This window comes from Salmo trutta, chromosome 14 (assembly GCF_901001165.1).
Source record: "Salmo trutta chromosome 14, fSalTru1.1, whole genome shotgun sequence".
Lineage (NCBI taxonomy): Eukaryota > Metazoa > Chordata > Actinopteri > Salmoniformes > Salmonidae > Salmo > Salmo trutta.
In genome coordinates, this window is record NC_042970.1 from 71,215,729 (window position 1) to 71,337,302 (window position 121,574).

A 121,574-nucleotide genomic window follows, 5' to 3' on the forward strand; every position below is an offset into this window, starting at 1 on the left:
GTTATCAAGAAATATGTGGAGTGGTTGAAAAACGAGTTTTAATGACTCCATCCTTAGTGTATGTAAACTTCCGACTTCAACTGTACATATAGGTAGGGGTAAAGTGACTAGGCAACATAATAGATAATAGACAGCAGCATATGTTGTGAGTGTAAAAGTGTGTGTGTGTGTGTGTGTGCGTGCGTGCGTATGTGTGTGTGTGTGAATGTGTGTGTAGCGTCAGTATGCATGTGTGTACGTGTTTTGTGTTGGGTCCGATTAGCCATTTGATTAGCTATTTAGCAGTCTTGATTAGCAGTTTTATGGCTTGGGGGTAGAAGCTGTTCAGGGTCCTGTTGGTTCCAGACTTGGCACCCTGGTACCGCTTGTCGTGCGGTAGCAGAGAGAACATTCTATGGCTTTGGCAGGAGTCTATGGCTTTGCAAGCGGTGATGGAGGAGTGAAGTTGGCGGAGGTGCATCTGCAACATTTCCTGAAGTTCAGTTACACCCCCTTTGCCCTCAGAACAGCCTTAATTCATCGGGGCATGGACTCTACGAGGTGTCAAAAGCGTTTCACAGGGATGTTGGCCCATGTTGACTCCAGTGCTTCCCATAGTTGTGTCAAGTTAGCTGGATGTCTTCGTGACCTGATTTGTATTGCAATGGTGATCAATGGCACAGCTAAAGTGGAGGGAAAGTCCAGGAAGATGGACATTATTGTGGATGCTGGGACTAAAACATTTCTCAGGGAAGGCCGGAGCAGGGCCGGATTAATGCAGGGGTTTACTGGGGCTGAATTACCAACATTTAACATTTTTCACATTTTAGTCATTTAGCAGATGCTCTTTTCCAGAGCGACTTACAGTTAGTGCATTCATCTTAACATACAGTGACAAGAAAAAGTATGTGAACCCTTTGGAATTACCTGGATTTCTGCATAAATTGGTCATCAAATTTGATCTGAGCTTCATCTAAGTCACAACAATAGACAAACATAGTGTGCTTAAACTAATAACACATCTATATTGAATACATAATTGAAACATTTACAGTGTAGGTTGGAAAAAGTATGTATGTGAACCCCTAGGCTAATGACTTCCCCAAAGCTATTTCGAGTCAGGAGTCAGCTAACCTGGAGTCCAATCAATGAGACGAGATTAGAGATGTTGGTTAGAGCTGCCTTGCCCTAGAAAAAAAACTCATAAAATGTGAGTTTGCTATTCACAAGAAGCATTGCCTGATGTGAACCATGCCTCGAACAAAAGAGATCTCAGAAGACCTAAGATTAAGAATTGTTGACTTGCATAAAGCTGGAAAGGGTTAGCCTTGATGTTCATCAGTACGCTGTAAGACAAATTGTCTATAAATGGAGAAAGTTCAGCACTGTTGCTACTCTCCCTAGGAATGGCCGTCCTGCAAAGATGACTGCAAGAGCACAGTGCAGAATGCTCAATGAGGTAAAGAAGAATCGTAGAGTGTCAGCTAAAGACTTAAAGAAATCTCTGGAGCATACTAACATCAGTCTAAATCTTTGCGCATACACTGCTGCCATCTAGTGGCCAAAATCTAAATTGCACCTGAACTGGAATAATACATTAAGGCCTTTCTCTTGCATTTCAAAGATGATGGTACAAAAAAATACAAAAGAATGGTTGGTTTTTTCTTTGTATTATCTTTTACCAGATCTATTGTGTTATATTCTCCTACATTCCTTTTACATTTCCACAAACTTCAAAGTGTTTCCTTTGCCTGAGCTACAGGCAGTTAGATTTGGGTATGTCATTTTAGGTGAAAATTGAAAAAAAAGGGTGGATCCTTTTAAGATACTGTTTGAAGAGGTAGGGTTTCAGATGTTTTCGGGAGATGGTAGGGACTCTGCTGTCCTAGCTTCAGTTGGTTCCACTATTAGGGGGTCAGGAAAGTATTCAGACCCCTTCAATTTTTCCACGTTTTGTTACGTTACAACTTAATCCATTTTAGAATAAGGCTGTATTTTTTTCCTCATCAATCTACACACAATACCCCATAATAACAATTTTTGCAAATTTATGAAAATGTTTAAAACTGAAATATCACATTTACAGTAGCATTCAGACTCTTTATTCAGTACTTTGTTGAAGCACCTTTGGCAGTGATTACAGTCTTGAGTCTTCTTGGGTATGACGCAACAAGTTGGCACACCTGTATTTGGGGAGTTTCTCCCATTCTTCTCTGCAGATCCTATCAAGTTCTGTCAGGTTGGATGGGGAGCGTTGCTGCACAGCTATTTTCAGGTCTCTCCAGAGAGTTTCGATCGGGTTCAAGTCCGGGCTCTGGCTGGGCCACTCAAGGACATTCAGAGACTTGTCCCGAAGCCACTCCTGCATTGCCTTGGCTGTGTGCTTAGGGACATTGTCCTGTTGGAAGCTAAACCTTTGTCCCAGTCTGAGGTCCTGAGCGCTCTGGAGCAGGTTTTCATCAAGGTTCTCTCTGTATTTTGCTCTGTTCATCTTTCCCTCTATCCTGACTAGTTTCCCAGTCCCTGCCGCTGAAAAACATCCCCACAGCATGATGCTGCCACCACCATGCTTCACCGTAAGTATGGTCCAGACGTGACGCTTGGCATTCATGCCAAATAGTTCAATCTTGATTTCATCTGACCAGAGAATCTTGTTTCTCGGCGAACTCCAAGCGGGTTGTTATGTGCCTTTTACTGAGGAGTGGCTTCCGTCTGGCTACTCTACCATAAAGTGCTGCAGAGATGGGAGAACCTTCCAGAAGGACAACCATCTCCACAGAGGAACTCTGGAGTTATGTCCTTCCCCAGATCTGTGCCTTGACACAATCCTGTCTCGGAGCTCTACGGACAACTCCTTCGACCTCATGGCTTAGTTTTTGCTCTGACATGCACTGTCAACTATGGGACCTTATATCGACAGGTGTGTGCCTTTCCAAATCATGTCCAATCAATTGAGTTTACCACAGGTGGACTCCAATCAAGTTGTAGAAACATCTCAAGGATGATCAATGGAAACAGGATGCACTTGAGCTCAATTTCGAGTCTCATAGCAAAGGGTCTGAAGACTTATGTAAATAAGGTATTTGTTTTTTATTTTTTATAAATTGGCAAAAAATATGTTTTTGCTTTATTATTATGGGGTATTGTGTGTAGATTGATGAGGGGGGAAAATAATTTGATCAATTTTAGAATAAGACTAACGTAACAAAATGTGGAAAAAGTCAAGGGGTCTGAAAACTTTCAGAATGCACCGTATACGGCTTGTTGCATCGGGGCTATATATATATATATATATATATATATATATATATATATATATATATGTAATTAATTGCAAAGTCCTATTTGCCATGCAAATGAACTGAATCCCCAAAAAACATTTCCACTGCATTTCAGCCCTGCCACAAAAGGACCAGCTGACATGTCAGTGATTCTGTCGTTAACACAGGTGTGAGTGTTGACGAGGACAAGGCTGGAGATCACTCTGTCATGCTGATTGAGTTCGAATAACAGACTGGACGCTTCAAAAGGAGGGTGGTGCTTGGAATCATTGTTCTTCCTCTGTCAGCCATGGTTACCTGCAAGGAAACACATGCCGTCATCATTGCGTTGCACAAAAAGGGCTTCACAGGCAAGGATATTGCTGCCAGTAAGATTGCACCTAAATCAACCATTTATCGGATCATCAAGAACTTCAAGGAGAGAGGTTCAATTGTTGTGAAGAAGGCTTCACAACAAGCGCCAGGACCTTCTCCTAAAGTTAATTCAGCTGCGGGATCGGGGCACCACCAGTACAGAGCTTGCTCAGGAATGGCAGGAGGCAGGTGTGAGTGCATCTGCACGCACAGTGAGGCGAAGACTTTTGGAGGATGGCCTGGTGTCAAGAAGGGCAGCAAAGAAGCCACTTCTCTCCAGGGAAAACATCAGGGACAGACTGATATTCTGCAAAAGGAACAGGGATTGGACTGCTGAGGACTGGGGTAAAGTCATTTTCTCTGACGAGTCCCCTTTCCGATTGTTTGGGGCATCCGGAAAAAAGCTTGTCCGGAGAAGACAAGGTGAGCGCTACCATCAGTCCTGTGTCATGCCAACAGTAAAGCATCCTGAGCATTCATGTGTGGGGTTGCTTCTCAGCCAAGGGAGTGGGCTCGCGCACACTTTTGCCTAAGAACACACCCATGAGTAAAGAATGGTACCAACACAGCCTCCGAGAGTAACTTCTCCCAACCATCCAGGAACAGTTTGGTGACGAACAATGCCTTTTCCAGCATGATGGAGCACCTTGCCAAAAAGCAAAAGTGATAACTAAGTGGCTCAGGGAACAAAACATCGATATTTTGGGTCCATGGTCAGGAAACTCCCCAGACCTTAATCCCATTGAGAACTTGTGGTCAATCCTCAAGAGGCGGGTGGACAAACAAAAACCCACAAATTCTGACAAACTCCAAGCATTGATTATGCAAGAATGGGCTGCCATCAGTCAGGATGTGGCCCAGAAGTTAATTGACAGCATGCCAGGGCGGATTGCAGAGGTCTTGAAAAAGAAGGGTCAACACTGCAAATATTGACTCTTTGCATCAACTTCATGTAATTGTCAACAAAAGCCTTTGACACTTATGAAATGCTTGTAATTATACTTCAGTATTCCATAGTAACATCTGACAAAAATATCTAAAGACACTGAAGCTGCAAACATTGTGGAAATTAATATTTGTGTCATTCTCAAAACTTTTGGCCACGACTGTACAGTACGAGAAGAAGTCTTGGCCAAAGCATGCATGGAATTGTTGTTTGAATCTGAAAGTGCGGCAAGTGAAGTGTGTGACAATGCGTGGAACATGGTGAAATCAAAGAATGGAAACTAGCTAATCAAATACAATTGTATCTGTCGCATACACATATTTAGCAGCTGCTATTGTGGGTGTAGCGAAATGATTGTGTTCCTAGCTCCAACAGTGCAGTAATGTCTTACAACAATACACACAAATCTAAAAAGTTAAAGAATGGAATTAAGATAAATAAATATTAGGACTAGCAATAAATATATGATAGGATGTATAAATATTATGGACAGTATACGAGTAGAATATGTAGTATATTTTTAGCAATAGTTGAATAGGATAGAAAAGCAGGGTGATTTTGCTTAGTTTAAAAAATTGATAGTTTGTATGGTTTTTTCACCCCACTTTGTTTCCTTTTTGAGATCCTTATTATCAACCCGCAAAGTAGGTAGCTTAATGCAAATCAAATTGTTGTGAACGCCATTATAGCAGAGAAGAAGAAGAAAAAGAGAACCAACAAACTGGATGTAAGGATATATAAGTTATCCTGTATGAGCTTTTGTGCCGAATACATTACGTTGTTACAGGTGTCAAGCATATGGGCATGTGACAGCAATGTGTAGGTTCCTATGTGTGAGAAGTGACCAGAAGGGCATGAGACAAAGGAATGTGTAGCATTGGGGAAAGTAGTGGTACACTTGAAGTCAGAAGTTTACATACACTTAGGTTGGAGTCATTAAAACTTGTTTTTCAACCACTCCACAAATTTCTTCTCAACAAACTATAGTTTTAGCAAGTCGGTTAGGACGTCTACTTTGTGCATGACATAAGTAATTTTTCCAACAATTGTTTACAGACAGATTATTTCACAACTCACTGTATCACAATTCCAGTGTGTCAGAGTTTACATATACTAAGTTGACTGTGCCTTTAAACAGCTTGGAAAATTCCAGAAAACGATGTCATGGCTTTAGAAGCTTCTGATAGGCTAATTGACATCATTTGAGCCAATTGGAGGGGTACCTGTGGAAGTATTTCAAGGCCTACCTTCAAACTCAGTGCCTCTTTGCTTGACATCATGGGAAAATCAAAGGAAATCAGCCAAGACCTCAGGAAAAAAATTGTAGACCTCCACAAGTCTGGTTCATCCTTGGGAGAAATTTCCAAACGCTTGAAGGTACCACGTTCATCTGTACAAACAATAGTACGCAAGTATAAACACCATGCGAAAAGTGCAAATCAATCCCAGAATAACAGCAAAGGACCTTGTGAAGATGCAGGAGGAAACAGGTAAAAAAGTATCTATATACACAGTAAATCAAGTCCTATAACCTGAAAGGCCGCTCAGCAAGGAAGAAGCCACTGCTCCAAATCCACCATAAAAAAGCCAAACTAGGGTTTGCAACTGCACATGGGGACAAAGATCATACTTTCTGGAGAAATGTCCTCTGGTCTGATGAAACAAAAATAGAACTGTTTGTCCATAATGACCATTGTTACGTTTGGAGGAAAAAGGGGGAGGCTTGCAAGCCGAAGAACACCATCCCAACCGTGAAGCACAGGGGTGGCAGCATCATGTTGTGGGGGTGCTTTGATGCAGGAGGGACTGGTGCACTTCACAAAATAGATGGCATCACGAGGTAGGAAAATTATGTGGATATATTGAAGCAACATCTCAAGACATCAGTCAGGAAGTTAAAGCTTGGTCGCAAATGGGTCTTCCAAATGGACAATGACCCCAAGCATACTTCCAATGTTGTGGAAAAATGGCTTAAGGACAACATAGTCAAGGAATTGGAGTGGCCATCACAAAACACTGACCTCAACCCTATAGAAAATTTGTGGGCAGAACTGAAAAAGCGTGTGCAAGCAAGGAGGCCTACAAACCTGACTCAGTTCCACCAGCTCTGTCAGGAGGAATGGGCCAAAATTCACCCAACTTATTGTGGGAAGCTTGTGGAAGGCTACCCAAAACTTTTGACCCAAGTTAAACAATTTAAAGTCAATGCTACCAAATCATTCTCTACTATTATTCTGACATTTCACATTCTTAAAATAAAGTGGTGATCCTAACAGACCTAAGAAAGGGAATTTGTTACTAGGATTAAAAGGTCAGGAATTGTGAGAAACTGAGTTTAAATATTTGGCTAAGGTGTATGTAAACTCCCGACTTCAATTGTATGTGTTAATTGTAGGGGTGCCCATGGGGCTGGGGATCAGAAATGTCCCATGCGAGGCAGGTTGAGGTTTCCAGGGTTAGAGTAATGCAAAAGTTGTCAAATGCTGAGGCAGTGAAGAAAGTAGAGGAAGATGGGTCAAGGGGGAGGGATCCTGAGAGGAGTGGTGTGAGTAGTAGATCTGTACCAGAACAGAGGGACAGGCCAACAAGTGATACGTTTCAGTAAGATTGGATCTTTATCATTTATAGCAATGTTTATCAACTGTTCTGCAGGGATGGAATGTAAGTCGCAGAAAATTGAGTTTGTTGTGGCATCTACAAAGTAGTATTTGGGTGTGCGAGACTTGACATCCGAAGAGTTACAGGGTGTGTTAACTGGTGGTGTCCCATCCTTTCAGGTTGTTGGCCTGAGGTAGGACTAAATATATTTAAATAGTGGAGTAGGGTGGTGTTATTTGTTATTTTTTGTGAGTGTAGTGTTAGATGGGGCGGCAGGTAGCCTAGTGGTTAGAGCGTTGGGCCAATAACCAAAAGGTTGCTTGATTGAATCCCCGAGCTGACAAGGTAAAAATCTGTTATTCTGCCCGTGAACAAGGCAGTTAACCCACTGACATACTTTTTCCCCTTCTACTTGCCTCTTCCATTTGTGGTAATGCTGTAATTAAGTGGTTGTAATTTTGGGTAGAGCAGACATTTCCATATGTCTGTGTTAACTGCATGTGTGACATCACTCCACCAGTCCTATTTATAATATCATTCACTAAAATTATACCTTTTTAAACATTTCTTCAAATAGTTTATTACTATATTTGAATTGAACCACAATATGTGTCTTTTCAGGGGGATTAAACTGAAATTGCAAGCAACTTTCTAAGGCTTGTTTTAAAAAATAAAGATATTGGAGATTATTTCCTTTTCAAACAACTGAAAGTGGGCAGGTGTAATCCGAATAAAGCCCTTCTTGAACATTGGTACGAATGTCTCATCCTATTTACTAGAAAACCAGTTTGGATTTAAGTATAACTTTGGTATGACTGCCTTTAGTGAGAAGTCTAATGCTTTAATGACTTCTGCCCTCCGAGTTCATATTTGTTATATAAATAGGCCCTTTTAATATTACCTGGCTTGCCGTTACAAATAAGTGAATATTTTTGGTTCATATAATTTAAAAGGTCACTAGGTGTAGGCAAAACCAAAAGCAAATAGGTAAACTTATATGACTACAGAGTTAAATCAGGGTGATTTTTCCACAAATAGACAAGTATTTTTGAATTAACTCAATACACATGATTGTTTAAAGGTCAGTTTTAAAAAGTTTATTTTAGCAACATAGTTGTCAAATGCTCATCAAACCCTCCCAACAGCACCTAAAACCACAAGGGAAAAAAGCTATTATTTGCAGAAATTTGTGCTCATACATTAACATAAGAATTAAACATTCTTAAGAATTAAGCAGAGGGACTGAATACCTTTAGTAGCCCCCATCCTTGAAGGTTTCCATGAGCCATGTTTTATTTTTAGCACGTTCGTCATGGGCCATCGTCATAAAATGACTGGTCACAGTTTGTGCGTGAGCTATGAGAGCGTTATCAGATAAGTATTGCGTTTTCCACAGAGATTAGTCAAACAAACCATAATGTAAAATATGAAATGGTGGCATGAATGCATGCCCGCGTTAAGTCCTCAAAACAGCTTCCCATTCCCTTCTAATGCGCTCAGATGAAAGGGTTGGTGACAATGAGACAACCCTTGACTGGTCATGAACCAGGCCTATATGCTCACCGGAGGGTTGTAGAGAAGGAGAAGGACAAGAACCGACACAGCATGAGCAAACCGCAGCATCGCCAAACAGTTCCACCCACCTAGGACAATCACAATAAATATTAGTTAACCCTCATAGCAAGGAGTCCCTCAGAACTCAAGTGAACCTACTTTTTAGTCTTTGTGTCATAGTTGCAGGACTTGGAACTTGGAGTTGGAGTGACATTCCCTGTAGTTATTTCACAGTGCAAGTGGAGTTTCTGGAAGAAAATAAATGTACGTTCTCTTTAAGGTGTATTACTTTAGGCCTAAAGTATTAAAGAAGCAAACCATTAGTTGTTAGGAGATGCACACATGAGTCAGACCTGATTGTCCAGGCCCTGGAAGATGAAAGCTCCGACAGTGAACCTCAAAGCATTGTTGGTGGTGTGTGACAGGAACTTTGACTGGACAGTATTCTTGCCATCCACCATGCATCTAGTGAAGAGAAGATCGTGTACTTAACACTAATCCCTCCAATTTGGGACAAGGTTCACCCGCTGGTGCTTATTCCCACCTTGTAAACCAGGGACTGAGTTACAAAAGACACTAGGGCTGTTTACACAGGCAGAAAGTTCTGATCTCTTGGTTGAGGTTTAACAGCAGTTGGCATCCAATATATTGCATTACAGGTCCATTACACTAATACAAAATGGGAACCAAAAGTAGACTGAATATTACCCTACACACTACTTTAACCTCATCTGATCCTTCCCCAGGCCAACAGGCTGAGAGGACAGGACACTACCATGCTACACACGCTGTGCGTGTCTCCGCCACCTTACTGAAGCATATATGTCACTCATTGGCCTATCCCTCTGTGCTGTCAGACATCCCATTCACAGGAATCCTCAGAATTGCTCACCCTTCACCTATTCTCTACTTCACTCCCTCAGCATGCGACATCTGCACTACTCTGACTAGCCACCGAACACTTCTGATCCCCAGCAACATGTGCACCCTACAGTTGACCACTTTATCCAACCCCTGTGTCCCATGCCCTTCTGCACACGTCCACATCTTGGAATCTCCCTCCTACACACTGCAACATGACCATAAATGTTGCAGCTGAAACAGTGGATTCGCCACAAAAGCTCCAACAGGATAACTGATACATCCTAACATGAGCTTGTCAGGTAAAGACTGACTCAACTCAGGACTGACAGTGACTCACAGTTTCTGCGTCGCACCAAACTTCACACAAGAATCGTCAACTTCCATTGCGCCACCTCTACACTACCCCAGAAATCACTCCCTTTATGGTGCGCAAAGCAAGACTATCCCAAGCGCAAAGCAAGACTATACTAGTAACGTCACAGAGCACCTGCTCCCTCTGATCTAAAGAAACAAGTCCACTTCACCAACTCAAAAGCACACCCTCTTTTCCACCCATGGATCAACCAAAAGACCTGTTTCCATCCTCTTCAAAAAGCTCAGTCCCAATGGACCAAGAGGCATCTTTATCATAACCATGTCCATCAACACAAGGCTCATGCGCCTCAGAAACCTTTACCCCTTCAATTTCACCTTCATAACGCCAACTGGCGTCTGGCCCACTTTCAACTTGACAGTCTTCCTCGACATACCCCTTTCCCTGTTATTGCTAGAGTCAAATTCAAACCCATCCTCTGCCACCATCTGTCTTTACAACCCCTTAAAATACAACATTTTCCCAAACCTGCATTTCTTTAGCCTTTGGGAGACATGCTAAACTCTGTACTCCCACGGCAAACTTCGATTTGACCAATCAGATATGTTCTGAAAGACTTGATGTGATTGGTCTTTCAACCTATTAATGGACAAAATAGAGTTAGGCTGCCTGTGTAAACTGCCCAGTTGTGGAATCTAGCCAATTAACAAGCAAGAAATTAACTACCAGGAACAAGACAAAACCAGGCCAAGATAAATTGTAGTTCTATAACAAATAAGTTTTACCCATAGTTGTCGACCACAGTGTATTTGAGAGTGGAGTTGGGGCTAGCAGTCACGTAACAGTTGTTAATATACACCCGCCGATGCAAAGAAATAGTGGGAACTTTGGCCTCAAAGTACATTGGTTGTCCAAGGATATAGGTTTTATTTCCAGTGAGCTTGTTCCATGATTCTGGAGAGAAAGAGTAAGGTTAAGTATCGTTAACAGAACAACACTGCAAGTGCATTCTGATTTAGGTGACACATCTGTCAAGTCAACTCACCATCATAAGATGTGAGGGTGACTCCAACCTTGGATTTAAGGGCCTTGAAGACTTTCCCCGTCAAACGAGGATGAAAGCCAAACTTGTAAGAGTGGTGAATCCTGCAGAAAATGGCCATTAGTGCAGTCAGACACCCAAATAATATCTAGTATGGAGCCATGTATAGGATATGCTAGTGTGGACTTTGGAACGTAGCCACCAAATGTGAAATCATGATGAAGTGGTAGTTCACCGATTGTAGCGGCATTCGATGTGAACAGAGAATGACAACTCCCTCACAATACCGCCTATGGCCTCTGGCTCATACTTCAGCACGTTGGAGTAGGAAATATAGTCAGCGGTACACTGGAATAGGAGAAACAACTCTAAAAACCACCAATACATCTGAACATAATCATTACAGCCATGGAAATACAATCCCTTCAGACAATTGCAATTTGACTGGATCACTCATGGCATACATTCGATGTCTGAGTGACAGGGGATTGTATTTCTGATGGCATGGGTAGCCAACCTTTCTATGGAAGCCACAGCTTTTGATGTTGTAGAGCATGTAGAAGTGTTCCGCTGTGGATTTGTTGACTTTGCAGTTGTGGAGTTTGAGGTACTTGCAGGCGTTGGGGTTGGTGAAGGCGTCCTTTCTGATTCTCACATAAATCCTGTCGAGGTGGCACAGGACCTCAACCTTCTTAGAGTGAACTGGAGGAGTGGTGGGTGGAGAGGCGGTGGGCAGCAGGATGTGCTTGACTGAGAGGGGCAGCGGCCTGAACTTCCCTTCAGGCTTGAAGACATACGCTTGGTCCTCAGAAGCACGAATAGGGATGTATTCTGGTAGCTTCAGATAGTCTGACTTACGAGAATGCTCCAACACGGGAGTGGCCATGATTTGGGAACGAGATCTGACCTTGGGTTCAGATTCATCATCAAACCTCAATCGCTCCGTCTCATCCCACAGAACTTCAGTGTCATTCCCGTCATCAACAGCTAAAGGGAAGCCCTTACCTGACAAACCATAAGCAGAGGAGTAACTCAGGAGCAAAAGCACCAATTTCACCACCATCTTGCCATTCACCACCAAATCTCACTCTCAACTAATCCAGAACAGTAACAAGGTGTATGAGGGAACCACCCTTCGCTTGTGTGTTTTATATACAAGCTACAGCACCCAAGTAATTGCAACACCTGGTGCTGACTTTAATCAGTAGCAGAATCAACCAATCAGCAGTCACCAGGGCCCAGTTTTTCAAAAGTTATATGATCATAATTTCATTTTAAAGCAGCCATAAATCGCCTTGTGACGGGGAATGGAAGCTTATTATGTTCAACAGGGAGGGGCAATTGAAAGTAAGATTCACAATAAAAGGTTTTATTGTTGAAACCTTTCTAGCCTGTCTATCTATGGGTGACAGGGTTGACATTATGTTTGACCCATTGACTTTTCCACCACAAAATGGGCCAAAAAAGTAGAACCAGCCCACCTGCTTTTATACTATAGTTTGACTATTATATGTTAAATGTTTCTAATGAAATAAATATTTGTAAAAAAATAGTTTCACTACATTAAAACGAGAGTTCAGTTCAGAGTTGACCATAAAATGAGGGACAGATGCATATTAATCACATTAAATTAATAATAATCTTCAGAAATTAATTTGTCAAAGCAACAAAATAACAAAGCAACAAAATAACTAGGGCTTTACGATGATGGTGGACTCTTGGAGAAATGTTGGTATTAAGTGGGAACCAACTGAAGCTAGGACAGCAGAGTCCCGACACATCTTCGGAAAACATCTGAAACCCTACCTCTTCAAACAGTATCTTAAACTCTTTCATAGAAGTCAGAGCGTGCACAGTCAAAATTAGGAATTTTGGCACTTTAGCAAGTCATTATTCATCTAAAAAAATCTCCTTATTAAATGATCCATTTGGTCTATTAATATAACAGGCTTTTAAAATTCAATATTGGTGCACAATTTTCACCCTACTTAAAATATCAAAGGGAAGCAAAAGGCAGTCATTTCGTGGAACGACCCAACTGCTGGTAGAAGTAAATCGTCAACCTTGGCTTTATACCTGTTCAAACAATACAATCCAGGTGGCAGTATGCACCCTTTCAGTTTGTTTACCAACTCAAAGAAGTAGTAGAATAAGAAAATTGGCTACTTCAAAATGGAGATGAGATGGCCTCAATGGTGCCACAATGTTGCATCACAGAGAGAACAAGGAGCCAGATGTTTCACCATAAAATCTTAAGCATCTGGTTGGAATTTCCGCTCCCCACCAAATATGGAGGGGAGAGGAAGCCCAGTGGCCGGCAGTGGGAAAGTATGGAGTGAGATGGAACTGGGCCGACATTTGGCTGATTTTCTCATCGAAGAAAAGCCCGATCTCAATACAGTTTTCTGTTGCCAAAACTATGATCTGTTATGAACAGAGTACACTAAGTTTTGTAGATGTGACCCTTTGCCAAAGTTTTTAAAAATTACATTGTTTACATCGAATTTAGTTATCGCACACTTCACAGTGAAGGCGTTCTCTTCTTCGTCTTCATCTTCTTCTTTGGTGGGGTTTAATGGCGGTTGTCATCCAATATGTTGCATTACCGCCTCCAACTGGACTCTAGTAGAAGAATAACAATTAAATAAATAGTGGCGTGAGGTATAAATGCACAGTGAATAACGAATAACAATAAAGAGTAAAAATAACATGACTATATAGAGGGAGTACCAGTACCTAGTCGATGTGCAGGGGTACGAGGTAACTGAGGTAGCTATGTACAGTTGAAGTCAGAAGTTTACATACACCTTAGCCAAATACATTTAAACCCAGTTTCACACAATTCCTGACATGTAATCCTTGTAAAAATGCCCTGTCTTAGGTCAGTTAGGATCCCCACTTAATTTTAGTAATTTGAAATGTCCGAATAATAGCAGAGAGAATGATTTATTTCAGCTTTTATTTCTTTCATCATGTTCCCAGTGGGTCAGAAGTTTACATACACTCAATTAGTATATGGTAGCATTGCCTTTAAATTGTTTAATTTGGTCAAACATTTTGGGTAGCCTTCCACAAGCTTCCACAAGCTTCCCACAATAAGTTGGGTGAATTCTGGACCATTCCCCCTGACAGAGCTGGTGTAACTGAGTCAGGTTTGTAGGCCTCCTTGCTGACCGGTATGATGGCTGTGTGGTCCCATGGTGTTTATACTTGTGTACTATTGTTTGTACAGATGAACGTGGTACCTTCAGGCGTTTGGAAATTGCTCCCAATGATGACTCAGACTTGTGGAAGTCTACAATTTCTTTCCTGGGGTCTTGGCTGACTTATTTTGATTTTCCCATGATGTCAAGCCAAGAGGCACTAAGTTTGAAGGTAGGCCTTGAAATACATCTACAGGTACACCTCCAATTGGCTCAAATGATGTCAATTAGCCTATCAGAAGCTTCTAAAGCCATGACATCATTTTCTGGAATTTTCCAAGCTGTTTAAAGGCACAGTCAACTTAGTGTATGTCAACCTCTGACCCACTGGAATTGTGATACAATGAATTATAAGTGAAATAATCTGTCTGTAAACAATTGTTGGAAAAATTACTTGTGTCAAGAACAAAGTAGATATCCTAACCGACTTTCCAAAACTATAGTTTGTTATCAAGAAATATGTGGAGTGGTTGAAAAACGAGTTTTAATGACTCCATCCTTAGTGTATGTAAACTTCCGACTTCAACTGTACATATAGGTAGGGGTAAAGTGACTAGGCAACATAATAGATAATAGACAGCAGCATATGTTGTGAGTGTAAAAGTGTGTGTGTGTGTGTGTGTGCGTGCGTGCGTATGTGTGTGTGTGTGAATGTGTGTGTAGCGTCAGTATGCATGTGTGTACGTGTTTTGTGTTGGGTCCGATTAGCCATTTGATTAGCTATTTAGCAGTCTTGATTAGCAGTTTTATGGCTTGGGGGTAGAAGCTGTTCAGGGTCCTGTTGGTTCCAGACTTGGCACCCTGGTACCGCTTGTCGTGCGGTAGCAGAGAGAACATTCTATGGCTTTGGCAGGAGTCTATGGCTTTGCAAGCGGTGATGGAGGAGTGAAGTTGGCGGAGGTGCATCTGCAACATTTCCTGAAGTTCAGTTACACCCCCTTTGCCCTCAGAACAGCCTTAATTCATCGGGGCATGGACTCTACGAGGTGTCAAAAGCGTTTCACAGGGATGTTGGCCCATGTTGACTCCAATGCTTCCCATAGTTGTGTCAAGTTAGCTGGATGTCTTCGTGACCTGATTTGTATTGCAATGGTGATCAATGGCACAGCTAAAGTGGAGGGAAAGTCCAGGAAGATGGACATTATTGTGGATGCTGGGACTAAAACATTTCTCAGGGAAGGCCGGAGCAGGGCCGGATTAATGCAGGGGTTTACTGGGGCTGAATTACCAACATTTAACATTTTTCACATTTTAGTCATTTAGCAGATGCTCTTTTCCAGAGCGACTTACAGTTAGTGCATTCATCTTAACATACAGTGACAAGAAAAAGTATGTGAACCCTTTGGAATTACCTGGATTTCTGCATAAATTGGTCATCAAATTTGATCTGAGCTTCATCTAAGTCACAACAATAGACAAACATAGTGTGCTTAAACTAATAACACATCTATATTGAATACATAATTGAAACATTTACAGTGTAGGTTGGAAAAAGTATGTATGTGAACCCCTAGGCTAATGACTTCCCCAAAGCTATTTCGAGTCAGGAGTCAGCTAACCTGGAGTCCAATCAATGAGACGAGATTAGAGATGTTGGTTAGAGCTGCCTTGCCCTAGAAAAAAAACTCATAAAATGTGAGTTTGCTATTCACAAGAAGCATTGCCTGATGTGAACCATGCCTCGAACAAAAGAGATCTCAGAAGACCTAAGATTAAGAATTGTTGACTTGCATAAAGCTGGAAAGGGTTAGCCTTGATGTTCATCAGTACGCTGTAAGACAAATTGTCTATAAATGGAGAAAGTTCAGCACTGTTGCTACTCTCCCTAGGAATGGCCGTCCTGCAAAGATGACTGCAAGAGCACAGTGCAGAATGCTCAATGAGGTAAAGAAGAATCGTAGAGTGTCAGCTAAAGACTTAAAGAAATCTCTGGAGCATACTAACATCAGTCTAAATCTTTGCGCATACACTGCTGCCATCTAGTGGCCAAAATCTAAATTGCACCTGAACTGGAATAATACATTATGATCTTTCTCTTGCATTTCAAAGATGATGGTACAAAAAAATACAAAAGAATGGTTGGTTTTTTCTTTGTATTATCTTTTACCAGATCTATTGTGTTATATTCTCCTACATTCCTTTTACATTTCCACAAACTTCAAAGTGTTTCCTTTGCCTGAGCTACAGGCAGTTAGATTTGGGTATGTCATTTTAGGTGAAAATTGAAAAAAAAGGGTGGATCCTTTTAAGATACTGTTTGAAGAGGTAGGGTTTCAGATGTTTTCGGGAGATGGTAGGGACTCTGCTGTCCTAGCTTCAGTTGGTTCCACTATTAGGGGGTCAGGAAAGTATTCAGACCCCTTCAATTTTTCCACGTTTTGTTACGTTACAACTTAATCCATTTTAGAATAAGGCTGTATTTTTTTCCTCATCAATCTACACACAATACCCCATAATAACAATTTTTGCAAATTTATGAAAATGTTTAAAACTGAAATATCACATTTACAGTAGCATTCAGACTCTTTATTCAGTACTTTGTTGAAGCACCTTTGGCAGTGATTACAGTCTTGAGTCTTCTTGGGTATGACGCAACAAGTTGGCACACCTGTATTTGGGGAGTTTCTCCCATTCTTCTCTGCAGATCCTATCAAGTTCTGTCAGGTTGGATGGGGAGCGTTGCTGCACAGCTATTTTCAGGTCTCTCCAGAGAGTTTCGATCGGGTTCAAGTCCGGGCTCTGGCTGGGCCACTCAAGGACATTCAGAGACTTGTCCCGAAGCCACTCCTGCATTGCCTTGGCTGTGTGCTTAGGGACATTGTCCTGTTGGAAGCTAAACCTTTGTCCCAGTCTGAGGTCCTGAGCGCTCTGGAGCAGGTTTTCATCAAGGTTCTCTCTGTATTTTGCTCTGTTCATCTTTCCCTCTATCCTGACTAGTTTCCCAGTCCCTGCCGCTGAAAAACATCCCCACAGCATGATGCTGCCACCACCATGCTTCACCGTAAGTATGGTCCAGACGTGACGCTTGGCATTCATGCCAAATAGTTCAATCTTGATTTCATCTGACCAGAGAATCTTGTTTCTCGGCGAACTCCAAGCGGGTTGTTATGTGCCTTTTACTGAGGAGTGGCTTCCGTCTGGCTACTCTACCATAAAGTGCTGCAGAGATGGGAGAACCTTCCAGAAGGACAACCATCTCCACAGAGGAACTCTGGAGTTATGTCCTTCCCCAGATCTGTGCCTTGACACAATCCTGTCTCGGAGCTCTACGGACAACTCCTTCGACCTCATGGCTTAGTTTTTGCTCTGACATGCACTGTCAACTATGGGACCTTATATCGACAGGTGTGTGCCTTTCCAAATCATGTCCAATCAATTGAGTTTACCACAGGTGGACTCCAATCAAGTTGTAGAAACATCTCAAGGATGATCAATGGAAACAGGATGCACTTGAGCTCAATTTCGAGTCTCATAGCAAAGGGTCTGAAGACTTATGTAAATAAGGTATTTGTTTTTTATTTTTTATAAATTGGCAAAAAATATGTTTTTGCTTTATTATTATGGGGTATTGTGTGTAGATTGATGAGGGGGGAAAATAATTTGATCAATTTTAGAATAAGACTAACGTAACAAAATGTGGAAAAAGTCAAGGGGTCTGAAAACTTTCAGAATGCACCGTATACGGCTTGTTGCATCGGGGCTATATATATATATGTAATTAATTGCAAAGTCCTATTTGCCATGCAAATGAACTGAATCCCCAAAAAACATTTCCACTGCATTTCAGCCCTGCCACAAAAGGACCAGCTGACATGTCAGTGATTCTGTCGTTAACACAGGTGTGAGTGTTGACGAGGACAAGGCTGGAGATCACTCTGTCATGCTGATTGAGTTCGAATAACAGACTGGACGCTTCAAAAGGAGGGTGGTGCTTGGAATCATTGTTCTTCCTCTGTCAGCCATGGTTACCTGCAAGGAAACACATGCCGTCATCATTGCGTTGCACAAAAAGGGCTTCACAGGCAAGGATATTGCTGCCAGTAAGATTGCACCTAAATCAACCATTTATCGGATCATCAAGAACTTCAAGGAGAGAGGTTCAATTGTTGTGAAGAAGGCTTCACAACAAGCGCCAGGACCTTCTCCTAAAGTTAATTCAGCTGCGGGATCGGGGCACCACCAGTACAGAGCTTGCTCAGGAATGGCAGGAGGCAGGTGTGAGTGCATCTGCACGCACAGTGAGGCGAAGACTTTTGGAGGATGGCCTGGTGTCAAGAAGGGCAGCAAAGAAGCCACTTCTCTCCAGGGAAAACATCAGGGACAGACTGATATTCTGCAAAAGGAACAGGGATTGGACTGCTGAGGACTGGGGTAAAGTCATTTTCTCTGACGAGTCCCCTTTCCGATTGTTTGGGGCATCCGGAAAAAAGCTTGTCCGGAGAAGACAAGGTGAGCGCTACCATCAGTCCTGTGTCATGCCAACAGTAAAGCATCCTGAGCATTCATGTGTGGGGTTGCTTCTCAGCCAAGGGAGTGGGCTCGCGCACACTTTTGCCTAAGAACACACCCATGAGTAAAGAATGGTACCAACACAGCCTCCGAGAGTAACTTCTCCCAACCATCCAGGAACAGTTTGGTGACGAACAATGCCTTTTCCAGCATGATGGAGCACCTTGCCAAAAAGCAAAAGTGATAACTAAGTGGCTCAGGGAACAAAACATCGATATTTTGGGTCCATGGTCAGGAAACTCCCCAGACCTTAATCCCATTGAGAACTTGTGGTCAATCCTCAAGAGGCGGGTGGACAAACAAAAACCCACAAATTCTGACAAACTCCAAGCATTGATTATGCAAGAATGGGCTGCCATCAGTCAGGATGTGGCCCAGAAGTTAATTGACAGCATGCCAGGGCGGATTGCAGAGGTCTTGAAAAAGAAGGGTCAACACTGCAAATATTGACTCTTTGCATCAACTTCATGTAATTGTCAACAAAAGCCTTTGACACTTATGAAATGCTTGTAATTATACTTCAGTATTCCATAGTAACATCTGACAAAAATATCTAAAGACACTGAAGCTGCAAACATTGTGGAAATTAATATTTGTGTCATTCTCAAAACTTTTGGCCACGACTGTACAGTACGAGAAGAAGTCTTGGCCAAAGCATGCATGGAATTGTTGTTTGAATCTGAAAGTGCGGCAAGTGAAGTGTGTGACAATGCGTGGAACATGGTGAAATCAAAGAATGGAAACTAGCTAATCAAATACAATTGTATCTGTCGCATACACATATTTAGCAGCTGCTATTGTGGGTGTAGCGAAATGATTGTGTTCCTAGCTCCAACAGTGCAGTAATGTCTTACAACAATACACACAAATCTAAAAAGTTAAAGAATGGAATTAAGATAAATAAATATTAGGACTAGCAATAAATATATGATAGGATGTATAAATATTATGGACAGTATACGAGTAGAATATGTAGTATATTTTTAGCAATAGTTGAATAGGATAGAAAAGCAGGGTGATTTTGCTTAGTTTAAAAAATTGATAGTTTGTATGGTTTTTTCACCCCACTTTGTTTCCTTTTTGAGATCCTTATTATCAACCCGCAAAGTAGGTAGCTTAATGCAAATCAAATTGTTGTGAACGCCATTATAGCAGAGAAGAAGAAGAAAAAGAGAACCAACAAACTGGATGTAAGGATATATAAGTTATCCTGTATGAGCTTTTGTGCCGAATACATTACGTTGTTACAGGTGTCAAGCATATGGGCATGTGACAGCAATGTGTAGGTTCCTATGTGTGAGAAGTGACCAGAAGGGCATGAGACAAAGGAATGTGTAGCATTGGGGAAAGTAGTGGTACACTTGAAGTCAGAAGTTTACATACACTTAGGTTGGAGTCATTAAAACTTGTTTTTCAACCACTCCACAAATTTCTTCTCAACAAACTATAGTTTTAGCAAGTCGGTTAGGACGTCTACTTTGTGCATGACATAAGTAATTTTTCCAACAATTGTTTACAGACAGATTATTTCACAACTCACTGTATCACAATTCCAGTGTGTCAGAGTTTACATATACTAAGTTGACTGTGCCTTTAAACAGCTTGGAAAATTCCAGAAAACGATGTCATGGCTTTAGAAGCTTCTGATAGGCTAATTGACATCATTTGAGCCAATTGGAGGGGTACCTGTGGAAGTATTTCAAGGCCTACCTTCAAACTCAGTGCCTCTTTGCTTGACATCATGGGAAAATCAAAGGAAATCAGCCAAGACCTCAGAAAAAAAAATTGTAGACCTCCACAAGTCTGGTTCATCCTTGGGAGCAATTTCCAAACGCTTGAAGGTACCACGTTCATCTGTACAAACAATAGTACGCAAGTATAAACACCATGCGAAAAGTGCAAATCAATCCCAGAATAACAGCAAAGGACCTTGTGAAGATGCAGGAGGAAACAGGTAAAAAAGTATCTATATACACAGTAAATCAAGTCCTATAACCTGAAAGGCCGCTCAGCAAGGAAGAAGCCACTGCTCCAAATCCACCATAAAAAAGCCAAACTAGGGTTTGCAACTGCACATGGGGACAAAGATCATACTTTCTGGAGAAATGTCCTCTGGTCTGATGAAACAAAAATAGAACTGTTTGTCCATAATGACCATTGTTACGTTTGGAGGAAAAAGGGGGAGGCTTGCAAGCCGAAGAACACCATCCCAACCGTGAAGCACAGGGGTGGCAGCATCATGTTGTGGGGGTGCTTTGATGCAGGAGGGACTGGTGCACTTCACAAAATAGATGGCATCACGAGGTAGGAAAATTATGTGGATATATTGAAGCAACATCTCAAGACATCAGTCAGGAAGTTAAAGCTTGGTCGCAAATGGGTCTTCCAAATGGACAATGACCCCAAGCATACTTCCAATGTTGTGGAAAAATGGCTTAAGGACAACATAGTCAAGGAATTGGAGTGGCCATCACAAAACACTGACCTCAACCCTATAGAAAATTTGTGGGCAGAACTGAAAAAGCGTGTGCAAGCAAGGAGGCCTACAAACCTGACTCAGTTCCACCAGCTCTGTCAGGAGGAATGGGCCAAAATTCACCCAACTTATTGTGGGAAGCTTGTGGAAGGCTACCCAAAACTTTTGACCCAAGTTAAACAATTTAAAGTCAATGCTACCAAATCATTCTCTACTATTATTCTGACATTTCACATTCTTAAAATAAAGTGGTGATCCTAACAGACCTAAGAAAGGGAATTTGTTACTAGGATTAAAAGGTCAGGAATTGTGAGAAACTGAGTTTAAATATTTGGCTAAGGTGTATGTAAACTCCCGACTTCAATTGTATGTGTTAATTGTAGGGGTGCCCATGGGGCTGGGGATCAGAAATGTCCCATGCGAGGCAGGTTGAGGTTTCCAGGGTTAGAGTAATGCAAAAGTTGTCAAATGCTGAGGCAGTGAAGAAAGTAGAGGAAGATGGGTCAAGGGGGAGGGATCCTGAGAGGAGTGGTGTGAGTAGTAGATCTGTACCAGAACAGAGGGACAGGCCAACAAGTGATACGTTTCAGTAAGATTGGATCTTTATCATTTATAGCAATGTTTATCAACTGTTCTGCAGGGATGGAATGTAAGTCGCAGAAAATTGAGTTTGTTGTGGCATCTACAAAGTAGTATTTGGGTGTGCGAGACTTGACATCCGAAGAGTTACAGGGTGTGTTAACTGGTGGTGTCCCATCCTTTCAGGTTGTTGGCCTGAGGTAGGACTAAATATATTTAAATAGTGGAGTAGGGTGGTGTTATTTGTTATTTTTTGTGAGTGTAGTGTTAGATGGGGCGGCAGGTAGCCTAGTGGTTAGAGCGTTGGGCCAATAACCAAAAGGTTGCTTGATTGAATCCCCGAGCTGACAAGGTAAAAATCTGTTATTCTGCCCGTGAACAAGGCAGTTAACCCACTGACATACTTTTTCCCCTTCTACTTGCCTCTTCCATTTGTGGTAATGCTGTAATTAAGTGGTTGTAATTTTGGGTAGAGCAGACATTTCCATATGTCTGTGTTAACTGCATGTGTGACATCACTCCACCAGTCCTATTTATAATATCATTCACTATCATTATACCTTTTTAAACATTTCTTCAAATAGTTTATTACTATATTTGAATTGAACCACAATATGTGTCTTTTCAGGGGGATTAAACTGAAATTGCAAGCAACTTTCTAAGGCTTGTTTTAAAAAATAAAGATATTGGAGATTATTTCCTTTTCAAACAACTGAAAGTGGGCAGGTGTAATCCGAATAAAGCCCTTCTTGAACATTGGTACGAATGTCTCATCCTATTTACTAGAAAACCAGTTTGGATTTAAGTATAACTTTGGTATGACTGCCTTTAGTGAGAAGTCTAATGCTTTAATGACTTCTGCCCTCCGAGTTCATATTTGTTATATAAATAGGCCCTTTTAATATTACCTGGCTTGCCGTTACAAATAAGTGAATATTTTTGGTTCATATCATTTAAAAGGTCACTAGGTGTAGGCAAAACCAAAAGCAAATAGGTAAACTTATATGACTACAGAGTTAAATCAGGGTGATTTTTCCACAAATAGACAAGTATTTTTGAATTAACTCAATACACATGATTGTTTAAAGGTCAGTTTTAAAAAGTTTATTTTAGCAACATAGTTGTCAAATGCTCATCAAACCCTCCCAACAGCACCTAAAACCACAAGGGAAAAAAGCTATTATTTGCAGAAATTTGTGCTCATACATTAACATAAGAATTAAACATTCTTAAGAATTAAGCAGAGGGACTGAATACCTTTAGTAGCCCCCATCCTTGAAGGTTTCCATGAGCCATGTTTTATTTTTAGCACGTTCGTCATGGGCCATCGTCATAAAATGACTGGTCACAGTTTGTGCGTGAGCTATGAGAGCGTTATCAGATAAGTATTGCGTTTTCCACAGAGATTAGTCAAACAAACCATAATGTAAAATATGAAATGGTGGCATGAATGCATGCCCGCGTTAAGTCCTCAAAACAGCTTCCCATTCCCTTCTAATGCGCTCAGATGAAAGGGTTGGTGACAATGAGACAACCCTTGACTGGTCATGAACCAGGCCTATATGCTCACCGGAGGGTTGTAGAGAAGGAGAAGGACAAGAACCGACACAGCATGAGCAAACCGCAGCATCGCCAAACAGTTCCACCCACCTAGGACAATCACAATAAATATTAGTTAACCCTCATAGCAAGGAGTCCCTCAGAACTCAAGTGAACCTACTTTTTAGTCTTTGTGTCATAGTTGCAGGACTTGGAACTTGGAGTTGGAGTGACATTCCCTGTAGTTATTTCACAGTGCAAGTGGAGTTTCTGGAAGAAAATAAATGTACGTTCTCTTTAAGGTGTATTACTTTAGGCCTAAAGTATTAAAGAAGCAAACCATTAGTTGTTAGGAGATGCACACATGAGTCAGACCTGATTGTCCAGGCCCTGGAAGATGAAAGCTCCGACAGTGAACCTCAAAGCATTGTTGGTGGTGTGTGACAGGAACTTTGACTGGACAGTATTCTTGCCATCCACCATGCATCTAGTGAAGAGAAGATCGTGTACTTAACACTAATCCCTCCAATTTGGGACAAGGTTCACCCGCTGGTGCTTATTCCCACCTTGTAAACCAGGGACTGAGTTACAAAAGACACTAGGGCTGTTTACACAGGCAGAAAGTTCTGATCTCTTGGTTGAGGTTTAACAGCAGTTGGCATCCAATATATTGCATTACAGGTCCATTACACTAATACAAAATGGGAACCAAAAGTAGACTGAATATTACCCTACACACTACTTTAACCTCATCTGATCCTTCCCCAGGCCAACAGGCTGAGAGGACAGGACACTACCATGCTACACACGCTGTGCGTGTCTCCGCCACCTTACTGAAGCATATATGTCACTCATTGGCCTATCCCTCTGTGCTGTCAGACATCCCATTCACAGGAATCCTCAGAATTGCTCACCCTTCACCTATTCTCTACTTCACTCCCTCAGCATGCGACATCTGCACTACTCTGACTAGCCACCGAACACTTCTGATCCCCAGCAACATGTGCACCCTACAGTTGACCACTTTATCCAACCCCTGTGTCCCATGCCCTTCTGCACACGTCCACATCTTGGAATCTCCCTCCTACACACTGCAACATGACCATAAATGTTGCAGCTGAAACAGTGGATTCGCCACAAAAGCTCCAACAGGATAACTGATACATCCTAACATGAGCTTGTCAGGTAAAGACTGACTCAACTCAGGACTGACAGTGACACAGTTTCTGCGTCGCACCAAACTTCACACAAGAATCGTCAACTTCCATTGCGCCACCTCTACACTACCCCAGAAATCACTCCCTTTATGGTGCGCAAAGCAAGACTATCCCAAGCGCAAAGCAAGACTATACTAGTAACGTCACAGAGCACCTGCTCCCTCTGATCTAAAGAAACAAGTCCACTTCACCAACTCAAAAGCACACCCTCTTTTCCACCCATGGATCAACCAAAAGACCTGTTTCCATCCTCTTCAAAAAGCTCAGTCCCAATGGACCAAGAGGCATCTTTATCATAACCATGTCCATCAACACAAGGCTCATGCGCCTCAGAAACCTTTACCCCTTCAATTTCACCTTCATAACGCCAACTGGCGTCTGGCCCACTTTCAACTTGACAGTCTTCCTCGACATACCCCTTTCCCTGTTATTGCTAGAGTCAAATTCAAACCCATCCTCTGCCACCATCTGTCTTTACAACCCCTTAAAATACAACATTTTCCCAAACCTGCATTTCTTTAGCCTTTGGGAGACATGCTAAACTCTGTACTCCCACGGCAAACTTCGATTTGACCAATCAGATATGTTCTGAAAGACTTGATGTGATTGGTCTTTCAACCTATTAATGGACAAAATAGAGTTAGGCTGCCTGTGTAAACTGCCCAGTTGTGGAATCTAGCCAATTAACAAGCAAGAAATTAACTACCAGGAACAAGACAAAACCAGGCCAAGATAAATTGTAGTTCTATAACAAATAAGTTTTACCCATAGTTGTCGACCACAGTGTATTTGAGAGTGGAGTTGGGGCTAGCAGTCACGTAACAGTTGTTAATATACACCCGCCGATGCAAAGAAATAGTGGGAACTTTGGCCTCAAAGTACATTGGTTGTCCAAGGATATAGGTTTTATTTCCAGTGAGCTTGTTCCATGATTCTGGAGAGAAAGAGTAAGGTTAAGTATCGTTAACAGAACAACACTGCAAGTGCATTCTGATTTAGGTGACACATCTGTCAAGTCAACTCACCATCATAAGATGTGAGGGTGACTCCAACCTTGGATTTAAGGGCCTTGAAGACTTTCCCCGTCAAACGAGGATGAAAGCCAAACTTGTAAGAGTGGTGAATCCTGCAGAAAATGGCCATTAGTGCAGTCAGACACCCAAATAATATCTAGTATGGAGCCATGTATAGGATATGCTAGTGTGGACTTTGGAACGTAGCCACCAAATGTGAAATCATGATGAAGTGGTAGTTCACCGATTGTAGCGGCATTCGATGTGAACAGAGAATGACAACTCCCTCACAATACCGCCTATGGCCTCTGGCTCATACTTCAGCACGTTGGAGTAGGAAATATAGTCAGCGGTACACTGGAATAGGAGAAACAACTCTAAAAACCACCAATACATCTGAACATAATCATTACAGCCATGGAAATACAATCCCTTCAGACAATTGCAATTTGACTGGATCACTCATGGCATACATTCGATGTCTGAGTGACAGGGGATTGTATTTCTGATGGCATGGGTAGCCAACCTTTCTATGGAAGCCACAGCTTTTGATGTTGTAGAGCATGTAGAAGTGTTCCGCTGTGGATTTGTTGACTTTGCAGTTGTGGAGTTTGAGGTACTTGCAGGCGTTGGGGTTGGTGAAGGCGTCCTTTCTGATTCTCACATAAATCCTGTCGAGGTGGCACAGGACCTCAACCTTCTTAGAGTGAACTGGAGGAGTGGTGGGTGGAGAGGCGGTGGGCAGCAGGATGTGCTTGACTGAGAGGGGCAGCGGCCTGAACTTCCCTTCAGGCTTGAAGACATACGCTTGGTCCTCAGAAGCACGAATAGGGATGTATTCTGGTAGCTTCAGATAGTCTGACTTACGAGAATGCTCCAACACGGGAGTGGCCATGATTTGGGAACGAGATCTGACCTTGGGTTCAGATTCATCATCAAACCTCAATCGCTCCGTCTCATCCCACAGAACTTCAGTGTCATTCCCTTCATCAACAGCTAAAGGGAAGCCCTTACCTGACAAACCATAAGCAGAGGAGTAACTCAGGAGCAAAAGCACCAATTTCACCACCATCTTGCCATTCACCACCAAATCTCACTCTCAACTAATCCAGAACAGTAACAAGGTGTATGAGGGAACCACCCTTCGCTTGTGTGTTTTATATACAAGCTACAGCACCCAAGTAATTGCAACACCTGGTGCTGACTTTAATCAGTAGCAGAATCAACCAATCAGCAGTCACCAGGGCCCAGTTTTTCAAAAGTTATATGATCATAATTTCATTTTAAAGCAGCCATAAATCGCCTTGTGACAGGGAATGGAAGCTTATTATGTTCAACAGGGAGGGGCAATTGAAAGTAAGATTCACAATGAAAGGTTTTATTGTTGAAACCTTTCTAGCCTGTCTATCTATGGGTGACAGGGTTGACATTATGTTTGACCCATTGACTTTTCCACCACAAAATGGGCCAAAAAAGTAGAACCAGCCCACCTGCTTTTATACTATAGTTTGACTATTATATGTTAAATGTTTCTAATGAAATAAATATTTGTAAAAAAATAGTTTCACTACATTAAAACGAGAGTTCAGTTCAGAGTTGACCATAAAATGAGGGACAGATGCATATTAATCACATTAAATTAATAATAATCTTCAGAAATTAATTTGTCAAAGCAAGAAAATAACAAAGCAACAAAATAACTAGGGCTTTACAATGATGGTGGACTCTTGGAGAAATGTTGGTATTAAGTGGGAACCAACTGAAGCTAGGACAGCAGAGTCCCGACACATCTTCGGAAAACATCTGAAACCCTACCTCTTCAAACAGTATCTTAAAATCTTTCATAGAAGTCAGAGGGTGCACAGTCAAAATTAGGAATTTTGGCACTTTAGCAAGTCATTATTCATATAAAAAATCTCCTTATTAAATGATCCATGTGGTCTATATTAAAGGGCACTTCAATTAATATAACAGGCTTTTAAAATTCAATATTGGTGCACAATTTTCACCCTACTTAAAATATCAAAGGGAAGCAAAAGGCAGTCATTTCGTGGAACGACCCAACTGCTGGTAGAAGTAAATCGTCAACCTTGGCTTTATACATGTTCAAACAATACACTCCAGGTGGCAGTATGCACCCTTTCAGTTTGTTTACCAACTCAAAGAAGTAGTAGAATAAGAAAATGGGCTACTTCAAAATGGAGATGAGATGGCCTCAATGGTGCCACAATGTTGCGTCACAGAGAGAAAAAGGAGCCAGATGTTTCACCATAAAATCTTAAGCATCTGGTTGGAATTTCCGCTCCCCACCAAATATGGAGGGGAGAGGAAGCCCATTGGCCGGCAGTGAGAAAGTTTGGAGTGAGATGGAACTGGGCCGACATTTGGCTGATTTTCTCATCGAAGAAAAGCCCGATCTCAATACAGTTTTCTCTTCCCAAAACTACGATCTGTTATGAACAGAGTACACTAAGTTTTGTAGATGTGACCCTTTGCCAAAGTTTTAAAAAATTACATTGTTTACATCGAATTTAGTTATCGCACACTTCACAGAGAAGGCGTTCTCTTCTTCTTCGTCTTCTTCATCTTCTTCTTTGGTGGGGTTTAAAGGTGGTTGTCATCCAATATGTTGCATTACCACCCCCAACTGGACTCTAGTAGAAGAAAAACAACTACAGAAATAGTGGCATGAGGCATAAATGCACAGTGAATAACGAATAACAACAACGAGTAAAAATAACATGACTATATACAGGGAGTACCAGTACCTAGTCGATGTGCAGGGGTACGAGGTAACTGAGGTAGCTATGAACAGTTGAAGTCAGAAGTTTACATACACCTTAGCCAAATACATTTAAACTCAGTTTCTCACAATTCCTGACATTTAATCCTTGTAAAAATGCCCTGTCTTAGGTCAGATAGGATCCCCACTTAATTTTAATAATGTGAATTATCAGAATAATAGCAGAGAGAATGATTTATTTCAGCTTTTATTTCTTTCATCACATTCCCAGTGGGTCAGAAGTTTACATACACTCAATTAGTATATGGTAGCATTGCCTTTAAATTGTTTAATTGGGTCAAACGTTTTGGGTAGCCTTCCACAAGCTTCCCACAATAAGTTGGGTGAATTCTGGACCATTCCTCCTGACAGAGCTGGTGTAACTGAGTCAGGTTTGTAGGCCTCCTTGCTCGCACACACTTTCAGTTCTGCTCATAAATATTCTATGGGATTGAGGTCAGGGCTTTGTGATGGCCACTCCAATACCTTGACTATGTTGTCCTTAAGCCATTTTTCCACAACATTGGAAGTATGCTTGGGGTCATTGTTCATTTGGAAGACCCATTTGCGACCAAGCTTTAACTTCCTTACTGATGTCTAGAGATGTTGCTTCAATATATCCACATAATTTTCCTACCTCATGATGCCATCTATTTTGTGAAGTGCACCAGTCCCTCCTGCAGCAAAGCACCCCCACAACATGATGCTGCCACCCCCGTGCTTCACGGTTGGGATGGTGTTCTTCGGCTTGCAAGCCTCCCCCTTTTTCCTCCAAACGTAACGATGGTCATTATGGACAAACAGTTCTATTTTTGTTTCATCAGACCAGAGGACATTTCTCCAAAAAGTAAGATCTTTGTCCCCATGTGCAGTTGCAAACTGTAGTCTGGCTTTTTTTATGGCGGTTTTGGAGCAGTGGCTTCTTCCTTGCTGTCGATATAGGACTCGTTTTACTGTGGATATAGATACTTGTGTACCTGTTTCCTCCAGCATCTTCACAAGGTCCTTTGCTGTTGTTCTGGGATTGATTTGCACTTTTTGCACCAAAGTACGTTCATCTCTAGGAGACAGAACACGTCTCCTTCCTGAACGGTATGACGGCTGTGTGGTCCCATGGTGTTTATACTTGCGTACTATTGTTTGTACAGATGAACGTGGTACCTTCAGGCATTTGGAAATTGCTCCCAAGGATGAACCAGACTTGTGGAGGTCTACAATTTTTTTCTTGAGATCTTGGCTGATTTCCTTTGATTTTCCCATGATGTCAAGCAAAGAGGCACTGAGTTTGAAGGTAGGCCTTGAAATACATCCACAGGTACACCTCCAGTTGACTCAAATGATGACAATTAGCCTATCAGAAGCTTAAGGATAACATAGTCAAGGTATTGGAGTGGCCCTCACAAAGCACTGACCTCAACCCTATAGAAAATTTGTGGGCAGAACTGAAAAAGCGTGTGCGAGCAAGGAGGCCTACAAACCTGACTCAGTTACACCAGCTCTGTCAGGAGGAATGGGCCAAAATTCACCCAACTTATTGTGGGCAGCTTGTGGAAGGTTATCAAAAACATTTGACCCAAGTTAAACAATTTAAAGTCAATGCTACCAAATACTAATTGAGTGTATGTAAACTTCTGACCCACTAGAAATGTGATGAAGGAAATAAAATCGGGAAATAAATCATCCTCTCTACTATTATTCTGACATTTCACATTCTTAAAATAAACTGGTGATCCTAACAGACCTAAGAAAGGGAATTTGTTACTTGGATTAAAGGTCAGGAATTGTGAGAAACTGAGTTTAAATGTATTTGGCTAAGGTGTATGTAAACTTCCGACTTCAACTGTATGTGTTAATTGTAGGGGTGCCCATGGGGCTGGGGATCAGAAATGTCCCATGCGAGGCAGGTTGAGGTTTCCAGGGTTAGAGTAATGAAAAAGTTGTCATATGCTGAGGCAGTGAAGAAAGTAGAGGAAGATGGGTCAAGGGGGAGGGATCCTGAGAGGAGTGGTGTGAGTAGTAGATCTGTACCAGAACAGAAGGACAGGCCAACAAGTGATATGTTTCAGTAAGATTGGATCTTTATCATTTATAGCAATGTTTATCAACTGTTCTGCAGGGATGGAATGTAAGTCGCAGAAAATTGAGTTTGTTGTGGCAGCTACAAAGTAGTATTTGGGTGTGCGAGACTTGACATCCGAAGAGTTACAGGGTGTGTTAACTGGTGGTGTCCCATCCTTTCAGGTTGTTGGCCTGAGGTAGGACTAAATATATTTAAATAGTGGAGTAAGGTGGTGTTATATTTGTTGTGAGTGTAGTGTTAGATGGGGCGGCAGGTAGCCTAGTGGTTAGAGCGTTGGGCCAATAACCAAAAGGTTGCTTGATTGAATCCCTGAGCTGACAAGTTAAAAATCTGTTATTCTCCCCGTGAACAAGGCAGTCATTGTAAATAAAAATGTGTTTGTTGAACTTGCCTAGTTAAATGAAAATGAATTGTAAACTAAGCAAAAAAAGAAACTTCCCTTTTTCAGGACCCTGTTTTTCAAAGATAATTCATAAAAACCCAAATAACTTCACAGATCTTCATTGTAAACGGTTTAAACACTGTTTCCCATGCTTGTTCAATTAACCATAAACAAATAATGAACATGCACCTGTGGAACGGTCGTTAAGACACTAAAAGCTCACAGATGGTAGGCAGTTAAGGTCACAGTTATGAAAACTTAGGACACTAAAGAGGCCTTTCTACTGACTCTGAAAAACACCAAAAGAAAGATGCCCATGGTCCCTGCTCATCTGCGTGAACGTGCCTTAGGCATGCTGCAAGGAGGCATGAGGACTGCAGATGTGGCCAGGGCAATAAATTGCAATGTCCGTACTGTGAGACGCCTAAGACAGCGCTACAGGGAGACAGGACGGACAGCTGATCGTCCTCGCAGTGGCAGACCACGTGTAACAACACCTGTACAGGATCGGTACATCCGAACATCACACCTGCGGGACAGGTACAGGAAGGCAACAACAACTGCAGAGTTACACCAGTCCCTCCATCAGGGCTCAGACTGTCCGCAATAGGCTGAAAGAGGCTGGACTGAGGGCTTGTAGGCCTGTTGTAAGGCAGGTCCTCACCAGACATCACCGGAAAAAACGTTGCCAAGGGACACAAACCCACCATCGCTGGACCAGACAGGACTTGCAAAAAGTGCTCTTCACTGACGAGTCGCGGTTTTGTCTCACCAGGGGTGATGGTCGGATTCGCGTTTATTGTCGAAGGAATGAGCGTTACACCGAGGCCTGTACTCTGGAGCGGGATGGATTTGGAGGTGGAGGGTCCGTCATGGTCTGGAGCGGTGTGTCACAGTATCATCAGACTGAGCTTGTTGTCATTGCAGGCAATCTCAATGCTGTGCTTTACTGTGAAGACATCCTCTTCCCTCATGTGGTATCCTTCCTGCAGGCTCATCCTGACATGACCCTCCAGCATGACAATGCCACCAGCCATACTGCTCGTTCTGTGCATGATTTCCTGCAAGACAGGAATGTCAGTGTTATGCCATGGCCAGCGAAGAGCCCGGATCTCAATCCCATTGAGCACGTCTGGGACCTGTTGGATCAGAGTGTGAGGGCTAGGGCCATTCCCCCCAGAAATGTCCGGGAACTTGCAGGTGCCTTGGTAACATCTCACAGCAAGAACTGGGAAATCTGGTGCAGTCCATGACGAGGAGATGCACTGCAGTACTTGATGAAGCTGGTGGCCACACCAGACACTGACTGTTACTTTTGATTTCGACCCCCCTTTGTTCAGGGACACATTATTCCATTAAAGTTAGTCACATGTATGTGGAACTTGTTCAGTTTATGTCTCAGTTGTTGAATCTTGTTATGTTCATACAAAGATTTATTAGGTTTGCTGAAAATAAACACAGTTGACGGTGAGAGGACGTTTTTTTTTTGCTGAGTTTATAAGGAAGTTGAACTCCAGTCTAGTAGGTGGCGGTAATGCAACATATATTGGATGCCAACCGCTATTAAACTTCCTCGAAGAAGAAGAGGAACCGGTAAACCGGATGTTGATGCTGGCAAAAGCAAAATCTAGGTTGATGTTATTTGCATTACTTAGCTACTGACGCGTTCTCGAAGGAAACTAATTGTTATTTATGGACTCTTAAATGAAGTACCATTTTCATTTTGAATTAACATTTCAAAAACAATGTTTTACCTTGTAGAGGACATTTGGTTTTGGAGGCAGAATGGCCCAGATTAATTAACGTTGTTTTCCTAAATTAATTTAGGTAGCTAACGTTAGCAGGGGGTCTTTTTCTTTCACAGAAAAATGTAACACTGCACGTCTAACGACGTGACTCAAGTCTTCATTCTACTAGATAGCTAACTAGCTAGGTAATGGATTTTCAAAGAAAACTTGATGGAATTGGAGATAATTCGTGCTCAACGCTCATTGTATTTTTTGTAGCTAGTGGTGCGCGACACAGCTAGCTAGTAACCTTAATTTCTCAGTGGCTAACGTTAGCTACAGTATCGTTAGCTAGTAAACAACGTCGTTCGCCCTTAGTGTTTGACAAGGCATTCCACACATAAATTCTCCCACCCGCAGTCGTGGATCTCCAAACTCGGTCTTAACTTGATACCAATGCTTGGGATGATGGCTACACAGGGCAGCCCTGTCAAGAGTTACGACTACCTCCTGAAGTTCTTGCTGGTTGGAGACAGTGATGTGGGGAAAGGAGAGATCCTAGACAGTCTGCAGGACGGATCAGCTGAGTCTCCCTATCCCTACAGCAGTGGTGAGTGTATGTAACTAGTTAGAATATATCACGTGTATACATTATATGAAGTATAAACATACTAGTCAGTGTTTTTTTTACTCTGGAATCAAACTGGCCATTTGCCATTATACTCTCCATCGTAGGCTATCAACCTTGTTGATGAAAAATCAATCCCTTGTGGTTTGAGGTTAAGGTTGGGCTGGCTGTCTGTTATAATCATGTTTGTTTTCTCAGGGATTGACTACAAGACTACCACAATCCTGTTGGATGGGAGAAGAGTCAAGTTAGAGTTGTGGTACATGTAGAAAATACTTATCTAATACTTGTAGAAAACTAATTGACAGAAAGCTAAATGGAATCTAACAGGGTCATTCTTTGTTCAACAGGGATACGTCTGGACAGGGTCGATTCTGCACAATCTTCAGGTCATATTCACGTGGGGCACAAGTGAGTTAGACCCCTTAATTCAAAATGCTTCAGGTTCTAGGCTATATCATCTGTGTATTCAGGGACAAGTGGACTGTTTACTGATTTAAAGATGTATTGTTTGTTCATGTCCCCCCAACCCACAGGGAATCCTGCTAGTTTATGATATCACCAATGGCTGGTCGTTTGATGGCATTGACCGCTGGATCCGGGAGATCGATGAGGTAAGCTAGTTTGCTGACTGATCGTTTAACACTGCACGTCTGACGATGTGACTCAAGTCTTCATTCTAAACAGCATATCTGCCTCATCATGCTGCAGTAATAGCTCAAATGAAATCCCCCATACCGGTTTGTAGATAGTAGAATCACTAGCCATGTAGAGCCATTGCCAGGCAGGCAGGCTGTAGTCTGATGATCTGCTGTTGTTATCAAAAGACTCCCCTCTGGCAAACGGTTTAGGTCAGTCACGACCAAAACCTCCCACAACCTGAATAGCTTTTTCATCTGTGCTGTGGCCTTCACCAACTGGCCACTGGTACACCATTTATCTTCCCGCTCATAGACTTTACGCTCTGCACTATTGGGGCGGCAGGTAGCCTAGTGGTTAGAGCGTTAGGCCAGTAACTGAAAGGTTGCCAGATCGAATCCCTGAGCTGACAAGGTAGAAATCTGTCGTTCTGCCCCTGAACAAGGCAGTTAACCCACTGTTCCTAGGCCGTCATTGTAAATAAGAATTTGTTCTTAAGTGACTTGCCTGGTTAAATACAAACAAACAAAAAAATCCACAAGGATGCAAACTCAACACTTTTTGGAGATTTACGCCGTTTTCATTTCAAAATAGGTTGTCGACGTGTATCGTGTAGATCTGCAAAAAAAATGGAAGACAGGCTGAAAATATCTTCTATCTGTGTGCGTTTCTCATTTAGAAATGAATGACTGAGCACAGAATGCTTCCCTACGCGTCCAACAAATAAAATATTAAACAGAGTTAAGTGTGACGTCATATCAGAATGAGTACTTCAACCAATGTCATGTGCGACAGCTGTGAGCAGCCAGCCACATCCCCTAACCAGCCATTAGCCTACCTCAGCTGCTCCTCTCCAGCCATTCTCCATCAGTTTATAAATGTTATTAAGCCGTGATGGCGAGCTGGGGTGTGCAGACAGTGATAAGGTTTGTTGTTACATTTGTTTAGTTATTGGAGCGGTATGGTTTCATTTCTCCAGTAAGTACAAGCAGGGCCAGTCTGACTAGGCATCTCTGTCACGCAGCCTCTTGAGTGCCACTGCCAGAGAGGAAAAACAGAGCAAAGTGACAGTCATGCTTGTGCCTTTACAACACTGAAAGCCACTCAAAGTTATGCCCCATGTTACCGGAGCTACCTTCTCCCCTCTCTCCCGTGAATTGGTGCACATTTTTATACAATATTTTCAACCATTGTCGCCGGCCGTTTTAAACTACTCGCGGCCGCAAGTTTTTGGTTTGATAACAAACAACCTTGTTTAGCCATGCTACCTGGCTGGCTAGCTAACATCATGTTACCTTGTCTGTGCACAAATTTGGATGGCACCGGAAAAAGGTATAGATAGCCTTCTCAAAGAGATGCTTCAAAGTTAGGATGCATATGCCAAATAAATGTATTCTAAGCTAAATCGGAATCAAAAATCGATTTTTTTTCTTCTGTTTTTTTTCTGTTCCTTAAATTCTGTTTGGTGCCTAACTTTTGGTGTGTGTGAGGTGAAGAGTAGTCTAAAAATGGTTTCATATAGGCCTAGTGTGTTTTCCCCTTACTGCCACAATGAAAATGCAGATCATTATGCATTTCTATTCCTTACTACATTCCTCCTGCCCAACCACAGGTAGGCCTTTGGATATGAGCAAATCAGCTATTTTCTGCAGTAGCCTTTTCTATTATACAGTAAAAAGTGTGAAGTTAAATTCAATGTGTTTTAAGCAGAGGTGTGAATATCAGGGACAGGTTTTTGTGCAGAACGTATATAGAAAGGAAACAGTGGATTTAACAACTGACATCAATAAGGGATCATAGCTTTCACCTGGGTCCACCTGGTCAGTCTGTGTCTTGGAAAGAGCAGGTGTTCCTAATGTTTTGTTTTGTTTTAATGTAGTTTAAACTGTTAATTGTATAGTATGTAGTTTTTAGCTTCAGTGTACTACTTGCTGTGTGTGGATTCTGTGTCTCTATATTTAGTATTTTCTGTCTATTGTCTGTCTGACTCAGTAGCAGCACCATTTCACAAAGAGAAATTCCTGGACATGCAAATGTATTTACAGAATAAAGGTGATTCTGCTCTTCCTGTTTCCTTTCCTGCTTTGAGAAGGCCGGTGTGTTTCCTGTTCGAACAGGGTTTGTGTGTGATTTGATTAAAGGAATCGTAAACAAGATAGGAGTTGTTAACAAAACAACCACTACTCTCAATATCATCCTCCTATTGCTTTCTTATCCTAACCTTAACTTTCTCTCCTTTCCCCCAGCATGCCCCGGGGGTGCCCCGCATCCTAGTAGGCAACCGGCTCCACCTGGCCTTTAAGAGGCAGGTGCCCACGGAGCAGGCCCGTGCCTACGCCGAGAAGAATGGCATGACCTTCTTTGAGGTCAGCCCGCTGTGCAACTTCAACGTCGTCGAGTCGTTCACGGAGCTGTCGCGCATCGTGCTGATGAGGCACGGCATGGAGAAGTTCTGGAGACCAAACCGAGGTGAGGAGACCAGGGAAGACTAAAGTTACAGCCACTGTAGGGTCTTGGGTTGGGAAGCCTTAGGGTGCAGTAAAACAATGGGAAGGTCAAAGGCTATTGTTGGTGTGAGGAAACTTGGGCTTGTTTGTTATTTTATGTTGCTACCCTTCAATTCTTTGATTTGATTGATATATGGAATATATCTAAACTCAGCAAAAAAAGAAACGTCCCTTTTTCAGGACCCTGTCTTTAAAAGATAATTTGTAAAAATCCAAATAACTTCACAGATCTTCATTGTAAAAGGTTTAAACACTGTTTCCCATGCTTGTTCAATGAACCATAAACAATTAATGGACATGCACCTGTGGAACGGACATTAAGACACTAACAGCTTACAGGCGGTAGGCAATTAAGGTCACAGTTATGAAAACTTAGGACACTAAAGAGGCCTTTCTACTGACTCTGGAAAAACAGCAAAAGAAAGATGCCCAGGGTCCCTGCTCATCTGCGTGAATGTGCCTTGGGCATGCTGCAAGGTGGCATGAGGACTACAGAGGTGGCCAGGACAATAAATTGCAATGTCTGTACTGTGAGATGCCTAAGACAGCGCTACAGGGAGACAGGACGGACAGCTGATTATCCTCGCAGTGGCAGACCACATGTAACAACACCTGCACAGGATCGGTACATCCGACCATCACATCTGCGGGACAGGTACAGGATGGCAACAACAACTGCCCGAGTTACACCAGGAACACAATCCCTCCATCAGTGCTCAGACTGTCCGTAGTAGCCTGAGAGAGGCTGGACTGAGGGCTTGCAGGCCTGTTGTAAGGCAGGTCCTCACCAGACATCACCGGCAACAATGTCGCCTATGGACACAAACCCACCGTCACTGGACCAGACAGGACTGGCAAGAAGTGCTCTTCACTGACGAGTCGTGGTTTTGTCTCACCAGGGGTGATGGTCAGATTCGCGTTTATCGTCGAAGGAATGACCGTTACACCGAGGCCTGTACTCTGGAGCGGGATCGATTTGGAGGTGGAGGGTCCGTCATGGTCTGGGGCTGTGTGTCACCGCATCATCGGACTGAGCTTGTTGTCATTGCAGGCAATCTCAACGCTGTGCGTTACAGGGAAGACATCCTCCTCCCTCGTGGTACCCTTCCTGCAGGCTCATCCCTCCTGCATGACAATGCCACCAGCCATACTGCTCGTTCTGTGCGTGAATCCTTGCAAGACAGGAATGTCAGTGTTCTGCCATGGCCAGCGAAGAGCCCGGATCTCAATCCCATTGAGCGCGTCTGGGACCTGTTGGATCGGAGTGTGAGGGCAAGGGCCATTCCCCCCCAGAAATGTCCAGGAACTTGCAAGTGCCTTGGTGGAAGAGTGGGGTAACATCTCACAGCAAGAACTGGCAAATCTGGTGCAGTCCATGAGGAGGAGATGCACTGCAGTACTTAATGCAGCTGGTGGCCACACCAGATACTGACTGATACTTTTGATTTTGACCCCCCCTTTTTTCAGGGACACATTATTCCATTTCTGTTAGTCACGTCTGTGGAACTTGTTCAGTTTGTGTCTGTTGTTGAATCTTGTTATGTTCATACAAATATTTGCACATGTTAAGTTTGCTGAAAATAAACGCAGTTGATAGTGAGAGGACGTTTCTTATTTTGCTGAGTTTATTTTGAATAATGAAAGGTGGTTGTCTCTTGCTGGCTGTGTTCTCATTTGATGGGAGGAAGCGCACTGGGCTCTCCTCGTCATTGACGCAACAGCAGCTGTCCCGCCTGCAAAATAAACCAGCAACACAACTAGATTGTTGTCATGTCCTATGCTATACCGTTATAGCATGTAATACAACATGACTATGTCCTTCCCTGTCCATCCCCCTCCCCACCAGTGTTCAGCCTCCAGGACCTGTGTTGCCGGGCCATCGTCTCATGCACCCCCGTCCACCTCATCGACAAGCTGCCTCTCCCCGTGGCCATCAAGTCCCACCTCAAGTCCTTCTCCATGGCCAACGGAATGAATGCTGTCATGATGCATGGACGCTCCTACTCCGTGGCCACCAATGCGGCGGGCGGCAGCGGCGGCGTGAGCGGCATCAACAACAGCAGCAGCAGCAGCAAGGGAAACAGTCTCAAACGCTCCAAGTCCTTTAAACCGCCTCCGAGCCCCCCCAAGAGTAGTAGCAGCAAAAGTAACTGTAACATTACCTAGTGAGGGGCGGGGGAGGAACTTCTGAGGCCTCCCATTGGGCCTAATGCTATCACTGTATGGGGCGCTCAGGGGCCCCAATTTGGAGATGCATAAACGCACAACAGGAACCGTAAGAGCTGTGAGTGAGTCCAATATGGCTTTCACTCTTTCTTAGCCCCCTACCGCCATCTTGTGGGTCGCCGTTAAACCCACAGCAACCTGCCATTGTGACCAGTAGAGCTCTCTAGCTTGTAGTCCTAAAACCCGGAAGTGAGTTACCTCTGGTTCTTTCAGCCTTTCCTATGGGGAAAGAATAGGGTTTTGGGATAAACACTGAAAATAAGGTCTGTGGTAAACACAGGCTTAGGAGATTTTATACAGTACACTTTGTTCTATGAGATAATAGCAGCCAGTTAACATGACCTTTGTTCATTATGAAGCCTTTATGTGCTTTTTTTATTACATAAATGCATCAAAAATCACAAAGTGACGTTAGCTGATGAAGATTATCTCGTAGAACAAAACGTATAAGATCTCCTAAGCCTGTGTTTACCACAGACCTTATTTTCAGTGTTTATCTAAAAACGACAGTCATTTTCCCCAGTCCATCGAACCATGGCGGAGTTAGTGCCTACAAAAAGACAACATAACTATTTCTCTCCATACAGCCTCTTGGACTTCAAGCTGTGACGTCATCACTCACCTTACTGTCAACACTACAAGAGAGTATGAGGACTCTGAACAGATTCACGGGGTATATTTAAGTAAAGACATTGTACATACGTGGTAATCGGTCGGCTTTTTTGCACTGACCTCTTACGTGATTCGTCTTGAATGTTTTGGGAGTTTGTGTTATTATGCCTGTCCGTTGACTTTGTCCCTCCTCTTCAATACTTATAGACCTATGTCTGGGTCGTGTTCATTAGGGCATGCGATGGAAAACGTTTTGCAGCGGAAACCGAAAATTTGAGCGTTTCTTATTGAACAAGCTCAGGTTGTCCTTTCTTGTTTGTCTTTTTTATTTTAATTTGCTGCCTACTGACCCTGGTTTGATATGGCTCAGAAACACATTGAGTGATTATTCTTTCCAAATCTCACACGGATTTGCCAACAAATAGAACACTTAAAATATTGAAACTGCAGCTAACTTTCTTTTTTTTTACTCTCTGACAAAGTTTTCTTGTGTGTGTGTCTGTTTTAATGCTTTCATTTGACCTTTATTTAACTAGGTAAGTCAGTTAAGAACAAATTCTTATTTTCAGTCACTGAGAGTAAAAAAAAAGAAAGTTAGCTGCAGTTTCAATATTTTAAGTGTTCTATTTGTTGGCAAATCCGTGTGAGATTTGGAAAGAATAATCACTCAATGTGTTTCTGAGCCATATCAAACCAGGGTCAGTAGGCAGCAAATTAACTGCCTTGTTCAGGGGCAGAACGACACATTTTACTTTGTCAGCTCGTGGAATTGATCTTGCAACCTTTCGGTTACTAGTCCAACGCTCTAACCACTAGGCTACCTGCCGCCCATCCATCTGTCGGTCTTCTGTTGGTTGTGTGTTGCTCTGTCTGTTGACTTGGGTCCTTGTCCTGTTTGGCACCAGAATGTATAACACCAGTCTGGTCTGTGATCATAGGATTGATTAAAAGCAAATGGGGTCAAGCTGTTATAGCAAAGGGTCATTGTAGATTACACTGGTTTCATTTCAGAATAATGGGTGCAATATCAGACTGCTCTCCCTCACTGTTTGCATTTTAAAGGTATACTCAGCAATATGATGTAGATGCAGAAAGTAAACTGCATGGGGGGGGGGGGGACTTCTATAACAACTAAGCGTGAGGCTCTACTTCTATGCTGTTATTGTCCCGTGGCTACCAGGCTGTGAACAGTGCGAAGTGAACACAGATACTGTGTGAGAGTGAAGTCTTGCATCTTGATCATCTCCCTATCTGCCGTGCTGCTTGTGGCAATGTCATTTAGCTGAGTCTACCTTTAATGCTGATCAGAGAGCCAATGGTGAAATCGTGTGTTGATCCAAGTCTGTTTGCTCATTCATGGCCCTTTGCCCTGAGTGACCCTGTGAGTAACCAATATGTGCCTGGCTTTTTACCGGTATCATGATTTATCTTGAAGTATCAGTAGGATTTTAGGGGAATGCCGCCAAGGGCTAAAATATCTTTCATCTGAATCACTTTGATAAGTGGTTATGTTAACTTGTGACTTACTAACTTTGGACTCCAGTAAACTTACATTTATCCACGTAAAGCAAATTCCATACAGGCTTAATAAAAAAAATAGTTCATATTCACAATTTTATTTATACCCATTTGTTTATAAATAATATTCTGTTTTTTTGTTGGCGTCTTATACTTTTGTAAAGGACAAAATTCTTAATGCATTTACACTGAGGCATTCCCTATGCTCACTGCAAGAGAGATGAAAACCAATGCATGCAATTTTTCTCTGTTTCTACGCCGTTTTTATTAAATAAAAGGTCAAGGAAAAGAATCATTATTCAGGGTATTATAAGCACTACCTGTATGTGGTATACGCTGCTGAGTTGATTGTAAGGATGATGAACGGTTTTGTAAATAAATGTGGCTGCATAGTTGCCATGGAAAGCAATGGTTTTCCCCAAATCAAACTGTTTTTTATTGAAAATGATTTATTACTGAATAACTGTATTGTATATTTTTGATTAGTTACGTTTTGCTCATGTGCATATTTAGTACTTAGCCTACTCTTCCTGGGGACCAAACAGGAAACAAAACACAACAAATAATATACATAATACCATGTCACCTGTTTTTGCCTCACGCTTCAGAAAACAGATGGCTCCTGCCCTATGGGCCGTTCTGGCTCCTGCCCTATGGGCCGTTCTGGCCCCTGCCCTATGGGCCGTTCTGGCCCCTGCCCTATGGGCCGTTCTGGCCGCTGCCCTATGGGCCGTTCTGGCCCCTGCCCTATGGGCCGTTCTGGCCCCTGCCCTATGGGCCGTTCTGGCCCCTGCCCTATGGGCCGTACTGGCCCCTGCCCTATGGGCCGTTCTGGCCCCTGCCCTATGGGCCGTTCTGGCCCCTGCCCTATGAGCCGTACTGGCTCGCACAAGCAATGGCTCAGTGCTAGCTTGAGTTTTGTGGTGATATTATTGGCTATTCAAAGCTTTGGCATTGTCAGTGCGCGAGCGGCGGGATTTTTTTTTTGTCTTTGTCCTCTCCGACCCCTTGGCTGTCTTATCAAGCTCAAGTGAAGTAAAACGGTGGGAGTTCTGAATTGATTAGTCGCCCCGGGGGTTATTGGCTCGCGGCCTCTCCGCAGCGGCTCTGAATGCCGGCGGTCAAAAGTCACGCGAAGGTTGAAGGGTCACGTTCAATGAAAGCGAGGGGAGTTTGCTTCTCATAGCCCTTTGAGCCGTGTCGAGACAAAGATGAGTCACACACCATTGAAAATGTGTCGCTTTACGTCTTGCCACCTGACCGTGGCATCTATGAGCTTTGTGTGAATGATGGGTGTAAACTGACCGACGCGTATAGACTTCGACTTGAACACAACCAAACGTAAACATGTTTTTATGCATGCACTATCAGTGTATTTGTATTACTATCATATTTCTTGCCAGTTCTGCTGTGCGCGCCTCCTCAAAATGTTTGATTCTTTCTCATTCAGATAGCCTATCTAGTCTTATTAATCCTACATTTAAAAAGTTGTCTATGTTCATCATGACATTTTCAATATTTAATATCAACATTTTATATGTTCTAGATGATAAACTGGGTCAAATTACACCATAGCCTACTGATTGCGTAAAAAACGGAATTAGTCACAACATATTTCTCAGTGTGCATTTATTTTATTTCACCTTTTATTTAACCAGGTAGGCCAGTTGAGAACAAGTTCTCATTTACAACTGCGACCTGGCCAAGATAAAGCCAGTGCATGGGTTCACTAGCAAACAAAAAGTACCTCCTGTTAGGAAACTTCTCAATCATGGCCCATTTATATGAGCATTATGAGCAACACTTGTAGAGTTTTTGTCTGGACGCATGAAACATTGATGGATTTCTCACCGGAATGTTTGGCCCCGTGCGTACTGTTGTTGGGACAGCTTGACAACACCGCCCTGTCAAGATTCCTTTGATGTCTTTACAATGTTTGTCCAGTTGCTTAGCGCATGGTGCTGCTTCATAAAAGTTTCAGACACTGGACAACCATGGGGGCGGTCAGAGGCGCTGCCCTTCCTACCTCTAGTCACACCAAACCCGATATTGCGTCTCTATCTCTTTGTGTAGTGAGTTGACTCCGCACGCCTTGGAAGTCAGCGTAGATCCCGCCTGATTTTTTGTTGTTGTTGCAGTTTTTTGTTTTAGTCTAACGGTTTTGCGATTTTCTCAAAACAAAGTGGATTCACGGATGTTATTTTTGTCCTCTTATTCGAGGCTACTTGTTGAATCAATGTACAGCGCAGAGGGAGATCTTTTTGGACAATGGTTTATTCATCTGAAATTTGAGAACCGTTTCTCTTGCGTGGCGAGCGACAAATTGGCACTTGTACCCAGATTGGTTACGCACAAACTGGATGGCTGCATTTGAACAGAATGGACGTATTTTTCTGAGGGGCTGCACGGAAGTTATGGAACTTGTTGTTGATGGATGACTTTCATGAAACGTTCCTTTTTAAAATGAATATATCTTCCCTCAGCCGTCGAGGGGTTGGAGGTGGAAAGAACGTGGACACAAACCAGCCGAAAGCACTGATATACCCAAAAGGACACTTATTAGGACGCGTTGGTTGGTCCTCTCTTGTGTTTTTGGTTTGCCTCTGCGTATTCCCACAACAGACGTGGAGTGCAAGTCTAGCTGGTTCCAAAGTGGAACATCCAGGAGTTTGTCCCAACAAGCTGAATGCTAACCTTTGGGTTGATGCACAAAGCACCTGCGAACGGGAATGTGAAGTTGACGAGGTGAGGCATTTATATGTATTCAATATTTAATTCCACAATCCATTGTTTGTCATTTGTTTATGACAAACTTAAACAATTGTAAGGAAATGTGTTATACTGTATGACTACATGTTCATTACATTTTCTATTTATTTTATTAGGCCTACCACTTGGTGTTTTTTGTATTGAAATATACTATGTATTTTGCCTTAGTAAATGCCTATTGTTATTCCCCAGGACTGTGCTGGCATTGAGAAATGTTGCACCAATGTGTGTGGACTCTTCAGCTGTGTGGCCACCCGTTTCTCTGATGGCACCCCTGCTCATCCGGATGGGCAGGGCGGAGGAGAGAAGGGCTCCGGGGGCCAGGGCTCCATCGCCACCTGCCAGGGCTTCATCTGCAGCCAACAGGGGGCCACCTGCGACATCTGGGAGGGCCAGCCCATCTGCAAGTGCCAGGACCACTGCGAGAAGGATCCCAGCTTTACCTGTGCCTCCAACGGACTCACCTACTTCAACAAGTGTTACATGGACGCTGAGGCGTGTACACAGGGTGTGATGCTAACTGTGGTGACCTGCCGGTTTCATCTATCTGGGCCTCAAACAAGTCCACTCCCCCAGGACACAACAGCCAATCCAACGCTGACGTCCTTCCTGGAAGACCCCATTCCCCCAACGCTCTTCTCCAACCCCAGCCACCAGTCGGTCTACATAGGCGGCACGGTGAACTTCCACTGCGATGTAATGGGTGTCCCGCGGCCCGTCGTGACCTGGGAGAAGCAGAGCGAGCGCCACGCGAGCCTGGTAATGCGGCCCGACCGGATGTACGGCAACGTGGTCATCACCAACATCGGCCAGCTAGTCGTCTACAACGCCCAGGTGTGGGACACAGGCATCTACACTTGTGTCGCCCGAAATGCAGCCGGGGTCCTCCGCGCCGACTACCCTCTCTCTGTCATCCGTCGGACCGAGGACGACATCTTCTCAGAGGACCCCGAGATGGCGGGCATGCCCATGGGGCCCCCGTTTTCGCCTGCCGACTGCCTGGTGGAGGTGGACCGGCGGGAGTGCTCCACCGAGCGCCACGTTGACTGGTACTACGACGCTGAGCAAGGTACCTGCCTGGCCTTCTCCAACGGGGGCTGCGATGACAGCCGTAACCGCTTCGAGACCTACGAGGAGTGCCAGGCATCCTGCCAGAGGGAGGGGACGGGGATCTGTTCCTTACCTGCGGTCCAGGGCCCCTGCAAGAGCTGGGAGGCCCACTGGGCCTGGAACTCCCTCTTGAAACAATGCCAGGCCTTTGCTTATGGCGGTTGCCAGGGCAATGGCAATCGCTTCCGATCCAAGAAGGAGTGCGAGGCAAACTGTCCGCAGTCCAAACGACGAGCCTGCGAAACATGCCGGGTCAAAGGTAAAATCGTCCCGAGCCTGTGCCGGAGCGATTTCGCCATTGTCGGACGATTGACGGAACTGATCGAGGACCTCGATTCTGGGATCGCCCGGTTCAGTCTAGAGAAGATCCTCCGCGACGAGAAGATGGGCTTGGCATTCTTTAACACCCGCCACCTAGAGGTGACCCTGGCTAAGATGGACTGGAGCTGCCCCTGCCCCAACATCACCATGGAGGAGGGCCCCCTATTGGTCATGGGGGATGTACAGGACGGCATGGCCGTGATACAACCCAACAGCTACGTCAGACCCATCTCCGATAAGAGGCTGAAGAGGATTCATGAAGTCTTGGAGAAGAGGACCTGTGAGATGCTGCAGAGGTTCCGGGACTAGGGGCTATATTCAATTCGTATCTCAGAAGCTCAGCGTTGCAGTGCGATTTAAATTTAAAGGCAATTCTCCCGCATTAGAGGAGACTGCATTTACGGTAAACACTGCAAATGTCAGCTCAATAGGAAATGACCTTTACATTTCTATCACGCAATCTGTAACGCTTCAGCGAGACAGATTGAATAGAGCCCTAGGACTGATCACCTCAACTTGGGCTGTCAGAGCAAGACTAATATACAATGGCATACCTCTACAATGACATTTTCTGAAATGGAATGCACCGTACAGGTTGTGAGAAACTCTTTGGTGGAGTTTGTGCCATGAGTACTGTATCAAATTACAGTGCATTTCTTTCTGACACTTTTCATTGCCCCAAAAAATCAAGCACCCACTTTTCAAACAATACCAATGTTGTACATAACACAATCAAATCGAGATTTGTAAATACCATTATTCAAATAGGTTTATTCAAATGTAATGTTTCATGTGTAAGATAATTTGTATTCACTGTAACGTGCCGTACTGTTTTCTAGTGATAATTCTATGCTGAAGTGGTGTAATGTTTCTCCTCTTTTTTTTTTAAAATCCCATAACTTCAATGCTTACTTCTTAATAGTAAATACTCCAAGTTGATGTGGGTGTCACGCAAAAGCACCTTCCTACAACAATCCTATTCATTTTAATCAATAAAGGCGAGCACCATACATTTTGAAGTTACCAAACAAATCACCTATGCGGAAATTACTTGTGTAGATAGGAGTTGGAAGGTGAGGGAATTATTGGATTTGGCATTGATTCAAATAAGGTATCAGTTCAGGTTCATTTTCAACCAATTGTTAAATATCCATTACTGGTCATGTTATACCCTGTACAGACAGGAGCATGATGGTGCATTTGTGGTGATGGAATGGAACCCCAGAGCCGGCAGTGGACTTCACACCAGACTCTCCTTCCGGAACAGAAGGCCCTTGTTGTTAGCTGGCATGTCAACCTAACGTTACAACGACAAGAGAAAGTGGTTATAAGCCGGCATCACAAAGTATTTCACGCATTTTGAGGTAAGAAATGGGTAATATATGTTTTAATGTTGCATATTTTGCTATTAGAATACATTTGGTCTGACACAGTTAATTTAACATGTTTGTGTTACTTATGCAGATCATTGGGTTTCATTCACATCATTATGAAAATCCTAAATTACTGATATTTGGAGTATCGCTTCTTACCATTTTCTCCAGGAACAAGCCACTCCTCTCTGCCACAGACCTGAGCAGGGTGACGTCCCTTAGGCCCCACTCGGGATTTCTATAAGACATCAACAGTTTGAGTTATTTGCTTCGATAATGTGTGGTCAGATAGCAGATATATTCAGATTCCGGCATTATTGTAGTTCTCACTTACCTCGACCTTAGACTGAGGTCAAAGTCGATGTTGCTTTGTGGAGTGATCTGTCCATTTAACGCATAGGGCTAGAGAGACAATATTAGAAGTCGTAAGACAAGTTCATGAGGGCAATTTTTCAGTGAGTTCTAAACTGGACTCCCTAAAAACACGCCACTTCGATACAAGTGACTTTTAGTAGCAGTTTAGGAGAGCATTTTCCCTCATCCTTTCCCTAACCTTAACCTAATTCTCCTAACTTTTCGTAACCTGCTGCGTAAGTTCTCCTAACCTGCAATGAAAAGGTATATCAAAGTTGCATATTTTTAGTTCTAAATATGGGAAATACACAAATATTGTTTCCAACATCCTTTCTTCTACATGCTTATTTACTGCCAACATCAGGTTGAGGATATAGTCAACAATGTGCTTGTAACAGCATTATAATATACCCCGTATGTCAGCAGTACTCCTTGTGGTTTCAGGATGGTTCCCGCTCCTTTGAACAAACCCTGTGAGTAAAAACATAACATCACACGATAATGAGTAGTGTAATAATGAGTAGTATGCAATAAAGGTATCATGTATCATCAGTTAGTGGACCATTAACTGTGTATTTATATGAGCATCTTTATAGACAATATGAAGGCCTAAACAGTATTCACCTCAGTGCAGGCCATTGGGGAGATATGGATCATGTTGATGTTGAGTACCAGGTCCAAGGACTCGGGCTGGATCCCACCCCAGTTTTCACAGGGTAGAGAGGCGTCGAGGTGGATGGCAGGCTTCACGTTCGGCAGGTTGTGATGCGCTCTGTATGCGTCTATACTGGTGGCGGGGACAAAATAGATCATTCTCATTGTAAGTATCAACAAAAAAGAATGGCTGCTGATATAGGCCTAAAGAAAGAGTTAGGCCTACTATTATTATCAACATGAATTCATAGTAACCTATTTTGAATAACGGGCAGCTTTGGATTTGGGAAAAACAATTCAGATCTGGACTCACTGAACCGTTATGTTTACCACATATGTATTAATTTGCAAGCTAAAACACTATTTAAACTCACCTGGCTAAAGATTGTCTGTCAAATTCTGACGGCTGCCAGGTAATATTTCGTAAACCCTGTGCGAAGTGGGTGACATGTTGCCCCGTACCAGACGATATCTCCAGTGCATTCAACGGTTTCGCCGTATCCACACTCTCACGGAGCACCGCAAGGATGGGTTCCTTATTTCTCTCGGCGGCAGGTGCATTGAGCATTTTGGCAACTCCTGGATACACTCTCCGCGCTAAAAGATGCAATTGTTTCCACCACTCCAGTTGAACTAGTTGGCTGTGCAAGTTAGTCACAACAGAGCTCTGAACAATATCGCCTCCGGACTGGAACAATATCAATCGACTTCCGCGTTTTGTCACGTGATTAGCACGTCACCCGGCCTGGTGTAATAACTCCAACGTTTTAAAAAGCTGCACAATGTGCACTTTTCCTGAGATTGCAGTTCCTTAGGAAAGAGTAGCAGGGTGATTCTCCAACTACGGGCACTTCTATGTCCTCTTGGTACATTTTGTGGATGAAAAAAATAATATATATATATAGTTGTTCTTTACAAGTATTATGTTAAGTTCACACTACAATCACTCCAGATTTTTTAACACCTCTCTGTCAAGTATTTTAGCTTCTTTTCATATGCATTTTATACCTCAATTTCACTGTTTTCCCCTTGTCCCTGACGCAGATTTTTGAGCTTCTACTATGTTTTTCTATTAGAAAACAATAATTACACATACAAGGTTATCTACTCGAGAAAGAGTCAATTAAATGAAATATATATATCAATATTTATTGTGAGTATGCCCTTTATATTGTTTTTACACAAAAATGTCCACCACTGAGGGCAAATTACTCATTAATAATGTTTTTTCAAGGGAATGTTAATTTAGTTACCATGGAAACGTATTGGGACACTGAAGCACATGGCTGCAGCAGGCAGTTGTGCTAGATGTGATTACATTTACATTACATTTTAGTCATTTAGCAGACGCTCTTATCCAGAGCGACTTACAGTAGTGAATGCATACATTTCATATAATTTCATACATTTTTTTTTTTTCTGTGCTGGCCCCCCGTGGGAATCGAACCCACAACCCTGGCGTTGCAAACACCATGCTCTACCAACTGAGCTACAGGGAAGGCTATGTGATGTCCAGAAGTTAAAGAAAAATCGAGGTAAATATTGCTTGTGTAGAGAATATTTTTTGTTAGTAATTTCCAAACAAGCTATAATTTCTTTAATTCGTGGTAGAATTTAGACGTTTTTTATATATTTGATGTATTTAGTTTAAACTATATGCTAGCTGTAATATTAGCCAAAGCATGCTAAGCAGCCTGTCATTTTTCTCCAATAACTGTAGAAGATAATTTCCATCAGTCATTTCCATCACAAACTTAACTGTGGTGGAAATGACTAAAGTCCATTATGTTATTAATTGAAATTATTTTTAAAACTTTAGGCTTATTTAATAATGTTTTAAATTAGTTTAATCTAGAAGATCCTCCATGGTGAGCACGTTGAGAACTTAAGTAGTTAGCCTTAAAAAAATATATATATAATATTTTTCTTTGTTTTTAGAAGATGCAACATAAAACAGCAGAGAGGTCACAGGCATAGAAACAAAGTAAAATAAATTATCCTATACGATACCAGTAACATCTGCAAAAAAAATGCAACCAATAGAATAGAAGACAGACTTTAAAGAGAACAGTTACAATGGAGACCTGCCTATCAGGCAACACACCACCTCAGTCACCAAATGAAAATGGGGCCAACATACCTGCCCCTAACTTACCTGCAGGTATGTTGGCCCCATTTTCATTTGGTGATTGAGGTGGTGTGTTGCCTGATAGGCAGGTCTCCATTGTAACTGTTCTCTAAAGTCTGTCTTCTATTCCATTGGTTGCATTTCCATTGCTTTCTCTTACTACTTTGTTGTCGCTTTGTAAGATCAGAGAGAGATTTCACTTCTCCCTTCTCTTTTTTCTTCCAGTATCTCTCCCAGTATCTCTCCCTGATACCCCTTCCTCATTGTCTGCAACAGGAATGAGAAGTCGAATACTTGCTGCAAGGAAAAAGGTTGGAAAAGGTTGCTCAAAAACATACAAAGATCTTTGCATGACAAATGTCAAACTTGATAAAGCTTTTGAGGAAAGCTGAGAAATACCAAAAAATGTATGATCAACTGATAAATAAAATGGAGAGACGAGATTCCACAAAGACAAAGACAAACAGCTAATGGCGGGAACTCCAAGAACTTGAGAAGGATTTTATTGTTTCAAAATGCCATCATTGCAGAGTTAAAGCCAAAGTATAAAAAAATGTGCAGTGCCAAGGACAAACAAGTGGCTTCAAAAATGCTCAGAGGCAAAATCCTGAGAAAGTATGGCCTGGTCAAAGCCTCAAACAGAGAATTTTGATTTTCAGCAAAAGCAATGAGGGCAAATGGAAACAGGCCAACAAGTCTTCAATACTCCAAGAAAAAGCAGTGGAACAGAATTAGGACAGCCACAGAAGAGAAAATCACTAGGTTATATCAATGTGATGACAACAGCAGAGCAACAACAGGGTAAAAAGGACACACTAAAGAAGAACAAGAAAAAAAATAGCAGATGCACTTCTTTTCAGACATTTAAGAGGGAATATTCAGAGATTAAAATGTCCTACTATGAATTCTGCAAAATATGTCATTTTTTGGGTTGTCAAGCCAACAGTCCAAGATAGGGACACATGTCTCTGCAAAACCCACACCAACTTCCAGTTCATGGCGGACAAACTACAGTATCACAAAGTGATCAGCTGCAGCAACATTGAGAAACTTATTGAGTCTTTGTGCTGTAAGAACCTGAAGAAAGAGTGCATGTACACAGAGTGCTCCCTTTGCCAAGCCAAAGAGCTTAAAACCTCTCTGGGACATGTGGGACGTCCACCCGCAGGAAACACTATTCAACAGCCAGTGAAATAGCAGGGTGCCAAATTGAAAACAACAAAAATCTCATAATTCAAATTTCTCAAACATACAACTATTATATCCCATTTTAAAGATACACTTCTCGTTAATCCAACCACATTGTCCGATTTCAAAAAGGCTTTACGGCGAAAGCATAACATTAGATTATGTTAGGATAGCGCCGAGACAAGAAAAACCACACAGCCATTTTCCAAGCAAGGAGAGGCGTCACAAAAACCAGAAATACAGCTAAAATGAATCACTAACCTTTGACGATCTTCATCAGATGACACTCCCAGGACTCAATGTTACACAATACATGTATGTTTTGTTCGATAAAGTTCATATTTATATCCAAAAACCCCATTTTACATTGGCCCGGGATGTTCAGAAAATGTTTTGCCTCCCAAAACTTCCGGTGAATGAGCACATCAATTTACAAAAATACTCATCATAAACGTTGATAGAATTTACAACAGTTATTGAAAGAATTATAGATAGACTTCTCCTTAATGCAACCGCTGTCAGATTTCAAAATAGCTTTACGGCGAAAGCACATTGTTCAATATTCTGAGTACAGAGCTCAGCCATCGAAGCAAGCTATACAGTTACAAGCCAAGTTCTGGAGTCAACAAAACTCAGAAATAGTATTATAAATCTTCACTTACCTTTGCTGATCTATGTTGGAATGCACTCACAGGACTCCCACTTCCACAATAAATGTTTGTTTTGTTCAATAAACTCCATATTTATGTCCAAATACCTCCGTTTTGTTCGCGCGTTCAGATCACTATTCAAAAGGCATAATGCGCAAGCGCAAAACCCGAGATGAAAAGTAAAAAAGTTCCATTACCGTTCGTAGAAACATGTCAAACGATGTTTACAATCAATCCTTAGTGTCTTTTTATCATAAATATTAGATAATATTCCAACCAGACAATAGCGTATTCATTACAGAGGAAAAAGAATGAACGGCGCGCCTGCGTGGGTGCAGTAAACAACTCATTGGTTTCAGGCAGTCTACAGCTCTTATTCTCTCCCCAGTAACAGTAGAAGCATGAAACAAGGTTTTAAAGACTGTTGACATCTAGTGGAAGCCTTAGGAAGTGCAAAATGACCCCACAGACACTGTAGTTTGGATAGGCAATCACTTGAAAAATTACAAACCACTTCCTGGTTGGATTTTTTCTCAGGTTTTTGCCTGCCATATGAGTTCTGTTATACTCACAGACATCATTCAAACAGTTTTAGAAACTTCAGAGTGTTTTCTATCCAAATCTACTAATAATATGCATATCCTACCGTCTGGGCCCGAGTAGCAGGCAGTTTAATTTGGGCACGTTATTCATCTGAATTTCCGAATACTGCCCCCTGTCACCAAGAAGTTAAACATCTGACTTTGATGCTGTTGAGCAGACATGGTGGCTTGGTTGGGAAAACAAAGCTGAAGAGAGAGAAGAAGAAAAACAACAAGGGAAACAGGGAAACATGGAGAAGGGAGTGTGGCACTGTAGAGTCTACTGGAGGACTTCTTCAAAGGATTGAAAGAGAAGTTGGGGAAACAGGTGTACAACATTCGACACCAATACTCCAAACTGAGAGAATTAAAAGAGAATCTGCGGAAAGAGGAGATCATCGTGCAGATTGACTTGGCAGAGAACTACCTGTGTAAATACACCAGTGAAATCCAGGCAGTTCACTTTGGTGATTCTCACAAGCAGGTGACCCTCCACACCTGTGTTGGGTATACCACAAATTATACAGTTTCACTTTGCTCACTGAGCTTTTCTATGCGCCATGAACCCTCTGCTATCTAGGGCCATATCATAAAAACACTAACCTACTTCCTTGAGCTCTGCCCATCGGCTACTTTTGGAATCTTACTTTTCTCTTATATTAAATAAATGTTTAACAATGGTTGTTGTTTGCAATGAAAAAAAAATAATGCGTTCTTTTGACATAGATGTCATTTGTTTTAGATAGGGAAGTCATATCGTTGTTATCATAATCTCACAAAAAGGTTGGGTGGGAATATCTTATTTTTCATGATAAATAAATGTTTTTAGCTGTCAAAAGTGATGAATTATTAATATTAGGAAAACCTAAAAAAAATCACTTAAAATAATATTCAATACAAGTTAATAATGTACAAATGTATAATAAATGTGTTATAAATTCATTGTATAACATTTCATTTTCAACTAAAATGATGTTTAATGACATGATGGAAATGGCTGTCTGAGAAAAATTACAAAAATATATAAATTCCTGAATAGTATGATCGCAGCCATTATCAGATATGGTGTCACGACTTCCACCAAAGTCGGCTCCTCTCCTTGTTCGGGCGTCGTTCGGCGATCGACGTCACCGGCTTTCTAGCCATCGCCGCTCCATTTCCCATATTTCCATTTGTTTTGTCTTGTTCCATACACACCTGGTTTTCATTCCATAATCACACTGCATGTATTTAGTCCTCTGTTCCCCTCCATTGTCTTTGTGTGTAATTGTTTGTTTGTTATGTGGATTATTGTCAGGCGCTTTACTTTTGCTATGTTCCGTGTTTTTGGCACGTTAACGTTTTTATGTGCTGTCATTTTTGGAACAGAATTATATTGTGCCTGTTCACTACACTCTGCTCTCCTGCACCTGACTTCACCTCCCGTACACAACCTTGACATATGGTTTCAAGACAAATAAAGATAATTATATTACTGGTAAAATGGTGTTACATTAGGTTTTAATTTCTGAATGCTTGCAGGGACAAAATGCCTGAAGTTGCAGAATCATCCAGCAAGCAAAGTTAGGAGCACTTATGATAATGCTTTTATCAGCTGTTGAATTCGAGGGGATGCCCATATTAGGAATCCCTGTAGAAGTTCCTACCCTATTTCATGAATAATCATTTGATATTTCATGTGTAGCTAACTACGGCTAAGTAGGCCTACCAATTACTGCACCGTTGGAGCTAGGAACACAAGCATTTCGCTACACCTGCAATAACATCTGCTAAATATGTGTATGTGAACAATAAAATTAGATTTTATTTAAATGTGGGTTATGAAATAGTGAGATGTTCATTATTGTACTTTCCTTTGAGTCATGGTATTGAAATTAAAACTTGAAAACTGAAATGTTGAGCAGGCTACATACATTTACATTTTAGTCATTTAGCAGACGCTCTTATCCAGAGCGACGTACAGTAGTGAATGCATACATTTCATACATTATTATATATATATTTTTTCGTACATCATATTGATGCTCTGTTACATCATCAGCAGTGAGTGGACAACTCGGGAAAAACGACTGGCTCCATACTACAGCCTCTGTAATGTTCATATATATCACAGTACAATGTCACCTGAACAAATACTCTACTACACATGTGTGTGGAGCATCAGTCATATACCATTGCATTGGCAAAAAGTATTGATCCTCTGTCTAAAATACTATTATTTTCTGAGCTATTGTCAATTTTGTTTGATAAATAACAGACAGTAGGACTCAAGAATATATCAAATTGTCCTTCTGTTTGTCTAACCAACATATGATGCCTACAGCCAGAGTCCTTTACTGTAATAGAAGACTGCCTGTACAGTTCTTTAAGTTCTCTATTCGTAGCATCCTTTTCTGAGGGCTATATTTCACTCAAAAGTCGAATATGGTATAGAAAAAAAGTGAATGTGTCCAAGATTGTGTACAAGGCAGTGTACTGGAGAGATAGGGCAAAATGACTACAGGCGCGGGTACGCCTACACTGCCCAGGTGAGGAAAAGTGCAGGGCTGAGGGCACTCATTTCTGTGACAGTGCGCACGTCCCGCGCTTTTACGCACGGTCTCTTTGCAGTAATGCATAAACGTTGTTATGGTGTTATGACACTAGCTTACTCGATATTTCATAATCAATTAAAAATAAGAAATTAAACTTGTTTACATTTTGTTTCATGGCTAGAGCTTGTGGTAAAGCGAATTAGAATTCCATTCCGATTCGAAACAATGTGTAATGACGTATTCCATCTCTATGCGACCGAGAGGGTCACAATGCCGACGCTTCACATGGAACTCCAGAACCCAAGAGATATGTTCAGAACTCTCAAAAAATATTCAGTTCTTGATCGACAAACAACGAGAGAGACAGCATTATTATGGCGAGCTTTTCATTCATCTTCCCTGAAGACAGAAGTTGTTCCATTAAGGACAACGAAGTCAATTCAGGTAAGAACAATAACATACATTTCTGTCTTTAAATAAAAATAATAATTGAAGGTGTAATTCCTACTGGAAAGGAAATAAAAACAACATAGAAAATAGGCTTTAGGGGTTTGTTGTTGGTTACCAAACACTGTAACCATGCGAAATGAAGTTTTCCAGCAGACAATGGTTTTATTTTGGCCAATGAAAATACTTTATGTCCCAATTATCTCTCCTTCCACCCAAAATGTGCACTTGTTCAGCTCCCTTTACTGATTTGAAAGGAAATGACTGGTATATTAAATATGGCTAAAACTCTACCTAGCCTCTACTAGCCAATGTTTTTAGATTTGTGGGAAGTGGTGAATGAGTGCGCACTTCAGCAGAAATGAGATGTTATTGGGAGTCCTGAAGAATATGAAGAATGCAATGAAGAATATCCCTTGCTTGTAATGCTGAAATCAGTTTTGTTAACCCTGTGTTGGTGAATTCTTTCAGGGTGGATCTCAACGGTAACCAACCTCAACACCCGTGGCGGTCCAGAGTCAAAAAGTCAGAACATCCGTCTGAGCTTTGCAGAGGAACTTGGTGACAAGTACCACTACGCGAATGCCATCGACAGCTCTCTGCTCTGGACTGTTGGGTACACCCCCTACATTCCCCCAGCTCTGAAAGGAAGAAGCTTCCCCTCTGTCAAGAGCTTCTTCCAAGATGAGTGGGAGCCACTGACACTCCTGCAGACTCCTCAGGTTCTGTCCACCAGTGTTTCCATCGAGGAAGACAACCTGATCCAGTCTGCTGCAGGCCTAGTGTCTCAGGTTCTGTCCACCAGTGTTACCATCATGGAGAATGACCTGATCCAGTCTTCTGCAGGCCTAGTGTCTCAGGTTCTGTCCACCAGTGTTGCCATCATGGAGAATGACCTGATCCAGTCTGCTGCAGGCCTAGTGTCTCAGGGTCTGTCCACCAGTATTTCCATCGTGGAGAATGACCTGATCCAGTCTGCTGCAGGCCTAGTGTCTCAGGTTCTGTCCACCAGTGTTACCATCGTGGAGAATGACCTGATCCAGTCTGCTGCAGGCCTAGTGTCTCAGGTTCTGTCCACCAGTGTTGCCATCGTGGAGAATGACCTGATCCAGTCTGCTGCAGGCCTAGTGTCTCAGGTTCTGTCCACCAGTGTTGCCATCGTGGAGAATGACCTGATCCAGTCTTCTGCAGGCCTAGTGTCTCAGGTTCTGTCCACCAGTGTTACCATCATGGAGAATGACCTGATCCAGTCTGCTGCAGGCCTCATGTCTCAGGTTCTGTCCACCAGTGTTACCATCATGGAGAATGACCTGATCCAGTCTGCTGCAGGCCTCATGTCTCAGGAGCTGTCCAGCAGTGACGCTAGAGTGAAGGATCGTGATGATTCCACACTGAGAGACTCCAACCAACCTGAGGTCCAAGTGGCTGATGTCTCAACCAAGAGAAGTAGACTAGTCATCACTATTTCTATGTTTTCAACGGAGAGTTGCAATGCTTCGGTCCATGAAGTTGATGCTATTGCTACCAGCCTGGAGCACTCTGCTGAGAAAATGTCTACCTCTACCACTGATGGCCACATTGTTTCATCCACTGCTATTGCCAATCAGAAGAAAACAAGGGGTGGATTCGTCTCAGCTCTACAGAGATTGTTTACAAGAAAGAACAGGAAGCCGGTCAGTAATACTAATATTGTCTTTTGTACTGTAATATATGATCATTTATGAACTATTGTTATACTAATATCCAGTGTTAATGGTTGTCTTTAAAATATTTTTCTCTATTGTCTACTTGTCTGTTTTTCAGGCTAAAGTGGCTTCCAAGAAGGAGCACATTCACTTGGTTGACCGCCTCAATGTTGAAGTCACCCACTGAGGACACTCACTCACTGCTGAAAGCATCTAGAATGATGCTTCTGTTTCTCCTCAACGCCACCTACACCCCTGCCCCTCTCCCCCACACCAAACCCTACCAGGGTTGGTGTGAATTCCAGATCAATTGAGTCAATTCAGGAAGTAAACTGAATTTCCAATTCCAATTGTTTCTCATAGGAGGCAATGAGGTCAATTTGAATTGCTATTGGAATGTCAGTTTACTTACTGAATTGACTGAATTGAAAAATGAATTGACCCCAACCCTGATCCCTAAGCCCCCACCCCATCCATTTCTATCTTCAATACATTTTGAATAATTTTATTTGAATGTGTTTTGTATCTTCATTAAAATCACAATACATCTCTAATGAGGGTCACTCATGTTACACATCTAGATTTATTATCAAATATCGCAGAATTCAACAACAAATGCAGTTGTTTAGCAGTTCAACTTCAGTACTTGTCAATCAGTCACTGCACTGTGACCTTCAGAAACATGTAACATTGTGGAAAAACTGAAAACTTTTGCTGACATTCTGTTACAATGTAACTACACTGAACAAAAATATTAACGCAACATGTAAAGTGTTGGTTCCATAATTCATGAGCTGAAATAAAATCCCAGAAATGTTCCATACGCACAAAAAGGTTATTTCTCTCAAATGTTGTGTTTACATCCCTACTGGTGAGCTTTTCTCTTTTGCCCAGACTATCCATCCACCTGACAGGTGTGGCATATCAAGAAGCTGATTAAACATTATGATCATTACACAGGTGCATCTTGTACTGGGGAAAATAAGAGGCCACTTTAAAATGAGCAGTTTTGTCACACAACACAATGCCACAGATGTCGGAAGTTTTGAGGGAGCTTGCATTTGGCATGCTGACTGCGGAAATGTTCACCAGAGCCGTTGCTAGAGAATTCAATGTTAATTTCTTTACCATAAGCTGTTTCCAATGTCGTTTTAGAGAATTTGGCAGACCACACCAGGGGCTGAGGAGTATTTCTGTCTGTAATAAAGCCCGTTTTCAGGGAAAAACTAATTCTGATTGGCTGGGCCTAGCTCCCCAGTGGGTGGGTCTGGCTGCCAGGTGGGTGGGCCTATGCCATCCAAGGCCCACCCATGGCTGCACCCCTGCCCAGTCATGTGAAATCCATGGATTAGGACCTAATGAATTTATTTCAATTGTCTGATTTCCTTATGTGAACTGCACCTCAGTAAAATCTTTCAAATTGTTGCATGTTGCGTTTATATTTTTGTCTGCGCATTTTCTTGAGAATTACATGCATTCTCACTCATAACTTCTAGAATAAGAAATCAAAACAGACTCAACGTAATATATTAAAGGAATGAAAAGGGCTTTATTCAACTGTGGCTCCTGAAGTCCCTGCACACATTTACATTTACAAGGTTTCATCTTCACTGAGGACAATCTCAGTATTTGATTTTTGCCGAGACAATGAAGCAGAGAAAACGAAGCAGAGACAATGAAAAGCAAACAAACAGAACAAACCAAACAAAAACACAGTCCCCATTTGACACATGACACATAGCCGAAGAACCATATTGATGCGTTTTTCCTAATCAGATGATTACTGATGGTGTTTGTTATTATAAGTTCACTGTAATGTCCAGCGTGGTAATAAACTAACATGGTAATGTAATGTACATGTTGTCTACTAGTCTGTATGTGATATCAACACTCTGGACAGTGAGCTACGGTTTGCTGGTTGAAGGGTTATGTGTATAACTGGATCTACTGTATGGGACAACAAAAAGTACACATGAATAGGGAGTTTAAGCATTTGTAGATTGACACGGCCTATAAACACAAATTAAAACACAAATATCAACACAGCCTTATAAATACTAATAAAAACATAGGCCACATAATACTGAAAACTTTTGTCAAACAACAAAGGAAGATTGACAATGTGCTTTTTTGGAAACAACAACTTATTCCCTAAAAGTACATTCTATTTACATCTTAATTTGGACTAAATATAAAAATATGTACATTAGAGAAACAAGTGTTTTTTGAACCTTTATTTAACTAGGCAAGTCAGTTAAGAACAAATCGTTATTTTCAACAACGGCCTAGGAACAGTGGGTTAACTGTCTTGTTCAGGGGGAGAACGACAGATTTTTTTTTACCTTGTCAGCTCGTGGATTTGATCTTGAAACCGTTCGGTTACTAGTCCAATGCTCTAACCACTAGGCTACAAGTTGCCCCAGTACAAGTATAATATGTGAATCTGTCTTCGTATGTTTTCAGTGCATCTTATCATTACATACAGTCTATAATCTCAGCCCAAAAACAGACATCTTATAATACTGTATAACACAATGTTATAATGACTAGGACTGCATTGTGAAAAGTGCCTAAAACCAAAACATAACTACTTCAAAAGCACCTATAAGGAGAAGAACAGTTATTGCATCAACACAATAGGAAATAATTATGATGTTTGCTTCTTTTTTAAACAATGTTGGAACTACGTTGGTACTGACATTCACAACTACCTGTTTCTATTGCAGAACTCAATACAGGACTGTATACATGCAACTATGTCATCAGCAATCAGCTGATTCAGCAATCAATTTCCACAGTATCACTCTCACAGTCCTCATGTACTCCATTTTGTCTCTGTACATTGTCCATGTGTCCCGGTGCCGTGCCGTTAGTGGACTCCTTCCTCAGGGGCGGGCAACTGATGTTACGCTCCAGTTCTGGGTTCAGACAGAGGAAAGACTGGTTCTTATCGTTATTATTGCTGTTGTTACTAGTAGTGGTGGTGACTACCAACTCGCTAAAGATAGTGTCTGAGAAGACAGAGTCTAGGTTGAACGGGGTGCCACCGAAGAGGGATTCCTGGCAGGTGGATTTGGGCCGATCGGTGGCTATCGCTGGGTCTCTGGGGGGTTTGCTTGGGGGTGGTGGTTGATTATCAGTGTCTCGTTCTTCTGGATTGTTCTGCTTGTTCCGATTCTGATTAATCTTGTCCGTCTCCTGATTCGGGCTCCCATCAGATTCCATGATAGGTAAGGGATCTACTTTCGCCATCACCCTAGAGTCACTGTTGACACTGGATCGTCGCGAGGAACCCTCGGCTGTTGAGATGACGCTACTGGCCCGGGGTAGAGAGGTAGGAGACCATGGCTCTCTTAGACGCGCCTCCTTCCCCAACGGGGTGGAGAAACAGTTCAGACACCCAGACACCGAGGAAGATTTACCCTGGACGTAGAGCACCGTGATCGGGGACATGGCTGAGGCTCGGGTGGTGGTGGTCTCTGGAGCTTTGTTCAGACCTAATCCAGATCGAGATAGTACGGCAACCTGCCCCTGAGCTGTTTTGGGGACATTCCCATCGGAAGGGCGCTGGGGGGCTCTGCTGCCGCTGGCGCACCTCCTGAGGACACTCCTTCTGGGCCAGGGGTCCTGGGTGCTACCCACCTCCCTCCCCCTACAGGGAACTGAACCCTGCATATTTCCTATGGCAATAGGTGAGGAGTTCTTCACGCCTACACTCTCTCTGTGTTTGTTGCTGCTGGTGTGTGTTGAGGAAGTGGATCGCTGCTGTGTGTGTGTGGTCGGCGAGGGGTTCTGCCGTGTGTGTCGGGGGGTGGAGGTATCGCTAGGCAGGAGGCAGGAGGAAGAAGAGCGGCGGGATGACGGAGGCGGCTGGACCGGGCTGCTGCCGTTGGACCAGGGTTCGTTGTCTAGGCTGAGGCTGAACTCTCCACTGCTCTGGCTCTGGGCACGGCTCGGCACGCCATTCAGACCTGGGGGAACCGCGGATGGAGAGAACGTCTCTTTAGGTTACACCAACAGCAGGCTACACTCTTGATTACAACTGTCTGGAAAATGTATGCATTTTCACAATGTATTATAAATACTTTTTATGTAAAATAAACATAGCATAGGCGACAATACAAGCTAGTAAATGCATGTATCATTATTTCTGCCTATAGAGGGCAGTATTATCAAGCTGTTCAGACTAATGCCTACTTTGAGCAAAATAAGAGATTAACTTGAAAAAAGGCCATGTTAACAGATATTGATTTATTCTTCAGTTTAACTCCTTATACATCTATATACATGTTCTGCATCCCAAATGGCACCCTATTCTCTTCATACGGCTCTGGTCAAAAGTGCACGGTGTATTGAATAGGGTGCCATTTGGGAACCCTCAAATAATGAGTTAGCGGCATGTTGTTTACCGTGGTTTTGTAGTTCATCACCGTCGTCAAAGTCAGTCGCCACAGCACTGTCATTATAATCCTTGTCTGTGCAACACAAAATGGCAGGGGACAGAAAATGAGACAACACTGTATGGGTATCCAGGAGTGAGGCAGTGTTGCGGTCAAACTGGTCAGGTTAAAAGCAAGAGAAGCAAATGGGAAGTGGTAGTGTTCATTCAAGCAAACTGAATTGCAGATGTATGAAGCAACACATCCCTATAGAGACGTTGTAGCTCAAACCCCTTAGCAAAAGTACCCTTGTAGCATGATTCTTAAAACTACAGAAAAAGGTGTTCATAGCAGATAGCTGGTGAAGATGTCAAATAGGACGTAATATGGATGGTGGAATGACTCTACCTGTCAAACATAGCTCATTGCTATCAGTGGCAGCGGCAGCAGCAGTGGTGGTGGGATAAAACAAAGGAGTGGTGGTTGGCTGGTGTTGATGGTTGATGATGGACAAGATGGAGTCGCTCATGGATGAGGTCATAGACTCCTTCCTGGATCTGTCATTCTTGATCTCTGACCCCTCTAGCTGCTCAGGGTCCTCAGACAGGGTTGAGGGGTACACCAAGTCATTCAGTTTGTCCAGGTCATTCAGGGCTGGGGGTGGAGGTGGAGATAGATGACTTGAGTTGCCTCTGGTAATGGGGAAGTCCTATATTTTCTTTCCCTTCCTGTCTTTCATTCAAAGGAGAGAAGATTCTACACACTTCACTTGAAAAGTATGACGTTTATCAATAACTACGGTTTTAGCCTCACAACCTCCGTCAGAGTCTTCCTGCCTTCCAGCAATGTGGTCCTGAGAAACTAAAACATTATGCAGTACCAGTGTTCTGCAATGCAGTATTCCCCTGACCTCTTGTGTAACTCTACAGAACTGCATGGAGAACTGAAGAGTAAAAATATCTATGGTGGCGGATGCTTATGCTAACAGCGAGAAAGAGTGGGTATGGGTATCAAAATTGCAATATATAGCAATATTATGGCTGAACTCAATAATAGGAAGGTTGCCAAGCTGCACACTTGGCAGAGCTCTACACGGAATTCCAAGAGTATTGTGTAGGAGGATTTCTGCTGCATTCATTTAGACAATGGTAGACTAAAGAATAAGGTAAAGCATAGTTCACTAGCCTGGGTCCCAGATCTGTTTGTGCTGTCTTGCCGACTTCGTATGGAATTGTCAATCCTAAGAAGTTGGCAAGACAGCACAAACAGATCTGGGACCCAGGCTAATAGTTTGCTAATGATGAGAAAATAGGCAGGTTGCAGCCAAGATGAGGTAGTCACGAGACATCGACCCATCATGTTTCTTACACATGGAACGACGAAAGAGGGACTTGACTTTGTCCTTATCCTTCAGTCTGTTCCTCATAAGGGGAAAGATTTTCAGAGTGGACACTTTACAGTGTGGGACAACAAGGGACAGGGGAGGGAGAAACAGGGGAGGATGAACGGAAGGGAATGGAGAGAACACATTAACACACACAAAACAGACATGGGGAAAGACAGAAATAGACAAAACACGAGTTTGGCCTTATTGAGGGAAGGATCCACATAAAGAAACATGCAGACATATCCATAGTGCAACACTAAGTAACAACTGTTTCGGCATGCACTGTCTGTCATAGAAACCCATGTACATAACACAGCCCTCAAACTACACTCTGGACCTCCAAGCCAGTTCCACTGCATTTGTTCATTGTTCCCCTCTAATCAGGGACTGATTTAGACCTGGGACACCAGGTGTGTGCAATGAATTATTATGTAGAATAGAAAACCAGCAGGCTCCGGACCTCGTAGGGTCAGAGTTGAGTTATCCTGGTATAGAGGGTAGATATAGACAGAGCAGCCCTACATCTTACCACTTCAGAAGTCAAGTGTGTATGATGATTTCTTACCCAGGAGACTCCTATACAATGGCACAGCAACAGATGAGCTTCCAACAGATCATTTTTATTCCTTCTCATAGATCTCTGTGTAAAGAGCCTGGGAGGCGGGTCTACCTTGATACAAATAGGAGGAGTCTGTCTTGTAGGGCCGTCAAATAAAGATGTAGCATTTGAGTGACTTCTGTCTCCCTGTCCAATCGGTGGTGGCTGGGGGAGGTTCCCTGCAGTAACTGGCTCTGCCCATATCTTTCTGTTCTATCCCTGATGGCCGTGGCTGCGGGGTCGGCCGTGGCGGGGGAAGGGGCCTAGCTGTCGCTCTCTCTTCTTGGCCTATAGCTCGTAGCAGGGAGGGTGGGCCTGCGGTGATGGCGGAGCGTGATTGGACAGCCCGTTTCTGCCTGGCCTATCAGGGCTCTCAGACGGGACCAATGGGAGGGGATAAGGAGGTCATACTCACTGCTGCTCCTCCGGGGGGAGGTGGTGGAACCACCCGAGCCGTCCGAACCCACGAAGGAGCCGTTGTCCTGGCAACCAGAAGCAGAGGGGGAGGTGGGCGGGAGGGCCTCGAAGGACCCGGAGCGTGTGGGGGTGAGGGAGCGATGGTGGTCAGAGGAGGAGGCGGGGCCACAACGCTCGCGACTCCTCGGCTTCATCAGCTTCCTCATCTTCAGGGCGATCCAGTTCCCACGCCTCGGGAAATATAATAGATATGTTAAAATCGATATAGAATTGGATAAACTTTATTGTACCTGATGGAATAATTGTCTTAGAAATAAACAGGTAAAACTAACTAATACTGTATCCAAACTAATGTATCTTGTCACTGTCAAAGTGAATTGATTTCCACTCCAAACGGCACTGTACCTCCGTGGGGGTGAGGGGTCATAGAACTTGTACTGATCCATGATCTTCTCCTCCAACTTCTCCTTCTGTCTCCTCAGCTCATTCAGCTTGTCTCTGAGAGAGAGGAGAGAGAAAAACACAGTGTTTCACACAGAGAGGTAACATCAACAGAAGAGGTGTCGCTGCTGCAAAGATGGCCGGTGTGTTTACGTCTTAGAATTAACTCTGACTGAACTGTCTCAACCGCCACACTGTCGCACCCGGCACCTTTAAACACCATCAAACCCCAAGGTTGTATTTATTAGGTACCAAACGGAAGAAAATGGACTGAAACAGTGAGGGACTACATGTATCCGTCCAATAAAGGAACTCTCATTTCCGTTTTCCGTTGCAAAGCGTTTTCCGTTGCATGGAGCAATGAACACGACCCAGGTGAAAAGAATGTGAATGTTATATTTCCATACTTTCATATATATTACACATAGCTTAGTATGCCCCATATGTCCAGAAGATAAACTCAAAATGGGGGAGATTTATTCCATATAGGTCAATGTTGACACTAGCAGAGAGAGGATTTTTTTAGGTCAGTCAACTTTTTTTCTAAACTGGCACTACAGATGGCAGACTACATCAATAATCCATGCTCTGTCAAACTCAGATTCCCAGTGGTTTTGGTGCTCTAAATATGATGGGATGCACTGTGTTTTTGGTGCAACGGTGCTCTATAGCTAAATCAATGCCTTTTGTTTTGTGCTGCTCTGGAATGCCTTGTGTCCTATGTGAAGCCAATTGTTTTAGCATAATGTGAATACATTCCATAAGTCCATCATTATGAGAAGAACTATACTGTGGCTGTAGCTACTATTGTACAAAATAGGCTCTTATATACTGTAGATATACTGTACGGTGTCTGCTGCTGGTGGAAAATCTATTTTACTTGGTTCAATTAACTTCAATTCAGTCCATTAACTGCACGTTGGATTGCAAGGGGTTAAAGCTCTACGACTTGGCATTCAGCCAGATAGATGGGTCCCTTACATGTGCTGTCTCTGTTCTACGTGGAACAGGTCCTTGCTCTCCATGGTCTGTTCTAGCAGGGTGCGGTTCTGCAGCATCAGGGTCTGGATCTGGTCCAGCAGGTGACGGTTCTCCTCCTCCAGGTTCCCCTTCAACTGACTCAGCAGCTAGACACCATCGCACATATTATATGTTAATGACTTCTTTAATGATAGAATTACTACAACACATCAATCTGGCACCAAACTGCTTTGAGAGCAAATGCGGATGCGTATATCCTCACATAGTGTCTTTGTACAGTGCTTGGGGAATACAACATCCAATTACTTTGCCAGCAATGCTGTAACGACCCTGGGTTAATAAGGGTGGAGAATCGACTTTGCCACACGAGCATGCTTCTGTGGCACAGTCGATGGCGGGCTGGGCTTCGGGTCAGAAGGTGGAGGGTTCGAGCCGCACTCCCTGACTGTTTCATTACAATACGATCAACAACACCGTCATTACAACTGTACAGAATATTGGAATTTTGATCAAGTTTTGATTGATTAAAATGGATGCTTTTAGGTAAATATATTTTTAATTATAACAAAAATGAACCTGGATGGTGAACGTATTATTAGAAACTGGGTAGTTCGAGCCCTGAATTTTGATTGGCTGACAGCCGTGGTATATCAGACCACGGGTATGACAAAACTTTTATATTTACGAGTTTAATTACGTTTGTAACCAGTTTATAATAGCAATAAGACACCTTGGGGGTTTGTGGTATATGGTCAATATATCACGGATAAGGGCTGTATCCAGGCACTCCGCGTTGCGTCGTGCTTAAGAACAGCCCTTAACCATGGTATATTGGTCATTTATCACACCCCCTCGAGCCTTATTGCTTAAATATATCCTTCATACCTCACACTGGTTGGTGAGCTTGGTGTTGGTGATGTCTAGCTGTTGGTACTGCTCTCTGAGCTTGTTGAAGTCGGACTCTAGCTTGGTCTGCTCCAGCTTGGTGCTGTTCAGCAGGGTCTTCATGTTCTTATGGTCCGCCTGGAGCTCCTCCTGATCCTTCAACAGCTGACGGTACGTCTGGTTCAGCCTGGGGGCACATAGAAATATACACAGAAGAAACACTCTGACAAGGTAAAGCGAAAACATATTGATAAGAACAACAGTTAGACAAGCAAAGTTCTCTGAATGCCAGCAAGTTATACAAGCAATTTCTCTGAATTCTATGTAAAAGCTATCAGCCTGTAACTATCTTTATTGTGAGCTTATGTGTGTAGTGAGCTATGCTGTGTGTAGAGGGAATCTTTGTAATCTTTAGGAGATGCTGTGTGTGTGTGTGTGCGTGTTATGCTATGTGCGCCCCTCACCAGTCCTTCTCATCCCGGAGCTGTCGACACTCTGAGGCGGTGGTCCTGTGCTGCTCCTTCTCCACAGACATCTTGTCCTGCTCCTCTCTCAGAGCCTTCTCCAGACCCTCTAGTTTGGCCTTCTGCTGCAGCAGGGTTTTGTACCTACAGCAACACACCATCGTGGTTATTTAGAGAGCTTTCCCCTCGGTTTCTGTTTTTGTTGTTGTTGCATGGATGGGAAATGAGTGTCACAGCCATTGATGAGTGTCTTTGATAAAATATGAATGGGTAGAACCTATATACTATAGTTCTAAAATCCACATGATTTTTCAAGATCCATTTGACTTGGTGGCACAACAGATATCCTCATTGTTGCACGAGAACATAACATAGCTACACAAAAAATGTTTACTTTTATGTTGAGAGGTGGAATTTAGGCAACAATTAATCAAGCATTCAAATTGTATACCATGAACCATGACTTAGAATCAGAATGGTCTCTGGTCCCCCTCCTCTACCTGTCCTCCAGCGTTCTATGCTCCAGCTCCAGAGTGCGGTGGACGTTCTTCAGACAGCCGTGTTTTCCCATCAGGGCCTCGTAGTCCATGGCTTGTCTCTCGTGCAGCGCCGCCAGCCTCTCGTGGTCCCTCAGGAGCTGGTCGTACACGCCGCGTAGCTCCTCGCGCTCACGCATGGCCACCTCCTTATCACTCTCAGTGCTGGATTGTTGGCATTGGAGCTGAGCATTCTGGGCCAGGAGTGATGCACTTTGGGAGTTCAGAGTGGACTTCTCCACCTGTGGTTGGATAGGAGTGGAGATGATTATTATGTGTGAAAAGGTTGTAATTCAAAGGTATGAGTTTATACTGTATAAGATTAAATACTATTCATACCATGTATGAAAGGACTCTATAGGAAGTGGTTCACATTTAATAAATCACCTAAAGTTGCATTCAAACTGCTTCATGTAACACCAGCCTTACAGTATCAGGTTCCATTAGAATGGCATTATATGAGGCAACTTGAGTGGGGTCTGTCCTAGGTATAAAAACAAGATGAATCCAATGCAGAATGGATATCTGCACACAGATTTCACTTCAAAATAAAAGTACTCACTTCAAAATAAAAGTTCATATTTTGGAAGCACTTATCAGTGTGTGGGTAATTCTGTATTATGAGTATCTTATCAGTATACTAGGAGTATATTAGTATATCAGGAATGTTGCTCCTCTCACCTGCAGGTTAGCATTGTGTGTCTGGAGAGCCGTGTTGTTCTCCTGCAGGGAGGCGGTCTGTCTCTGCAGGGCTAGGATCTGAGCCTGCAGGCCATCTGACTGGGTCTCCAGCTGTCTGAGCTGGGCCTGCAGTGCCTGACGCTCTGCTTGCAGTGTGGCATTCTGCAGTAGGGGAGAAAAGGAGGGACAAGTCAATAATACATAGAAAAAATGTGAAGCTGGTGTTGATCCGTAGTAATAGAGTCTGGTTGAGATGGACAACATTTGTATTAACGTGGCAATGTACTGTAATGAAATAATGAAGCATCTGCTAAATGACTAAAATGTAAAGTAGGTTTGATTTCTATCATCCCATAGTCATTATTTGGAGGACTTTAAACAAAGTCAGATGCATTTCAGAAAATATAAACATTTAAATAAGAGCGTCAAATTTAGTCCTTAGTCACAACATGATGACACAAAGTTCTCCACTCACATTCCTCTCCACCTCGATGAGGCGGTCCTTGACCCTCAGCAGCTCCCTGGTGGCCTCCTGGCTCTCCCACTGCCATTCGCTTACCGCCCTGTCCCTCTCCCTTTGAGGGGTGGGGCTACGGGCCGCATGCTCCTCCTCCTCCCTCTGCAGCAGGGCTTCGTAGTTCAGACGCACCTGTAGGGGGTCAAGATCAAAGGTCAGTTATTGCTACTAGAGGTCGACCGATTCATCGGAATGGCCAATTAATTAGGGCCGATTTCAAGTTTTCATAACAATCGGTAATCGCCATTTTTTGAACACCGATTGTGGCCGATTACATTGCACTCCACGAGGAGCCTGCATGGCAGGCTGACTACCTGTTACACGAGTGCAGCAAGAAGCCAAGGTAAGTTGCTAGCTAACATTAAACTTATCTTTAAAAAACAATCAATCTTAACATAATCACTAGTTAAATACACATGGTTAATGATATTACTAGTTTATCTAGCTTGTCCTGTGTTGCATATAATTGATGCGGTGCCTGTTAATTTCTCATCGAATCACAGCCTACTTCGCCAAACGGGTGATTTAACAAGCTCATTCGCAAAAAAAGCACTGTCGTTGCACCAATGTGTACCTAACCATAAACATCAATGCCTTTCTTTAAAATCAATACACAAGTATATATTTTTAAACCTGCATATTTAGTTAATATTGCCTGCTAACAGGAATTTCTTTTAACTAGAGAAATTGTGTCACTACTCTTGCGTTCCGTGCAAGCAGAGTCAGGGTATATGCAGCAGTTTGGGCTGCCTGGCTCGTTGCGAACTGTGTGAAGACCATTTATTCCTAACAAAGACCGTAATTAATTTGGCAGAATTGTACATAATTATGACATAACAATGAAGGTTGTGCAATGTAACAGCAATATTTAGACTTAGGGATGCCACCCGTTAGATAAAATACAGAACGGTTCCGTATTTCACTGAAAGAATAAACGTTTTGTTTTAAAAATTACATTTTCTGGATTTGACCATATTAATGACCTAAGGCTCGTATTTCTGTGTGTTATTATGTTAGAATTAAGTCTATGATTTGATATTTGATAGAGCAGTCTGACTGAGCAGTGGTAGGCAGCAGCAGGCTCGTAAGCATTCATTCAAACAGCACTTTCGTGCGTTTCCCAGCAGCTCTTCGCTGTGCTTCAAGCATTGAGCTGTTTATGACTTCAAGCCTATCAACTCCCGAGATTAGGCTGGTGTAACCGATGTGAAATGGCTAACTAGTTAGCGGGGTGCGCCCTAATAGTGTTTCAATCGGTGACGTCACTCGCTCTGAGACCTTGAAGTAGTTGTTCCCCTTGCTCTACAAGGGCCGCGGCTTTTGTGGAGCGATGGGTAACGATGCTTTGAGGGTGGCTGTTGTTGATGTGTTCCTGGTTCGAGTCCAGGTAGGGGCGAGGAGAGGGTCGGAAGCTATATAGTTACACTGGCAATACTAAAGTGCCTATAATAACATCCAATAGTCAAAGGTATATGAAATACAAATGGTATAGAGAGAAATAGTCCTATAATTCCTATAATAACTTCAACCTAAAACTTCTTGAAGACTCATGTTAAAAGGAACCTCCAGCTTTCTCATGTTCTCATGTTCTGAGCAAGGAACTTAAACGTTAGCTTTTTAACATGGCACATATTGCACTTTTACTTTCTTCTCCAACACTTTGATTTTGCATTATTTAAACCAAATTGAACATGTTTCATTATTTATTTGAGGCTAAATTGATTATATTGTGTAAAGGGTGCGTACTGGCGGCAGAGAAGTCAGGCGCAGGAGAGCAAAAACTGTGTTCCAACGGAGCAGTTTAATAATAAAAACCACCGTAAAATAGAACAAACAATCAATGGGTAACAAAACCCGTCACACACCAGCATACGTGCACAAGCACTTACAATAAACAATTCCGGACAAGGACATGGGGGGAACAGAGGGTTAAATACACAACATGTAATGATGGAATTGAAACCAGGGTTGTGGGAAGACAAGACAAAACAAATGGAAAATGAAAAGTAGATCGATGATGGCTTGAAGACCGGCGACTCCGACCGCTGAACGCCGCCCGAACAAGGAGAGGCATCGACTTCGGCGGAAGTCGTGACATATTGATGTATTATACTAAGCTAAAATAAAAGTGTTCATTCAGTATTGCTGTAATTGTCATTATTACAAATAAATAAATATATTTTTTTTAAATTGGCCAATTAATCGGTATCGGCTTTTTTTGGGGGTCCCCCAATAATCGGTATCTGTATCGAAAAATCATAATCGGTCGACCTCTAATTGCTACTGAGCGAGGCCATTTTTCAACTTCAGACTTCAATATGCTTTGACAAAGAATTCCAATGTAAAAGTGAATGAATGTAGAAAAGGTATAGTTTCCCTTTGAAACTGAGGAACTTTAAGCCAGACTCACAGTCTTGAGCTCTTGACGTAGCTGCTGGTTGAGGGTGGAGGACTCCTGCAGCCGAGCCTCAACGGCAGCCATCTTGTCTTCTTTGATCTGCAGGGATCTCTTCAGAGACGACTCCAGCTCAGACTCCAACATCTTGAACCTACTGGGGTGAAGGAAATAAAATAAAGGGGGTTTTAGAACAATATATGGGGGAGGGAAAAGTAGACATATTTTTCTGTATTTTGTCACTGATTGCAATTGATTTCCTTGAAAAGTAACTCACCAATCTATTGTTATGTGTATAACACAGTCATTCACAAACTTAATTGAAGATTTGTGTAACTATCACCTAACCTGGTTTATGGGGGGTAGACTAAATCAGTTGCATGAAACTCGCTGTGTCCAGTGTTTTACCTGTTGTCTGGAGTTTCCTCGTCACTCTGTGGAGACGTGTCCTGGTTGCGGACTCTCATCTCCAGCTCGTGGGCCAGCCTCTCCAGCTCATTCTCCCTCTGCTGGGTCTTCAGCTTGTCACTCACCAACTCCTACAGAGGAACGACGGTCAGGAATATCCACTTTTTGTATCATCACATATTTCAGTTCAGTGCTCCTGCAGCCATGTAAAGCTCTTGTGACCAATGACCTATTTATCAGAGAGCTGTTAAATCAAAAACAATTGATATATATTCATGACATGTGATGTAAATCTCCACGACTTCAAGCTCGCTTAACTTTATCTTTCCATAAGGAAACTTACAAATCTGTCATGTCAGGCACACTGAAATACATGAATATCACACATAAGAAGCTAATGCTGATCTGAGTAGCTTCACCTCTCTCAGGGTGACCAGAGCCCTCTGGTTGATCGCTCCCTGCTTGGCCAGCTCTCTGTTATCCCTCTCCAGCCCCTTGACCCTCTCCTCCACCTCCTTCAGTCTCTCCACCTCCTTCCCCATCCCCCTGTTATAATATAATATAAATATAAACCATTTAGCAGATGCTTTATCCAAAGCAACTTACAGTAGTGAGGGCATACATTTTTGTATGTTGTATTGTATATGAGTAGATACATTTGTATACGAGTGCATACCTTTTTATACATGTGATCCCAGCGGGAATCGAACCCACAACCCTGACGTTGCCAGCACCACGATCATACCATGGTGACCATTAGCATCATACCTGTTCTCTCTCTCCAGACTAGCCACCCTCAGGTTGCTCCCGTCCAGGGTAGAGTCCTGGATCTCTGCCTGTTGCCTCAGCCTGCGGTTCTCCTTCTCCAGCCTCCTCTTGTCTCTCTCCAGGCCTGAAGCCTCCTGCTCCAGGGTCTGCTTCTCCTGCTCCAGCTGCTCCATGCGCCGCGAGGAGATCCTCAGCTCCTCCAGCCCAGCCTGCAGGATCTGGTTCTCAGCCTCCAGCTCATGGACCTCAGCCTCCAGCCGCTGGAGCTTCCGGCCTAGGGGTGAGTGGATGCATGGATGGAGGGGTGGGGTGGATGGATGGACGGACGGAAAGTTGGATGGATAGGTGGTTGGATGGATGGATTGATAGGTCGGGGGCGTGGGTGGATAAAAAATAAATAATAATAATTATGAATGAATATAGGCTACTTCATTAATCACCAATCATCAATTATTAGGTTAGCAGGCATACAGAGCACAAAAATCAACAAGCATATGGATCCCTGAACAAAGAAAGCACATCACATTGCCCATTCAATGCCCCTGTATCTAACGCAACAGAGCCAAACGCTACAAAGAGACAGCAGTGCCACAACATTCTCACAGAAGACCAACCTGTGTTGTCCAGGGCAGCCTGAAGCCGCTGGTTCTCTGTGTCCAGGGCTCTACACTTAGCTTCCAGACGCTCTGTGTGCTTAGTGGATGAAGAGGAAGCCCTCGTCTGCAGCCCTGTGCTACTGTTCTCCCGACGTGGACTCTTGTTCTTAGAGCAGGGTGAGGTATCACGTGTCAGAGACACTGAAGCGCCTGGTTGAAGGAGATTGCGGGTGTTGTCTTTAGCTACTGCTTCCAGGTCAGCCATGGGGTCACTCAGATCGCAAGACTCTCTGTCTTCGAGTTGGCCTTTCTCTTGCTTCTGAAGGTCCATCTTCTCCTTGAGGGTCTCGCTCTCTCTCTCCAGTCGGTCAATCTCTCCCTCTAGGTCAACCGACACGCCGTTGCACTTTGGGTCCCTGTGATGTGATGTGTCAATGTCACAATCCTCTTTGATGACCAATTCAGACTGCTCCCAGGAGGTGTTGTCTAAACTGCCAAGGTACTCTCTAACCACCTCAGCCTAATAAACAAGGAAACACAACCAACATTTTCACATGGAAATAGCACCGTTCACTGCTACAGTTCAAACGAGTCGCCGGGAATCCGAATGTGTGGGTTGATGGTTGGACGTGTGCTCCCTGAGCAGCTGTGTGTGGCTATTGTGTTCATGTTTGTGTCGTGGTCCCTGGCTAGTTACCGTGTTTGTGGGTCGCTGGCCATCCCTCCGCGTGTGCTCACGGTTATGGTTGTGCTGCGGTCCCAGCCTGAGGTCAGCAGCTCTCAGTTCCTCTATGGTCCTGAGCAGGCTTTGGTTCTCTCTCTCTAGCCCCAGCAGACGACTCCTGGTCCCCTCAACCACCTCCTCACCCAGAGACTTCTGACCTGAACACAACCATCAGACCGAAAGGATGACAGGAATATGAACTAGCTGTTACATAACCTCCACTATGAACAGACAGGTGAGATAATGACTGAATGAATGATCTTATTGAAGTTATTCTTTTTGTGCCATATAGAATAGTCCATAACGTTAGAATGATATTTCACAAGTCACTTCTCTTCCCATAAGTACCACTGCTCCCACAGGGCAGATGAAGTGGGTAGAGTAGACTTGTCAGCCTTACCCTGTGGGTTGTCGGGGCTCCTGGAGAGCTGCTCCAGCTCCCATCCCAGGTGCTGTGACTCCTCCATGCTCCTCCTCTGGGCCAGCTCCAGGGCCAGGTTCTCCTCCTGCAGCTCCTCCATGCGCCTCCTGTCCACCTCCTTCTCCTGGGAAGGGCCGAGAGAGAGGACGAGGGTGAGATGACGTTGTTATTGTAAAGATATTCAACTTCCTATTTCTCTATCTGATCTTCGTTGGAAGTATGACCTTTTGACCATGGCACACACACGTCCACAACATAACCCAAGCATGTATGATCCTCTTTGTCCATCAACCTGTTCCATCGTATGTATCTTCCAACACACATCCTCCCCTGCACTAAGACCAGTCCCTTTCCTATCCTTCCCTTAACCTTTAACCTGTTTCCCCCCAATGTTCATATTGACCACCGTTTACATACATGTAATCTACCTGTTCCATGACGTGGACCCTGGCGTTGAGCAGCAGACTGTGTTTCTCTAGCTGGTGTAGTTTATCAGAGCGGGCCCTCCACCCCTCCAGCTGCTGCTGCAGTACAGCCTTAGTCTCCAGCAACACGGAGTTATCCTCCTTCAGCTCCTACAAGACACGACACAAATCAACGCTGTTACAAACAAAGAAACTCCTGTCGGGTACATGATAACAACAGATTTATACCAATTGTTAAATGATGAAATACATGAAGTATTGTTTGAGATCTAGCTAAGTTTTCGCAAAGTGCGATAACAGTAATTTGTAAAACCTTCACAATTGATTTGAAATATTAGTAGCTGCGGTGCTTTGCATTCTGAAACGTTCTGATATAAATTTAACAGTGGACAAAATTCACATTTTAAGGTAAAAAAGCATTTTTTTTTCTCAATGTGGCTGTTTATCATGCTATATTCTGAGTATTGAACGTGTTTCTCCGAACGGTACCGTACCTCCACTTTGGCCTTGTAGAACTCCATGTTGTGTAGTTTCTCGCGGTACCGTCCCACCTCGCTCTCCAGCTTGTCAGCCCTGATGGCCCTCTCTCTCAGGGCATCCAGCTCGTCACGGTACGTCCGGGCTGAACGGGCCTCCGCTAGCAACACAGAGTTCTGATACGGACACCGACACGGGAAAGGGTTTTAGCATACACGGGACACCGTCGTGAGGTAAATATACGGCAAAAGTTCTCTCAAGTGGGGAAAGGAAAATGCTGGGAAGTAGCTCCTGTCTTATAATAAATCTACAGTTTAAACAAAACTATCTACACTGTATTTATCTTTTGAAGATTAAAGTCTTTGAATTTCATTGAATGTATGAGAGGTTTCCCTGACCATGTTACCCAGTTGATGTAAAACCATGTTTTAGGCAGGAAAACAGATTTAGGGAACTCAGGAGACCAAGCTGCACCTTTTGTACTGTTGTAGAAAACAGTGTTGAGGTTTAGCCACTGTCACTAGCTAAGCACTAAGGCTTTATCTAAACTAAAGCATAGTGTACATTCATCTGAATAATCTCTGATAGAAGTAAGGATACTGCGTGTCATGTTACTGAGGGTTAGAGAGGAGGTCCGTGGGTGTGTGTGTGTGTGTATGTGTGTGTGTGTGTGTGTGTGTGTGTGTGTGTGTGTGTGTGTTTGTGCGTGCGTCACTTCTCTCTACCTCTTGTTGAATCCTCTTGAACTCAGCCTCCATGTTCTCCAGCTCCTGTCTGCAGTCCAGTACCTGCTCACTCTTCTCCTCTCTGAGCGGGATGGAGGGATGGGGGGAGGGAGGGAGAGAAAGAGATGGAGAGGGATGGTGTAAGTATGCAGAGCTTTTCTTAATGTTGCCGCAACAAATGCATTCACGGCACACGCACAGTCCTGACCTCTACCCCCCCATCCACTCAGACAGATACAGTAGGTCAAGTCATACAGCCATTATATACAGCTCTCGGAGAAGACATTTTACATGTTCAACTGAATATTATATAAGAGAACCCTTTGAAGAACCCCTTTTGGTTCCAGGTAGAGCCCTTTTGGGTTCCATGTAGAACCCTTTTGGGACCCTTTTTTTCTAAGAGTGCAGATATGGGATGCCTGGCTCCTGCTTGCTTGGCCACATTCTACCACACACTGCAGCACCCAGGCCATCGCTTCCTCCACCCCCAGTTTCTCTGGGAAGTAGCACCACTCTGACCAGAACTACGGCATCCCATGCATGACTCTTTTTTAGAATCTCTCGTACATGTTTTCTCACAAACCTATCACTTTGTTGACATCAAGAGTGCACTTAAACCTAAAGCTATTACATTTCTAGGGACAGAACAGATCGTGTTGGGTTGCATTATGAGGACACTGTACTGCTGTACTGTACGCCCGGGGGCTAGAGTCAGCATATCCCAGTTAGACAATGAAAGCGATAAAAGAGAGAAGAGGAGGAGAGATGGAGGGCTGAATCAGGTCTGGGCGGTGGCAGGGAGGAAGAGGGCCAAAGTGGGACAATGGCAATGCAATGCCCTGGAGGTTCATGCCAAGGCAGGCCAGGGAGAGAATCTGGGCCAAGCTATCCCCAGACACCTTCTCCTGTATCCATTCAGGATGACTTTCTCTCTCTCTCTCTCTCTCTCTCTCTCTCTCTCTCTCTCTCTCTCTCTCTCTCTCTCTTTCTTTTTCACTCTCACTCGCTCTCTCACTCTCTTTCTCGCTCTCTCACACTCACTCTCTTTCTCTCTCTCTTTTTCTCTCACTCACTCACTCTCTTTCGCTCTCTCTCTCACTCACTCGCTTTCTCTCTCTCTCTCACTCTCTCTCTTCACTGTTGACCGTTTGCCTTGTCTCACAGCTCAACTGTTTAACCTCCAAACATATGTGGAGACAACCTGAGAAAAAAAAGCACTTAATAGAATTTGCTTTCAATTAATTCTTAAAAAAATAAAATAAATGATACTGGAACTAGTTGGTCTTATTCACGCTATTTCAAATGTGCTTTTGAGTTCTTTAAAGAAGGCTTACATACAGTATATCCTCTAACGCTGGGTTAGAGAAATGACATACGTATCCTCTAAACAAAATGAGCAGTTGGGTGGAAGATGACTCAGAAAGTCCTGAAGCAGTACTGCACTACTGTTAAAATGACAGATTGTGCCTTTCAAATACATTTATGCTTAGCCTGCATTCGAAATCTGTTTATGTCGTCTTGCCAACACCATTGCTGTCATTGTCATGCCCAGGTTACTTTATGACCACTGAGTGGGAGGGTTGGGACTGGGAGTGTCCTTATCTGACTACTCACAGCTCCTGGCGCAGCCGTCTGACCTTGGCCTTGGAGTCGGCCAGCTCTACAGACAGGTGCTGGTGGGATGCCGCCTGCTGTTGCATGCTGGGACAGTCACTGGGGGACTGGGCGCTGGGCGGAGAGGGTGACGGGGTGGACTCTCTCTCCTGCATTAGCTCTAAAATAGTCTGGGGTGGGGAGGAGAAAAGAACAGGGGGAGGAAAGATGAAAATAGGACAGGAAATGACACTCCCTATCTTCACCTGTCATTTCAAGTTCAACTTCCTCCCTTTCAATTTCCTCCATTTCAAGTTCCTCCATTTCAAGTTCCTCCATTTCAACACAGATCAATATAAAAAGTAAATCACGAACTACTGCTATAAAAGCCTAGTAAGACAATGCTCAAAGATATTCCATTGAAATACATTATCATCAAATTACATAATATTTTATGGCACAGCAATATCTTGTATGACTCAGCAAGGTCAAACCTATAAACACTGTTCAGTATGTCAACAGTGGCCCCTACCTCCAGCTGTGTGTCTCTCTGGCCAACTAGGCCTACCTAAGGATAACATAACACATTCATAACCCTTCATAACCCCTCCATAACCCATTTATAACCCCCTACCTCCAGTTGTATGTCTCTCTGGTCCACCAGGCCTACATAAGGATAACATAACACATTCATAATCCTTCATAACCTCTCCATAACCCATTTATAACCCCCTACCTCCAGCTGTGTGTCTCTCTGGTCCACCAGGCGTCTGAACAGGGTCTCCAGGTCCTCAGCGCAGAGCTCGCTGGCCTCCAGCCAATGGAGGTCCAGTACACTGTCCTGACTGTGGGTAACCTGACCAATCACAGGGAGGAACAGAGAGTTGCAGTCACAATGATTTACAGCACCGAAGGTTGGTGAGGACGGGCTCGTGGTAAAGGCTGCAGCAGAATGAGTGGAATTTTATCAAATAAATCAAACACATGGTTTGACACCATTCCATTCACTCCATTCTCCACATATATGTATCTCAAAGCAGTACGTGGAATGATACTGTACATAGGTACCACTTCATAATAAATTACTCTAAAAACATGTTAGTGTGTGTAGTCAAGTATAGTGTAATATTGTGCAGGTCTTTTAGCAACATCTATGTGTGTAATTAGACACATCCTCTAATGTTGCGAAACACCCAGCACATGTTTCAAATGACAATGTTTGGACCATGTTATTGGCAACCAAGTAGGAGTGCCTCTGTGACTAGATTGGCTAAGCGCTTGATGATCGTGCTGTGTAACAGTGACAGAACACTGTGCATCGTTGTCACGCAGACAAGACAACACGTGCTAGAATGTTCCTTTGGTATTCGTTCCTGGGGAATCCGAAAGCCTTTTCATTTAGTTTGCATTGCTTGTGACCTGTTCAGAGTACGTAACATCTAGCACACTGAATCAGGTGACTCAATCCCTGGGCCTATCACACTTACTGTCCAGTTATATGGTCAATCCCTGGGCCTATCACACTTAGAGTAATGTCCAGTTATATGGTCGATCCCTGGTCCTATCACACTTAGAATACTGTCCAGTTATATGGCCAATCCCTGGTCCTATCACACTTAGAGTACTGTCCAGTTATATGGTCGATCCCTGGTCCTATCACACTTAGAGTACTGTCCAGTTATATGGTCAATCCCTGGGCCTATCACACTTAGAATACTGTCCAGTTATATGGTCAATCCCTGGTCCTATCACACTTAGAGTACTGTCCTGTTATATGGTCAATCCCTGGTCCTATCACACTTAGAGTACTGTCCGGTTATATGGTCAATCCCTGGTCCTATCACACTTAGAGTACTGTCCAGTTATATGGTCAATCCCTGGTCCTATCACACTTAGAGTACTGTCCGGTTATATGGTCAATCCCTGGTCCTATCACACTTAGAGTACTGTCCAGTTATATGGTCAATCCCTGGTCCTATCACACTTAGAGTATTGTCCAGTTATATGGTCAATCCCTGGTCCTATCACACTTACTGTCCAGTTATATGGTCAATCCCTGGTCCTATCACACTTAGAGTACTGTCCAGTTATATGGTCAATCCCTGGTCCTATCACACTTAGAGTATTGTCCAGTTATATGGTCAATCCCTGGTCCTATCACACTTAGAGTACTGTCCAGTTATATGGTCAATCCCTAGTCCTGTCACACTAAGAGTACTGTCCAGTTATATCGTCAATCCCTGGTCCTATCACACTTACTGTCCAGTTATATGGTCAATCCCTAGTCCTGTCACACTAAGAGTACTGTCCAGTTATATCGTCAATCCCTGGTCCTATCACACTTACTGTCCAGTTATATGGTCAATCCCTGGTCCTATCACACTTAGAGTACTGTCCAGTTATATGGTCAATCCCTGGTCCTATCACACTTAGAGTACTGTCCAGTAATATGGTCAATCCCTGGTCCTATCACACTTAGAGTACTGTCCAGTTATATGGTCAATCCCTGGTCCTGTCACACTTAGAGTACTGTCCAGTTATATGGTCAATCCCTGGTCCTATCACACTTAGAGTACTGTCCAGTTATATGGTCGATCCCTGGTCCTATCACACTTAGAGTACTGTCCTGTTATATGGTCAATCCCTAGTCCTATCACACTTAGAGTACTGTCCAGTTATATGGTCAATCCCTGGTCCTATCACACTTAGAATACTGCCCAGTTATATGGTCAATCCCTGGTCCTATCACACTTAGAATACTGTCCAGTTATATGGTCAATCCCTGGTCCTATCACACTTAGAGTATTGTCCTGTTATATGGTCAATCCCTGGTCCTATCACATTTAGAGTACTGTCCGGTTATATGGTCAATCCCTGGTCCTATCACACTTAAGAGTACTGTCCAGTTATATGGTCAATCCCTAGTCCTATCATACTTAGAGTACTGTCCAGTTATATGGTCAATCCCTGGTCCTATCACACTTAGAGTACTGTCCAGTTATATGGTCATCTGTAGCACAGAAAGATCTAAAAAAAGCTCCAAAATGGCTCAAAACAGGGCTGCCTGGTTTGCTCTATCCGTATGAATATTATCCAAATGCATCAGAATCTCTCATGGCTTCACGTTCAAAACAAATTACTATCCAGTCTTCTGATATTCTTTAGGAATGTTATATTTTTTAAAAACACACTGAATTTTTCAGTCCAGTTATTACATACTAGCAACACGCATAACCACTAAACCAGACAGGCAAATTCAGGGCAGCTAAAACAACCCAAGCCAAGGACAAATCGCCTTAAATCTACAGTTTTATATAGAGCCATAGCTGAATGAAATTTTTTACCAATCCATATTTCTCAGGCAAAAAGTTAAAAAAAAATAAAAGAACATCTAATGCGATAGACCATATGAACGGACAGGAAATAGAAAGCATCAACTGAATGTTAAATGTGTTTCCTGTCAGGTATTTTAATTATCTGTATTGTCTACTTGTTGAATGTTTGTGAAGTCTTGATTGTGGTTGTTTGTAATATCTTGCTAGTTGGTGTTGGACCCCAGAAGGATTAGCTAGCATTACGGTGTTAGCTAATGTGGATCCTAATAAAAATTACAAAATGACCTATGACCTTAAGTTCCATGTGAACTTCTATTACCTGAGGGAAATAATTACGTAATTTCTCATATGAACTAAATACTATGAAAGGTATTATTGTTCTCCTTAATAAATAAATGTGGGATAAATATGGTATAAAGCTAACCACGTAGTCCTTTTTAGCTCAATTGGTAGAGTGTGGTGCTTGTAATGCCAGTGGATTAGTGGATTTGATTCCTTAGGACCACCCACATGTAAAATGTATTCACACATGCTAAATGGATTTATTTTGTTGCTGTTTATTACTAACAGCCCGGTGGTCATATCGGACCTTTAACGGACTATTGTCAAATTAATGTTTGTAATGCTTTTTTAAAAAGGATAATTATTTAAACCACAACACAGTTTGGTGCATGTCGCTATAAACAGTTTGCAAATGGCTAGCCTGCCCTTGTCATGTCCTCAATGACTAATACTTCAACACAAGATAAATATGCGTGTTACTGAATGTGGAACAAGCTAGCCCGAGTCCCAGATCTGTCTTGCCGACTCTACTGCTGTCATTGTCATGCACAGACCAGGGACAAGCGCAACATGGAACGAGATACTGTACCTCTTGGATATGAGCAGCTATTGCTGCTTTCGTGTCAAAGTCGAGGGTCTGGATGCGTTCGACGTACTCCTCTTTCTTCTCACACTGAAAACACAGAGTGATTATAGTAGATTAGGGTCTTAATGAGTGTGTGTAGCCTAGCCTGGGGGACGGACATCCTGTTGGTGAGGTGAAACAGGGGTCCCCCTCAAATCCTCAATTATGAGCTAGCTAAAACAATATTTTTCCATTTTAATTTCAGACACACAAAAGCAAGCAGACGCACCCCCCCCCACACACACACAGTGACACACAACTACACACACCCCTCCAACTCCTCCTACCTGGACAGCACAGCCCAATAAGAGAAGAAGTAATTTCTTCATTTCCTCCAGACTTTGCTCTGAGGAGAAAACCCCCAAAATACAACCCCCACATTAAATTCAGATTAAAGTCAATGATTAAAGGAGATTCAGATGTAGTCTAACTTGAGGCAGGCTGCTGTGTGAATTTGGGTCACTCATCAGGCCAGAGACTGTCACAAAGGCTAGCACGTCTATCAGACTAGTGCGCTATTGAATTACACATCTTCTGAAGACAGACAGCGAAGGCCCTCAAAGTCTGTCTTATAGGAGTTTTGAGGTCAACTTATAGGGCAGCATTGCAAATGAACTGGTCTGGTTTGAGTTCAGTTCACTCACATTAATAATTATATTATGTCATGGTATGTCATGGACAACAAATGGAAGGATGATACTGCAAACTCTAAGATGGTGTCAATCATCTTACAAACTGTACTTAACTATGCAGCACAGATACAGTTGATATTTCTAGTCTCTCAACAGACGTGTGTGACTGGCAAACCAAGTCTACAGGTAGGATCTTCATTTGACCACTTTCTCATAGAAGGAAAAGAATCCTGCAGCAACAGGAAATGTAAATTATTGTGTGGATTATAATTTATGAACATTTTTGTAGGGGTTGATAAAAATGTTGTTAGGGCAAATCAAGTCTGACATTTTAAAGTGGATATTAGCAACTTTAAAAGCCTTTTTAAACATCGAATACAATAAAAGTTTGACATTTTCGATCAAATGAAGATTCTACATCTGTGGAACTAAAGTAGTACTGTACTTCACATAGAATTCACTGGCCCCCAGTAGAATTTAAAGGGTGTACTGCTCTCCCTTTGGGTTTCTCAACAGAATGTAAAACGGTGTGGGCATGGTGGGCAAACATACCACAGTGAGGAGTCTTGCCAAGCACCAACACGTTGGGTAAGGGCATCATGATCAGCTGCCTCAGAGTCTCCTAGGAAAGAGAGAAAAGGGGGGATGAAAAAGGGAGGGTTGGTACAGAAAAGGACAATGAAAGCATGAGACAGGAGGACAAAAAGCACTGTTGGGATCTGGCCAATGCTATCTGAATGAGTAAGGTTGTGTATGTATAGTCAGGCATTTAAATATGTACACTTGGTGCCAACAGATGGAGAGGGACCAGAATGGCTGTAAGAAATGGGCAGTTTCTTTGGTGCTTCTTTATGCATAACCCTTTCAGCCTATTATGCCAGTGGTACCAAGGCACTTTCCAGTCTGGGGAATTGTTGACCAGACCTGAGTTCAAATAAATGTATTTTCTTTCAAATATGTAGCACATTTTATTTAGCCTGCGTCGAGTGCCAGGTGGGCGGGGTTTGCACTTTAGGGACTATTCCATTGGTTCCATTGTGCCAGGGTAAGCTCAATCAAGCACAGTGAAAGTATATGAAAGACACTAAATACTATTCGAACCCATGTCTCTTTGTTGGTCGCTACAGTGGCTAGCTAGGCTAATGTGGTGTGAATGTGTAGTGCAATGTTTCATTTCCCATTGAGAAAACCAGGGCCCCTCTTTAGTCCAGAAAACAGTAAAGTCCTTAGTAAGAGAGTTCCAGTCTGGCTAGCCATGCAGCTGTGATCCAGTAAAGTCAACCACTGCCATCCAACCAACCAGTCAATTTTTCCAGTGACCGCGACCCATTTCCAGTGAGGAATGTTCAAGGGACTGGGCTCTGGGGTCACTTTGCTTTCCCCCTCGAGCTAAAATCTGATTATGAAGTGAAGTCAATTTTTTTGATTGCTGTTTATAGCAGAGTGGAGAGAAAATCATCTCTTCAACCAGTGATTGGTGAACTACACACAAAATAAGACTTGGATAAATTTGACATAGAGATTACAGCTGCAACGTTGCAGCTGAATATGACAAGAAAATATACCTTTAAAAACCCTGTCAGAAAATGCACAAATCTAAGACTAACACAAACTAGGCCAATTCCATCCCAAAATAATTATGTCTAAATATGATAGAATTTGAATCTGTCCTGAAATGATAGTGTCTGGGAAACAAATTCCATTTAATCTCTTGATCAAGCATTTTAGCCTACATTACTGCAAAGAGAGAGAGAGGAGAGCTACCGTCTTCATTTGCCATCTTAGCATACCTCCCAAATTGCAATCCACTCCTTTTTGACCAGGGCCCATAGGGCATTCTGAGGGGAATTCATTAGCTATCTTGAATGTTCTTGGTGTTTCTTTCCTGTTTTTTTTGCTTAGCAAGAATTAGAAGTGATTGAACTGTCCCTCTGGAATCCAAATCAAACCCTTGGGAAAGTAGATTGCTGCGATGATGAGATTGAACTGGTACTCAACTCTGGTAAACAGACCACAGACCCGTTATATATAAACTACGACAATATCATTTCAAAAGACTATCAGTCTTCATGTATTTTTCTAGATGATATACTGTAATGATACACTATGTGTGCTGTATGATGAGGGTTTGTACAAACGCATGCCTGTAAATAAATACAGATACTAGAATAATTGTGTTTCATACAAACAAACTAGCTAAATACATTCTGTTTCAAAATGATCTCCATAGTGGAAATATAACAATATAAACGTATGTCTCGGCTATCACACATTCACACTGTACCTAATTTTCTAACCCACCAGAAGAAAACCTTAATTCTCTATTTCTCAATCCCTACTGATCTTATGTCTGTATAATTGTTCTGTTTTTAATGACTACAATTGCTTTCATCCAAACCGCAGCATTAGACAGTCGTGACTGAGAGGGACTCTCTCGTTCTCTGTCGTGATCCCACCCAAATGGGTCATTCCAAAGCCTTGTAGGTCTGGCACAGGCACTGCTGTAGCCTGCCTAGCGACACACACTGATTGCACAGATGTTTACATGGTAGATGTGGTGATATTTAGGGCAGTCGTCTTAAGAAGAGCCTGGCTGACAGTCTGGTGGGTGGCCTGGTGGCCGACCAGATCAGGCCGTGGGCCAGATGTGCAGAGAGCTGCTCTCCTCACTTAGAGGGTATAAACCCTTCGCATCATGCATTTCTTTAGACTGTGAGTGTGTGTGTGTGTGTGTGTGTGTGTGTGTGTGTGTGTGTGTGTGTGTGTGTGTGTGTGTGTGTGTGTGTGTGTGTGTGTGTGTGTGTGTGTGTGTGTGTGTGTGTGTTTTTGTGCGTGTCCCTTCCCTAGAATGAATGTGGTTTGACTTGCCAATCTTTCAACGTCAAATGTTCCATAGAGTATAAAAGGGAGGAATGTTTAATGGTGGAAACTTCGCTAAGAGAGAACATCCATAACTGTAACTCACTAGGTAATAGGTTTTGATTTGACGGATGAGAACGGTCAGGTTCAGAATCCTCTGACTGGGGTCGTTGTTCACCTTGTTGACGCTCTGAAGAGTCGCTTTGGGATTTCTGAGGAGAATGAAAACATTATAATAACGTTATAGCAACTCAATTACAACAATGTATTTCAGCTATAGCCACAAAGATGGTAAAGTGTTACCTCTGTGATTACTGAAGGAAATGAAATGACATTACATAAAAATGCTATTTCTACAGCGAAAGAGGTGATGAGTTATGTGGTAAGCCAGGTGCTATAAAGATATAGTACATCTGGCTAAACTTGGCTTTAACTCCCATCAAACCTGCTTCTAGCTCTCTCTCTCTCTGTTTTTCCCTCTTTTTCTGCCCCATTACTTCATTCCCTCTGTCAGGCTCATGGCATGATGAATTCACAGCCAAATGGTAGCTGCTCTCTAGACACAGTATCAGCCTGCTCCACTCTAAAATGGTCCCAGATCTGTTTGCTCTGTCTTTCTAACTCCTATGGTCCTTGACACGTGCGAGTTGGGAAGACAGCACAAACAGATCTGGGACCAGGCTAGCAACACTCCACTCAAGAACCTAAAATAGTCCTCCCTTCACTCATCCACTCCCTTCCCAGCCATTTCAATTTCCCTATCGGCTGGCAATCTGACTGGCACAGTGACCTAAACCTATTTGGCCTCAGCCTCCTGTAACAGATAGGATGTACCCTGGTATCTGTCCATGGTTGTATTCATTAGGCAGCAAATGGAAGCAAACATTCCAAAACAGGGAGGGACTACCTGAACTGGTCCAATAAGAAACACAAATGTTCGATTCCCGTTGCAAAATGTTTCACTACTGTGAGCCCTAATGAGGATGACCCCACAGTCTCCTGTAGGTCTCTGAGCCACTACTGTCTCCCTCCCTGCCATCTGTCTCGCTCTCCACATAAAACTAAACACTATCAACAAGCCCCTAATCCAGAGGGTCTCCATGCAATCCAAGGGATTATCCTAAACCTAACCCACCGGCGGGCCCCAGCATTGTGTGTGTGTGTGTATGTGAGTGTGTGTAATTAGTGTGTGTGCGTGTGTGTGTGGGGGGGGTGTATTGTTTTTTTAGCCAGACTGTGACAGATGCTCTTATCCCCAAGAAGACAGGATATATATATATATATTTTAAACCTCTAGTTATTTGGGTCCCTTCAAACATAACTTACATTATTAGTCCTCGATATTGATATTATACACCCAAAAAGTCAGGTACCTCAGGTTCAGAACTAGGCTATGTCTACCCATAATAAAAGTTGTTCTATGGGGTTATTGTGCCTTTTCATTGGACAGCCTGGGTCTAACAAACCCCCAGCCACACTAATGACTGTCTATCAGAGGGGTCATCAGTTTGTGATGATTAGGTGGGTGATGATGATAATTCTCCCAGCCATAAGGTACCCCAACAATAAGCTACTCAATAAGCTCTTGAAGACATCCTTTAAGACTTTGATGGCTATGGACTTCACACAAAAACCTATTTTGGCCCAGATCTGTTTTGTAATGTCTTGTCAACTTCGTCGCTGCCATTGTCACATCAGCAATGGAGCTGGAAAGACTGCACAGAGTCATCTGGGACTCAGGCTCGACCTTTTCTGGAAACCAATTAGAAACGTTACAGTACATATTCTTGACCGAGACAGATAGACGACAAAGAGCTCCTTCAGAGCGAGTGAGTGACAAAGCACACACTGTTGTGCAGCATCGACTAGTCAACAAGAACTTCAGCAGCTCTGTGCTGTACTAGTAACAGCTGTATCCACTAGCCCACACGCAGAAACAGACAAGAACACAACTTCATTCTGAAAACACAAAATGTCAGGCAGAATGACCCTAACCAACCCAGCACAACTCAGAGCTCTAAAAATAGCATTCCCAAAATGCGGCTAAATTCTGAGAGGACTGGAGTACAAACAGGTTAAGTGTTATATCACTTTGTACATACATTTATTTTTGATTGAAGTTGGCAGAAGAACTCACTCTAATTATAGCATGCCCAAATGGAGTCAAAATAGCCTGGTCCCAGATCTGTTTGTGCTCTTCCTATCTCCACTGATGTCATTGTCACACCAAACATGACAAGGAGTTAGCATGATAGCAGAGAGACTGGCACTCAGATTATAGTCAAAATACAACCAAGTTAAATAGCCTATAATTATGTAACATATCTCGTTATTAGCATGGATGATCACAGCAACATTATGAGCAACATTGTACCTTGCTGTCAGATGAGCAGAAGCGGTTGATGAGCCAATCATTGACATGGGCTACTGGGTCAAAATGTGTCAAATTCCAGCTACACTAACTGTTTTATCTGGACAGCGCTGCTCATGAACTTGGATTAGGCTACACCAGGCCGGCATAGAGCCAACTTCCTTATTGGCTGCAGTGCATAGGGCAAAATGTGCAACTAAACAAAACAAAAACAGACAGACAGAACTTACATTTGAATCATGATCTTGTTCAAAACTACCCCATCCAGTAACTCAGAATAATCCAATGTCATGTTCCCATCGTTTTGACCAAATGTCTTCACCTAAACAAAACCAAAAATAAAAACATCATTATTTGTTTATTAATAGGAAAATCAACGCCAAGGACATTTATCATAGCTACATCATTAACATGTAGAAGGGTACTTACCCAAATGACAAGCGGGCTGAGCATAAATTGCTCTCGATGGGGGAGAAAAACCTCGCTTTCCATCTTGATCGATGTCCTTGATGATTGATCGATCCTTTATCAGCAAAACATATTGGATTTGATGATGACTTCTGTAGACGTTAAAAGAGAGATCGTTTGCTTGATAAACACAGAACACTATTTATTCAAACATTCGTCCTATCCCTAGATGTGAATGAAACGCAGGACACAGCCACTGTCATTGTGGAAAAGCCTGCAGCATTTCTGGTGGTCGGCAGGGATCCCGTCGCTTTAGTAAAACTATTTGAGAATTCAAGTAGCTCCCTGCTGCAGCCGCAGTGAGACTGCATTATAGTCCTGTGCGCACTTTTGTCGCTAGTACACAAACTAACATGCTACATCATTTGTTTTGAAAATATGTCGATATGTAGCCGTGGACACGCATTGTTCAAAAAAAATTCCATTGGCATTTCCCCCGCAAATGTATTATGTATCCTACATCCCTTGGAAGGTCCATTCCCTGGTGCTGCAAAGGCATCTGCAGGCAGTCAGGTGGCACACACCTAACGTTACGTCCCTCTTTCTCCCCACTCCTCACTCTCTTTCCCGTTCAAAAACACATGCACGCGCGTATCAGAATCCACTAGCTACAATTTGACGTTCTGTCACTCAACGTACGAGTGACGCAGTGCCGGGAAATTAGCTACCTACGCTAAGTGCAAAAAAGTTACAATGATCTCTCACTCTGAATACATTGTATCTTTGCACCGGTCCGTATCTTTGTCATGACAAAACGAGACTGATAACACACTAACCTCAGTCAAACCATCGCACATCCCTGATGCCACCACCCATATCAAATAATCCCGAGTTAGTGATAATCCGCAGGAGCAAAAAGTGCCAATAGAGCGGTCTAAAATATCTATCTTTGACCGTGATCTGTTGCCATGACAACGGCACCCACCCCACCCTCTCTATCCCTCCTCTCCTCATCACTGGGAGGGGGCAGGTCCTTTTTCATCACAAACACAGGGATAATGCTGAAGCCACGCAACACTTCACTAGAAGAAGCAGGAATGGAAAGCAAGTTTCCCATTCCATATCACCACCATAGGCTACATAAAGGCTATTCCCTAATAACAAAATACAATTTGGACAGAAAAAGAGCAAAACATGGTATAGCGCAAATTGAGGGGATACATAAACTGCAATCCAAATCCCCCCCCCAAAAAAACTATCACAAACGATAGGCCCCATTATATGTTTATAGCAATTTACAACACGAGTAAGCCTAGCCTGTAATTTCAACATGAATAGTCTATAATAAAACTTACTAAAAAGGTTGATATCAAACTTTGCGGTGAACATACAACTAACTGAACATGAAAAAGTAATTCTCATCTCTCATTGAAATCAATTTACATAGTGACCACCCAGAGCCATTTCATATCCAATATAATACTATAGCACCATCATGTGTTCAAAATAAGTACTACCAGACTCCTGACGTTGCTTCATGTGGTGGCCGGCCCCGAACGCAAGGCACGTGCCCTGGGCCCCCGACCCCCAGATAGCGTATGATAGCAAAATCTGTAGAATTGCAGGAAATTATCTTTAAAACTGCTAAATTCTCTCTCAGCCTCATGACAAAATGTGTAAATATTAGGCAATTTGCAACATTTTCTCATAGCCTCATAACCTATTTATGTGAAAATGCCAAAGTAAATATAGCCTTTTTAAATCAATAATATCCTCCCTTCGTTCTATAACAGCCCTGATGGGAAAAGTAAGCCCCATGATTCATTTTCCTACACTTTACCCCGTTACTAGGTCGAAGTGGTGGCCATTATATCCTTTGTTTTTCTGCTACTTCAGGTTGGAATTGTTTCAGAACAGTGGAAATAAGGATGAGGTATCGTTTTTATTACACTCAAGTATAAAATAAGTTCACATTATATTATAGATCAACAAGGCGAAACTGTATCATAAATATATCATAAATATAGTCGACATTCCATGTATTTTAATGAATCATTCCTACTTACATAGGCCTACTGGCTTTTGTATAATGATATTCTTCTGTTCTAGGTCAAATTATCCTCTCGTCCTTGAGCGTGTGTGTGTGTGTGTGTGTGTGTTGGGGGGGGGGGGGGGGGGGCATTTTGGCAGTTCCCCCAAAAGGCATGCCATGCAATTGCACACAGGTAACATCCTACCAGTTATATTTTAATTTGTTTATATGACAATAAGTCTACAGAGGTCGTCTCCATGTAAGCATGTGAAATATAATTAAGGCAAAGCATTTTATGTTTACTATGATTTTTTTTTGTGGTTATATAGATTATTATAAAAGGTTAAACTGCTGAGGTATTCTTGTCAAACTGAATGCATAATCAAACAATACAAAATGCATATATACTTCAGTGTGTGTAAATGTAGAGGTCCTGAAAAAATGACACCATTAGAATAGTCTTTTATGTTCAACCTCCATGCCGCTCATGCGTATAATAATGCATATAATGGTCCACATAACCAGATTTGTGCATCTTCAGCATAATCCATATTTGGCTGTCATCAAACATGGGGTGTCTTCATTAGTACACACCACAGCAAACCGCAGCAAAACGAGAGTTTCATATTGGACAATTTTAACTCGGTCCCTCCCCCTTTCGGCCTGTTTGCGTCCGTTTAGTTCCTAGTGAATACACCCTTGTTTCATGACAAGTTAAAGGGAAAGTTGTGCTGATAGCTTATTAATAGGGGTCGTTAGACTCATTCCAGGTCTCTTTGCCCTCCTTGTTATCCGTCAGACTCTTGACCTCTGGTTGTTGTGGAGGTTCCTGTATTTGCTACCCTCCGGAGTCCTATTACTGGCCTGTAGGGTTTTAGCGTAGCGCGAATGCCAGTCTCTCTCGAATACAGCCTTCACCTGCTCTAGGATTGTGGCGCCCCTCTCCTTGAGAGTGTGTATTGGTTTTATGATGAGTCCGGTCCCAGCGTTATAGGCAAACTCACTCCCCACCCAGTCGTGATTACCTGAGGAAATAGAGGCAGCGCACATCAGATATCAGATATCAGATATCATACCATTTTGGCCTTTGGGGGTTTAAGAGTAAAGGATAATAAATATTGTATGTCTTCTCCGTATAAATAATTGTATAATCAATGATACAGTAGATTCCCAGTGACATCTGGATCACTGACCTATGTACACAGCACTGTCGGTCACCATGTACTTATTGTGGTTGATTCCTGGTTGACTATTAGCCATCTGCTCCCTCCGGCTAAAAAACTTCTGCAGGAATAGAAGATTAAAGTCATAAAACCAAATTGATATCCACCGCAATAGAGGCAATGCTAGGGCACTGCACGGCTTCAAGTTGCTTTAAAACTCAATGAGCCGTCATAGATCTGAATTCCTCAGCCACTATATTCTGAAATAAATATTACAGTCCAAGATCAATGTTTTTAGACCTCAAAAGTAGTCTAATGTCGAGATGAAACTGCCCACACCATTGATTGTGTAAAACCCGCTACAGTACATGGTATTTTGGAGTGTAATATACAGTACATCTCTTTAATAGGCATTTCACAGTCTTTATTTTCATTCACTCACCACTTCGAGGGAGCAGTTGGCCAGCTCCATGCACAGTGACTTGAGGGATATAATGAAGTTAAAGGTGAGCGGGTGGGTCTGCTTCCAGAAACTAATGAGCATACGAACTTTGACCCCTCTCAGGACCACAGCCTCACGTATCATCTCATCGATAGGAGACCAGTATCTGTGTCGATGGAAGGGTCACAAAGTTACAGGAAATGAGATGCACAGCAGAGCACCACAGGGTCTGACAAGAACACTTTTAGCTAACACTTTTAGCCACAATCCTTCATTTGTGTTTCAGCCAATGGCACCCCTGCCACTTGGTTTGCTAAAAAGCTGAGGGTTTGGGCTCTCAAATTCATAAATCAAGGCCCGGATGTAAACTATGGTTGCACTCAGATTGCAGGTTACAGAAAGTATAGCTACAGCTTGTATGACATATATTATGTCATTGGTCCGACTATAATGAGCACATTGTGAAAAGATGAATAGGCTCGTTATCGGATATTGGGAAGCATCACCTTGAAACTAAAGACCCTCCAGACCTTCTGATGAGTAGTGGAAGGTAGTCTGTGACAGAGATGTAGATGAACAACTTGGCGTCCTGCATCACATGCTGTATGGCATCTATGTCCTTGGCCCGATCCTTAGGACAGAAGAGGTCAGGAGAGGTCTGAGGAGGGAAGGAAGGAACCAAGAAAGGAATCATAATTAAGATGAGAACACACATTCAAATGATTCAATTTGACTTGTTTTGATTGCAGGTTATATTAAAGACGGTCAACTATTTCAATAAGTAGAGCTTCAGCTTTTCATAGCTTCACTTTATTACTGCCTTCTGGTTCACACTTTCAAAACAAAGGTTATTTTCCAATTTTAAGCAGTCTCAGTATTTAATAAAGTCTGAGATGTTGGGGGGGGGGAAGTAGCGGGGCGAAACGAGGATGGACATAACCCCAACATGCGTCATTGTCAGAAGTGAACTGAGGGGAGCGGAGGCAGAGGAGGAGGGCAAGATTCTCCAACAGCAGCTTCACAGTAGGACACCATACCATCATTACTTCCTGTTATGCTGATGAATGTGTTCTCTGTAGCTGATCGACATATCATCCCGAGGGGGATGGAGAGATTCATTACTGTCAAATTAGACGCCGACGCGTCCAACGGAGACGTTTCATTTGTTTCTCTGCGTTGCATTTACATGATTAATAACCCGGATGGGCGTCGGATTAATAATTGATAAAGCAATCTGTTATGGGTGTCATAATGTTTTGTAAAGCTGTTCAGAACATTCTAGGGTACAAGAACGTTTTGTAAATATCAGCTCCATGGTCAAGTAATAAGATGTCTGGGAAAACTGCTTAGGGGTAGAGTTAGTTAGGGTTAGTTAGGGTTAGGGCTAGTTAGGGTTAGTTAAGGTTAGTTAGGGTTAGGGATAGTTAGGGTTGGTTATGGTTAGGGTAAATTAGGATTAGTTATGGTTAGGGTAAGTTGGGATTGGTTAGGGTTGGTTAGGGTTAGTTAGGGTTAGCGTTAGGGTAAGTTAGGGTTAGTTAGGGTTAGCGTTAGGGTAAGTTAGGGTTAGTTAGGGTTAGGGTTTGTTATGATTATTCTACTCCATTTCAACAAGAGTGTAGAAACATAACTCCAAAACTCCTATTATGTTATGGTTTGTAGACCATATTATATTATGTTATGGTTTGTAGACCAGTGGTGGCTGGTGTCAGTATACATCGGAGGACAGGCTCATTGTAATGCCTGGGATGGAAGAAATGGAACGCAGCCCGTCCTCCGATTCCTCCCTCCACCAGCCTCCACTGATCTGCTCTATGTAATACATAGTAAATAACAACGAATCCTCACCGACACATAAGCGGTAACCTCTGTATCATTGAGGTACAGCGTTACAGGGCTGTCCTTGCCGTAGAGGGCCGTGACTCTCTTGGACCAGATAGAAGGGATGTAGTCTCTGTACTGGAGCTGCCAGTAAAAGGAGAAGACCCTATGGAGGTCTATAGCCAGACAGCTGCAGTTATAAACCATCACCCCCAACTCCTTCCTCTGTGGAGAGATGCAGGGAAGAGGCGGAGGGAGAGGAGGAGGCAACGTGGTTAACTGTCTGCTTATTAAAGAGAGAATGAGTGTGTTGACTGGACGGCTGAGAGACTCCTCAAACAGACTAGTTATATGCACTATAAATGAATACCTGTCTGATGAAAACATTGTTTGTTTCAGTGTATTGTGTTTGTGGACCTTATACCTGTTTATTTCAGCTGACAAAGACTGCTGACAGCTCATTATTGCATGTACAGTACCTTGAGACATTTCTGTTCTCTGCTGACATTTCTGCTAGAGTGTGTAGATTTCTGTTGTCTTGCACTGGGTGTGTGTGTGTGTGTGTGTGTGGTTGTGTGTGTGTGTGTGTGTGTGTTGACTCCTCATTGGCCAATATCTTAATTACATTCAATGGGAGTTCTACCACCAGCTGGCATTAGGGCATGAAAGTGCAGGTAATCACTTCTCTAATCACTAATGGACTAGATCAGGGTTTCCTAAACTCGGTCCTGGGGCCCTCCCTGGGTGCACCTTTTGGTATTTGCCCTAACACCACACAGCTGATTCAAATAATCAAAGGGTGATGATGAGTTGGTTATTTGAATCAGCTGTGTAGTGCTAGGGCAAAAAACAAAACATGCACCCAGGGGGGACCCAGGACCGAGTTTGGGAAACCCTAGTCTAGAACTGGTACCTTGGACAGTGATCTCCAGTCCATGCTGGCACTGCCAATGAACACATGCTTTCTATCAACAACCCAGAAATTGGAGTGCAGTCCGCCTCCGGTCAGAGCTGACATATTCACAAAGCGAACATCGGCACCTGCAGGGGGAAAATGAAGTCAGGGAAGAAGAATACTTTATTGTCCATTTTCTTGGAGAGAACAGATATGGGTCTTTTTGCTTAACCAGCCCAACTCCAAGGGACTGGAAGCACAGGGACGGCCTCAGTGTAGAACCCCAGGAGCAGTTGAGAAGGGAGCAGTAAAGTGCCTTGCAGAAGGACACAACCTCCAGTCCAACATTTAGGCCCTGTTTCTATTGGCTCCTTAGATCACGGACACATTCGAGAAGAAAGGGAAGCCTGCCAATGTGGCCTGTGGCTGACAGAAAGACGTACAGGCAGCCTTGGAGGCAGGAGGCAGCCCAATTTGACAAGGAAGCAGTTAAGTTGGATCCATTTGCACATTCATGTTGTTTGACCTTGTGGACTCAAGTTTGCCGGAGAGCTCAAGGAGTGAGAGTGGAGCTCATACTGTGATGGATGTTATATAAAATGTTGTATAAACTGGGTGGTTCGAGCCCTAAATGCTGATTGGCTGACAGCGTTGGTATATCAGACAGTATACCATGGGTATGACAAAATGTTATATAAAGTGCTGTATCTGCTTTCCTTAAGATAAATATAAGACACTGTAGCCTACAGATGTAGGGTCTAAATTTGAGTAAATTTGCTACAGCAGGAAAATAATCCTGCAGCAAGAGGAAATTTGAATTACTATGTGGATTATAATTAATGGACATTTTTGTAGGGGTTGATATATTTTTTATTAGGGCAAATCAAGTCTGAATTTTCAATGTGGAAATGATCCCTTTTAGAAGCCTTTTAAAAACTCAAATACACTACAAGTTTGCGTTTCTGCTGAGCAGGAAAATTCTCAACAACAAAATAGTTATTCAATTAAGATCTTACATCTGTATGCATAATTGGGAACACACAGTACTATAGGCCATCAATGAATAATACATTGCTGTTTTTGTATATTATGTGGAGTGATATGAATGAAGTGTCACTTACCATGCTCTGTTAGTTTCTGCAGGTCAGCAGAGTCTGTGAGACTACTGGCAATCTTCAATTTAACCTCCCGAGTCTTGAGGTTGAGCAGTCTCTGGAACAGAAGCTGGCCCTGAGACATAAAAGGATATGTACAGTATGACTGTTATTGTTCCCTTTGCTCTGTGAATGTCCTTATCCAAAGACTGTTGCAGGTTTTGTGTGGCTTAGTATCAATTTCTGCTGCTGGGCGCACTGCTGATATAATGGAATAGCACTTTGCCAAAGTAGAACATTTGTAGAACGGTCCATAGTTTTATAGTTTGCGATATATGATGATGAAGAAGAAGAAGTAGAAGTGGCATTCTTGTTACATGATACCTGTTTGCCAGAGTTGGGCCATGTCTCTTGGTCCCATGAGTTGAGGTTCCAGACGGGAGATACCACCTCCACTGAGTGCTTGGCCTGGTCCAACAGGCTGTTGAGGCCTGTGGAGAGGGGCACGTGGGTTGTACCATCTACGGAAAGGGGGAGGTCCTCCGGAATGTTCTCCACAAGGACAATGCTGATGAGAAAGCATACAGTTTTAATCATACAAATCATATACATCATTTCAGATCTCTGAAATCGATGATGCAGACATCTATGGCCTATGTTTATGATAGCATCTTAGGGCCTTGGAAGATTTTGACTCCTGTCAATTATGACAATGTTGTAGGCATGTAGCTTTACTTGTTACGGATAGGTAGCCCTGCAGACTGTTTTGGACCTTTGTAATGACTTTCATTTAGCTAGCGCAAGTATTTGGTTCTGGGTTCCTTGATTATAGTTCCTGTACCTCTTACCGACAGTGTCTGTTACAGTTCTCTTCTGTGAGTCCGTCCTCGTCCTCCCCCCAGACGTCTACAGCGGAGAAGGTGAGAGCCACCAGCACAGCGAAGCAGCACAGCAGAGCAAAGACGGCTATGCACTTCTGCTGAGACTGGAAGACAGGGAGGAACACACATCATGATTGTGTTCATTAGACACCAAACCGAAGAAAATAGAATGAAATATGGATGACTAAAGTGGACTTCTGTTGGGACTGAAAGACAAAGAGAAAAACACATCAAATCAGGGTTGTGTTCATTAGGCAGCAAACAGACTGAAACATAGACGGACAGCCTGAGAAAGGGTAATGTTTGTTTTCTGTTGCAAAATACTTAGATATGGTGTGCCCTAATGAATACGACCCTGGAGTGATCCAATAGGTAACACAAATACTTAAAATAAAATAATTTAAAACGTATGCCCTAAAGAACATGATCCACATCAACCCAGTAATCAGTTGTAACGTTTCCTGAGTGTAATTAAAAGGAACCTCAATGGAGATATTGAATGCACCGCAACCTAAATCTCAATCTGTCCCCTTGTAATTTGTTTACATCCCAGATTATGACTAATAGTAATGCAGCCAAGGGAGCAAAACTTACAACGAACCGTTTTTGAAAGGAACCTCAATGGATTTATTAAATGCACCTCAATCTCTTCTTTCCTGATCAGGACTAATGGAATCTCAGCCAAGAAGCAAAACTGACTAGATTAACTATTGACAAGTCCATCAGGTCTCAAGTGTTACACAACAAGAAAATCATCCTCCATTAGATTTGTATGTCAATCATCAATACAATTGATCAGCAGTCAAGATTTTGCGAATCAATAACCCAAATAGAACGTCATTGGACTGTGTAGTCAGACATCAGATGTGACAAAGGAAGGTATGGTCCATATTTAAAGCAGGCATTGAGTGTGTGTGAGCTGGACAGTGGAAGTAATCAATTCTCATTGGAGGCTGCGAAGCACATTTCCTCGGCTGCAATCCTCCGGTGGCTAGCTCCAGGCATGCCAAATGAATGGGCTGAGAATGGACGATGCTAGCTTACAGTCTAATGGTAATATATTGAATATTGATGGTGGATATCCTATTCTAGAGATCCTGCCATCCTCTCACACACGTCACAGTATATGCTGTAGTGGAACACTTGAGTTTAGGTTGGAGAGGGAAGGCTGTTATAATGTTCCATTGCCATGGCATTTGAAAACAAAGTATTACAATTTCATATAATGTCACATTTTGACTTGAGGGCAGCTGAACTAAGCCCCATCTCTTTGATAGTCACGACACTTGGAAAATTGGTTCCTTATGAGTTGAAATCATTTCAAATACTTAACCTATGTATGATTGAGCTTGCCTAGCTAAATGGAACTAATACAATTGTCCTAAAAATTCTCAGCCAGAAAGAGTGATCAAATTAAGATCCTACGTCTGTAGGGGTCTTGTACTATATGGTCCGTTTTGAATGAGGATGGAGGGATCACAGGTCATTGATGAAATATGCGTATGGGCCATGGATTCCTTTTCCCTGGGGACCAACACACACACACGGCCAATATCTCTCAAATCCTACTTCATGCTAAGAAGACAAGTGAAGTGGAACAGTCTTCCTGTAATGAATACTCAGGGAGAAAAAGGTGTAGATTCACACCCAGAGCGCAGCAGGTGTTTATTTCACCGTCGTAGAAGGCAGGAATCGTGGTCAAAGGCAGGCAATGGTCATACACAGGTAGGCAAACAGGCAGGAGAAACAAAACTAGGACTGAAGGCAATAACTGGTTCTCACAAATGAGCTAGGAACAGGCTTAGAAGAGTCAAAACGAACAATACCTCTCAAAGGCACAAACAGAATGAACTGAACTAAATAAGGAGCTGATGAGACCAGGTGAGAAACGAACACAGGTGAAATCAATGAACAAAAATGAAAGACAGGGCTACGTTCAAGAACACAAAGAAACAGGGCTACGTTCAAGAATACAACAAAACAGAACACAAGGTTGACTAAGAAAATAAATACAGAACCTTACACTTCCAAACCAAACTGAAGGCAAATTTGATTCACAGTAAAACTATGTTTAAAGGAAAGAAAGAAGGAAAACACTGTTCTATTGAAGTAAAAGAACAGGGGCTTAGTTGTGTAGGGCTTTTCTACAGCTGCCCTACGCCCGCCTGCTTTGTTCAGGCGCATCAGAGCTGAAAGGATTTTGTTAAACCTTAAACCGGCTACTTGGCTGTATTGAGACCGTGTACTACTTTTTGGGGTCTTTTTTGTGTGTAGTAGATGTAAATTACATGTTTAATAGTATAAGGGGTGCGACTTCGGTTTCAGAAATGAGGGGACATCATTATTATAATTTTTTTGTATATCATTTTTTTACTCAGTCAGATAAACACTCTAAACAGCCTACGCGATCACTCGGAGGCATCCGCATGGTCCTAAAGCACGCCGTTGCCTCATTTTGTATCACATTCCTATGATAAAACTGGGAGGGCAAAAATGCAAATTCAGAATGTTGGGGGGGACATGCCCCAGTGAAAGTTGCGCCCCTGAGTGTAAGTATCTATTTTATACAACAGTATTGTGTCTTGAAGACACATCCCCTTGAGGGATAGTAAAGATACAATTTTTCTTCTTCCTTCTCCTAGTGGGTTTGATGTATGTAGTTTTAATTGAGGGCCAAGCAATGTGGTCAATGGTCAGAATACAGATCTCTCTTCTGACAGGTATCCTCAAGAAGTCCCCATTTTTTTCTTCATTTAAAAGTGCGGCCGGCAGTTCTGTTTTGCTTAGCTAGACACTCCTGCAATCTCATTCTCTCAGTTGTTTGGCCCTTTGGCACCACTGTTGACGACGCCTGTATCAGTGTTGCGCTGTGTGTGGCTGTTAGCATCACATTACGTATTCTCTTTCTCTGTTTTTTCTCTCATTTTGTATTTGAATCAACATCCTCCCTTGGCCCCTGCCAGCTTGTCTACTGTCTTTGGGTGAGGGAGCTTTGCCCTGAACCCTTCTTCCACAACTGTAGCTTTTTAAGATTCTATGCAGTCAAGAAATTGCCACCATTACAACCAATAAAACTTCTGACAGCTAGATTTAGTATTTTCATCACCATCCCTTTCTGGCCCCTTGTCAGCTTGTTTAGTGCCTTTTGGGTGAAGGAGTGGTGCAAATATCTCCCTTTTTCCAGCAGCTTTTTAAAACTTCAAGCAGTCAGAAATGTACCATCATTCCCAACCTATGAAACTTTTGCCAGTGAAGCAAAACAAAAACTTGTCATAGTCATAAAAAAACAATAACACTTTTGACAGCTAGTGAAACAAAAAGTGTCACTCCTCAGATATAACATGTTGAGAATGGCCAGTCCACATAGAAAAATATTGTCAAGTCAATTTCAAACCCGGGCCATCATCTACTCTCCGCCCTGTCTGTCTCAAGCGCTCATGCGGAAAGAAGGAGAAACAGCCCGGATGCACTTTCTACTCGTCTGTCGCGCCAAGGGAACGAGGGAACCGCTCTTCCCTTCAATTCATTTAGCCGAGTCAAGGACCTCGCCACGTTTCGCTGATGTTAATACCCATCGGGAAATTCATCCGCAATTAATACAAGCCAGACCTGTCAGATAAATGAAAAGATTTCACAGAAACTATCCCGGCATAAACCCAGAAAGACATTTTCTGGTATCATTTTTAATTCCACAGCAAAATGTTATTTCATTATATAATTTAAAAAACACTATTCTCTGTGACCAATTGTATCTGTATGCAACTAATTACAACTAAAGCCTACTCTTCTGGATATTATAATCAACCAATCAAATCTCATTATGATCAAGTATTAAAATCTCAGCGAGAAAAGTTACGCAACCGAAATGAGCCAGAATGTTCTGTAAGGACATTAACACCCAATTCTGTATAATATAATGAATACGAATATACACAAATCATTCTAAAGAATAAAAAAGGCAGATGATGAATGTATACATCATTGGTAAATCTCGAACTCACCTTCATAGGCTCCTGTGGCTGTGTAGTTGGTGCTGCCATGAGTCCTTTAAACTTCACACACCTGGTCAACTAACGGTTAACTAACGGTTAATCACATTAGACATTCTCCAGTCTCAGTGACCTAGTAAACCACGACCGTGTCCTCGTAAACCATAACCATGACCCTGTCCTCACAGTGTCCCCTTGTCCTCATAATGCTGTTGCTCTGGTCCCGACGGTGTGTGTGATGCGTGGTGTAGTCCGAGGTCTGTCCTGGTATGCCCTGACATGGTCTCTCCACTTCCTCTCTGGCTCTTCCTTTGTGTGCTCTTATACTCTGTCCACTGTGATAGTGTGAAAGTGTGTGTGTTGGGATGTGTGTGTGTTGGGATGTGTGTGTGTTGGGATGTGTGTGTTTGGATGTGTGTGTTTGGATGTGTGTGTGTGCGCTCTCTCTACTCCCCTCCACACTGACAGAGGCAGAGGGAGAGGTAGAGTAGGAACAGGACTATGCCCACCCCTTCAGTCCAAACATCCAATGTGAAAGCGCTCTCCAAGCTGAGCCTCATCCCTCCCTCCCTCCCTCCCTCCCTCCCTCCCTCCCTCCCTCCCTCCCTCCCTCCCCTCTTCTTCCTTCCAACCCGCTCCTCTCCCTTCCTTCCTTCCTTCCTTCCTACCTGCCCTGTGAAGCAAAACTCAACCGGCAGAAAGCAAATGGACCTTGCTAGGGACTAGAATGAAATCCCCAAACATACCCACTGGGTATAGGGCAGAAACTAAAGAAACATACCCACTGGGTATAGGGCAGAAACTAAAGAAACATACCCACTGGGTATAGGGCAGAAACTAAAGAAACATACCCACTGGATATAGGGTAGAAACTAAAGAAACATACCCACTGGGTATAGGGCAGAAACTAAAGAAACATACCCACTGGGTATAGGGCAGAAACTAAAGAAACATACCCACTGGATATAGGGCAGAAACTAAAGAAACATACCCACTGGGTATAGGGCAGAAACTAAAGAAACATACCCACTGGATATAGGGCAGAAACTAAAGAAACATACCCACTGGGTATAGGGCAGAAACTAAAGAACATACCCCTGGGTATAGGGCAGAACTAAGAAACATACCCACTGGGTATAGGGGCAGAACTAAAGAACATACCCACTGGGTATAGGGCAGAAACTAAAGAAACATACCCACTGGGTATAGGGCAGAAACTAAAGAAACATACCCACTGGGTATAGGGCAGAAACTAAAGAAACATACCCACTGGGTATAGGGCAAAAACTAAAGAAACATACCCACTGGGTATAGGGCAGAAACTAAAGAAACATACCCACTGGGTATAGGGCAGAAACTAAAGAAACATACCCACTGGGTATAGGGCAGAAACTAAAGAAACATACCCACTGGGTATAGGGGAGAAACTAAAGAAACATACCCACTGGGTATAGGGCAGAAACTAAAGAAACATACCCACTGGGTATAGAAACTAAAGAAACTACCCACTGGGTATAGGGCAGAACTAAAGAAACATCCCACTGGGTATAGGGCAGAAAGAAACATACCCACTGGGTATAGGGCAGAAACTAAGAAACATACCCACTGGGTAGAGGCAGAAACTAAAGAAACATACCCACTGGGTATAGGGCAGAAACTAAAGAAACATACCCACTGGGTATAGGGCAAAACTAAAGAAACATACCCACTGGGTATAGGGCAGAAACTAAAGAAACATACCCACTGGGTATAGGGCAGAAACTAAAGAACATACCCACTGGGTATAGGGCAGAAACTAAAGAAACATACCCACTGGTATAGGGCAGAAACTAAAGAACATACCCACTGGGTATAGGGCAGAAACTAAAGAAACATACCCACTGGGTATAGGGCAGAAACTAAAGAAACATACCCTGGGTATAGGGCAAAACTAAAGAAACATACCCACTGGGTATAGGGCAGAACTAAAGAACTACCCACTGGGTATAGGGTAGAAACTAAAGAAACATACCCACTGGATATAGGGCAGAAACTAAAGAAACATACCCACTGGGTATAGGACAGAAACTAAAGAAACATACCCACTGGGTATAGGCAGAAAACTAAAGAACATACCCACTGGGTATAGGGCAGAAACTAAAGAAACATACCCACTGGGTATAGGGCAAAAAACTAAAGAAACATACCCACTGGGTATAGGGCAGAAACTAAAGAAACATACCCACTGGGTATAGGGCAGAAACTAAAGAAACATACCCACTGGGTATAGGGCAGAAACTAAAGAAACATACCCACTGGGTATAGGGCAGAAACTAAAGAAACATACCCACTGGGTATAGGGTAGAAACTAAAGAAACATACCCACTGGGTATAGGGCAGAAACTAAAGAAACATACCCACTGGGTATAGGGCAGAAACTAAAGAAACATACCCACTGGGTATAGGGCAGAAACTAAAGAAACATACCCACTGGGTATAGGGCAGAACTAAAGAAACATACCCACTGGGTATAGGGCAGAAAACTAAAGAAACATACCCACTGGGTATAGGGCAGAAACTAAAGAAACATACCCACTGGGTATAGGGCAGAAACTAAAGAAACATACCCACTGGGTATAGGGCAAAAACTAAAGAAACATACCCACTGGGTATAGGGCAGAAACTAAAGAAACATACCCACTGGGTATAGGGCAGAAACTAAAGAAACATACCCACTGGGTATAGGGCAGAAACTAAAGAAACATACCCACTGGGTATAGGACAGAAACTAAAGAACATACCCACTGGGTATAGGGCAGAAACTAAAGAAACATACCCACTGGGTATAGGGCAGAAACTAAAGAAACATACCCACTGGGTATAGGGCAGAAACTAAAGAAACATACCCACTGGGTATAGGGCAGAAACTAAAGAACATACCCACTGGGTATAGGGCAGAAACTAAAGAAACATACCCACTGGGTATAGGGCAGAAACTAAGACAAACTAAAGACTACCCACTGGGTATAGGGCAAAAAACTAAAGAACATACCCACTGGGTATAGGGACAGAAACTAAAGAAACATACCCACTGGGTATAGGGCAAGAAACTAAAGAAAACATACCCACTGGGTATAGGGCAGAAACTAAAGAAACATACCCACTGGGTATAGGGCAGAAACTAAAGAAAACATACCCACTGGGTATAGGGTCAGAAAACTAAAGAAACATACCCACTGGGTATAGGGCAGAAACTAAAGAAACATAACCCACTGGGTATAGGGCAAAAACTAAAGAAACATACCCACTGGGTATAGGGCAGAAACTAAAGAAACATAACCCACTGGGTATAGGGCAGAAACTAAAGAAACATACCCACTGGGGTATAGGGCAGAAACTAAAGAAACATACCCACTGGGTATAGGGCAGAAACTAAAGAAACATACCCACTGGTATAGGGCAGAAACTAAAGAAACATACCCACTGGGTATAGGGCAGAGAAACTAAAGAAACATACCCACTGTGGTATAGGGCAGAACTAAAGAAACATACCCACGGGTATAGAGGGCAGAACTAAAGAAAACAGACCCACTGGGTATAGGGCAGAAACTAAAGAAACATACCCACTGGGGTATAGGCAGAAACTAAAGAAACATACCCCCTGGTATAGGGCAGAAATCTAAAGAAACATACCCACTGGGTATAGGGCAGAACTAAAGACACATACCCACTGGGTATAGGGCAGAACTAAAGAAAACATACCCACTGGGTATAGGGCAGAAACTAAAGAACATAACCCACTGGGTATAGGGCAGAAACTAAAGAAAACATACCCACTGGGTATAGGGCAGAAACTAAAGAAACATACCCACTGGGTATAGGGCAGAAACTAAAGAAACATACCCACTGGGTATAGGGCAGAAACTAAAGAAACTACCCACTGGGTATAGGGCAGAAACTAAAGAAACATACCCACTGGGTATAGGGCAGAAACTAAAGAAACATACCCACTGGGTATAGGGCAGAAACTAAAGAAACATACCCACTGGGTATAGGGCAGAAACTAAGAAACATACCCACTGGGTATAGGGCAGAAACTAAAGAAACATACCCACTGGATATAGGGCAGAAACTAAAGAAACATACCCACTGGGTATAGGGCAGAAACTAAAGAAACTACCCACTGGGTATAGGGCAGAAACTAAAGAAACATACCCACTGGGTATAGGGCAGAAACTAAAGAAACATACCCACTGGGTATAGGGCAGACAACTAAAGAAACATACCCACTGGGTATCGGGCAGAAACTAAAGAAACATACCCACTGGGTATAGGGCAGAAACTAAAGAAACATACCCACTGGGTATAGGGCCAGAAACTAAGAAACATACCACTGGGTATAGGGCAGAAACTAAAGAAACATACCCACTGGGTATAGGGCAGAAACTAAAGAAACATACCCACTGGGTTATAGGGCAGAAACTAAAGAAACATACCCACTGGGTATAGGGCAGAAAACTAAAGAAACATACCCACTGGGTATAGGGCAAGAAACTAAGAAACATACCCACTGGGTATAGGGCAGAAACTAAAGAAACATACCCACTGGGTATAGGGCAGAAACTAAAGAAACATACCACTGGGTATAGGGCAGAAACTAAAGAAACATACCCACTGGGTATAGGGCAGAAACTAAAGAACATACCCACTGGTATAGGGCAGAAACTAAAGAAACATACCCACTGGGTATAGGAGCAGAAACTAAGAAACATACCCACTGGGTATAGGGTTAAGAAACTAAAGAACATACCCACTGGGTATAGGGCAGAACTAAAGAAACATACCCACTGGGTATAGGGGCAAGAAACTAAAGAAACATACCCACTGGGTAAGGGCAGAAACTAAAGAAACATACCCCTGGGTATAGGGCAGAAACTAAAGAAAACATACCCCTGGGTATAGGGAAGAAACTAAGAAACATACCACTGGTATTAAGGGCAGAACCTAAAGAACATACCACTGGGTATAGGGCAGAAAACTAAAGAACATACCCCTGGGTATAGGGCAGAAACTAAAGAAACATACCCACCTGGTATAGGGCAGAAACTAAAGAAACATACCCACTGGGGATAGGGGCAGAAACTAAAGAAACATACCCACTGGGTATAGGGCAGAAACTAAAGAAACATACCACTGGGTATAGGGGCAGAAACTAAAGAAACATCCCACTGGGTATAGGGCGAAACTAAAGAACATACCCACTGGGTATAGGGCAGAAACTAAAGAAACATACCCACTTGGTATAGGCAGAAACTAAAGAAACATACCCACTGGGGTATAGGGCAGAAACTAAAGAAACATACCCACTGGGTATAGGGCACAGAAACTATAAAGAACCATACCCACTGGGTATAGGGCAGAAACTAAAGAAACATACCCACTGGGTATAGGGCAGAACTAAAGAACATACCCACTGGGTATCGGGCAGAAACTAAAGAAACATACCCACTGGGTATAGGGCAGAAACTAAAGAAACATAACCCACTGGGTATAGGGCAGAAACTAAAAGAAACATACCCACTGGGTATAGGGCAGAAACTAAAGAAACATACCCCTGGGTATAGGGCAGAAACTAAGAACATACCCACTGGGTATAGGGAGAAACTTAAAGAAACATAACCCACTGGGTATAGGCAGAACTAAAGAAACATACCCACTGGGTATAGGGCAGAAACTAAAGAAACATACCCACTGGTATAGGGACAGAAACTAAAGAAACATACCCACTGGGTTAGGGCAGAACCTAAAGAAACATACCCACTGGGTATAGGGCAGAAACTAAAGAAACATACCCACTGGGTTATCTAGGGTAGAACTAAAGAAACATACCCACTGGGTATAGGGCAGAAACCTAAAAGAAACATAACCCACTGGTGTATAAAGTGGCAGAAACTAAAGTAAACAATACCCACTGGGTATAAATAGGGCAGAAACCGAAAGAACCATACCCACTGGGTATAGGGCAGAAACTAAAGAAACATACCCACTGGGTATAGGGGCAGAACTAAACTAAAGAAAGATACCCACATTGTGTGGTAGAGGGCAGAAAACTAAAGAAACATACCCACTGGGTGATAGGGCAGAAACTAAAGAAACATAACCCCACTGGGTATAGGAGACAGAAACTAAAAAGAAACATACCCACTGTGGTATATGGCCAGAAAACCTAAAGAAACATACCCACTGGTGGTATAGGGCAGAAACTAAAGAAACATACCCACTGGGTATAGGGACCAGAAACTAGAAGAAATCATACCCACTGGGTATAGGCCAGAACTAAAGAAAACATACTCCACTGGGTATGGGTCAGAAACTAAGAAACATACCCACTGTGTATAGGGCAGAAACTAAAGAAACATACCCACTGGGTATAGGGCAGAAACTAAAGAAACATACCCACTGGGTATAGGGCAGAAACTAAAGAAACATACCCACTGGGTATAGGGCAGAAACTAAAGAAACATACCCACTGGGTATAGGGCAGAAACTAAAGAAACATACCCACTGGTATAGGGCAAGAAACTAAAGAAACATACCCACTGGGTATAGGGCAGAAACTAAAGAAACATACCCACTGGGTATAGGGCAGAAACTAAAGAAACATACCCACTGGGTATAGGGCAGAAAACTAAAGAAACATACCCACTGGGTATAGGGCAGACAACTAAAGAAACATACCCAGTGGGTATAGGGCAGAAACTAAAGAAACATACCCACTGGGTATAGGGCAGAAACTAAAGAAACATACCCACTGGGTATAGGACAGAAACTAAAGAAACATACCCACTGGGTATAGGGCAGAAACTAAAGAAACATACCCACTGGGTATAGGGCAGAAACTAAAGAAACATACCCACTGGGTATAGGGCAGAAACTAAAGAAACATACCCACTGGGTATAGGGCAGAAACTAAAGAAACATACCACTGGTATAGGGCAGAAACTAAAGAAACATACCCACTGGGTATAGGGCAGAAACTAAAGAAACATACCCACTGGGTATAGGGCAGCAGAAACTAAAGAAACATACCCACTGGGTATAGGGCAGAAACTAAAGAAACATACCCACTGGGTATAGGGCAGAAACTAGAAACTAAGAAACATACCCACTGGGTATAGGGCAGAAACTAAAGAAACATACCCACTGGGTATAGGGCAGAAACTAAAGAAACATACCCACTGGGTATAGGGCAGAAACTAAAGAAACATACCCACTGGGTATAGGGCAGAAACTAAAGAAACATACCCACTGGGTATAGGGCGAAACTAAAGAAACATACCCACTGGGTATAGGGGAGAAACTAAAGAAACATACCCACTGGGTATAGGGCAGAAACTAAAGAAACATACCCACTGGGTATAGGACAGAAACTAAAGAAAACATACCCACTGGGTTATAGGGCAGAAACTAAAGAAACATACCCACTGGGTATAGGGCAGAAACTAAAGAAACATACCCACTGGGTATAAGGGCAGAAAACTAAAGAAACATACCCACTGGGTATAGGGTAGAAACTAAAGAAACATTTACCCACTGGATATAGGGCAGAAACTAAAGAAACATTACCCACTGGGTATAGGGCAAAAACAAAGAAACATACCCCACTGGGTAATAGGACAGAAACTAAAGAAACAATACCAACTGGTTGTAGGTGCGCAAAAAGCTAAAGAAACATACCCACTGGGTATAGGGCGAAGAAACTACAGAGAAACATACCCACTGGGTTATCGGCAGAAACCTAAAGAAACATACCCACTGGGTCTAGGGCAGAAACTACAAGAAACATCCCACTGGTTATAGGGCAGAAACTAAAGAGAAACACTACCCACTGGATATAGGGTAGACAGAACCTAAAGAAGAACATACCCACTGGGTATAGGGCAAAAACTTAACGCAACATTACCCTGGGTTTATTAGGGCAGAAACTCCAAAGCAACATACCCACTGGGATAGGACTAAACCATACCCACTGGTATAGGGCAAGAAGAAACTAAAGAAACATACCCACTGGGTATAGGGCAGAAGACTAAAGAAACATACCACTGGGTATAGGGCTAGAAACTAAAGAAACATACCCACTGGGTATAGGGCAGAAACTAAAGAAACATACCCACTGGGTATAGGGCAGAAACTAAAGAAACATACCCACTGGGTTATAGGGCAGAAACTAAGAAACATACCCACTGGGTATAGGGCAGAAACTAAAGAAACATACCCACTGGGTATAGGGCAGAAACTAAAGAAACATACCCACTGGGTATAGGGCAGAAACTAAGAAACCATACCCACTGGGTATAGGGCAGAAACTAAAGAAACATACCCACTGGGTATAGGGCAGAAACTAAAGAAACATACCCATGGTGTATAGGGCAAGAACTAAAGAAACATACCCACTGGGTATAGGGCAGAAAACTAAAGAAACATACCCACTGGGTATAGGGCAGAAACTAAAGAAACATACCCACTGGGTATAGGGCAGAAACTAAAGAAACATACCCACTGGGTATAGGGCAGAAACTAAAGAAACATACCCACTGGGTATAGGGCAGAAAACTAAAGAAACATACCCACTGGGTATAGGGCAGAAACCTAAAGAAACATACCCACTGGGTATAGGGCAGAAACTAAAGAAACATACCCACTGGGTATAGGGCAAAAACTAAAGAAACATACCACGGGTATAGGGCAAAACTAAAGAAACATACCCACTGGAGTATAGGGCAGAAACTAAAGAAAACATACCCACTGGATATAGGGCAGAAACTAAAGAAACATACCCACTGGGTATAGGGCAGAAGAAACTAAAGAAACATACCCACTGGGTATAGGGCAGAAACTAAAGAAACATACCCACTGGGTATAGGGCAGAAACTAAAGAAACATACCCACTGGGTATAGGGCAGAAACTAAAGAAACATACCCACTGGGTATAGGGCAGAAACTAAAGAAACATACCCACTGGGTATAGGGCAAAAACTAAAGAAACATACCCACTGAGTATAGGGCAAAAACTAAAGAAACATACCCACTGGGTATAGGGCAGAAACTAAAGAAACATACCCACTGGGTATAGGGCAGAAACTAAAGAAACATACCCACTGGGTATAGGACAGAAACTAAAGAAACATACCCACTGGGTATAGGGCAGAAACTAAAGAAACATACCCACTGGATATAGGGCAGAAACTAAAGAAACATACCCACTGGATATAGGGCAAGAAACTAAAGAAACATACCCACTGGGTATAGGGCAGAAACTAAAGAAACATACCCACTGGATATAGGGCAGAAACTAAAGAAACATACCCCACTGGGTATAGGGCAGAAACTAAAGAACATACCCACTGGGTATAGGGCAGAACTAAAGAAACATACCCACTGGGTATAGGGCAGAAACTAAAGAAACATACCCAATGGGTATAGGGCAGAAACTAAAGAAACATACCCACTGGGTATAGGGCAGAAACTAAAGAAACATACCCACTGGATATAGGGCAGAAACTAAAGGGCAGAAACTAAAGAAACATACCCACTGGGTATAGGGCAGAAACTAAAGAAACATACCCACTGGGTATAGGGCAGAAACTAAAGAAACATACCCACTGGATATAGGGCAGAAACTAAAGAAACATACCCACTGGATATAGGGCAGAAACTAAAGAAACATACCCACTGGGTATAGGGCAGAAACTAAAGAAACATACCCACTGGATATAGGGCAGAAACTAAAGAAACATACCCACTGGGTATAGGGCAGAAACTAAAGAAACATACCCACTGGGTATAGGGCAGAAACTAAAGAAACATACCCACTGGATATAGGGCAGAAACTAAAGAAACATACCCACTGGGTATAGGGCAGAAACTAAAGAAACATACCCACTGGGTATAGGGCAGAAACTAAAGAAACATACCCACTGGATATAGGGCAGAAACTAAAGAAACATACCCACTGGGTATAGGGTAGAAACTAAAGAAACATACCCACTGGATATAGGGCAGAAACTAAAGAAACATACCCACTGGGTATAGGGCAGAAACTAAAGAAACATACCCACTGAGTATAGGCAGAAACTAAAGAAACATACCCACTGGGTATAGGGCAGAAACTAAAGAAACATACCCACTGGGTATAGGGCAGAAACTAAAGAAACATACCCACTGGGTATAGGGCAGAAACTAAAGAACATACCCACTGGGTATAGGGCAGAAACTAAAGAAACATACCCACTGGGTATAGGGCAGAAACTAAAGAAACATACCCACTGGGTATAGGGCAGAAACTAAAGAAACATACCCACTGGGTATAGGGCAGAAACTAAAGAAACATACCCACTGGGTATAGGGCAGAAACTAAAGAAACATACCCACTGGGTATAGGGCAGAAACTAAAGTAGCTGCAGAACTAACAGAATGTTTATGGTATTGATTCAACTGCACCTCCATCCACCCAACATAATCATGTGATGGATATAGGTATACAGTGTACACAAATACATTATACATACAGTGTACTAAGAACACACATGCACACGCGCGCGCACACACACACACACACACACACACACACACACACACACACACACACACACACACACACACACACACACACACACACACAGCATATCTTATAATACTATGCATCAAGCCAATTATAAATCTTCAAATGATGTCATAATAGTATGTTTGTTTTCTACACCCTCATTTCAATTTCCTGTGTCATAATAATTGAAATTCAATCACTGCGCTTAAGGCCATCAACATCCACAACATCTCTCCACCAGCCCAGTCCCCTTTCTGCTCTAGTCTACAGTCTACAGAGGAAGATAAAACACTCTTGCACTCTGCAGTGCACAAATGCGCATTCAAGACCGCAGTGAGGAAGTGAGGAAGAATCAAGCATGCATGAAACTAAACCACGTTCATCTTTCTCTTCACCTCTAATGTCTCTTTTTTATTCACAGGGAAACTTGGCATGGTTTAACACTAGCGAAGACTGAAGAGCATATGTTACCTACTGCAGGAGGCTACTGCTGAATCTAACTCGGCATAGGGGGTTGGAGCCCATAGGGAGAGAGAGAGAGCTGGTGGGGAGTGGAAAAGTTTAGTTAAAGTCAATTTACCTCAAACAACCTTGGGAGTCTGAGGAATCCTTCTTTCACATCCATCTCCCCAACTTGACCCATCTATATCTGCTAAGCAACTGAGATCTCATCCATAAAGTGGAGAAGCTTGTCAGACTGACACTCTATACCACCCACTTCAGGGATGTTCATATACACTAACCCAGCCTGCAGTATAAACAGCTGCATCCTCAATAGTCTCAGTTAAAGGAAGGTACAAGAGGAGGCCTGGAATCCAGGCTACATCGTCAACGACATAGAATATGAGAACAGCGCTTGACTCATGTTTCAATACAATGTGAGGAAATGTTGCTTCTACTCTACTGTCAATGAAGTGTGTATAATGGTAGTTACAGGATATGTGTTGGTTGCTCATACTCTACTAGAGCATGCTGGAGGGATAATGTGATGAGGAACCCCACTGGGCTCTATGACAGAGAGAGAGGTGCCCTCTGGGTGTCACCCTCTGACTGGAGGAGAAAGAGAGAGCGAGAGAGAGAGAGAGAGAGAGAGAGAGAGAGAGAGAGAGAGAGAGAAGGATGCAGTGAGAGAGAGAGAGCAGGACGGTGTAGACAGGAAGGGTTGAGTCGTGTCCCGAAAGGAAGAATGTTGCCAAAGGTGGGTGCACACGCTGGAACACACACACACGTTTCTAGATACAGTCAATGCCCAGAAACCCCCACCATAGTGTTATTGGCTGGAGGTCACACTTTAACATGTCTGTGTGTTTTCTCAAACCATATTTAGGTCAGTGGGCTTCTCAACATTTTTTATTTTATTTGATTAGAAACACTCAGGTCATATAGTCAGGAAAACTCCTGTTGAAACCCTGGAGATAACCCCTCCACTGAGCTATCAAGTTCAAATCAAATCAAATGGTACTGAATCCAACAGGTGTAGACTTTGCGGTAAAATGCTAATTTACGAGCCCATTCCCAACAGTGCGGAGTTAAAAAGCAAGACAAATATTTGCTAAATAAGAAAGGAAATAGTAGCCCAATAAAAACAATAACGAGGCTTTATAGAAGGAGTACCGGTACTGTGGTCTATATACAAGGAGTACCGGTACAGTGGTCTATATACAAGGAGTACCGGTACAGTGGTCTATATACAAGGAGTACCGGTACAGTGGTCTATATACAAGGAGTACCGGTACTGTGGTCTATATACAAGGAGTACCGGTACTGTGGTCTATATACAAGGAGTACCGGTACAGTGGTCTATATACAAGGAGTACCGGTACTGTGGTCTATATACAAGGAGTACCGGTACTGTGGTCTATATACAAGGAGTACCGGTACAGTGGTCTATATACAAGGAGTACCGGTACTGTGGTCTATATACAAGGAGTACCGGTACTGTGGTCTATATACAAGGAGTACCGGTACTGTGGTCTATATACAAGGAGTACCGGTACAGTGGTCTATATACAAGGAAGTACCGGTACAGTGGTCTATATACAAGGAGTACCGGTACGTGGTCTATATACAAGGAGTACCGGTACGTGGTCTATATACAAGGAGTACCGGTACTGTGGTCTATATACAAGGAGTACCGGTACTGTGGTCTATATACAAGGAGTACCGGTACTGTGGTCTATATACAAGGAGTACCGGTACAGTGGTCTATATACAAGGAGTACCGGTACAGTGGTCTATATACAAGGAGTACCGGTACTGTGGTCTATATACAAGGAGTACCGGTACTGTGGTCTATATACAAGGAGTACCGGTACTGTGGTCTATATACAAGGAGTACCGGTACTGTGGTCTATATACAAGGAGTACCGGTACTGTGGTCTATATACAAGGAGTACCGGTACTGTGGTCTATATACAAGGAGTACCGGTACCTGTGGTCTATATACAAGGAAGTACCGGTACTGTGGTCTATATACAAGGAGTACCGGTACAGTGGTCTATATACAAGGAGTACCGGTACTGTGGTCTATATACAAGGAGTACCGGTACAGTGGTCTATATACAAGGAGTACCGGTACTGTGGTCTATATACAAGGAGTACCGGTACTGTGGTCTATATACAAGGAGTACCGGTACTGTGGTCTATATACAAGGAGTACCGGTACAGTGGTCTATATACAAGGAGTACCGGTACTGTGGTCTATATACAAGGAGTACCGGTACTGTGGTCTATATACAAGGAGTACCGGTACAGTGGTCTATATACAAGGAGTACCGGTACTGTGGTCTATATACAAGGAGTACCGGTACAGTGGTCTATATACAAGGAGTACCGGTACAGTGGTCTATATACAAGGAGTACCGGTACAGTGGTCTATATACAAGGAGTACCGGTACTGTGGTCTATATACAAGGAGTACCGGTACAGTGGTCTATATACAAGGAGTACCGGTACTGAGTCTATGTACAAGGAGTACCGGTACAGTGGTCTATATACAAGGAGTACCGGTACTGAGTCTATGTACAGTGGTACGAGGTAGTGGAGGTGATTGAGGTAACATCAGGAAACATATTACAGTTTTTCTCAATTGCTAAAACACAATCTCTGACACCTTGCTTCATTTCCTGAAAACATTAAACACAAAACCTCATCTTCAAGCGCTATTTACATAACCTCTGACTCCTCTCGCAAAACGAAACATTCGCCTCAAAACAGTTTTACCTGTGTTCAAAATCAAACACTGCTCTCAAATCAGAAACAAAGTGATCAAAATGGTATACACTCTCAAGCAGTCAGTAAACAATACACCGAAAAATAGAAAACACATTGTTCAAAACATACAATTCTCAGGGAGAAGTACATTTTTAATCTAAAAAAATATTCATATTTTTCCTTCATTGTCTTTTGATGAATGAAAACATGTTCTATCATAGTAGCTCAAAATTGATCAGAAATTACTACTCTGCTTTGCTCTTTGCAATTTTGTTTTTTGTTCTTCCTCCTCCTTGTACCCCTATTTTTACACTACTGTACCCTGCATCTCACAAACTTGTCCTTTGTCTCTGTGATACTGTAATTCTTGTTCTTTGTTGATATGAACCTGCAACCAGTCAAAATCTATTGATCAGTCAGTACTGTTAATAAATGGAAAGCACAATGTTCAGGGCCATACAATTTGTCCATTGTACAGTATACAGCCTACAATGCACTGTACTACCGTATTCAATACTAAAAGGGACAAAAATCAAAGGAGTAAACATGTGATCAATGTGCTTCTTCTTGTCTTTGGGCTGGGTCAGGCCAGAGCACTTCGTCGACATCACAAGCAATATTGTCCCTCCTGAGGCAACGGGGGAAGAAGCCTGTTGTGTGCCGTATCCAGCCCTGACATGATTCCTCACCTATATCACCACAGGCTAAATCCATGGCTTGCAGCAGATTTACTCTGGTGTAGGGTTGTCTATCATACACTTTCCATCTCCAAGAGGAGAAAAACTCCTCAATCGGATTCAGGAAAGGCGAGTATGGAGGGAGGTACAAGTTCATAAACTGCCCATTGATGTTAAACCATTCCCTTACCTGAGCAGCTCGGTGGAAACTGACATTGTCACACACTATCACATAGGTGGGAATGGGATTCTCATTTAGCTCTTGACCCTGCTGCTCTTGAACTTGCTGCTCAAATAAAATATATCTTAGATTGGCAATAAATGTTAGAAGGTGCTGGGTGATAATGGCCCGAGTGTAACATGGTGATGTAGAATACCATGGTTGCTGATAGCAGCACAGATTGTGACATTGCCACCTCGTTGACAAGGGACTTCAACAATGGCCCCGCTGTCCAATCATGTTTCGGCCTTTCCTTCTCCTCTTTGTTAGATTGAAGCCTGCTTCATCGACAAAGATGAACTCATGGGGTCTGTCCAAGGATTCCAAGTCAAATATTGTCTGTGTAGAAATACAATATACTGTATGTAGGATTTTGTAAGTCGTACAGAGACAGTGCTATACTGTAGAGTACAATTAGGCCTACTGTATGCACTTCTGATTCACATACATTGTATGTACTGAAGAGTAATGTCATTCACATAGTATGTGTTAGTACTGTAGACAATCTGGATTACAGTAAATGTTTCTGAATGTACACTTACTTGCACATACTGAGCTCACAGTTCTTTCACCCTTGGTGAGTTGCGCTCAAAAGGTACTCTGTATACTTGTTTCATTCGCATCCTGTTACGATGGAGGACACGGTCAATTGTGGAAATGCTCACACTGTCGATTCCCTGGAAGTGTGTGTTGTCTTGTATCACTCGTTTCTGGATTTCTCTGAGTCGTATTGCATTATCTTCTTGAAGGACCATGCCAACTATAACGGCCTCTTGCTCCCGAGTGAATATAGCTGTCCTTCCACCTGCATGTAGCAGCCTTGCAATTCTACAAAAAGTAGTTGTGCAGTTACAAAACATATTCATGCAGTACAATACATACAGTGATTAACTTTACAAATGTCTATTGAAACAGCTGCATATAGTGTAGTACAGTAAATTTGCAATTACAAAACTACAGTAGTATACTGTCCCTGTTCTCTGAGTGTCCTTACTATGGTGGACACAGAAAATCGGCTCAAATTGGGTTGCACTCTAAATCCTGCTTCCCTCATTGTCAGTCCATGGACAAGAACATGGTCTATAACTGTTGCTCGAATTTCATCAGATATTTCCACTCTTTGTCTTCCTCTTCCTCTTCGTCCTCCTCTTCCTGTTTCTTGCCCTCCTCCTCCTCCTCTTCCTCCATGTCGCCCACCTCACATACGCACTCGTCCTCGTCCTCTCACATTGTTTCTTCTATCCATTCTCAGACTTTCTCCTTCCCACCTTCAACAACCTGTTTGCTCTCTGAATTGGCTTATATTGGTTGTGTCGCATCATTTGAAACAGGTTAAATCAATTTTGAGTGGTTGTGTTCAATCAATGACATGTGTTCTCTATTTGTATTTGATTGTTGCCACTTGTGTTTACCAGTATGGATGACATGTGCATTAGAGTGCAGAATGTGTTTTGAGAAAGAGAATGTGTTTAGAGTTTTGCTGAAAAGTCTAAGTGAGATCTGCAAATTGTGTTTTACCATGTGAAATGGTTTAAGGTATTGACAACAGACTGCATAATTAGCTAAATGAGTCCAGGCAACTGAGAACTTTGTTCAGCCAATGGGTTTTAGTGTTTTAGCAATTGAGAAAAACTGTGAACAGAGTACCAGCAGCATGTGTTGTGTGTCTATGTGTTAGTGTGTCTATGTGTTAGTGTGTGTGTGTGTGTGTGTGTGTGTGTGTGTGTGTGTGTGTGTGTGTATGTGTGTGTGTGTGTGTGTGTGTGTGTGTGTGTGTGTGTGTGTGTGTGTGTGTGTGTGTGGTGAGTGAGTGAGTGAGTGAGTGAGTGAGTGAGTGAGTGAGTGAGTGAGTGAGTGAGTGAGTGAGTGAGTGAGTGAGTGAGTGAGTGAGTGAGTGAGTGAGTGAGTGAGTGAGTGAGTGAGTGTCAGTGTAGTATATGTGAGTGTGTTGGTAGAGTCTAGTGAGTGTGCATATAGCCAGTCAAGGGAGTCAGTGCAAAACAATTAGGAAATAAATAGTAAAGGGGATCAATGTAAATAGTCCGGGTAGCCAGTTGACTAGCTGTTCAGCAGCCTTATGGCTTGAGGGTTGAAGCTGTTCAGATATATTTTGGTCACAGACTTGGCGCTTTGTTACTCATTGTGGTGCAGTAGACGAGAGAGTCTATGACTTGGGTGGCTGCGGTCTTTGACAATTTTTAGGACATTCCTCAGACACCGCCTGGTATAGAGGTCCTGGATGGTAGGGAGTTCGGCCCCAGTGAAGTACTGGGCCGTACGCACAACCTTCTGTCAGATACCGTGCAGTTGCTATACCAAGCGTTGCTGCAGCCAGTCAAGATGCTCTCAGTGGTGCAGCTGTAGAACATTTTGAGAATCTGAGGGCCCGTGCCAAACCTTTTCAATCCAATTCCAGTGCTGATTCATTGCACTGGCTCAGAGCAGCCTGTTCAGACTGTAATTCTCCAATAGGGACTTCATTATCTTCTATGCGCTGTCTATGGCCCAGCGCACCCACACTAGAGACTGATTAAGACTACCTCAGCTGTACAAGATGCTACTATTGCAGAGGTCTCATACTGTATACAGTGGAGCTCCACTCAACCACAGAGAGACATGTCTGTTGTGTTACAGTGGTTACAGTGTGTGGGAGTGTGATTTCTCTGTGGAGGGGAAGATACAGATGTAGGATCTTAATTTGAGCCAGTTTGCTACAGCAGGAAAATAAGCCCTTAAGTTTGGCATTTCAATTTGTTTTTGCTTAAAAGAGAGAAGTTAAAACAAAGTTTGGAGCTCGATCGACACTATTTAAAGCAGGCATTGAGTGTGTGTGAGGCGGACAGTGAAAGTAATCAATTCTCATTGGAGGCTGCGAAGCACATTTCCTCGGCTGCAATCCTCCGGTGGCTAGCTCCAGGCATGCCAAATGAATGGGCTGAGAATGGACGATGCTAGCTTACAGTCTAATGGTAATATATTGAATATTGATGGTGGATGTCCTATTCTAGAGATCCTGCCATCCTCCTACACGCGATACAGTATGTGCTGTAGTGGAACACTTGAGTTTAAGTATTTCAAATACTTGACCTGTGTCTGATTGAGCTTGCCTAGCTAAATGGAACTTATACAATAATCCTAAAAATTCTCAGCCACAAAAGAGTGATCAAAGATCCTACGTCTGTAGGGGTCTTGTACTATATGGTCAGATTTGAATGAGGATGGAGGGATCACAGGTCATTGATGGAATGTGCATTTTTGACAACAGGGAATACAATTGAATTTCCTTCATCTCTATTTTGCCCCTCATGTGTCATCAGAATGCTATAATACATTCTCTTTACTCACTTGTACAGGCACCATCGTGAAGATGATCCAGGTACTCGTGATAGAGGTGACACAGGTACACAGTTTTTCACCTTCACACATAATACCATGACTCATTCACACGTTCCAAAACAGGAACAGGAAATAGGTGTTTGTCTGTCCGCATGTCAGCATGGTTTCATGGTGAGGGTCAATGTCTGTGATGTGCTGAGTGGGCCGTCGGGCACCAGTGCCATGGGAGACTGGCGCCGTGCCCACGAGAGAGAGAGAGAGAGAACGCGAGAGAGAGAGAGAGAGAGAGAAAGAGAGAGAGAAAGAGAGAGAGTGAGAGAGAGAGTGAGAGAGAGAGTGAGAGAGCAGACAGTGGAGCTGGAGTGAGCTGACGGTGAAGAATGACCAAAAGTTTTAATACTGGCAGGAAGTTAAAGTGGGTTGAAAATATAGATGAATTACAGATGCAGGATCTTAATTTGATCACTCTTTTGTTGTTGAGAATTTTACGGGGCAGCAAAAAAGGCTAACTTGTAATGCATTCAAGGTTTAAAAAGGCTTCTAAAGTTTGTAATTTACACTTTAAAATGTCAGACATCCCCTAAAGAAAAATGTATCAACCCCTACAAAACATTTACATTAATTACAATCCACATAATAATTCACATTTCCTGTTGCTGGAGGATCATTTTCCTGCTGTAGCACACTGGCTCAAATGTTGATCCTACGTCTGTAGGAGCTGCTGGTCCACAAAGTCTCTGTCTATAGCTGGAGACTCTATCTTACGCTGTAGCTGCTCGGCTTTCCCAATAATCCATGTATTGTAATGCGGCACTGCGTGATCCATACACCAGCCCAATGGATTAGTGTGTGGGGTTGAGTTGGGTCTGGGCTGCATAAAGGAACAATAGAGTGTGTAGTGTAGTAGACAGACCTCAGGGCTTCTGAGGACAGACTGTACATAACAGTACTAGAGTAGCATGTCTCCCTGTTCCGACATGAGATTTCAGGGCAGGTCTCTACTCCCCAGAACTGGGTTCAAATACTATTTGAAATCATTTCAAATACTTGACCTGTGTCTGATTGAGCTTGCCTAGCTTAAATTGAACTAATACAATAGTTCTAAAAATGTAAATCCTTCCCATCTGGCACTGCAAGCAGGCTCAAGCAAACACTGAAATTATAAAAAAAAGTATATACATTATTTGAACCCAAGTCAAGTACATAACAGTTACTATTGTGGCACATCTCTCGCTTCCCTTCAGACATGAGATGTCAAGGCAGGTGTCTGCTATACTCAGTATACTTAAAGCAGGCAGATCTCCCAGTCCAGTACCACACCCAACCATTAAATATTTACACTCAATTTCAGCTAAAAAGCTCACTGCCTCCAAGAGGGCACACTTAGAGGGAGAGGAAGTCTCTAGCCTATGGCAGAGGAGTTTAGCCTAAGTCTGTGTAACCCTAACATAAGGTGAAAACACATGACTTAAACACTAATGTAGAAATAGAAACCCAAGCAGAAACCCAACACTTAAGTTAGTTTGAGTTTTGGCAGTGGGCATTTAAAATTAAAAGAGAGAAGTTAAAACAAAGTTTGGAGCTCGATCGACACTATTTAAAGCAGGCATTGAGTGTGTGTGAGGCGGACAGTGGAAGTAATCAATTCTCATTGGAGGCTGCGAAGTACATTTCCTCGGCTGCAATCCTCCGGTGGCTAGCTCCAGGCATGCCAAATGAATGGGCTGAGAATGGACGATGGTAGCTTAGAGTCTTTCTCTCCGTTATACCATTTCATATTCTAATCCCTTCCCGGTCCTATCCTCTCTCAAGTAGTTGCTTTATGGGTCTATATGCTCTTCTATAGACCCATCAAACTCACCAACAACTTTATTGAATCTTATATATATATTTTTTTTTACAGTAGCTTCCTCCTTATCCTCAAATCAAATCGTATTGGTCACATACAAATGGTTAGCAGATGTTAATGCGAGTGTAGCGAAATGCTAATACATTGAATATTGATGGTGGATGTCCTATTCTAGAGATCCTGCCATCCTCCAACACACAATACAGTATATGCTGTAGTGGAACACTTGAGTTTAGGTTGGAGAGGGAAGGCTGTTATAATGCTCCATTGCATGGCATTTAAAAATAAGGATTACAATTTCATATAGTGTCACATTTTGACTTGAGGACAGCTAACCTAGGCCCCATTTCTTTGATAGTCACGGTACTTGGCAAACTGCTTCCTGCATGAATATTTCAATCAGCTTACATTCATGTGAATGTATTCCCGGTGGATATCCTGTCCCAAATCAATTACATTTCATCCAAGTTGAGTGGATTGAATCCTTGGGTTAGACAAGAGATCGAAGTCAACTGTCCCTCAAATCATTCTCAGCCAGTACCTCAGCCAAACCTGTCTTCAGCCTCTTATCCCCTACTTATACTACTGTACGACATTCTTCTGGAATCTCCCCAACAACTTCCCCCAGTGTGTATAAGGTGTGTTTAAGTGTGCGTTCAGGGTACTCACATGTTCCAGCTTCTCTTTGCTGCGGAGCCAGATGGTTGCAGAATAGTCCTGTTGCTGGATAGCACTGTTGGCGTAGATGTCAGAGAGGTGGGGTGCGTGGAGGGGTTCCCCTCTACCCCTCATCCCATGGCCTCCTGATGCCATGATGCACACACACACACGCACACACACACACACACACACACACACACACACACACACACACACACACACACACACACACACACACACACACACACACACACACACACACACACACACACACACAAACAATCACTTAAAAGCTCCTCTTCTTCTCTTCTGGCCTCTTTCCTCCTCTAGACTATATCACTGTCAGTCTATAGCTAGTCAATGAGTGAGCCAAGCCCTTCTAAACCACCGTGGATCTGTAATTGGGTGACTGTCTGTAGCTCTTCAAACCCACCGAGGTTCTCTTCTCCCACTGGCTGTCTAACTGTCTGGCGTGCGTATGGGCAGTGGGTGGGCTGGTTCCTCGTGGGAGGTGGGGCTCAACAGGGAGTGCTGCAGCAGAGTGAAGTGGGAGAGTGCCAGACCCACTTAAAAGCATTGAGTGAGTGAGGGTGAGCGTGTGTGTGTCTGTGTGTGTGTGTGTGTGTGTGTGTGTGTGTGTGTGTGTGTGTGTGTGTGTGTGTGTCTGTGTGTGTGTGTGTGTGTGTGTGTGTGTGTGTGTGTGTGTGTGTGTGCACTCCATTCAAATTAAAACAGAGGTTCTTACATCAGTGAGGAAATCTATTTATCAGATGATAAAGCTATAGTATGTTTATCTCTGTTAGTCCAGTGGTGTCTGTAGCCTAACCTACTGCACATGTCAGAGTATATCACTGTATTGTACTGCATCAGAGTGGGACACTAGTGGGTTAGCTAATAAAGTATTGATTTGACACTGCCTCGACTACATATAGACTGCTGTGATCTTGCCTCTGCCTCCAACGGCATTTCATTGGTATATAGAGTACAGTACGCCTTTTAGGTCATTATGTAGTTTCACAGTGCCGATATAGCCAAATACTGTAAGTCTTGAATGAATGGAGGTTGTGTAAATACTGAAGCAAAGCGAAAGGAAAGTGTTCAGTGGCCCTTGAACGATTTATGTCACGGCTAGAGAACCTTCCCGCCACCGGTATGGATTTTGCAGTGATTGTTCTAGTTTCATTACTTAAATTATGCAGCCATCATTGCATCAATACTGCACAGCTAACCTGACTCTTAATAGGTGAATTCTCCTATGGCAGTAGTTCCTATAAAGCCTGTCAAAATGTACTTACTCACAAGCCTCCATCTCTCCACTCCAGGATGGAAATTGCAATATTTATGCCCTTACTTTTCCTCCAGTGTTTAGTGAACAGCATACTAATTCATCTGTATCCCCTACAGCCAGGTCTGCACAGGCAGACTTGCTGACACAGTACTTTTGTTTCTTTTTTTTTTGTCCTCCTCAAACCTTCATCAGTCGACCACAAGCAATAATAGTTCATTGATGGAAAGTATAGACTATGTAAATATAAACGCCCTATTGCACACACAAGCTTGTTTGGTGTCGTACGTCTTAGCCTAGTCAATGTGAGGAGACAAAGTGCCAAGTCATCATCACTGACAGCTGAACTTTTTGATATCCATGTTATGTAAGACGAACCAAAGACTTTGATACAGTATTCTACTGTGAGAAGTGTGTATCAGTAACAAACAGAATGCACCATAAAGGTCGAGTAATATCATAGAAAACCAATTTGAACGTTATACTTTATATAAACCAATATCCGTCAGATATTGTATTGAGGTACTGCCTAGGTCCCCAAGTCATCATATTTGTCAAAACGAATCAAAAACTAGTCCAGTCTCTCTATGCACGCTGACACTCCAACACACTCATAACATACACACACATTTATACTGACTCTACACACTCATAACATACACACACATTTATACTGACTCTACACACTCATAACATACACACACATTTACACTGACTCTACACACTCATAACATACACACACA

The 121,574-nt window shown here is 42.8% G+C and overlaps 8 protein-coding genes and 1 long non-coding RNA gene across 12 annotated transcripts; 4 read left to right on the forward strand and 5 right to left on the reverse strand.

Moving 5' to 3' along the window:
• Positions 1–8,232: 8,232 nt before the first annotated feature.
• LOC115147259 (zona pellucida sperm-binding protein 3-like) lies at positions 8,233–12,080 on the reverse strand. Its single transcript, XM_029689403.1, has 10 exons — positions 11,937–12,080; positions 11,449–11,736; positions 11,167–11,279; positions 10,935–11,035; positions 10,675–10,843; positions 9,066–9,177; positions 8,872–8,960; positions 8,722–8,801; positions 8,409–8,514; positions 8,233–8,306 (listed from the first exon to the last, which is right to left on the reverse strand). Exons 1-9 carry the CDS (start codon positions 11,946–11,948, stop codon positions 8,411–8,413), a joined length of 1,068 nt encoding a protein of 355 aa, XP_029545263.1. The 5' UTR covers positions 11,949–12,080; the 3' UTR covers positions 8,233–8,306; positions 8,409–8,410.
• A 10,699-nt stretch (positions 12,081–22,779) lies between these two features.
• LOC115147260 (zona pellucida sperm-binding protein 3) lies at positions 22,780–26,627 on the reverse strand. The gene is made up of 9 exons (XM_029689404.1): positions 25,994–26,627; positions 25,712–25,824; positions 25,480–25,580; positions 25,220–25,388; positions 23,613–23,724; positions 23,419–23,507; positions 23,269–23,348; positions 22,956–23,061; positions 22,780–22,853 (listed from the first exon to the last, which is right to left on the reverse strand). The coding sequence occupies exons 1-8, from the start codon at positions 26,537–26,539 to the stop codon at positions 22,958–22,960; spliced, it is 1,314 nt and encodes a 437-aa protein (XP_029545264.1). The 5' UTR covers positions 26,540–26,627; the 3' UTR covers positions 22,780–22,853; positions 22,956–22,957.
• A 5,683-nt stretch (positions 26,628–32,310) lies between these two features.
• LOC115147261 (ras-related protein Rab-40C) lies at positions 32,311–38,997 on the forward strand. The gene is made up of 6 exons (XM_029689405.1): positions 32,311–33,048; positions 33,265–33,325; positions 33,417–33,477; positions 33,603–33,680; positions 35,952–36,174; positions 38,059–38,997. The coding sequence occupies exons 1-6, from the start codon at positions 32,895–32,897 to the stop codon at positions 38,376–38,378; spliced, it is 897 nt and encodes a 298-aa protein (XP_029545265.1). The 5' UTR covers positions 32,311–32,894; the 3' UTR covers positions 38,379–38,997.
• Positions 38,998–42,489: 3,492 nt separating this feature from the next.
• LOC115147262 (WAP, Kazal, immunoglobulin, Kunitz and NTR domain-containing protein-like) lies at positions 42,490–45,650 on the forward strand. The gene is made up of 2 exons (XM_029689406.1): positions 42,490–43,313; positions 43,530–45,650. The coding sequence occupies exons 1-2, from the start codon at positions 42,999–43,001 to the stop codon at positions 45,075–45,077; spliced, it is 1,863 nt and encodes a 620-aa protein (XP_029545266.1). The 5' UTR covers positions 42,490–42,998; the 3' UTR covers positions 45,078–45,650.
• Positions 45,522–47,886, reverse strand: LOC115147264 (methyltransferase-like 26). The gene is made up of 6 exons (XM_029689410.1): positions 47,524–47,886; positions 47,120–47,282; positions 46,907–46,966; positions 46,476–46,543; positions 46,301–46,379; positions 45,522–46,065 (listed from the first exon to the last, which is right to left on the reverse strand). Exons 1-6 carry the CDS (start codon positions 47,715–47,717, stop codon positions 46,009–46,011), a joined length of 621 nt encoding a protein of 206 aa, XP_029545270.1. The 5' UTR covers positions 47,718–47,886; the 3' UTR covers positions 45,522–46,008.
• A 766-nt stretch (positions 47,887–48,652) lies between these two features.
• On the forward strand, positions 48,653–50,115 carry LOC115147265 (uncharacterized). Its single transcript, XR_003866304.1, has 2 exons — positions 48,653–48,684; positions 49,503–50,115. It is a non-coding gene; the product is annotated as an uncharacterized LOC115147265 (long non-coding RNA).
• A 4,360-nt stretch (positions 50,116–54,475) lies between these two features.
• LOC115147263 (topoisomerase I damage affected protein 7-like) lies at positions 54,476–56,618 on the forward strand. Of its 2 annotated transcripts, XM_029689408.1 has the most exons (4): positions 54,476–54,674; positions 55,149–55,951; positions 56,021–56,350; positions 56,481–56,618. In XM_029689408.1, the coding sequence occupies exons 1-4, from the start codon at positions 54,605–54,607 to the stop codon at positions 56,547–56,549; spliced, it is 1,272 nt and encodes a 423-aa protein (XP_029545268.1). In that variant the 5' UTR covers positions 54,476–54,604; the 3' UTR covers positions 56,550–56,618. The 2 variants fall into 2 exon arrangements, with proteins under 2 accessions (XP_029545268.1, XP_029545267.1); XM_029689407.1 differs by having other exon boundaries at positions 55,149–56,350.
• A 2,074-nt stretch (positions 56,619–58,692) lies between these two features.
• On the reverse strand, positions 58,693–87,653 carry LOC115147266 (girdin-like). 3 transcript variants are annotated; one of them, XM_029689412.1, is made up of 30 exons: positions 87,529–87,653; positions 86,714–86,844; positions 86,515–86,606; positions 84,020–84,125; positions 81,607–81,676; positions 80,710–80,768; positions 80,387–80,470; positions 76,917–77,036; positions 76,202–76,371; positions 74,588–74,669; positions 73,880–74,038; positions 73,389–73,535; positions 72,940–73,084; positions 72,513–72,697; positions 71,834–72,335; positions 71,220–71,493; positions 70,871–70,997; positions 70,452–70,582; positions 70,059–70,200; positions 67,607–67,780; positions 67,132–67,293; positions 66,415–66,692; positions 65,915–66,058; positions 65,451–65,637; positions 64,566–64,711; positions 63,549–63,641; positions 63,142–63,374; positions 61,150–61,395; positions 60,772–60,837; positions 58,693–60,333 (listed from the first exon to the last, which is right to left on the reverse strand). In XM_029689412.1, the coding sequence occupies exons 2-30, from the start codon at positions 86,774–86,776 to the stop codon at positions 59,141–59,143; spliced, it is 5,580 nt and encodes a 1,859-aa protein (XP_029545272.1). In that variant the 5' UTR covers positions 86,777–86,844; positions 87,529–87,653; the 3' UTR covers positions 58,693–59,140. The 3 variants fall into 3 exon arrangements, with proteins under 3 accessions (XP_029545272.1, XP_029545271.1, XP_029545273.1); XM_029689411.1 differs by lacking the exon at positions 87,529–87,653 and having other exon boundaries at positions 86,714–87,507; XM_029689413.1 differs by lacking the exons at positions 61,150–61,395; positions 87,529–87,653 and having other exon boundaries at positions 86,714–87,507.
• Positions 87,654–88,858: 1,205 nt separating this feature from the next.
• Positions 88,859–110,178, reverse strand: LOC115147267 (inactive phospholipase D5). Its single transcript, XM_029689414.1, has 11 exons — positions 110,172–110,178; positions 99,022–99,090; positions 94,988–95,124; positions 94,524–94,707; positions 94,167–94,275; positions 93,064–93,191; positions 92,178–92,375; positions 90,836–90,987; positions 90,330–90,495; positions 89,918–90,008; positions 88,859–89,749 (listed from the first exon to the last, which is right to left on the reverse strand). The coding sequence occupies exons 2-11, from the start codon at positions 99,058–99,060 to the stop codon at positions 89,520–89,522; spliced, it is 1,434 nt and encodes a 477-aa protein (XP_029545274.1). The 5' UTR covers positions 99,061–99,090; positions 110,172–110,178; the 3' UTR covers positions 88,859–89,519.
• Positions 110,179–121,574: the final 11,396 nt, after the last annotated feature.

Bases quoted from the DNA above. Each gene is read 5' to 3' on its own strand.
- LOC115147259 (XM_029689403.1), bottom strand. The intron at 11,280-11,448 runs GTTGGCTACCCA...CTCCTATTCCAG, and splicing joins GCTGTGGCTTCCATAGAAAG to TGTACCGCTGACTATATTTC. The intron at 8,802-8,871 runs GTAGGTTCACTT...TGATTGTCCTAG, and splicing joins TATGACACAAAGACTAAAAA to GTGGGTGGAACTGTTTGGCG.
- LOC115147260 (XM_029689404.1), bottom strand. From the start codon at position 26,539: ATGGTGGTGAAATTGGTGCTTTTGCTCCTGAGTTACTCCTCTGCTTAT. The intron at 25,389-25,479 runs GTGAGTTGACTT...CTTTCTCTCCAG, and splicing joins CACCCTCACATCTTATGATG to AATCATGGAACAAGCTCACT. The intron at 23,508-23,612 runs GTCTGACTCATG...ATTTTCTTCCAG, and splicing joins TCCAGGGCCTGGACAATCAG to AAACTCCACTTGCACTGTGA.
- LOC115147261 (XM_029689405.1), top strand. From the start codon at position 32,895: ATGCTTGGGATGATGGCTACACAGGGCAGCCCTGTCAAGAGTTACGAC. The intron at 33,326-33,416 runs GTACATGTAGAA...TTTGTTCAACAG, and splicing joins AGAGTCAAGTTAGAGTTGTG to GGATACGTCTGGACAGGGTC. The intron at 33,681-35,951 runs GTAAGCTAGTTT...CCTTTCCCCCAG, and splicing joins GGATCCGGGAGATCGATGAG to CATGCCCCGGGGGTGCCCCG.
- LOC115147262 (XM_029689406.1), top strand. From the start codon at position 42,999: ATGGATGACTTTCATGAAACGTTCCTTTTTAAAATGAATATATCTTCC. The intron at 43,314-43,529 runs GTGAGGCATTTA...GTTATTCCCCAG, and splicing joins GGGAATGTGAAGTTGACGAG to GACTGTGCTGGCATTGAGAA.
- LOC115147264 (XM_029689410.1), bottom strand. From the start codon at position 47,717: ATGCTCAATGCACCTGCCGCCGAGAGAAATAAGGAACCCATCCTTGCG. The intron at 46,544-46,906 runs GTATATTATAAT...TTGTCTCTCTAG, and splicing joins GAGTACTGCTGACATACGGG to CCCTATGCGTTAAATGGACA. The intron at 46,066-46,300 runs GTAAGAAGCGAT...TTGTAACGTTAG, and splicing joins GCTTGTTCCTGGAGAAAATG to GTTGACATGCCAGCTAACAA.
- LOC115147263 (XM_029689407.1), top strand. From the start codon at position 54,605: ATGGCGAGCTTTTCATTCATCTTCCCTGAAGACAGAAGTTGTTCCATT. The intron at 54,675-55,148 runs GTAAGAACAATA...GAATTCTTTCAG, and splicing joins GGACAACGAAGTCAATTCAG to GGTGGATCTCAACGGTAACC. The intron at 56,351-56,480 runs GTCAGTAATACT...TCTGTTTTTCAG, and splicing joins CAAGAAAGAACAGGAAGCCG to GCTAAAGTGGCTTCCAAGAA.
- LOC115147266 (XM_029689412.1), bottom strand. From the start codon at position 86,776: ATGGAAAGCGAGGTTTTTCTCCCCCATCGAGAGCAATTTATGCTCAGC. The intron at 84,126-86,514 runs GTAAGTTCTGTC...CATTCTCCTCAG, and splicing joins AACAAGATCATGATTCAAAT to AAATCCCAAAGCGACTCTTC. The intron at 70,583-70,870 runs GTGAAGCTACTC...GTTCCTCTGTAG, and splicing joins CTCTGGTCACCCTGAGAGAG to GAGTTGGTGAGTGACAAGCT.
- LOC115147267 (XM_029689414.1), bottom strand. From the start codon at position 99,060: ATGGCAGCACCAACTACACAGCCACAGGAGCCTATGAAG. The intron at 92,376-93,063 runs GTACCAGTTCTA...ATCTCTCCACAG, and splicing joins ACTGGAGATCACTGTCCAAG to AGGAAGGAGTTGGGGGTGAT. The intron at 90,009-90,329 runs GTGAGTGAATGA...CTATTCCTGCAG, and splicing joins CCAACTGCTCCCTCGAAGTG to AAGTTTTTTAGCCGGAGGGA.